At 42.3% G+C, this 139,666-nt stretch overlaps 1 protein-coding gene across 3 annotated transcripts; it reads left to right on the forward strand.

The window, feature by feature from the left end:
- The first annotated feature begins 69,125 nt into the window (after positions 1 to 69,125).
- On the forward strand, positions 69,126 to 112,304 carry pitx1 (paired-like homeodomain 1). 3 transcript variants are annotated; one of them, XM_078550926.1, is made up of 5 exons: positions 69,126 to 69,654; positions 73,233 to 73,293; positions 107,648 to 107,797; positions 108,657 to 108,862; positions 110,984 to 112,304. In XM_078550926.1, exons 3-5 carry the CDS (start codon positions 107,653 to 107,655, stop codon positions 111,530 to 111,532), a joined length of 900 nt encoding a protein of 299 aa, XP_078407052.1. In that variant the 5' UTR covers positions 69,126 to 69,654; positions 73,233 to 73,293; positions 107,648 to 107,652; the 3' UTR covers positions 111,533 to 112,304. The 3 variants fall into 3 exon arrangements, with proteins under 3 accessions (XP_078407052.1, XP_078407051.1, XP_078407053.1); XM_078550925.1 differs by lacking the exon at positions 69,126 to 69,654 and adding an exon at positions 69,752 to 69,872; XM_078550927.1 differs by lacking the exon at positions 69,126 to 69,654 and adding an exon at positions 70,617 to 70,758.
- The last annotated feature ends 27,362 nt before the right edge of the window (positions 112,305 to 139,666 follow it).

The raw sequence follows: 139,666 nt of genomic DNA on the forward strand, positions 1-139,666 counted from the left end.
CACTGCACCCATGTGCGCCACACCATGTCATGGCTGCACACTGTAGCTGACACCTCCTCTCATGCTCTCTTGGGGAGGCGCGGTGGCCTCATCCTCCAATCTCTGGGGACAAGGGTGTCCCTCCTGGAAGCCACCTCCTCCAGGAGGGCGGCGAGGCACTCGTCAGAAAAGCAAAGGGGCAAGTGACCACTCGATCTGCCCTCCCACCGATTGTGTCCAGTCGTACTTGCCTCCATTGGAAATGTTGAACACACGTCCTTCAGTGCTAGCCTTCAAGGGCCCCTTCCCGGCCATGTTTCATGCTGGTAGGCATGCCAGCATGAAATCACGGTGGGGGGCCAACTGCAGGCAGCGAACGTTTCCTGACTGCTCTCGGGCCTGCCCACTGCGTCCGATCAACAACCTCAAAATCCTGCCCCATATCTAATTTTTTCCTCCCTGCTGAAAATCCTCCAAACTCCTCCAAATTCCATAACTGTATAGGCACTTTAAATAGTCCAGGTGAAATTGTATCATGCACACCCGCACACAAGCATGAGAAACCCAGAAGTAAAATGATAATGAGTTTTGCCTGTTGAAATCGGACATTGCCATGCATCCCATGATCTCCTGCATTTCACACCTACTATTGCACCCCCCACCCCCAACCCACCCCCACTTAAAACCACTCTCTACATTATTATCGGGCCATGACCTCCAATCAACTTTTTCCAAGTCCTTTGAAAGTTTATTGAAGCTAGCCAACATAAAACTGTTACTTAGTGCATACTGGGCTAATACAATTAAATCTAATTGTATTATGATCACTTCTGCCCATGAATGAAGATGCACTACAACTGCAATGCCAATATTAAAAACTTGGTCAAGAGTTTGAAAATTCCTTGTCACATCACTAACATGTTGAGTTAAAAGAAATCATTAATTTGAATTCATATATTAATTTAAATATTTTGTAAGTGTTAATTTACTTTAATGCTGGAATTTGATTCCTCTGGCAGCTTTACGTGAATTAATAGAATGCTGGCTTGAACACATAATACAAAAGTTGAAAAGTGGAAACGGCTGAAGGCACTGGATACTGCAAAGGCTATGGGCCCTGACAATATTGTGGCAATAGGACTGAGGACTTGTGCTCCAGGACTTGCGGTGCCCCTAGCCAAGCTGTTCCAGTACAGCAACAACACTGGCATCTACCAGGCAATGTGGAAAATTGCCCAGGTAGGTCCTGTACACAAAAAGCAGGACAAATCCAACCCTGCCAATTATCGACCCATCAGTCCACTCTCGATCCTCAGTAAAGTAATGGAAGGGGTCATCAACAGTGCTATCAAGCAGCACTTGCTTAGCAATAACCTGCTCAGTAGCACCCAGTTTGGGTTCCACCAGGGCCACTCAGCTTCTGACCTCATTACAGCCTTGGTTCAAACATGGACAAAAGAGCTGAACTCCAGAGGTGAGGTGAGAGTGACTGCCCTTGGCATCAAGGCAGCATTTGACCAAGTGTGGCATCAAGGAGCCCAAGCAAAACTGGAGTCAATGGGAATCAGAGAGAAAACTTTCCGCTAGTTGGAGTCATACCAGCACAAAGGAAGATTGTTGGAGGTCAATCAGCTCAGCTCCAGGACATCACTGCAGGAGTTCCTCAGGGTGGTGTCCTAGGCCCAACCATCTTCAGCTGCTTCACCAATGACCTTCCTTCCATCATAAGGTCAGAAGTGGGGATGTTCACTGATGATTGCATCATATTGGTTGAGAGAGAAATTTTGATCAAGATTCCTCCCCATCTTTCTTTGAATAGTGCCTTGGGGTTTTTTACATTCGCCTGAGATAGCAGATGGTGGCTCATTGTAACATTTCATCCAAAAGGCAACACCTTTGACAGTAAAATACTCCCTCAGTCAGCCTTGATTATGCGCTTAGTTTTCTAGAATGGGACTTGAATCTATGACCTCTGACTCTGAGACAAAATGACTACCACTGAGCTGTCAAATTTCTATTATACCAATAATTTTAACTGTTTTGCATTATATATCTTCTGACTTCTCTCAACTAAGAATTTCAATTTACCATTGTGCTGTGGGTATAAGTAAGAACTGAGACTGCCAGAACTGACCTGACAATATGTCGGTTTTTAATGCCATATATTTGATTGGATTCAAACCCAGGTCCAGTCAACCTTTATTTTAAGAAAAGTTATTAATTTGGAGCAGAAACTGCAGATAATTTGCGAAAATAGGCAAAACCTGGAGAATTGATGTTGACAGCACAGATTGCCTCTGTAAGGAATCCAATATAATTTAAATGATGTTGTGACTGAAGAGCACAAAATCCCATAAGGGCATAGGTGCCTCACAAAAAACTTTTGCAGTTTTGCCAGAATTACTCAACAAAATCTACTTTACAATGGAAGTTCCAGGTAAATTTCGCAATCTACAGTGCAATGCATTGCAGTTTACACAGGGTGGTTATCAGTTATCGTAGGTGTCTTATTCAGTGATCTAAGCTATTAATTTTAACTGAGTTATCGTAAGACTAAAATAACACAAATTGCTTTTCGAATACTATATTTGTGTAGGGGATTTTTTTCCTGTTTCTTATGAAGCCAATACAAATTGAGCAAACAAAATAACATGTAGATTTTATTGGACTGGGAGGGGCAAAAACAAACAACAATCTTATATTTGTTTGTTATGTCTCAAAACATAAACCAATGTATTTGTAGAAAGTACCTCTTAAGTAGATGGTTTTATTTTCAATAAAAGAAGTATAAAAGAAATTCTTTGACACTTTCATTGTGCACAGTTAACAAGCATGCAATTAAATAGTGTACTGATATCACATGTGGCAGTTTCTCTTACACCCAGTAAACTCAACAGTCACTCACACACCCCCATCTTGTCTGGATGAATAAATCCGGCTAAACCTTAACTGTTGATGATAATAGTGAATAAATGCTTAATACATTCATTTTGCATTCTTCTATTCGCATTATTGAGATAGGTTAATGGGTGCATTAAAATAGCTGACGCAAAATGCCACAGAAACGTGTCTAGCTATCATATGCGATTATTACCATCAGTAATTTTTCTCCTTAAGAGGTGTAATAAAGGCCATCTTTGCCCTGAATTATATTGCTTTTGTCTGTACTATGCGATTATTGTGTTGTTATTGTGTAAAATTATTGAGGTAATTTGCATTTCAGAGCATGTCAATTCCATCCTCGTTGCCCTCTCAGAGCAGAAGGTGCTTCTCTATTGCTCTTCAATCACCATCTCCTTCAGTGCCAATTTCCTCCGCCCAAAAATCCCATCGACTTAAGCTTGCTAGATTTTATTAACCAGTCGCCAAAAAGATCCATTTTTAATAAGTCTCCCAGGCTGCCACCAGTCTTTCTGGGGCTTTTGCATTGCCAGCAGTTCATTTCAATTGCAACAGCATGACATTGCCTCCATAGTCATGACATGACATTGCCATGATATTGCCCCCATTACCCAAAATGTCACAGCCTTCTGCTCATAGGTAGAATATTGGGGTGCTACAGTGCAAGAGTTAACTGAAAAATCAGCAATGTGGGGGAGCAGCACAGGTATTCCAAGATTTATTGCTGAATATAAAAATAGCTAAAATGAAATTGCCCAAGTCTACTCTTTAATTTTAACTGCCCATAAAACTATTGTATTAAAGTTGCTTCAGGTTGTTTTTAAGATCATAAAGCTTAAAAAGCTAATATTTTACTCATGAGCTGCAGCACTTCTTATTTTATTTCAATGTATTTCACCTCCTCATATTAGAAACAATAAGAACAGAAGCTGCTGGATTGACACAGAAAACCCAACATCTTCTGAAAAGAGAAAAGGTAGACTAACATTTCAAGTGGAGATCCTTTGTTCAAAATGAAAAGAGCTGACCAAAACATAGAAGGAAAGAAAAGCAGCTACAACATTGTTGGTGAAACATGTTAAACATCAGTACAAAGAATCACCCAATAGGTTTAATATGGAGTGGATTTTTATAAGTTGAAAAGATATGAAAAATGCTGGATAAAAATTAGTAATCATTTCAGTTGGGTTGTCAAAAGGTTTTAGAAAGATGAAAGGTGGATAAAATATTGTCACTCCAAAGCAGGATGAAGCAAGGTGGAATATAAATGGAGAAACTGGCGTTAAAATGGGGAAGGTAACTAAGGTCTAAAATCATTAATGTTCAGAGAGTTGCAGAGTTGTGAAGCAATAGAAAGCTGTTATTTGCAATACTCACAGTTAGTCAAATTGAGGGAAGATTACCAAATTTTCATGAACAAAATGTATGAAATGATTTGTCGTAAATAACATTGGATTAAAGTCAAGAATTAATGTTAGTGAAATACAGCAACCAAGTCTTTAATTCTTGAAAAAAACACTTTGTGGACTTTATTGTCCCTGGCGTGAGGAGCCTAGTTCAAATGACTGTGTTACAAGGTGTTGTAACACATTTTCTAATAAATGCAGCATACACTTACCATTTGGTCAGAAGCCAATGACCTATTTTTCAGCTGTTCTAATTCAATCCGGGCCACCAAAGGAATAGGAAATGTTTGGTTCTTAAACAAATATATCCATTAAATTGGCATAGAGAAACATAAAAATAAGCTTTTGCCCCAAAATATGAAAATGAAGGAGGCGATTTTCGGCAGCAAATTCATGCACTAAATCTTACAGCGCAAATCAAACATGAATCGGGATACACACTCCAGGGCTCCTTTGGAAGGATCCAGGCAGCAGAATCATTGCTTCAGCACTCCAATGTTCTGCTGTATGATGTTCCACATGCAGCATGGCTCTCATTGAATTCATGCTGGCCATGTGCAGGTGGGTTGCAAAGTGGGGTCATGGACAAGGTTTAAAGCCTTTGTTGCAGTGCAGCCACCCTTAAGTGCTGCATAATGGAAGCATACCAGCTGCACAGTCAACAAGTGGTAATCTTTACGGTTGCAATACATCTGACCATTAAGATGCGGCACCTACAAAGAAAGCCACATGTGTGCAGTCAGTGGCATCATGCATGGGGGAAGCCTGTTATCCTGCAAAGCCACATGAATGCTCCACCTGCTTTCCGTTGAGGAGACAATGAACTCCCATGTCTTGGCTTAAAAAGCATCTGTCATCTCTCTGATGCAGCAGTGGGTGGTGAACTGGAAGATGTTGCATATAGGGTTATATAGGAGATACAGCACTGAAACAGGGCATTCTGACCAACCAATCCATCCTGGTGTTCATGTTTTTCTTGAGCTTGAAGTTGCTGAATAGAATACAGCAATTTGTAGATCATGTATTTGTGTGGATGTCATCACCATTTAGGACAGCTAGAAGAATGGTCAGCAGTGGCTTTTCATAGTACAAGCTGCAACAATGTCCACCAAACCTCAGGGAAGAGATATTGGCCTTGGAAGGAGTGCAGCACAAATTAACCAGAGCAACACCAGTTTAAATTTTGATCAGAGGTTTGCATGAACTTGTCTTGTATTCCCTTGACTTTGTGTGGTGGATAGAGGGAATCTATTTCCTCTAGGTGGGGAATCTAGAGCAAGAGTCGATAATTTTAAAATTAGAGTTGGGCATTGAAAGGCATTGGCAGATGACAGCTTTGAGACTGAAACTAGAAGCTTATTGAATATGTGCTGAAGTTAATGAAGGGTTATAATTTCCAGATCTGCTCAAATGTTGCCAGTCTTACCTTCCTCAACACTCATAACTATGTGCCAGCCACAAATGCTGATTAGTACCTACTGCCTTCCCTCAGCTGAAGACTCTGTATCCTCCATGTTAAACACCACTTGGAAGAAGCACTGAACATCCTCTGAGTGGGGAACTTGAATGACCATCACAGAGAGTGGCTGGGTAGCACGTATCTACAAAACTGGGCTGGTGATGAGGAAACCAACAAGAGGGAAAAACCTACTTGACCTCGCCCCCACCATTCTACCCGTTCCAGGTGCATCTGTCCATGACAATATTTGTAAGAGTAAACACTGCACAGTGAGGCACAGGAGTGGGAGGGTGGGCGCTGGTGGGGGGGGCGTGCACATGGTACTGTGCCTTCGGGGGCCCATGCTCAGGTAGCACCATCCCCTCTCTCAAGTGGCTGCCTGCCCACCTCAATGTGTTTGCAGACATATGGGAGGTGGATGCCCTGTAAGATTTCGGGGTTTTGGGGCCACAGATGCCTAAATAGGCAGTCAACTAGTCATAAGTAATTTTAAGATGGTTTATTAAGTTGATTAAGAAGCAACAGCTTGGCGTTGACTCTGTTTCTCTCTCCACAGATAACTGGCTGGCTGCATATTTCCAGCTTTTTCTATTTATATTTCAGATTTCCAGCATCTGCAGTACTTTGTTCTCCTATTATATGTTCCATGTTGTTCATCTGTAAGTGCAATTAGTTTCAATTTACAAAGAGAAAATATTTATCACTTAATGCAAAATGAAATTTTTCTGTTAACAAAGCCCACTTGTGTGGATAGAAATAGCACATCATTGCAGGTGAATAGGTCGGTGCTAATTTACTGGAAGGATTTGCCATTTTTAAACTTGGAAGTGAAATCGGGGCAGAAATTTCCCCCTGTCGGGCAGGGGTGGGGGTGAACCCGATCAGCGCCCCCAATTGTGGCTGCGCCGCCATTCTATGTGGGCGGGCCATTAAGCCCCGCCCAGTGTGACACACGCCCAGAAGCATGCACGCAAAAGAGCGCAGAAATCTCCCTGAGACACGGAGCTGCCTCAGGGAGATTAAGTTCGGAATGAAAGTTTTTACGAAAGACAGAGAAAAATTATTTAGACATGTCCCCTCGTGTGAAAGCGTCACATGAGCTGGGATATGTTTATCAAATGTTTGAAAATTTTTTATTTAATTAATAAACCCTTCATGAAACTTCATCCCGCTTATGGATGAGGTTTCATGAAAAATGTGAAGGCTGCCTGGGCTCTTCGCCTGCCTGCCAACCTTAAGGTTGGACGGGCAGCATTCTTAACTACTTTAATTACTTTCTTAAATGCTTAATAGGCCTTGAACAGTTCGGTGGGCGCACAGCCGAGTCGGTTGCGCGCCTACCAAACTGAAAATCTAAATGACACGCGGTGATGTCAGAACATCCGTCCAACGTCAGTGAGTGGGCCCCGCCCCAGCTCGCCACCCGAAAATTCTTCCCCAGGAGTCATTCATTAATTTAATATGTCACTGTTAGTTCAGGATATTCTCATTTGTACATGGGAATGTTGTTTTTAGTGCTTGACGTTCACATTTTTTGGATGTTGCTTTCCAAATATTTCATAGGGCCGGTTCAAAGAAGCAGAGCTGTTCCCATAGTATGAGTGACCAAGTTATATGTAATTTCCTGAGAAAGCTGTGATTTCTGACAAAGCTGTGATTGCAAGTATATCATACTGAAGCATGAGCTTTCGATGGGTTTTATAAATATAGTCCTGGAGTACAAAAGCCAAGTCCAGTAACATTTTTTTTTAAATGTCCAAAATATCAGTTATTTGCTGAAAGAACGAAGGCACAAGATTCCACAGTTTAAAAACAAAGAAGTTTTACTATACAAAAGTCAAAAAAGCAAACACTCAATACCATCTTGGGTACACTCTAAAACCCAGAGCCAACATAAATTAAACAGGCAAATTATGGTTGATTATAAACTATAAATTGCATGTTAAATGGTAGGTACAACTATGGCAAATCCTATGAATTGGTTCAGTGGTCCTCTCAGGATATATGTCCTCAATGTCAGTCAAATGGTCCTTCTAAAATCTGTCTTCCTCTGAAAGAGTCTCAGTTCATCTTTTTCTAGGATTTAGTCTGGTCCCTAACTGCCAGCAGTGTACAGCCAACTTGAGTTCCACAGTCTTCGCCAAAAATGACACACGTCAGCAAAGCCTCATCAACTCTGCTTACAATGTCGGAATGATGCAGATCCACCAGTGTTATCTTTAAGTAACAGAAACAGCTGCAGCAGCTGTTTATTTGCCTATTCTCAACATCTAGATCCAGCCTCCATCTTCTTTAGCCTATCTGTACTGCAACCCTGGAATCATCATCTATTCTCTGATAAGTCTGTGTCCTTTTATATGGTTTCAACCAGTTTCAGTCTCCCCAGAAGTTTTGCTTTCCTTAGGAACTGGGAGGGTCAGTTCCCTTTCTCAGTTTCCTTTCTCAGTTTCCCTTTTGAATTAGTGTTTGTCTCAAAAAATGTTAGCTTTGAAACCACGGATTCCATCACAAGCCACACAGGGACGGCTCCCTGACACATTCCGGTCACAGGGAACTTTCCCAGCGGCGGACTGGATGAAGATTTGCTGCCCACAAATGGAAGTGAGAAGCCAATTTAAATAATTAGGGCCCCCTGTCAGGGAAGATTTAGGGAGCCTGGAGGTATTTTGCCAACAATAGAGGAGCCGGTCCTGCCACTTGAAGAGGCTGCCTGCTCCTTGGAGATGGCTTCCAGGCAGTAGTCCTGCAGACCATCAGAGCCGGAGGTTGCATGGCCCATTGAAGGGCTGCATGAAGGAAAGGCCACCCCAAAGACCAAATACTCCCCTCAGGGAGCTTTCACCTTCTTTCCAATGGCCGTTGCATGATCACCTAATATTTTTCAGTTAGACTGATCCCACTCAGCCACCTCTATGTTGAGGTGCACTCTCGATCCCTGAGCTGCCTCAATAGTGCCCACCTCTCAATGTGGGGCTGCCGAGGCTCAAGAGCTGCCAGCCCTCTGAGTGGGACAGCAGTATCTCCATCCCACCCAACTTCCTTAATAGGATCATGAGTTTGGAAGCGCCAATTAAGAAGCCATCTCTGGGCATATCACTTCGCCAGCCTAGTTCCCACCATGCGTGCATTGGAGTTCCCCATTTGGCCCAACATCAGGGTCTGGTAGCCTGCACAAAAATACTGCTCAGCATCTCTGAACTGTATTATTGGAGTAGAAAGTTCTCTCTTCAAGATTATGAAGTTCAGTAAAATGCTGTTTTACTATAGTAGAGGAATGCAAAAGCAGCCAATACACAATCACTCCCATGTGGCAGTTAAATGTCCCAGCTTCTGGCCTCAGTGGGCATTTAAGCAGTGAAGCCAGAGTTTAACATTGCCCTGGTATAAACAACTTTATTTGAATCCCTAACCAGATTTAGCCTAGAAAAGCTGTCAGCACATGTGTCAGGCATGTATTTCATTACCTTCTAGTGCTTGAGCTGAGTTGCGAGCAATGCTCAGTATAGATGCTGAGGAATCTCGACCCAAACTGAAGGCTGACAATATAAAATGTCCAAGAAAAAGTAAAGAATGTCAATGCAATCCATTAGATAAATTTCATTTCTTAAAGCAACAGGCTGGCTAATCTTGTAGGCACATCCTAACATTTTCTTTTCTTCCTTATGGAATTTATTCATTGCTTCTTTTTTTTATTCATTCACGGGATGTGGGCTACGCTGGCTGGGCCAGCATTTATTGCCCATCCCTAGTTGCCATTGAGAAGGTAGTGGTGAGCTGCCTTCTTGAACTGCTGCAGTCCATGCAGTGCAGGTACACCCACAGTGCTGCTAGGGAGGGTGTTCCAGGATTTTGACCCAACGACAGTGAAGGAACGGCGATATATTTCCAAGCCAGAATGGTGACTTCCAAGTGGTGGTGTACCCACCTATTTGCTGCCCTTGTCCTTCTAGATGGTAGTGATCGTGGGTTTGGAAGGCACTGTCGAAGGAGCCTTGGTGAATTTCTGTACTGCATCTTGTCGATGGCACACACTGTTGCTGCTGTGCATCGGAGGTGGAGGGGGTGAATATTTGTGGATGTGGTGCCAATCAAGCAGGCTGCTTTGTCCTGGACAGCATCAAGCTTCTTGAGTGCTGTGGGAGCTGCACTCATCCAGGCAAGTGGGGAGTATTCCATCACAATCCTGACTTGTGCCTTGTAGATGGTGGGCAGACTTTGGAGAGTCAAGAGGTGAGTTATTCATCATAGGATTCCTAGCCTCTGACCTGCTCTTGTAGCCATAGTATTTATATGGCAAGTCCAGTTCAATTTCTGGTCAATGGTAACCCCCAGGATGTTGATGGTTGGGGATTCAGTGATGGTAATGCCATTGAACATCAAGGGACGATGGTTAAATTATCTTTTGTTGGAGATGGTCATTGCCTGACACTTGTGTGATGCGAATGTTACTTGCCACTTGTCAGCCCAAGCCTGGATATTGTCCAGGTCTTGCTGCATTTGGACATGGACTGCTTCAGTATCTGAGGAGTTGCAAATGGTGCTGAACATTGTGCAATCATCAGCAAACATCCCCACTTCTGACCTTATGATGGAAGGAAGGTCATTGATGAAGCAGCTGAAGATGGTTGGGCCGAGGACACCACCCTGAGGAACTCCTGCGGTGATGTCCTGGAGGTGAGATGACTGACCTCCAACAACCACAATCATCTTGTTCTGCGCTACGTATGACTCCAACCAGTGGAGAGTTTTCCCCCTGATTCCCATTGACTCCAGTTTTGCTAGGGCTCCATGATGCCACACTCGGGTAAATGGGGCCTTGATGTCAAGGACAGTCACTCTCACCTCACCTCGGGAATTCAGCTCTTTTGTCCATGCTTGAACCAAGGCTGTAATGAGGTCAGGAGCTGAGTGACCCTGGCGGAACCCAAACTGGGCATCAGTGAGCAGATTATTGCTAAACAGGTGCCGCTTGATAGCACTTTTGATGACGCCTTCCATTACTTTACTGATGATCGAAAGTAGGCTGATTGGGCAGTAATTGGCCGGATTGGATTTGTCCTGCTTTTTATGTACAGGACATACCTGGGCAATTTTCCACATAGCTGGGTAGATGCCAGTGTTGTAGCTGTACTGGAACAGTTTGGCTAGGGGTGCTGCAAGTTCTGGAGCACAAGTCTTTGGTACTATTGACAGAATATTGTCAGGGCCCATAGCCTTTGCAGTATCCAGTGCCTTCAGCTGTTTCTTAATGTGACATGGAGTGAATCAAATTGACTGAAGACTGGTATCTATGATGCTGGGGACCATCAGAGGAGGCCGAGGTGGCTGCGAATGCTTCAGCCCTAACTTTTGCACTGATGTGCTAGGTTCCTCCATCATTGAGGATTGGGATATTTGTGGAGCCTCCTCCTCCAGTGAGTTGTTTTATTGTCCACCACCTTTCACGACTGGATGTGACAGAGCTTCGATCTGATCCATTGGCTGTGGGATCGCTTACCTCTGTCTATCACTTGCTGCTTTTGCTGTTTGGCATGCAAATAGTCCTGTGTTATAGCTTCACCAGGTTGACACCACATTGTTAGGTATGCCTGGCATACTCCTGGCATGCTCCTGGCATGCCCTCCTGCACTCATTGAACCAGGGTTGATTCCCTGGCTTGATGGTAATTGTAGAGCGGGGGATATGCCAGACCATGAGGTTACAGATTGTGCTCAAGTACAATTCTGCTGCTGCTGATGGCACATAGCACCTCTTGGCTGCCCAGTCTTGAGTTGCCAGATCTGCTCAAAATCTATCCCATTTAGCACAATGGTAGTGCCACACAACACAATGGAGTGTACCCTCAAATGAAGATGGGACTTTGTCTCCACAAGGACTCTGTGGTGGTCACTCCTACTGATACTGTCATGGACAGATGCATCTGTGGCAGGTTGATGAGGATGAGGTCAAATACGTTTTTCCCTCTTGTTAGTTCCTTCACCACCTGCCTAGCAGCTATCTCATTTAGGACTCAGCCAGCAGTGGTGCTATCGAGCCACTCTTGGTGATGGACATTGGAGACTACCCAGATTACATTCTGCACCCTTGCCAAGTGCTTTCTCCAAGTGGTGTTTAACATGGAGGAGCACTGATTCATCAGCTTAGGGGGGGGGCAGTATGTGGTAATCATTAGGAGGCATCAGGCCATGAGACTTCATGGGGTCTCTTCATTGAAACCTCCTACTGATTACCACGTACCATGAGGCTTCATGGGGTCTCTTCATTGAGGACTCCCAGGGCAACTCCCTCCCGACTGTATACCACTGTGCTGCCACCTCTGCTGGGTCTGTCCTGCGCATGGGACGGGACATACTGAGGGATGATAATGGTGGTGCCTGGGACATTATCTGTAAGATACGATTCCGTGCTTGACTGATCTGTGAGACAGGTGTCCCAATTTTGGCACAAGCCCCCCAGATGTTATTAAGGAGGACTTTGCAGGGTGGACAGGACTGAGTTTGTGGGTCAATGCCAGGTGGTCCATCCAGTTTCACTTTATGTTTGATACAACTGAGAGGCTTGCTAGGCCACATTTCAGAGGGTCAACCGCATTGTTGTGGGTCTGGAGCCACATGTGACCAGATAAGGACAACAGATTTCCTTTCCCTAAAGATAGTGAACCAGATGGGTTTTTACAACAACCGGCAACAGTTTCATGGTTATTATTAGATTTTTAATTCCAGAATTTTATTGAATTCAAATTTCACCATCTGCCATGGCAGGATTCGAACCTGGATCCCCAAAGCATTACCCTGGGTCTCTGGATTACTAGTCCAACAACAATACCACTACACCACTGCCTTGCCTTTTATATTTTTCCTGAATTATGGAATATATTAATTAAGGACCAAAGATGCATAGAAGTTACAACATGTCTCTGCTGACTCTTTGCTACAGCAATTCAAAGCTAATTCCACTGCCCCATATCCTCCCCATGGCCTTGTAATGTTCTCTGTTTCAAATTTTGCTTTGAAGATGCAATGGTGTCTACTTTAACTAAATAAGTTATATAAGAAAATATCTGAAGCTGCAATATCCTACAGCTGTGAATGCCAAAATAAGCCTGTACTGTTTATTTAATTTCTCAAACCCGAGTTCAACTGGGCGTCGAGTGTGAAGTGCATCGGCTCAAGAGGATATCAGAGTAGCGCCACTGCAAATCTTGATGCATTTTAACTCATGGCCTCATTTAAATTTTGGAATGCTGCCTCTCACCTGAACCTGGCAGCAGAGAGTGCTTGGTAATAGGATTTTAGGCAGCTGGAGGCCACCTCTAGGGACTGGAAGAAACAATAATGATCACTGAGGTTGGCGAGGTGGGGAGGGGATGGGCAGATGAGTGAGAATGAGAGGGGAGAGCCTCAGGTGGGGAAGCTCATTGAGGGACTGAAGGAGCTCCTCTGCACAAGAGCCTGCACCAAGATTTCATCTGTCAAAGTGAATTCATTTCAATTTCTCTACAGATTCTGACATGTGGTGCTACAGGAGGGCCGAGAGTAACTCTATGAAAGCCTGGCATCTCTCCTTCGATCCTCCTCCTCTTCCCAGCATATCAACATAGAGCAGTCTAATTAACAAACTTATTGGTATCAGAAAAGGGAACTGAGGGCAATATAAAAAAATAGTGACAGCCGAAACAATAAATGGGTCATTCAAGTTTAAATGCCAGTAGGAGGAAAAAGTAGATGATGAATTAAAATAGCCTTAAATAGATTAAAAGCACTTACCTCTTAAATTCAGTGCAGTTTAAATGACTTGCAGGTTTTCTGGGCAAGCCTTGGACTTATCAGCCAGCTTGACTTTAAAGTTAATAAATGGAATGGTCATGTTACAAATCCGCTTTTTAATGTTTAAATGGACCTCCCGCCTACTGAGAAAAGACGTTTCAGCTGCCCAAAACAAGCTTAATCAAAAAATTCATTCCACCTGATTTCCACCCATTTCAAAATTAAAAGTTAATTTTTTTTGCTCTGCTTGCTTTAAGCCTTTTAGTGCCTGGCACAAGTGGGTGGAGCATGAGTGTTGTGTTTTATGTCTCAGAGATATGCACAGATGATACGCTCTAGGGGAGTCTAGGTTATTATGACTGAACAGGAGTTTTATTTAATGTTTTAAAATATCAGTTGTCATGCTCCCAGCTGCTTGCTTACAGTTTATTTTCTCTTTCTCAGTCATCACAGCCAGGCTTAACTAATCACACACAGTGAGCAGTCAACAGTCAACAGAAGCACGTAATTAGACATTGAACAATTAAACACCACAGCCGGGATTTCCTAGCCCCATCGTGGCAGGGTCCACTGCGGGAGATTTGATGGCGCAGCCAAAAGTCCATTGAATTTCGGCAGGACTGGACAATCCGATGGTGGGCGGGGCAGGAAAATCCCGCCCTATATCTTTTCACCCTTGTAAAAGTAAACACCTTGGGCAGAATTTTACGTTCCACAGGTGGGTACACGCCCCACCTGAACGGACATAAATTTGTGCGAGATGACATCGGCTGAGCATCCCGACGTCGTTATGCACTCACGTGATATTTCACTCAGCGGGTACGCGTGTTAGGCGGAAGAGCACCTGCCAGCAATTAAGTTGGCAATTAAGCTCATTAAGGTGCAATTGAAAGTGATTTTTCATGGCCCGTCCACCTTACGGTTGGCATAAGGGCCAATCGGCCTGGCGGCCTTTACATTTTTGATGAAACCTCATCCAAGGACGGGATGAAATCTCTGTTATGATATAAAATAAAAATAAATATCTGGGGACAGCATTTTTATGAGTTATGCTTTCAGGTGCTTGAATGTGCTGCAGGGACATTTTTTGCAGCATTTTTGTGCTTTCTTTTATTATTTGGAGGTCTGCAGCTCCCTGAGGCACCTGTCTGCCTTCAGGGAGCTCAGGGGAAGTGCTCACCAATGCCTGCAGTGACGTTGGCGCTGGCCCTCTTCCCACCCCACCGGCAGTGCTGAGCCTTTCTCAGGACGCATTTCACGCTTGCTGGCCGTTAATTGGCCAGCCAGTGTGAAACCGCGGCCGTGGGCCGATCGTGGCTGGGGGCACATTTCCCATCCCTTCCCAGCCCCGCCGATCACATGCGCCCAACATGCGCAAAATTCAGGCCCTTATTTAAAATCGTAACATGTTAAACAACAAACATATAAACACCGAATCATCTTTTAGAGTTCAGTTTGTCCATTTTCTCTAAATACAGAAATATCCTTTGATATATGATGACAGCACTGAGATCGACAAATTTGAGAGAAACAGAGTTAAAATTTTGAGTCCACATGACTCTTCTTCAGATCTCTGAAGAAGAGCCATACAGACTCAAAACGATAACTCTGTTTCTCTCTCCACAGATGTTGCCAGACCTGCTGAGTTTTTACAGCATTTTCTGTTTTTATTTCAGATTTCCAGCATCCTCAGTATTTTGCTTTTACCCACAAATTTGAGGTTGTGGTTCTGCATGATCAACTCGATGAGACAGATGATCAACACAGTCGCTCATTGGAAAAGTAAATGTATCCTCATAAGGCCTCTGCCTTTAGCTACATAAAATGTGAACCTGTTTAGGGTGACATTTTTGTAGTGTACTGGAAATGTGATTATGCCCAAAACCAGGATAATCAAGTCATTAGTGTGTCTGTCACAGGAGAGAAGGTTACAAAAAATACTGATGGCAAGCTTTGTTGTTCAATATAGATACCAATATCGATGAGAAGTGACACTGAGACGTCACAATCTCCACTGAACATTCCTTAAAATTACCTGGCGCTTTTCCATTCAAGATGGTATATTCATGTTGTACCTCACTCTCAGGGAGAAACTCCTCCGCTTACTGAATCAATGAAGTCCTCCTCTTCAACCTGCACACCTTTGCGAAGTGATTCCACTTTAAGCATGAGTTAAACTTTTTCCTGAGCTGGACATAGCATTGTGAATCGATGAGCACCTCCACAATTAGGTAAAAGTTTGAAGGTATCTGACCGTGATGGAGCATGTGGTGATGAGAGTGCTGAGGTTTCTTTCTCCATAACCTTTGCACTTGAGCTGGTTGGGCAAGCTGTGTCTGCAGCCCGGAGTCTCAAGGTACATTTCTGTGTAGCCTCTTCAGATCTAAAATGGCAGATTTGATTTGGTCTGCCAAGGTTGTGGCTTTCTCCAAGGTTAACCTATCATCCTCCATGAAGAGGTGTTCCCTAATTTATGGAATTGAAGTCTTTTCAACTAATTGGTCATAATTCAGTTCAGTTAGTTTACCAAACATACATTTAGAAGCCAATTGCCGCAACGCTGCTACATATTATTTTATGGGCTGACCATTTCTCTGGCGTCTCTGGCAGAATGTATCTCGCTCGATCATTAGACTTTTCTTTGGCCTGAAGTGTCTTTTGAGAGCACTTACCATAATTCCAAATGTAGCAGTGTTTTCTGTGAGCAGCTCAAATACTCACTGGCCTTCTGCTTATCTGAGGCAATGTTGAAGAATAGCCTTCTTGAGCATCTCTGCTACATCCAAACTGTCCATCCCCTGTACTTGAAAACTGATCACCACCCTACAACTGATGTAGGACCCCAATTTTCATATGTAAGCTGCCTATCGCTGGAAACAGACAGATGTACTGCTCCTCCATTTATAGGCCAGCCTGATAATTGCATCCAGCAAGTCTTGGATGTCAGTGGGCTAAGTGAGATGAGCAGCCCCCACTGTTGAACTGCCAGCTGCGTACTTTTCAGGGGAAAAATAGACAGACCTCAGTTGAAAATTGCCTCAACTAAAACTTTGAATCGCTCTTTGAATCAATTTCATGAATGCAGAAAACTTAAATTGAGCTATTTTAGATGAATTACTTGGATTCACTCCTGTTTCATCAAATTACCAGCCAGTGGCACACCATCACCTGGTTCTTCCCAAAGTAAGCATTTCTTTATGAAAAATTAAAACCTTGCATTTTTATATTGTCCTTCATGACCTCACTATATCCTAAAGTGCTTTACAAACATTGGAGTACATTTAAAGTGTAGTCACTGTCACAATAATAGGAAACATGCAAACAGCTTGTGCTTAGCAAGCTCCCACAAACAACAATGTGATAATGACCAGATAATTTGTTTTAGTGATGTTAGTTGAGAGTTAAATATTGATTAAGACACAAGGGGAAGAATTTTACGGTCGGCGAGTGGGGGCGGGGCCTGCTCACCGAAGTGTAAAATGATGCGCGGCGATGTCGGGCGGGCGGGCGTCCCAACGTCACCGCACGTCATTTAGATTTTCAGTCCGGCGGACGCGCAACCAACTCAGCTGGGCGCCTGCCGAACTTTCAAAGGCCCATTAAGGCCTGTTAAAAAATAATTAAAACAGTTAAACGAGCTGCCCGTCCAACCTTAAGGTTGGCGGGCAGGCGAAGAGCCCAGGCGGCCTTCGCATTTTTCATGAAATCTCATCCACGGGCAGGATGGGGTTTCATGAAGCATTTTAAAATTCAATAAAAATTATTTTAAAAATTAATTGACATGTCCCAGCTCATGTGGTACTGTCACATGAGGGGACATGTTTTAAAGGTTTTTTTTCCTTTATTTAAATTTTAAAATCTTAAACTGATCTCCCTGAGGCATGCGTGAAAGAATGCAGGCCCCAACTCAGGGAATCCCCCACCACCCCCCGGCCCCACAGGGAGTGCTCAGCGCTTCCGGGCGAGCGTCACGCTGGGCGGGCTTTAATTGAATTGGCCCGCCCACGTAAAATGGTGGCGCAGACCCGATCGGGTTCACGCTTGCTCCCACCCACCTCCGCTCAACCCCCACCCCCCGCACCGCCCCCCCCCCCACCCCACCCCACGCCCCCCCGCTGGGGGGACAATTCAGCTTCAAATTAGTGCCATGGGATCTTTTACATCTACCTAAGAGAGCAGATGGGGCTTTGGTTTAATATCTTATTCAAAACACAGCACTTCCTTCAGTACTGCACTATAGTATCCACCTAGATTATGTGCTTAAGTCTCTGGAGTGGGACTTGAAGCCACAACCTTTTGACTAGGAGGCGAGAGTAGCACCATGGCTGACACCATAAAATTACGCTGTAAATGGGCACCATTTATAACAAAAAACATACTGGGGTTCCCCTCTACTACCTCAGGTTAGTAAAAATGGAAAATCCAGTGTCTAGCCATTTCACATCAAAATTACACGGTATTTTGATAATGAAGTTGTTGTATGCCATTTAAACTACACTTGATAACTTTAGCACATGTTGAAAATAGCCTTCCAGCAGATATCATAGTGATAGAAGGTTAAGCTCTGTGCTGAGGTGTGAACACGCGCACAGGGGTGAGGATCTGATTACTTGAGCACGTTAATGCAACAGTTGTATTTTGCACTCAAATAGGATGTCAACAGTGATTTTATTTTATTTAATCTAATAGAATTTTTGCTGCAAAATTTTACTTTACTCAAAAAACTTTAAAAATTGCTTAAATATAATCCGAAGCATCATAATAACAGAAATAATTTACTTTACACAAATATATGTAATGAAATTACATCTCTCGTATGCAATGAGACCCTGAGCTAAAGCTAATTTCTGAATGAATGAAGACCAAGGTCGCTTTTTTTTTAAATTTATTGGTTTATTTGTTTAAAATTCAGTCTCGGTAGTAAATGGACATATAAGCATCCATTGTGTTAAACGCAGTGACATAAAACCTAACAATGCTACATTTTGAATTCCACAATATGATTTTTTTTACTTACAGCAACAAATTTATGAATATGTAATGTGCAAGTGTTTTAAAATGTAGCATTCATTTTAAATTATGTTGATAAATGTTATTTTTGTTATCAGAATAGCTACCCACATTTCCACATTCATTGTTATTTCTCAGGACCCTCTAAGCACTGTACTATTCTCCATGTAACATGCTAAACATATTACCTATTTTGCATAAATGCATCAATGGAAGATCTTGTAAGAAAATGGGAGAAATTTAAACAGCATTTTAAATTTATCCTCAGCATATGCGCAATGCTGATGAAGTTGCATTTATTGCCATCTCTAGTTGCCCTGAGAAGGCAATGGTGGGCCTTCTCCTTAAATTTATGCAGTCCTGCTGCTGAAACTTCTGGTTCTCCGATATGGCGATGGAATTCTGGGGTTTTGACCCAGGATTGATAAAGGAACTTTGATATATGTCAAGGTTAACAATGTATATAACAACGAGGAAAACTTGGAGATGATGTTGTTCGGATAACATTACTGGTCTTGTCCTTCTTGAGAATGAAGGTCGCAGGCCTGTGAGCTGATGTCAAAGTGAAGTTGATGAGTTTCTGCAGCGCACCCTGTAGAAAGTATGTATTGCAGACATCTTGTGCTGTTGATGGATAGGGTGAATATTTTGTTCAGTGGCTGGGGCAATAAAAAGCAGACTGATTTATCCTGGATATAGGTGAGCTTCTTGACTGTTGTGGCTGAGTTTATCCATGCAAGTGATGAACATTCCAACACACTCCTGCCTTGAAGATGGCACAAAGGCTTGGAAGTGTCAGGAGGCAAGCCACTGATCACAGACTACCCAACTTTTACCCTTTCATAGCCGCATTGTAGATATGACTGGCTCAGTTATGCTTTAGTTAATGATGGGGGGCTCGATGATGGTAATGTTTTGATGATCCCTGAAAGATGCTTGGGCCTTTTCTTATTGGAGATGGTGATTGTCCATCACTTATTTTATATGAATGTTACCTCCCACTTGAAAACCAAAGTCTGGATGTTGTCCAGGTCCTGATAAAGTTTATCATGGGCTGTTACATTGCTGCAAAAGTTCTGAATGGAGCTGAACACTCGAGAAACAACAGCCTTGTGTTGCATTTTGGATTCATGATGCTTACAAACACCTTATCTTGCTCTCACTTGCTGGACTCCATGTTGGTTAAGGTTGTGGATATTTGTGGTAGATATTACCTGAACGCCCATTTTTGTAGGGCAAAAGAGCTTTGTCCTGATCTGTTAATTGGAGGAATTGCTTATCACTGATTTTAGCTGCTGCTTTTGTTGCATAATATGCAGGTAGCCCTACATTGTTACTTCACTGGGTTAATTCCTTATTCTAAGCCATACCTGGGATCCCTCCTGGTATAGCCTCTTATGTTCAAACCAATAGATTTTATATCAAAGTGATCAAATTGATTTTTTGTTTGGCTTGCTGGTGATTGATAGGGATATGTTGGGCCATGAGGTTACAAATTGCGGTGCCATACCTCATGCAGCCTCAGTTTTAAATGACTAGATATATCTTTATTCTGTCCCACTTTATAGTAGTGTCGCACTATACAGTAAAGGGTTACCTTACTGTGAAGATGGGGCTTTGTCTTTACAAAGTCACCGTTGCTAATATGTCAGCTACAGATGTGTCCCTGGCAGGTAGGTTTGTAGGATGAGGTCAAGATAGATTATTCCCTCAGGCATGTTCCCTTAACACCTGACATAAGCCTAGTTTGGCAATTAAATCCTTCACGACCTGACCAGCTTGGTCAATGGTGGCAGTAGCAAGCCACTTTTGAGCCACTATTGAAGTCACCAATCCTGAGTATAAAGCTGTTGTTGACAGCATAGAAAAAAATTATTTATTGTACGCCTTTAAACTGGCACAGTACTCATTAAAAGTTTGGGGGTTTCACCTATGAATTACAAAAACGTGTGAAAACAAAGCTGATAGCTTAGTGGACACGTACACTGCAAGGTGAGGTGCTATACATATCAGGCATGTCTTAGGTTCAGTCTCTGATCTATGCTGAGTTAGTCAATCTCAGCTATGAACTACCTTAGCCCTAACACAGCGAGAGCTGTTTTTCCTTTATTTTAACTTATCTGGTGCTCAGACTAATACCCCAATCTGATGTTTGTTGAGCTAAAGCACAGGCTATTCTGTTGAATGTATTTTAATGCACCCAGAAGGATCATACATTTTCCAGTAGGAATCACTGGAAAGTGATGAGACTGGGGTGGTGGGGGGTGGGGGGGGTGTGGCGGTAGAGGATGGATGGGGAGTATTTAAGACTACTAGGTATCAGTTACTTGCCTGGAAAATAGACATCTTGCAGAGGAAAATCTGGCTGGGATATTCAGGCAGATTTTTCAGTCGCGCACCCAGCTGCTTAAACATGCAAATTATTATTCTGTGCTGGTGAGAGAATCCTGATTTTAACTTTCACAGAGAAATGAGCAGAGCACCTAAAGGGTATGCCAGCCCCACATTTTCCAGGCATTGAGGTGTCTCTTCAAAGAACATTGGACATTGCTCCAAACAGATATATTATTATATTTTTTGAGGTTTTTGTGGGGCAGATTCATTCCCCATATCGGAGGGTGACTGATACTCTGCAGCTCTGTCCTTCTGAGGAGACAACATGTTAAGGAGAAGGAAGCTGATGGCCAAAAGAATGAATGAACATTATTTGAACCCCACAACATTTCACTCCAAATGAAGAAGCTATCGTTAATTTATTTGGGATGAAGAGCCTGGAATGTATTAAGATTACAGAGATTGAAGGCAATCCCAAAACTATTGACATGTTCAATAGTATTTATATGGTCCATGATTTGTATAATACGTTGTATCAGCATTTCGCAGAGACAGTGTGCCAAGGTGACCAACTCTGGTTGAAAAAATAAGGGATACTTCACCACGGGGAGTGCTGGAGAACCTCTGAGAGCAAGGGAGGGGTTAGGTGCAGCCGAACCTATGAGTGCAGAAGGAGAGGGCCATTGGAGTACCACCCACCCCAATTTTGAGGCTGCCACCTGCCAGATCCAGCTCCTGGACACCTGCAGGGCAGCCCTGAACACAAGATGCAAACCTACCATGTCCCACACATGTGCAAAAAGAAAACCTGCCAAAACACCAGAAATCCAGGGCAAATTGTGTCCCGTGAGGGCCTGACTCAGGACATGGTACAAAAGGCTAACTTACAGGATGGTCCTGGAAAATTTGTGACAGTTGCTGCAGAGTGCACAAATATTTAACAGTGAATGTTATGACTAAACACTACACAAATACATGTATGCTTGTATACTCATAATTTCAAACTTTGCAAGGCTTCACTGGCCTTATGTGTCCTCACCGACAGTTTCGTACAGGTTGGATAATTGGACAGCTGACCTCATGTAACTGATTTGTGAGGTACCCAGTGTTTTATATTTTATATCTTAGATCTATGCAGAGATGACACTAGTTTCAATGTGTGTAAGAACTTTATTTACAGTATTTTAAAATATTTCTGCAGTTACAAAATGTCTGCATTACAGCTCAGGCTTCCAGGTCTTTCTGCAGCTTTGTTTACTTTTCTCTGAGTCCACACCCAGGTTTAACCAATCAAGTACAGTGAGCATCAATGGTAAACAGACTCACAGAATCAAACACAGAACAATTAAACACTATTCCAGGTTTTCCAATGTTTCAGTTCAGTGAGAACCAAAATTGGGAAAAGAGTTTAACAAGTTTTACATTATCATCCAAAATAAAAATCACTCCATTAATGCCTTCAGTAAATGTTGCACATTATTTGAAGGAGAAGAAACACTGAAAGCTTAAGGATCAGGACCAATCTTGCATCCCTGACCACTGAACACATTGAGAAACCTCCTGGCAGCATAGAAAAAAACCTTGAGCTGGACTCCTCAGCACCTGTTTGTTCTTCCTCAGCTATGAGCTATACCTTTAAGAAAAGTGTGCCAAACAATTTTGGCAAAGTGATAAAGTGGGCGTAAAGGGGCAATGATTGTGCAAAATTCTTGAGCCATGGCTTAGGGGTCCTACATGAAATATGTGCTCAAATGAGGTGGACATACCATTACCTTACTGTTAATACCAGTATTGGCACAATTTAGCTGGTAGTTTTTCTCCAGGCAGCTTACATCTGTGCTTTTACTGAAAGATGTTCAATCCAAAATAGGGTCACCTTCCCCGAGTACATTTCTTGCAGCAGGACCTCAAAATCATTATTATCACTGGAATTAGTGTTTGTCTATTGTCTCAACTGTGTCATTGTGAACAACTTGTCCACTTTTCTGCCACATCACAACTTTTCCTTCCTGATTATAGCCCTTTAGGGCTTGATGTCTTGCCAGATTTTGTACTTCCCAGCAGAGCATGCTACAAGCCCAAATTGCTAGACAAGTTATACCTCTGCTTGTTTAATATAGATGTTGTTCATTCCCTGATGTTCCCCAGCTCAGATTAACCCAGCACCATGGTCCAACGCAACTCCATTTTTGCATGACAGAAACAAGATATGCCATTCAGCTTCTCAAGCCTGTTCGATCATTCATTAAGATTTTTTTCATGTTTTTAAGGGATGTAGAGACATCGCCGGCAAGCCAGCATTTATTGCCCATTGCAAACTGCCCTTGAGAATGTGGCGATGACCCACCTTATTGAACCATTGCAGTCCTTGTGATGTCAGTACTCTCGCAGTGCTATTAGAGAAGAAGTTGCAAGATTTTGGCCCAGTGGCAATGAAGGAATAACAATATATTTTCAAGTCAGGTTGGTGAGTGATGTGAAGGGGAAATTGCAGTTGTCGTGTTCCCATCCACCAGCTGCCCTTGTTCTTCTGGTTTCAGAGGTTGTGGGTTTGGAAGATGCTCTCAAAGAAATCTTGGTGAGTTGCTGCACTGCATCTTGTAAATGGCAGACACTGTAGCCATGGAAGGCCAGTGATGAAGGGAGTGGATTTTTAAGGTGGTGAATGGGTTGCAAATCAGGTGGACTGCTTTATCCTGGATGCTGTTGAGCTTCTTAATTGTTGGAGCAGCACTTAGCCAGGCAAGTGGAGAGTATTCCATTACACTCCTGACTTGTGCCTCATAGACAGTGGAAAAGCTGTGGGAAGAGCTACTTGCCACAGAATATCTACCCTCTGACCTGTTCATGTAGCCACAGTATTTATATGCCTAATCCATTAAGTTGCTGGTCAATAATGACCGCAGCATATTAATGATGAAGAATTCAGCAATGGTAAAGCTGTTGCGTGTCAAGGGGAGGTGGTCAAACTCTCTTGTTGAACATGGTCTTGCCTGGCACTTGTGTGGCACAAATGTTATGTGCCAAGCCTGAATGTCATCCAGGACTTGCTGCATGCAGGAAAGGGTGCTTTTTGATCTGAGGAGCTGCAAATAGAACTGAACACTGTGTAATCATTAGAACACATCCCCATTTCAGAGCTTATGGAAGAAAAGTAATTCATGAAACCCTGCACTAAGGAACTCTGGCAACAATGTCCTGGTGTGAGATGATGGCTTCCAACAACTTGCAATAGAAAGAGCTAAGCAATCCCACAATGAACTGATCAGGTAAAAGCTCTGAAGCCCTGCCCTTTCAGTTGTGAATGGCGGTGGACAATTAATCAACAAACAGGAGGAGGAGACTCCACCAATATCCTCATCCTCGTAGATGGGGGTACCCAGCATGTCAGTGCAAAAGACAAAGGTGAAGTATTTGCAATCATCTTCAGCCAGAAATGCTGAGAGGATAATCTAACTCTGTCTTCTCCTCCTCTTCCCCAGCAACACAGGGGTTAATCTTCAGCCAATTTGACTCACTCCACGTGATATCAAAAAACAGTTAAAGGCACTGGATACAGAAAAGGCTATGGGCCCTGAGAACATCCCAGCAATACTACTGAAGACTAGTGTTCCAGAACTAGCCACGTCCCTAGCGAAGCTGTTCCGGTCCTTTGATGTCCTTTACTGTAACTGATTGGCATTGCAAATAGTTGTCTTTCCTTGCAGGTTTTCATTAAACTCCTCCACCATTCCAACCTCAGTTGGTCCCTCTTAATTCCTGAAATAGCTGTGCCTTCCCTGCACACCATACGCAAATAGCAGAGAAGTGGGAATTTCTCCTCATACTCATACCCTGGCAGTAGTGCCAGCATAGCATCAAGAATGACTCCCTATGAATAAAATGGCAGTCGGGGCTTTAGTAAGGACCACCTCTTCTCCCAATCACCTACCTTAGGATCTCACTCTCAGCCAAGGTCTTCATTTATTGTGTGACCTTGGTACCTTGTGGCTCTTTTAATGCAACTCTCTCTCTTTATGGCAGCCTCCAACTTGCTTACCGAAATCCCGCTGGGAGCTTGCCATGAACACATAACAACTGCTGACTCAGAAACCCGGGCCAAGTACTTGGTAGGATCAAGACAGAATCAAAAAAATCCAACCGTTCTTTCCATCCCACTTCAGAGCTCATTAGATTAAACCACACCCTCAGCTCAAACTATCCTTGATGCCAGTTCAGTGATTCAGGTGCAGTATATCCCTCCTGTATGCCTATCCCCTCTTGATAAACTGACTCCAAAGCTACAAAAATATGGAACCTCCCCTCTTACAGTTTTCTTCAAGCAATATGTTCAGCTGTCTAATTGTCCTGTGTCTGTGTAGTTTAACGCATGGCACAGTTAGTATTTGCAAGAATACTAACCTTGTGATTAAAAACAGAAAATGCTGGAAAAATTCAGCAGGTCTGGCAGTGCCTGTGGAGAGAGAAACAAGAGTTAACGTTTCGAGATGGTATGACTCTTCTTCAGAGCTGACCTTGCAAACTTGCTTTTTAGCTACAAGATCTCTTTCTACAATCCTAACAATATGTTTCGTTCCCATGTGGACTAGGCCCAGTGGTTGCTCATCTTTCTCTCCCACATCTCCGCTCACAGATTCTTCAATGTCTATCATACTGGTAGTAGGGAAACACTCATAGACTCATAGACGTTTACAGCACAGGAGGAAGTCATTCAGCCCATTGTGGCTGCGCTGGCCAACAAAGATCTGACTACACTAATCCCATTTTCCAACACTTGGCCCATAGCCCTGGAGTCTATGGCAACGCAAGTGAGTATCTAAATACTTCTTAAACATTACGAGAGTTTTTGACTCAACCCCCTTTCAGGCAGTGAGTTCCAGACTCCCACCACACCCTGGGTGAAGAAATTTCTCCTCAACTCCCCCCTTAGCCTTCTACCTCTTGCCTTAAGTCTATTCCCCCTGGTTATTGACCCCTCTACTAATGGAAAAAGTGCCTTCCAATCCATCCTATCTATGTCCCTCATAATCTTATACACCTCTATCAGGTCCCCTCTCAACCTCCGCTGCTCCAAGGAAAACAAACCCAGCCTATCCAATCTTTCCTCCTAGCTCAGATCCTCCAGGCAGCATCCTGGTAAAGCTCCTCTGCACCCTCTCCAGTGCAATCATATCCTTCTTGTAACGTAGTGACAATATATAGTTTTGAATTCCAGCTGGGGCCAATAGACACACCTGTATAATCCATTGTATTTCCTACTGCTGGCATCTGTTCCCTCTTGTGTTTACTGATTCTCAGGTAATACCACATTCCATACAATGTCTACTTTCTTTTGAGAACTGGTATTGTCAAACAAGAAAATAGTATTCGGCAATATTACAAAGGAAAATAGATCTTATGCTTTCTTCCAAGCATTAACAATGTAACATTTCCTTTTCTCCACCAATATGCTCAACACGCAATCTTTTACGCCGGTATTTGCTTTATACTTTGATTATGTGTGGCTCTGGCACAAATACCCAGGAAATTCCATTCGAATTATAACCACATAATGTCAGGATAATGTTTCTTGTCATAACAATGAAAATTGTACCATTCCTTACTCTGAAATAAAAACTGTTATATGTACAATACACGGTTTTTATTAAATCAACAGTTGAAAGTATATCGGAGCTGACAATCATAAACAGAGTAGAAATCGACAGGTTCAATGTTTAGCAAGGTGCTTTCACTTCAACTCATCCCTCTGCCAATATACATGGAATCACATTCAATTCTCAACTTTCTTTCATTTTAAAGAAGCTGGTGTCAATGTTAGCATAATGTATGTATTCTTTGAGTCACGTTGTCTAAGTTATATATGTCCAGGAACCAGGAAACCTAATTGACATGTTCTCACTTACAAAGATTCCATCATCAAAATGACAAATTATTTGCAATATTTCTCTCCTATTAATTCACAGACAACATCATAAATCAGAAGCAGCTGATCTTCAATAGCTCGCATCAATCAACACAATTAATCTGCTTTGGTCACGTTCCTTCGTTTAACTGGATCAGCCAAAACCCACCAAAACAATTCTAGATATTACTTCTCATCAATAAATTATGATAGATTGCAGAATAAAAGATGTTAAAATTTCACAGAAGCATAAAGTGTCATCGCAAGGAAACCAAACTTCTTGTTTTCCGCAATGAGATTTACAAGCCCCAGCAAATGCAGCATAAAAGAACATAAAATGTCAGGATCTAGGATTCAATAGTCTTACGATAGATGATGTTATAACCAACATACTTATAAAAAGAATTGGTCTATGGGGTAAATACTTACAGGGTCAAAAATGGATTCTCCAATTTGTTTTAATGATTTTCAACTGTTGTACCAAAGCACTTATTGTGCACTTCCTTCATGATTATTGGCTTTAAATGGTTTGAACATTCATTGAAAATAAATAAGACATTTTATTAGAGGATTGTGGTGTTTAGAATTCAAACTGTGCTACTGCTTCGAGAACTCACCACACCACAGCTTGTGGGCCTAAAAATTGGATCACACCCAAATCACTGCACACACCTAATGAGGCCACTGGCAAGGTCATGGCCCTACAGCGACAGCAGTAACTCACCAGCTGCATGGAGGGAGCAAGATCTGCGAACTGAGATCCTCACCAGATTCTGAGGTGGGGAAATGGCTGGGAGAAGGGCATGCAATGGCTGAAAGCTGCCTACTCAGCTCTCACCACATTAAGTCTGCAAGTTTTGGCAGGCCATCATATCCCTAGCACCACCCTTCCACCAGCACCCACACACACCCCCCACCCCCCACCCCCCCCACCCCCCCACCACCCCCGCGCCACCCCCACTGCTGATAGCCTCTCCCATTGTTGTTCACCTTAGACCTATGTCAATGTGCCAGCCAGCTAATATTGCTATAAAAACAAAAAACTACTGCGGATGCTGGAAATCCAAAACAATATTACCTCATCCCCAGACCCAATCCACAGTGACACTTCTGGAGGAATAGAACTCGAAAGCATGTAAGTAATGTTAAATTGGTATAGCACCTTACTTAGACAGGACTTGGGGTATTGTCTGCAATGCTGGTCTCCATATGACAAAAAGGAATATTGAACCACTGGAGAAAATGCAGAAAAAGTTTACAAGGATGTTAAAAGAATTGAGATGGTACAATTAACAGAGGAGAGCCAGCTAGGACTCTTTTCTTTGGTAAAGAAATTAATCTGAATTTTCATCACGGAGAAGGGAAAGAGAGCCAGGTCTATTTTTGGGTCAGAAACCTAACGCCAGTGGGAAACTGTCTAAAGTTCAGATTTTCAGAGGGGTAAGTTCTTAATTGATATGGAGACAGGTTTCCTGTCCTCTTTGAACCAATGGGGTTGGGAATGGAGGTGGGTCAGAAGAAGTGTGGGACTCGTTTAGACATTCACGGCAGCCATCACTGAGGCTGCTGGTTGACCTGAGGTAGCACGCTGCAGTTTGTGACAAAGCCTTCCTCTTCACCAGAGGAAAGCGAGATATCACAGGAGAGCCGGACATCTGGCACGTGGGGCAGGCCAGTCCTTCACTCCATCGATGCTGACCTGGATCTAAAGCTGTAGATCATTAGGGAAGGAAAGGAGGTCCTTTTCCTGGAGGCTAGCAAGAAGAGACCACTCATTGTGCAGCAATGGGCATTTCTCTGTCCAGCATCATCTCTCTCCACCTCCTCTCTTACCTCCTGCTCTTGCTCCTTCCCCAGTGAGTTGCCTTGTTCCAGAGCCTCACCATCCTCAAGCTTTTCAGCAGGACTATCTGGAGGGCTATGTTATGGAGAGCACAGCAGGTCACCACAATGACCAAGACTCTTGCAGGAGGGTTTTTGAGGGTGCCACCTGACTAGTCCAAGTTGGAAACCTGGAATCACATCTTCAGAAGCCTGATGGCCTATTCATTGGTTGTCCTGCTGAGCAGGTGATTTTGGTTGTATCACCTCAGTGCCTCTGTCTGGGGCTCCAGCACAGGGGTCAGTAGCCATTTCTTCAAGGGATACCACTTGTCCCCTAGGATCCATGCACTTTTGGACTGACCTGAGGCAACCTGGGCTGGCAAAGAAAGTTGCTGTGGCAGCTGGCAGGGAAGTGAGTGCACACATGGAGAAAGCTCTTATTACGGTCGCAGACCTGCTGAACACTGAGGGAGCGGAAGCCTTTCCTGTTCATGTATCTCACTGGCATGACGCTCAGTGCCTTGATGGCCACATGGGTACAAGAAATGATACCCTGCACCCAGGGGAATCCAGAAATGGCACTGAAACCCAATGCCCTCCGTCCCTGTGAGGCCTCATCTGTCATTAAGTAGGTGTGGTGTCCAGCCCTGGTTAAAAGGGGCATCAGTGACCAATGAGTTTTCTCTTATTCATTTATGGGATGCGGGCATCATTTGCTAGGTCAGCATTTATTGCCTGTCCCTAATTGCCCTTGTAAAGGTGGTGATGAGCTGGCCTCTTGAACTGCTGCAGTCCCTGTGATGTAGGTACACCTACAATGCTGTTAGGGAGGGAGTTCCAGGATTTTGACCCAGCAACAGTGAAGGGACAGCGATATATTTCCAAGTCAAGGTGGTGTGTGGGTTGGAGGGGAACTTCCAGGCAATGGTGTTCCCATGTATCTGCTGCCCTTGTGCTTCTAGATGGTAGTGGTCATGGGTTTGGAAGGTGCTGCCTAGGGAGTCTTGGTAAATTCCTGCAGTGCATCTTGTAGATGGTACACACTGCTGCTATTGTGCGTCAATAGTGGAAGGAGTGAATTTTGTGGATGTGGTGCCAATCAAGGAGGTCTTTCTCCTGGATGTTGTTGAGCTTCTTGACTGTTGTGAGAGCTGCACCCATCCAGGCAATTGAAGGGTATTCCATCACACTCCTGACTTGTAGATGGTGGACAGGCTTTGGAGAGTCAGGAGGTGAGTTACCTGCCCCAGGATTCCTAGCCTCTAACCTACACTAGCAGCCACAGTATTTTTACGGCTAGCCCAGCTCAGTTTGTGGTCAATGGTAACCCCCAGGATATTGATAGTGGGGGATTCAGCAATGGTAATGCCATTGAATGTCGAGGGGTGATGGTTAGATTCTTTCTCGTTGGAGATAGTCATTGCCTGATACTTGTGTGGTACAAATGTTACTTGCCACTTGTTAGCCCAAGCCTGGATATTGTCCAGGTCTTGCTGCATTTGGACATGGACTGTTTCAGTATCTGAGGAGCTGCAAATGGTGCTGAAAATTGTGCAATCATCAGCGAACATTCCCACCTCTGACCTTACGATGGAAGGAAGGTCATTGATGAAGCACCTGAAGATGGTTGGGCCTAGGACACTACCCTGAGGAGCTCTTGCAGTGATGTCCTGGAACTGAGATGATTGGCCTCCAACAACCACGACCATCTTCCTTTGTGCTAGATACACCTCCAACCAGCATAGAGTTTCCCACCCCCCCACCCCCACCCCCCGATTCCCATTGTCTCCAGTTTTGGTAAGACTCCTTGATGCCACACTCGGTCAAATGTTGCCTTGATATCATGGGCAGTCACTCTCACCTCACCTCTGGAGTTCAGCTCTTTTGTCCATGTTTGAACCAAGGCTATAATGAGGTCAGGAGCTGAGTGACCTTGGAAGAACCCAAACTGAACGTCAGTGAGCAGGTTATTGCTAAGCGATTACCCTTGATAGCATTGTTGATGACCCCTTCCATCACTTTACTAATGATCGAGAGTTGACAGATGGAGCAGTAATTGGCTGGGTTGGATTTGTCCTGCTTTTTGTATACAGGATTATACCTGGGCAATTTTCAACATTGCTTGGTAGATGCCAATGTTGTAGCTGCACTGGAAGAGCTTGGCTAGGGGCGCAGCAAGTTCTGGAGCACAAGTCTTAGTACTTTTGCCAGAATATTGTCAGGACACATAGCCTTTGCAGCATCCAGTGCCTTCAGGCATTTCTTGATATCACATGGAGTGAATTGAATTGGCTGAATACTGGCATTCTCAGGCTGGGGACTACTGGAGGAGGCTAAGGTGGATCATCCACTCGGTACTTCGGGTTGTAGATTATTGCAAATGCTTCAGCCTTATCTTTTGCACAGATGTGTTGGGCTCCCCCGTCATTGAGGATGGGGATATTTGTGGAGCCTTCACCTCCAGTGAGTTGTTTAATTGTCCATCACCGTTCACGACTGGATGTAGCAGGACTGCAGAGCTTATGTCTGATCCGATGGTTGTGGAATCACTTAGCTCTGTCTATCACTTGATGCTTATGCTGTTTGGTACACAAGTAGTACTGTGTTGTAGCTTCACCAGGTTGACACCTCATTTTTAGGTACGCCTGGTGCTGCTCCTGGCATACCCTCCTGCACTCTTCATTGAACCAGGGTTGATTCCCTGGCTTGGTGGTAATGGTAGAATGGGGGATATGCCGGGCCATGAGGTTACAGATTGTGGTTGAGCACAATTCTGCTGCTGCTGATGGTCCACAGCATCTCATGGATGCCCAGACTTGAGTTGCTAGATCTGTTCAAGGTCTATCTCATTTAGCACAGTGGTAGTGCCTCACAACACAATGGAGAGCATCCTCAATGTGAAAATGGGACTACATGTGTCATGCCCATGTTTGACCTGATGCCATGAGACTTCATGGGGCCTGGAGTCAATTTTGAGGACTCCCAGGGCAACTCCCTCTCCACTGTATACCATTGTGCTGCCACCTCTGCTGGGTCTGTCCTCCCAGTGGGACAGGACATACCCAGGGATTGTGATGGTGGTGTCTGAGACATTGCCTGTAAGGTATGATCCCTGAGGATGACTATGTCAGGCTGTTGCTTGACTAGTCTGTGAGACAGCTCTCTCAATTTTGGCACAAGCCCCCGGATGTTAATAAGGAGGACTTTGCAGGGGTCGACAGGGCTGGGTTTGCCGTTGTTGTTCCCGGTGCCTACGTCATTCCTTTTTATTGACTTTTCAGCAGTTTGATACAACTGAGTGGCTTGCTAGGCCATTTCAGAGGGCATTTAAGAGTCAACCACATTACTGCAGATCTGGGGTCACATGTAGGCCAGACCAGGTGAGGACAGCCCTAAAGGGGCCCTAAAGGACATTAGTGAACCAGATGGGTTTTTACAACAATCAATTCATGGGCCAGGATTTTCCAGTGGTCCATCGAGCTCAGTGGGCTTGCCCGGGAGTGGTCAGGAAGTCGACTGCTGCCACGATCGGGTTCTGATCACGATTTCACGCTGGCTGGCCAATTAACAGCCAGCCAACATGCTGCTGCGCTCAGCACTGCCAGGGTGGGGGCAGGAGAATCACAAGCGCTGGAGTTCACGCAAGCGTGCGGGTGCGCGCAATAAAAGCTCCCTGAGGCACAGAGCTGCCTCGGGGACCTGAAGATTTTTGAAAATAAAAAATTTTTAAATGTTAATAACGTGTGCCCTCATGTGACTCTGTCTGAATTTTTTTTTTTAAATCACTGAACGAAACCTCATCCCGCCCATGGATGAGGGCTCGCAAAAAATCCAAAGGCTGCTTGCCTTTTCGCCTGCCCGCCAACCATCAGGTTGGATGGACAGCGAAAATTTTCATTCAATTATTACTTCAATGGCCTTAATTGGTGGCAGGCACACTGCCAACTCCTGCGCACACCCACCAGCCAAAATATCACACAAGTGCACTATGACATCAGGACACTTGCTTGATGTCATCTTACGCTCAGGTCAGGCACACACAGGCCCAGCAAGCACAATATTCTGCCCATGATCATCTTTAGTTTTTTATTGAATTCAAATTCTACCATCAGTCATGGGATTCAAACCCAGGTCCCCAGGGTATTAACCTGAGTCTCTGGCTTATCAGCCCATTAACAATACCACTATGCCACCACCTCCTTTTTGAAATGCCACTAAGGTCTACAACTGATCCTTGGAAGGAACGAGAAGTGAAGAAGTTCAAGGCCACAGTGAGTTTGATGGCATCTAATAGAGCATGGCGATCAGTGATGAGGGCACAGATGTCTGTGACCATCTGCCTGGAGAGTTCTTTGTCATCTCCAGGTAGCTCTGTCTTCAACTGTATATCCTGTGTTGAGGCTTCCATTACCTTCCTGTCCTTCATTCCTCTCCCGTGCCCTCTTGTTGATGCTCAGAGTTCTGCCCTTCCTGAAAAAGGTGTTTCCCCATCGCCACATGGGCCCAAAATCTGAGAATTGTTCCCCCATTAAAGCCTTTCTTCTGAACAGGTGGCTGACCAATTGTCCTTGGCTGCCTTGACCCCTACTCCTTGCCCCTTCCTTGCGGTGCCAGGGCAATGCCAGCTCTGTTCAAATCCCAGGCACTGTGCCCACTCTCCCCACCACCTGTGCAATGCCAAGGGAACTTATCCAAGTTACCAAGTTCTCTTTGCCCCACTGACCCTCTTTTGGGGCTGGGGTGATGTCCTGGGGCTGCCATGACTGGCGCTCTACATGTTCCCTGCCTGCTTTCATGTAATCTGTTTCTGAAGGTGTGGGTAACTTGTCTGGCCCTTTAAACATTTGAACTTGGCTCTAACAAGCTCTTAATGAGCTTTTCAAAAGTGTCAATTCACCTTAATTGAGAGGAGGCCAAGGCTCCCGTCCTGACCTCCCCCACCCGATGATTAATGCCAACACCAGGGCCAGAACCTTGCAATTGACCCACTGCCCTGCAGCAGTATTTTTGGTGGCCCCCAACCTCTATCCCCATCTTCAGCGAGGCCCAAAAATTCAGCTCACCTGATCGCGATCTTTCAAATTATTAAGCAGTTGAAGCGAGTGGATGTAAAGCAATTGTTTGCACTCCAAAACAAGAGGACACAAATATAAGATAAACACTAAATAAATGAAGAATTTAGGATGAATTTCCCTATACTGTAGTGAGAACTTGGAACTTGCTGCTGCATGGAGTAGCTGAAGCAGATAGCAATGTTGCTCAGAAGGATAGGCTTGATGCATACAAGAGAGAAGTGACTAGACAGAAAGGAAGTCCTAGTGGGAATATATAATTAAAGCGGGAGAAAACTCGAGTGTAGTATGAATACTATCATAGACCAGTTGGGTCACAAGTACTGTATCTATATAATTCTATCTAAAGCCCACAGCAATAAAGGTAGTTGCTTTAAAAATATTAAAAGTATAGTCTAAAAAAAATTTATAATTTGCGGACTTGCGTCTAAGCTCTTCAGTAAGTTTCACCTGATTCCCTGATGGTTTGTTGTCAGAGCAAAACCCAGTAAGTTCAGTCAAGTTTATGGTTAGCTGTGTCCTTGTTGATCTGTACCTGATTCTTCTCAAGTTTAATGGTGAATTCTCATTTGATTTGCTGGTAATCTTTATTGTTAAAATATTTTTGGTGTTCATCGGGGTTAAGGAAGTCATATGTGAGAGCCTGAACCCTTTCGTATTTTTGTTGCCCCGTGCCAGCACTATGCGCTTGCAAGTGAAATATTGTCCCATGTGCTACAAAATGAAGCTTCCTCAATGTAGCCCAACAACGTGGCTTAACCCTAATCTGCTGAATGCCAAATGGCACCTCCATTTCTCCAATTAATATTCTTCTGGCTACTTTGCATGACATTGCCAACTTTAAGACAATTTGTGCAAAATTGTGAAGCATTCTTTTCTGTCTAAGAACTGGGGCAAAACAACCAAAACTCACTTTACAGGGGATCTTTGTGGCCATACACAGAAGTCACTTTTATTTGTCAATCTGGATTTGATTCAAATTTAGGTCCCCAAGGTGGATGGGATGCTAATTACTGCATCCTCTGATCCTTCTTCAGCTCCATAGGGAGTCAATGAACATAAAATTAACTGATCCAGATTTCATAAAATTACTACTTTGTGTCTTCTAACTTGTAGTATCACTGGAGCCTGGCTAATTTTGCACACACATCCACCTGTCCTGTGTTAACTGTAAGTTGAACAACTTGATAAGCATTTTGTAGAGTTGGATGTCTATCTGCCTTTAGTTTTCCTTCCTCCAATACAAGCAGGTGCAGCTCTGTTTGTTTGTCTTTGTAAGTTTGTGACTTAGCATTTGAAGTCCTGGAATCATCTCTGTTGCTCTTCCCTAAATCACCTTCAATCATCTCCAATGAAATGGTATCCTTTAAAGGTAAAAGATTGCTCACAATGTTCCAAATGTTATTATTATTGATTTACAAAAGGTTAAGGTAGCTTGATATGACTTAATTAGATCAAGATGTATCTTTGTATTTGATTAGCTTTGTTGAGAATTGCTCCAGTGAGCAATTGGTTATCACATCCAAGTCTTGTTGATTTTTCACCTTTTCTAATGGACACCTGGGCTTAGATTTTCATCATGATGGAGAGCCTCTCTGTCATGTGAAAATGGCAGAAGAAGCCCAAATCCAGAAGCACCCCACCCCCCCCCCCCCCACCCCAGCCCCCGAACATGGCACCTACTATTGTAATGGGGGTTGAGGGGACGGGGTGCGGGAATGGACCCGATTGCAATTTGCACATGCACATTTCGCGGAGGCAGGTGCCCATAGTGTGATTTTGGTGTGAAAGGTGTCTGAAACCTGACATGTACAGACTAGACCTGGTAGGAGCAGGCCTGAATTTTGTCGTTTCGTTTGGATAACCAGGATACTGCTTTGGAGAGGTAAGGCACTCCTTTGGATATGGTCCCAGGACATCAATGGGGGAGAGGTAAAGTGCCCTTTGGGAGAGGTAAGGTGACCTTGCAATTTATAAAATTAGACATGGTAGACATGAATGTGTGTAAGAAGCGCATAAACTCATTGGAACTGTAAAGCTCATTGGAACCTTCAAAAACAACTGTCAAAAGTGTCAAGTGAACTGTCAAAGAGAGTTGTCAAAACAACTGTCAAAAGTATCAATATGAACTTCAAAGGGAGCTATTAAAAACAACTGTCCAAAGTGTCAAGGTGAACTGTCAAGGGGAGTTGTCAAGTTGTCAAGGCATTTAAAACTCCTGCTCTTTATCTCTTTGAAAAAACTGTCTAGAGTGTTAAAAAAAATGATTACTTGCTATTTCACTCTGTCTGTTGACATAAGTCTTAGAGTTACTATTACTGGATTAGTGCTGCATGACTGATTTCACAACAGTCCATTATCACAGTAGGCTGCCTACTATTTTACAATTTGATTGAGAGCTCCAAGTGATTGTGGACTCTTTGAAATGGGCCTATGAATTCCAAAGCTTATTTTTATGAGGCAGGCTTGTCCAACTTTTTCACTTGTGGGGCCACAGTCCAAAATTTTTATCACTCGAGAGCCCATGAACATTCTTCTGAAAGATGAAGTTTGGCACAACATCAAACATGAGGTTAAAAAAAACTGAAAGAATGAAAAGAAACAACTTGCTAAGCAAAACAACAATGAGTATGAGTATGAGAGTGTAATAGAGCAAGAGCGTGTGTGTCCAGCTCATTCCCAGCCTCAGGATGCTCACTCACTCACCCTCATTCACTGTGACAGTGAATGTGAGTACAGAATAGTGTGTGTGGGTGAGGGTGAATGAGAACCCTGATACTGGGAGTGAGCTAGACTTATGTACACACACTTCCCTCACAAAAACTTTCTCTCCCCCTCACACTCTCACCCCCCTCACAATCTCATCTCCTCACACTCTCTTCCCCACTCACACCCTTTCTCCCCTTCATACACTCTCACTCCTTTACACCCTCACCCCCTCACACTCTCTCAAGCCCCTCATACTTGCGCTCCCCCGTCACACTCTTCTCCCCCTCCCCACAACAATTCCTCTCACACCGTCGCCAGTCACTCACATACTCAGACGCCAGTGGCCCCTGCTCCCGCTGTCTCGTGCTTCACTCAGACGCACCTTAGCTCCACTCCGGCTGCCAAACACCCTGCTCCACCTGGGCCCAGCTCCGGCCTGCCTGAGCCCTGCTCTGGATACTTGAGACCTGCTCCCTTTGGCCCTGCTCCCTGGCACCTCATCTTCCTGGGACCCTCTCCTCAACATCTCTGGTCCATGGGCCTCACTCATTGGCCCTTCGCTCCCCTGCCCTCAGCTCCCCTGGACCTGCTCCTTGGCTCCCAACCCCAATCCTCAGCCCCCCAGCTCTCGGCTCACCAGTCCTCAACTCTCCAGGCCCCACTCCTCAGCTCCCTGACCCTCGGCTCTCTGGCACCCCAAACCACGGCACCCTGCACCCCACCCCCCCACCCCCCCAACCCCCCCACTGGCCCTTGGCTCCCCAGATCCCTAGGCCCCGCTCCTTGGCTCCCTGGACCTCAGCTCCCAGGCCCCAAACTCACCGTCACTGGTGTTCACTGCTCCTCCAATTACAAATTGTTTCTCTCCCATTTTGCTGCCGGTGGCTTACTAGTGAGCCTATCAGCAGCAAACGTGGGACAGAAATGGCCTGTGATTGTAGAACCAGCTCAATGCAGAAACTTCCATTCAAACTTAACTGTTTGATCGGCATTTTGAAAATGGCTCTGGGGCCCACATTGAGGGATCCCGCGGCTGCAGGCCATGCATTGGACAAGCCTGTAAACGGGCTTATGCAATTGAATGAAATGTTTGTTGTTATAAGGGTTAATATAGTTAAAGGAATGTAAATTTAGTAAATGGGGTTTTGTGTGTTTTTTTTAAATAAAGTCTACAATGGACACTTGGAACTTGACTTTATTTAGTCTCAGCAAGGGTCCTGGGGTCTTCCTATGGTGGATACTAGGTGAGTTGGCATGGTTGGCGTAAGGGCAAAGGTTGGTGGGTGGAGGGCATAGATTGCATGGAGGGGACATGGGGGTGAGCAGAGGGGCATAGGTTGTCGTGGAGGACATCAGGGACCACCGGAGTTGGGTAGAGGGTCATTGGTTAGCATGGAGGGTATGATGGGCAATGGGGTGTGGGTGGCAGTTGAGGTGGCATGGGTTGACACGGATGGAGCATGAAGAGTGTGTGGGGTCAGAAGTTGTGAGGGGAGAGGGGTTGTTTTGTGTTTTCCTGTTTTTTTTAAAACTCCGATACAGTGCTGGTGCACCAAGGCAGGCCTTCTGCCCAGCCAGCCTCTGCACTCAGCATCCTCTGCATTCGTTCCAGAGTCACCCAACCGGACTCCCAGGGAAACCCTCTACCCTGAAATGAAAATCCAATCTTCCAGGCCACTTTCTCCAGGGCTGGGTTTGCTGGGTCAGGAAATGTCTTGACTCTGCGCTCCTGACCCGGGAGCGAAATCCAGGCCCCACTCAATATTTATTGCTATGCATTTATATCCATATTAATGTCCATTCACCATTCCTTGGCACACTTACTGAATTTATCCAGTAAGAGTGCTGTCATTCTTCTTGTACAGTCAAATTTCTTAGTTTCACAGAAAATGTCATAAATAGATTTCTGCTCCTCTATACAACATATAAATAGTATTAACAGCTGGGAGCCATGAATAGATCCCTCCATGTTGCTGTTCCCCAGACATCTCCATGCACAAGCATTGGGGTTGATCTCTGACAATGTGCCACAGATGTCGAATTAATTGAAGGAGTCCACTACTAGTATCTACAGTACCATGATGGATGGGTTTGCAGCATTACAATTCACCCGAGAGTTTGTGGCAGCTCCAAGCCAATTTGCAGCAGAGGCCTCCATGACAGAAATGTTAAGGACAGTCTAGCATCTGTCATTGATGTTCAAGACTGTTTTAAAGAAGCCTTGAGGGGGCCAAAGGGGAGAGGACTGTTTCCTCCAACTTCAACAGCTTACAAAAATATCATCCCTCAAGGCTTAAATAAAAGCAAAATACTGCAGATGCTGGAAACCTAGAACAAAAAAAATACCTGGATAAACTCAGCAGGTCTGACAGCATCTGCAGAGGGGGATACAGTTGACGTTTCGAGTCCGTATGACCCTTCATCAGAACTAAGACATATAGAAATGAGATGAAATATAAGCTGGTAGAAGGGGGTGGGACAGGAGAGCTCGATAGGGGGCCAGTGATAGGTGGAGGCCAAGAAGAGACTGCCAAAGATGTCATAGACAAAAGGACAAAGGGATGTTGACGGAGGTGATACTATCTAAAGGATGTGCTAATAGGGACATTAAGGGAAGCAAGCTAGTGGCAGATGACCCTAATGCGGGTGGGGTGGGGGAAGGGATCGAAATGGGCTAAAAGGTGGAGATGAAACAATAGGTCGAAATAAATTTAAAAATAGAAGGGAAAAGAAAAAAATAGTTGGAAAAAAATTATAAATTATTGGAAAAGGGGGGATCGAAAAGGGGGTGAGGATGGAGGAAAGAGTTCATGATCTGAAATTGTTGAACTCAATATTAAGTCCGGAAGACTGTAAAGTGCTTAGTCGGAAGATGAGGTGCTGTTCCTCCAGTTTGCGTTGAACTTCACTGGAACATTGCAGCAGGCCAAGGACAGACATGTGGGCATGAGAGCAGGGTGGTGTGTTGAAATGGCAAGCGACAGGGATGTCTGGGTCATGCTTGCGGACAGACTGAAGGATCTCTGAAGGCTTCACTGACCTGACTGAGACCATAAGGTCTAATTTCCTGTCGAGCTATGGTTACATAGATACTTCGGGCATTTTTTAAACTTACCTGCAATCAACATAATCATGTAGACATTGCCACCCGCATACCTTATTTAAATTTTATTTGCTGGGTCAAAAATTCTGCCTTTGCATGTGACTACACATTGGAGTTCCAGTCAAGCAGTGTAAACAGGAGGCTGTCTGGCAGTAAAGCACAGCCTACTGATAGCTGAAGTGCAGCTACAACCTAAGAAAAGGTTAGAAAAGATCACTATTACACTGCACAAGATTTGTATTTTTAATGGGGTTGATGGTACAAACTCTGGTAACCTGCTCCAGCCCAAGAAAACTGCGAGGTTAATTAATATTTTCATAAGACTATGACTGAAATAAGGAATTGAGGATTAAAAACTGGAAACATGTAGTGATTTTCCTGCTCATCTCTTAGCTGTCCTGTGTTCTTTGATTTCTTTGCTGTATTTGCATATCCTAGCAGCTGTTTAGATAAAGAAACCCAGATGTACAGTCATTTGTACTGAGTCCACAGTGAACCACAACCTCACTTCACACCAGATTATTCCATTACTAAAAACATTTAGGCAAATGTAGTTTTGGATAAGAAAGCAAAAATTGTTGGAATGTCAAAGCAGGTCCACCAGCATCTGAAAAGACAAAAGACAAGTTAACTTGCAATTGCACTTTTTCTTTTTAAGCTCTATTTGTGATCTGTGCACTCGCAATGCTTGCAATCATGGGCATGCAGCAGTTGGCTTTCTGGTCATTAATTGTATCTTTACTTGTAGATATTACTGCTGTTAAACAGGAACAAATTGAAATTTAAAATCTAAATTACCAGCAATGATTTTCCACAGGCTCCTACGCACAAGTGTAGATACAAGTACAGCAGCAGTGAGAGAGGTTTGTCAGAATAGATTTTCAAAGTAGAAATCTAGCTTAATGCCAAGCAGAGAAAGTATTGACAGAAACACTCCCCAAAATGCAAACATGGTGCACCAAACAACAAAAGAAAACTAACGTCTGTGGAAAAATGAAGCAAAATCTGAAAAATAAACTTTTCAAAAATATTGTTCAACATCACCCACCTCCTTAAGGGCAATTAGAGATGGACAATAAATAGTGGTCTTGCCACCAATGCTCACCTCCATGAATTAATTTTTAAAAATAATCTTGTTTGAAGAAACGTATATGAGCAAGCTGCGAGACTTATGATGCAAGCCCATATGAGGCAGGCTCAGCATCAGAGCAGAAAAAAATCAAGTCCCACGAGAGATGTATTTACATATTTTAAGACTCTCTAATGAGGCCTCACCAAGCCTGGTGCATGTTTGCCCCAAAATTTGCCAAGTCTACATCACAAAGAGTGGCATAACTTCAAGCATGGTATTCATGCCTGCCAGCTCTGTAAGTAGAAAGTGGAGGCCCATGAAGCTGGAAAGAAAGGAAGGAAAAAGGAAAGAAAGATATATAATTTATTATTTATTGCTTTGTATGTGAATAATGACGTTCTTGCCCCTTACTCTCTTACCCTACTGAAATATTCAAAGAAGAGCAACGGCATTCCCCCAGTGTTCTGATCAACATTCATCCTTCAGAGGACACCATCAAAGAAAAACAGATTAACTGGTGTAGTAATTATAGTTTTGATAAACGTAGGACTATAACTTTAAGAATAGTCCTGTGTTGTAAGGTCACATGATCTGTGTAAATCAATGAGTTAGCAGCATGGCGAACCTCTTGGAGAGTTCTTCTTTAGTTATGGAGTTGGATGCACACATGTAGCTGCTGCTGCTGTCTTTTAAATAAAGTTAAATGTGTTCACCAAAAAAAGTTGCCTGGAAAATCAACTCTACAGCAACATTTCTTGCTGTTTTTTGAAACTTTGCCTTGTGAAAATTAGCTGCCATGTTTACCCACAAAACAGCAGAGCCATGCTGAGGAAGGGAAAGGTATTTTATAAATACAGGTCTTTCATGGTGTATGTCAACAATGATTTATGATGAATGTATAGTGTGGAATTGTCTGGTCCTGTTGGTGGCGGGCATCATGGCGGGCAGGGGGAAGACAATATGGCGAGAAAGCCAAAAATCTGTTTCACTCCGTCATGAAACTAGTTTACAATTGTCTGCTCCGCCCATCAATGGCAGGCCGCATTACCAGTGTGGCACGTCGGGAACCTAAATTCAATTCTTTGGTATCTCTTTATCAGCTCTGCTCGCGGGAATCATCCCTCTACATCAAATTTACCACTCACATCAATGTGACTTCAGAACAGTGTGATTTACGACTGCTTTTAAAAAGCGTGCATATGGCGAGCTGAACTTCAAAGGGAACTCGGAGTTGAGTGCACACAATCTTGCACATTGCTCGCGAGCATCACCCGTAGGACGTCAAGGAAGAGGCGCTGTGCATTTGTGGGGGGGGCGCACAGGCAAGTCGCTTTGTCCCGACTGGCTTTCAGTGTGGTGCCGGGGCAAGGGCTCCAGGGCAGATCAGGCCGGGGGCGGGGTGGGGGGGTGGGGGGAGCAAGGCAGCAAAGTCGGGAGGAAGTACACAAGCACACGCTGAGGGGTTGGGGGGCAAGACAATACAGAATGAAGGAAGTACACAAGCACATTCCAGAGGTGGGAGGGGGAGGAGGTGGTGAGGGAAGCGGCCACGCACTTGGAATAGCTTGTCAAAAATGAGCATTCTTCCATAGTTGAGACCATCCAGCTGCAGCTCCATTGACATACTTGGAGTCGAGCTTCTGAAGCTTTTCTGTCCACTCAGGCAACAAAAAAGTATCAAAGTGTCAGCTAATACTCCAAAAACATTCACCCTTTGGGGGCAGACTGCAAATTAATGTGCATTCTCCGGGACAGCAGAACAATTGGCTGACTGGGCAAGTCGTGGAATCCCCTTGCGAAAGGTGGCCATGCCACAGTCACTGGTGAAGGTGCTCACAGCCCCTTGCAATATCTTCATTAAGGTTTGAACCAGTATCCATCATGGTTCAAGTTAACAGTGCAGCCTTGCAGTGCAGGTTAGGAGAATGCTTGCGCCTGAGCTGAGAGCACAGCATGCAGTCCAGTGACTGAAACTGCCCCCAATTGGTCAAGTGAAGCGGGGTGGAGGTGGATGGGGATTCAGGACAACGATGAAGCGCACTACACACTAGCCATCTAAGTGGTGGCCAGCACCCTGCTGCATGCATGAAAGGGCCTTCAGACTTAATCAAGAGAGGTTCTTAAGACACAAATGCTAACCCACACATATCCCTCTTTGATGCTGCAGGAGGAAAACTTCAGGATCATGGAGCCTGGTGATTTAGCGTTATGCCTCATGGCTTACAGAGAGCAGGAAAGAAGAATAACAGTGCGACGGAGGCACCTGGCTCGGCAAAGGAGGGAGCACCTCCCTCCAGATGAAGGGGTGGCAGGTCCTGCTGCGCACGCAGCTGAAAATCCACAGCGAGCTGTCATTTATAACTGCTTCGCCAGACCCAGGGTCTACAGACAACACCTGTCATTCCCGCAGATGGCTGAGAACCAGTGTTGCCAAAGATAGCACAAGTCTAGAGAACTGGTCAGTCACGTATGCCACCTGCTGTAGGATTTGACGCCATGGGGACATGGAGGGCATCCACTGCCAGTAGCCATGAAAGTGATGGCAGCGCTCAACTTTTACGAGAGTGGCTCCTTCCAGGGCTCCACAGGTGATCTGTGCGGGATTGTGCAAGCCTCCACGCACAAGTGTATCCAAGAGGTCACGGACACCATCTTCACGAAGACACAGAACTTTGTACATATCAACCGGGATCAGAAAAGCCGGGAAGCAACAGCACTTAGATTTGCGCAGATCTCTGGTTTTCCACAGGTGCAGGGTGCCATCGACTACACTCACGTGATACTTAGATCTCCATGGAAACAAGCAGCCAACTATGTCAACCACAAGGGCTTCCACTCTTTAAATGTTCGGCTGGTGTGCGACCACCACAAATACATCCTACAGGTCTGCGCACAACTCCCAGGCAGCATCCACAATTCCTACATCCTTAGCAGGTCTCAGATCCCTGACAAATTCCAGGGTCCAGAGAGGCTGCAGGGTTGGCTCCTCGAGCTACCCACAGAGGGTGTGGCTGATGACACCCGTGCAGCGGTCTCAGACAGCAGCAGAGCGACGGTATAACATGGCTCATGCCACGACCCGGACTCTGGTGGGGAAACGATAGGCATTTTGAAAATGAGGTTCCAGTGCCTCGACAGGTCTAGTGGAGCAATGAAGTACAGTCCACCGAAGGCGTTGCATATCATTATAGCTTGCTACACACTATACAACCTAGTGCTGCAGCGGGGGGAGGACCTGGCTGAAGAGGAAATGGAGGAGCTGCACCTATCCAAAATAAAAGAGGATAGAGTTTACGCTTATTTAGGTCAGTAATATCAACACAGTACAGGTGAAATCAGCTAAACCAGCACAAAAGATTAGGGAACTTTAAATATGAGTGAGTTACACCCTAAATCAGTTATGCTCGGGGTTTCTCCAATCTTTTACATGGGTTCAAACGTCAAGTCACTTGGATCAGGCCCCACCCATGATGGCCACGACCCCAGATCAAATTTAGGAATTCACTCAACGGCACCATTGAGGGAAAGCATTTCAAACTGTGGTCATCTTCTTAGGCAACAAGTAGTAGTAAGCATATTCTCAAATTAAAAAATATTTAATTTACTAAGAAACTGACAGGTGTGCACCAATTAAACTATGAAATGTTTCCTTTTAATAAAAAGTCATTCTCGGTGACTTTAAATCTGGTTACTCATCGGTGGGAGACTGAACATCCTTATTTTAAATGCACATTTTTGTTGATGCGCCTATCTTTACTGTATTCATAAAACTATGCAGGTTACTGTTCTTAAATACATCAAAGAATACTTCTTAATGGAAAGAAAAGAAACAATTAGGCTCTATTACACTGACAGATTTTGCTAGTTCACTGAAGATTTCAAATTTCTGATTATGCAAAAAAGTTGTATCAGAAACTTGAACTATAACCAGTGCAGTTTCAAGCACATTTTGGGCAGAATTTCCTGATCGCACTCAAAGTGAAAACTTGACTAGCCAGGGTGTTTAATTAAGTAAATAACCAAGAAAAAGATCCATGTATAAATGTGCTGCTTTCATTCTTTGGATGGTTAAAAAATGGAGTGCTAAATCTATAAAACTTTCATTGGAATAGCAAACCTGTGTGTTTCCAAAACACTTCCAAAAATGATGACAACTCCACTGTGACTCAGCTGCCCCGCAGCATTCACAGAGATACAAAGTGATGCTGACAAGAGCTATGGGTGGCAAGATTGCCCTAACTTTTGCCTCCATAAACTTGAGGTTGTCCAAAGCTCTGCTGCCTATGTTCCATTCCCCACCACCTCTGTGCTCGCTGACCTACATTGGTTCCTGGTCAAGCAATGTCGTCATTTTAAAATTCTCATCCTTGTTTTCAAATCCCTCCATGGCCTCACCCTCCCTAACACTGCAATTGCCTCCAGCCCCACAACCCTCTAAGATATCTGTGCTAATCTAATTCTGGCCCCTTGAGTATCCTGATTTTAATTGCACCACCATTGGTGGCCGTGCCTTCAGTTGCCTAGGGCCCAAGCTCTAGAAAACCCTTCCTACACATCTCTGCCTTTCTAACTCCCTTTCCTCCTTTAAGACACTCCTTCAAACCTACCTTTTTGACCAAGCTTTTGGTATTCTGACCTAATATCTTCTTACGTGGCTCAATGTCATATTTTGTTTTATAATTCTCCTATGAAGCACTTTGGGATGTTTCATTATGTTAAACATGTAATATAAATATAACCTGTTGCTGTTTTTGATTCATCTATTTTTTGAGAAAGAAGCAATATCCGCTTCAATCCCCTTGAGATCATTTTAAAAAAGGCATATCCTGATTGAGGACAAAGATGCCCTTTCTTAATCAAGCTATCCTAAATCTGAATTTGGGTCTGTCCCTCCTTAACTTCATTCTTACAATAAAGTAATCCAATCTTTGTATATATGAAAATCTATTGTAGATACTCAACGGCTACCATCAGCTTTCTGCAAATATTTTTATTTCTGAAGACATCAATTTCAATCAATCCAGTAACTGTTGGCTACTTAGAGACATAATTGGGTTAAGATTGATTTCACCAAGGCTTCTTCAATAGCACCTTCCAAACCTCTACCACCTAGAATATCAAGGGCAGCAGACACATGGGAACACCACCACCTTAAAATTCCCCTCCAAGTTACACACCATCCTGACTTAGAAGTATATTGCCATTGCTCCATCATCACTGGGTCAGAGTTGAAGAACTCCCTGCCTAATAGAACTGAGGGAGTGCCTACATCATGTGGACTGCAACAGTTCAAGAAGGGGATTCATCACCACCTCCTCAAGGGAAATAAGTGCTGGCCTTGCCAGCAATGCCCCACATGCCCACATCTCATGAATAAATAAAGAATAAGTAAGATATGATCAATGATAACACCTTCTCCAATTTATAAAAGCTTAACTGAACATACATTTCAAATAATCTATCAAAACTCAAACATGTGTGCTAAAATGTAATGCATACTTGCGCATAACACACTTTTGCTTGATTCTGTAATGTGCAGATGTGTAACATTTTTCCCACCAAGTGCTGGTGGGTGTGATTGATTCCCCACTTCAGAAAATTGCCAACATAATGCACATTCATATCTGGACCCGTTTCTGATGTAAAATAATGGCTTTTGTAAGTAAAAGTGGTTCTGCTAAGGTCCTCTATTTATACTATGGAAGCCAGGAAGATCTGAGGTTCAATTTTCACTAAGGTAGCTGATTTCAGCCAAGGTAGTGATATTGGCACTACAATAGGCCTTGGAATCCCTGAGGTTCAGGAAGGGGGAAATTGGCCAGGGTTCTCAGCCCTAATTACTATGAAGCAACCACCCCTGGAAATGCACACACATGGACATCAAGTGAGGACAGCATCAGGTTCAGCTATAATGCTCCAATCAAGGAACCTACTGACAAATACTTTCAAAGGTCAGACATGAATAATGGCCATTTGGACAAGAAACTAACTTCTGTGAAACTGCATTCTACATTCATGAAAGGGAATAAAGGAAGGAAATTGGCAAACTGATTGTAATTCAATTGGATTGGAATTCAATTCCATTTGTAGCTTAAAATGATGAGCATTATTTTGCACGATGCTGGCAATGGGAAATGTCACCCGCTCAGAGAGCTAAGCAATCCCACAATCAATGCATCAGATCAAAGCTCTTCAAACCTGTCATATGTAGTTATGAATAGCTGTAGAAAATTAAAAAACTAATGGGACAAGGAGGCTCCTTAAGCTCCCAAATCCTCAATCCTTAGTGATGGTACAGCCCAAATGAGTACAAAAGACAAGGCTGAAACATTTGCAACCACCTTCAGCTTGATGTATCAAATGGATGATCCATCTCGGCCTCCTCCTGAGATCATCCAATCAATGGAGTCAGTCTTCAGACAATTCAATTCACTCCATTTGATTTATAGAAATGGCTGAGCTCATTGGATGCAGCATATACTATGGGTCCTGACAACAGCCAAGCAGCAGTGCTGAAGACATGTGCTCCAGGACTAGCTGCGCCTCTAACACCATTATGGTCTACCCAACAAAGGTATGTCCTGTCCACAAATAATAGGGCAAATCCATTCCAGCCAATTACAGCCCCAGCAGCCCACTGTCGATCAACAGCAATATGATGGAAGGGGTCAATGACAGTGCTATCAAACGCCACTGACTCACCAATAATCTGCTCACCATTCCACAGTTTGGGTTCCTGACTTGATTACAGCCTTGGTCCAAACACAGACTAAAGAGCTGAATTCCAGAGATGAAGTGAGAATGACTGCCCTTGACATCAAGGCAGCATTAGCAATGTGTGATATTAAGAAGCCCTAGCAAAATTGAAGTCAATGGGAATCAAGGGAAAACTCTCTACTGGCTAGAGTTATACTTACACAGAGGAAGATGGCTGTGATTGCTGGAGACCAATTATCTCAAACATAGATGTCGCTGTAGGAGTTCCTGAAGGTGGTGTCCTAGGCCCAACCATTTTCAGTTACTTCATCAATGACTTTCCCTCCATCATTACCTCAGAAGTGGGAAAGTTCGCTGATGATTGCACAGTGTTCAGTTCCATTCGCAACTCCTCAAATACTGAGGCAGTCCATGTACTCTTGCAGCAAGACCTGGACAACATTCAGGCTTAGGCTTATAAGTTATAAGTAATATTTGTCCCACCCAATGCTATGACTATTTCAATGAAAGTTTAAACTTCTCCCCTCAATACTCATTGTCATTACGCTCATTGAATCCACCACCATCCATATCCTGGAGATTACCAATGACCAAAAACTTAGTTGGACCAGCCACTGAAATTCTACAACAGCAGGTCAGAAGCTGGGTGCTAACTCACCTCCTGATTCCCTAAAGCCAATCCACCATAAATAAGGCACAAGTCAGGAATGTGATGGAATACTCTCCACGTATCTGGATGAATATAGCTCCAGTAGCTATACTTACCCAGGCCAAGGAAACTGGTGTGAGTGGCTCAAAATTTGTCATGATAAATATCCACCACCACATCATGGTTGCAGTGTGTACCATCTACAGGACCTACTACAGTAACTCACCAAGTTTTCTTCAACAGCACCTCAAAAACCCAAAACCTCTACCACCTAGAAAGACAAGGAAAGCAGGCACATGGCAACTTGAAAATTCCCCTCTGAGTCACACACCATCCTAACTTGGAAATGTTTTGTCGTTTCATCATTGTCATTGGGCCAAGACCCTGGAACTCCCTCCCTAACAGCACTGTAGGAATACCTTCACAACATGGAGTGGTTCAAGAGGTGATTCATAACGATCCATCAAAAGCAATTAGGGATGAGGAATAAATGCCGGCTTTGTCCCAGTACCGCCCAGATCCCATGAATGCTATTTACAATAATTACTCATTTTACTAATTATCGCCAAAACATTTCATCTCTTTATATGTTGGGCCATTATGTGAGAAGCAACTTCCTTAGCTGGCAAGAAAGCAAAGTAAAGACATGTTGATATAATTGAGGTGTCTCAACATGATCATATTGGTTTCCATTTACAATTCACAAAAAGAAAGGCAGCTCTTGGGATTCTTAAGGGGAAACTTCATAAAGGTGTCCTTCCATAAGTAAAGACATTTTTCTGGGCAATTTAGAGTTAGATTTATCATGTATGCAATCCTGTTATACCTGACCTATGTGTGCCTAATCCTGAGGGTAAATATTACATTTGTAAAATGGGTTAGATTTTATCAAGTACCTTTGCAAGCTAGTACATATAATACTGATTGAATTGTTCCTGTGTATTGGCTATATCAGATCCTCAGAAAAACCCAGTAAATTGGCAAGGTGTAATCTCCTGCTTGTAAATCCACTTGACCTTTCATGAATCATATTTATCTTTGTACGTATCTGGATTATGAATCGTAATAATAACCTTTAGAATTTTATTGTTTCTTATGTTTGGCTAAACACCCATAATACCCAGCCTTAAATTAATATTTTATTTAAATTAAAGTACTTAAGTTTTTTAATAAGCTATAATAGCCTCATATTGCCTTATAAAGCTCAGCTTCTGATGAGGATAGGCAATAACTCGTTGTCGTCTTGAATGTAGAACAAAAATGAATTTAACATTTTAAGTACAAAATAATTTTATTCCAACCCGATAAGCAATCCACCACTTTCATTTTAGAAGCGCTCAGTCAATAATTAATTGTGAATTATTAGTGATGAATTACCGGATCAGTTCAAGCCAAATTCCCCTTCCCCGCATCCTGCATATGCAAACAAGCTCCAGTACATCTAACTGCTAAGGACTTTAGAAAATAAAAATATTTAATGCATACGCTTTGTTAGTTCCTAAAAAGAAAGCTTTCAGTTCTGAAGAAGGGTCATATGGACGCGAAATGTTAGCTCTGTTTCTCTCGCCACAGATGCTGCCAGACCTGCTGAGCTTTTCCAGCATTTTCTGTTTTTTATTTTTGCTATTTCTTTCTCATTTCAGGGTTCCCGTAAGCCTGTTAAATGTCGGCCAATAAACGTATAAGAGTTGTTGGAGTTTCCCCGTTTAGAAACTGAAGGTAATTTATAAGGTAACTTTGATCTAGCTGAAATAGTTAACAGCTCAGAAAAAAATTGGCGTAATATCCAAAATATGAAAATATTGAATATTTAATTCAGAAATGACATAGACATGACCCTGGAAATTATGAGCTGGTTAGACAGCCATCAGTTGCAATAAAAAACTAAAGATTATTTTAAGACACATAACCCATATATTTGAGCCAAAACAAATATAATTCATGAAAGGTGGTATGGATTTATGGGCAGATGATTTTACCTTGCCAATTTACTAGATTCTTCTGAGAACATTAAAATGTCAGTAGACAGGAGCAATCCAGTAAATGGTATATAAAGGCATCTGACAAAGTAGTTCTGACTGCAGAGAGATGGGGGGTTCACAGAATTGGTGACAAGTAGAAAACTGACTTGACAATAAGAAAGTAGTATAACTGTAAATGGATATCTACAAGCTTGCAGCAAAGCAGTAGGACTCCCCGGAGATTATTGCTCTCGTTGACACTGTTCACAATCTGCACAACTGACCTTGATGAGATCAGAAGCAGAATTACAATGTTTGCCATTGACACAAGTATGCGTGGGAGGGGGAAATGTGTAGCAGAGGCACATACTCGTTCAGCAGGATCTGGAGAGCCTCAGCAGTTGTACTAATGAATGGCAACTGGCATTTAAAGAGGGAGTCTAACCATTAGGATCCCTTTTAAATAATACAATAGTTACAAAGAACTATGATTCATTTTAACATCCTTTAGTTTATTTCTGTCCGTTTCTGTTTATTTCTAGAACTTTTCTGTTTAAATAGTGAGTTCTGATAAGATTGTCGAGGGAACTAACTAGGAGCAATTACTCAGTCCAGCAGTGTAAGGAAACTGGATTAACACACAGTTTAAATGGTATGCTCACCAAAGCACCCAGGGTTAATGATTGTATCCCTACTGATGTTAACTCTACTCCCTAAAAGCTGGTAATTCCTTCAGCCAGATCCACTAGTGAAGTCTTCAGCGTTCCGTGTATAAACAGAAATATTTAAAACATTAACAGAAGCAGGCACAAAGAAACAAAAAGGACATAAAATTAATTAGAATTCTTTGTAAATATTGCTATTTAAAAGAGTGCTGAGGGTGAGTGTACCTCTTTTAAAGGGGTGTTAACTTCATAGAAGAGTGTCTGGCAAACCTTCATTTGTTTACAAATGTACAATGTAATGGCGTAAATCTTATGAAAATGTGTCACTATGTAATTTATGTATAATGTCATTGTGATGGAAATGACACACAACTTTTGTGACTCATATCCCTCCGAAGCAAAAGGTTAGCCAAATTGAAAAGTTACCAGCACAGTACTTGTTTGTGTAAATATCCATAATCGCTTTAGGATTAAAAATTATTAATTTTATTACAAAATAAATTATTGTGGAAATAAAGAAATTTGAGGTATATTTTCCACCAATAAAAGTGTTAGTAATCCTATCTCTGGCCAATTTAAACATCCATCAATTAAATTGATGGCCCCAATGCAATTTTCCTGCAGTTGATGTTGTGAAATTTTAGTTCTACATGAAGAACTGCCATTGAATTAATATTGCCATTTAACAGCTGAAAAGTTCAGTAATCCAATTATTGGCTGCACCTCAGAAAATCACTCCATGGAAAATGAGAAATCCTGATTTATCCACAAGGTTCAACCTTTGCAAAAAAATCCAATCTCAGTCCGAGAAAGTTGCTGCTTCTGCTGGAAATTAAACATTTCAAAGCTGACTTTAAAACAAATTTATATAGTTTTCCACATTTGAATGGTGTGATTCCCATACCTGAAAGTTACAGTTGTGTTATATGAATATCTCCAGATATATAAAGTGTAAGAGTTACTACATGAATAACTTCAGTAATTTAGTTTTCATATAAGGATTAAAGTTTGATACATAAATCATATTTAAATATCTAAACTCGGATAATTATGGGTCACATATTCCTTTTGTTGAGTTAAGTATTGCAATAATGTGGCATTATTATGATTATTGACAGTTGTACAAGAGCCAACACAAATTCATAATTCAGACTTGTTATGCTTAGTTATATAAATTTATTAAGATTTTGGATATCAAATTAATTATTACTCATGTATTTTCAACTGCAGGTTTTGTTGCATCCATGACATCACTGCAAGGATTCAGTCACCAATTCCCTCTTTACAGATGGAGTTTGGGTTTTTACTCAAGGATGGCCATCAGGCCAAATAGTCATCTCCTTTGTTGTACTTCCTACAGCAAGACCGGCAACTGTTTAGTATTAAAGTGAGCAGTATTACACAGATGTCTACACTTTACCATTGTGAAGAATCAGCCCACTTCTCTTCCACCATCACAATTTCCCCTCTAATAGTAAGCTGCTGCCTTGAAAGAGTTGTTTTCTCAATGGATTCTCCAATCCATAGGCCAAGATCTTAGGGCTAATATCCTGCTCAAATTTGGAGGAGCCACTCCCATCAAAAAATTCAGTGCAGCTTTGCCCATGAGCTGTTACTGCAGGTGAACCTATACTATAAGCCTTGCTTACAAGATCAAAGTTAATTAAGTACCAACTGTGTTGTTAATGCTTAACTTGCCTTTATTGGAAAGAGACAAACTATGGGCTGAATTTTGCCCATGAGGGGTGGGCAGGCCCGACCGACTCGGCGGCGGGCGGACAGCCAATCACCGCCGCCAATTAAGGCCCGCCCTGCAGGTTTGCGACTCCCGTGTACAACGGGAAAATCGAATTGGCGGCGGGCGTGTTCAGACCGCCGGTTCCAATGAGGAACCGGCAGTCTGTATAAAGAGTGGCCAAGCAGCCTCCGTGAGGCAGTTCACCATGGCCACTCATAGGGAAGGACATGGTGGTTTGAGGGCAGAGGAGGAGGAGGGGGGCAGGCTGCAGGATGGGCCAGCAGGGGGGCACTGTGCTCCTCGGTTCTCAAATGTCTGCCTTGCTGTCCTCCTCCAAGAGGTGTCCAACCGTCCAGAGGATGGGGGATGGGAGGAGGAGAGCCCCCCACGTCACCAGGCAGGCGTGGCAGGAGGTGACGGTGGCTGTAAGTACCCATGACGATGTGCGGTGCACCAGAATGCAGTGCCACAAGCGCTTCAATGATTTGCTGTGCTCTGGAAGGGTGAGTACCATGTCAGCCTTGGCCATTTTACCCAGCAGGTAGCCTTAGCCTTTGAGGCCCCCCCCCCCCACCCCCAACATCTTAGTGTCATTACTGTATTGGGAATTTGGCGCACGCTGGGTGGGCAAACAGTGAGTGACCATGCTTACATCAGCCTTAGTGGTTGAGGAGAAGATGGGTTCTCCCTGTAGCATTTGAGTAGTCTGGGGGCAACCTGCAGGGGAAGCAGCTAGACACCTACTCAGAACTCCAACACATGTCTCACTGATGGCGATGAGATGGTGGAAGGGGAGCCTCAAGGTGTCATGGCCAAGACCCATCTGCTGGCCTCGGCGCCGCATCTAGTTGCGCCTCCTTGCCATGGGCACCAAGACCCGTGTGTTATTCAAAGTGATGGATGCCGAATGTGTCCAAGGTGTCCGTTGGGGGAGGGGGTTGGGAGCAGCCATACTATCTTCTGGGGACTGATCACCAGTAGTGTGGACAGGAGCCGCTGGAGGCCTCAGATGGGCCACTGTGGTTGGGGTGCGGCGTGCGCGTGCAGAGTACATGAGCGATCAGCCCCAATAAATGCTCTTCTCTGTTCTGCAGGCAAAAACAGATATGAGGGAGTGCCAGCGGACTGGTGGTGGGCATGCAGTGCTGCAGCGCCTCAACACCTATGAGGAGCAGACCATGGAGCTTGGGAGGAGGCAGGCGGCCAGGGCAGCAGGTGTTGGCGAGGCTGGGGTGCAGTGGCCAGGAATTTGAGATCCACGGTCCCATCCACTCTGTCTCCCCACCATCCAAAGTACTGGTGGTTGCTGCAATCGTTAATGCAGCAACACTGCTCATTCATAGACTGATACAGTCAGACGTGTGGGTCATACACAAAAGTCCCTCGGCCCCTTGAGGATGCGCGTCTCTAGCACCTTCCAAAATCGCCTTATCCCATTTGTGACCACTATCCCCATGGCCTAACATGCCATGACATCGCTGCTGCACATCCAAAGACGTCTTGCATCTTAGGAGGGTTTGTACCTCCACCACCCTTTCAACCAGTGCGTCCCACATTACTCTGTCCAAAAGGTCTTCAGCACCTCAACCTCATGGCACTTAACTTAAATAAATGCCACCACATTAGTCATCCCTGCGCCAAGGGGAAATGTTGCCTTGTGTCCACCCGTTCTATGCCCCTCATAACGGTATGAAGGTCAATAATGTGAATTGTCAATCTCCACGGCAAATGTCGCAAGCGTTTGCAATGTTTCCTCATAACTCCAACTCTCCAGGCCAGCATGCATCCAGGTCAGGAACCTCTCAGTCTCCCCACTCCAATGCCATCCCTCCCATGAAGCACAGGTCACAACTGGATGCAAAAGTGCAGATGTGGGCTCGACAGCGTGTAGTGCACTTGCAACATGACCTCCCTTTTCCTACATTCTATTCCTCATCTAATGAAGGCACATCTGGCTTCGACCTTGTTAAACGCCTTATGTTCCTGTTCTGCTACCTTAACGGGTCTGCCCAGCAAGGTCGTCGTGACTTCCCACGGTCCTACCATTACTCATGCATTCCCATACCTTGCTTGTCTTGCCCAAGTGCTTAACCGAACACTTATCTACATAAAATTCCATGTGACATTCCTTAGGCCATCTGACCAGCCTGTCTGTATGCGCGTGTAATGTTTGGGCCTCCTCTTGACTATTTACCACCCCACCAATGTTCGTCTCCTTAGGTTCTTGAAGGGTGAGCGACTTATGAGACTGGGGGAGAAAGGGATGAAAGGTGTTACTGACTGAACGCTAACTGATGCACTGTCCTTGTTGTTAATTTCAGCATCACCACCGCATGGCCGTGCCCATAGACACCACAGCACCCCCTCCACACCTGAGGGCCAAGACTTCCAACTTGCAGCACATCATTTCAGCCAGCCAGGCACCAGCACAGCGACAAACACTTCGGTAGGGAATATAACGTCGGCTAGTGTACCAGGGCACAGTGGAGAGGGCACTTCACAATCAATGGAGGAGATGGCACGGACAGAGAGTGCCAATGGCGCCAGCAGCCGGAGGACTGCAGGAGACCAGGCACATGCTGAGTCCAGCAGTGATGATGTGCCTCTGCAGATGTCACCAGTGCAGCAGCTGCAGGACAAGCAGCAGGATGCATAGGAGCACCCAGGCAGAGTGTCAGTGAAGGCATGAATCTCAGGACAGAGCTTCAGGCTTCCTCCATTGAGAGATTGGCAACTCTCATGGAGAGGGGCTTCAGTCGGACTGAGACTCTTCTGATTGGGTTACGCTCTGACCTGCAAGTCCTCACAGCGCTAATGGTCACAGGTGGTCATTCCCAATGTGGGAGATGTTCTGGGCAGCAAGTGTCGCCGCTCAGTTCTCATGCATCTGCGGTGAGCAGGGAGGTCCAATGTGACCTCACATCGGCGCAGCAGCTGTCTGCTGTCACTGTGAGCTCCACTCAGGGTGCTCCAGATGAGGGCAGCAGCTCCTCCGTCCCTCTGCCAGTGACCGTTGCATCCGTTGAGGCTGCGACAACTGGGGAGGTGCCAGTTCTGGCACTCCCTCCCTTCCTCCTCTGAGGAGCTGTCTCCAGTGGAGATGTCAGAACCCATACCCAGGCTAAATGGAGTCCTCCGGAAAACTGCAGGCCCGATAAAGATTACTGTCTGCAGACTGGTGAGCTGAAGCTTCAAAGTACAGAGAAAGCTATTGGAAATCGATCTGAACTGGTAACAATCACACAGGCAAGTTTAAAACACTTTCTGCATTAAATACTTCAGAAAAAACATGAACAACCCCTCTGAGCCCACATATCCCGCCTGTGGATGAGGTTTGTTAAAAAATCACTTACCCACCTGCCCGTTGCGCCTGTGTGCCGAGCCGAAGTTCACACGGGCTCCTCAAAATCGGCGTCAATTGTCAAGTTAAGGGCCTTAACAAGGCCTTTAATTAATGGTGGGCACGCGTCGCACTGCATAGCGTGCCCGCCCACCTCAATATCACGATGCTGCACGCTGACGTCAGGACGCTCACGCGACGTCAGCGCGCGACATTTTAAGCGCTGACGTGCAGGCTCTGCCACCCGCACGTCAGCCAGAAAATTCTGCCCTACGTGTTTGTAAAAGTTTTAAGTTTTATTGATTGATGTTATTTAGTGAATGTGAAATTTGAGCCCGTCAACATATTATATGTGGCATATGAATCTCAGATACCTTATCACACATATGATTATATTGGGCATGTGCCAGTGACAAAACTTTTAATTATGTAAATAGGGTAGAGAATGTAATCTTATTTTATGCAATAAAAAGCGTTACATAATTTGTTTTACAGATAAGAAATGTTAATTTATTGTTAATTATACTGTTACATTAATATTCTATTTTGTCAAGAAAATGTCATGGGCATCATTTTAATGACATTAATTTGATATGATAATAAATAGATTCATAATTCTGATCAGTTTTATTATATCCTTAATTTGTTTTAAAAGATTTATTGTATATGTTTATATTTTTTCAAGATATTGTGTTAATAGTAAGATATGTTTGATAATATTAACTTAATAATAAAATATGTAAAATATGAATGTATCTAAAGTGGTTTTATTTATTTTAAAATTGTATTCAGCACAACAAGGATGTCAATTATGTAAAAAGTAAACTGCTTTCACCTTTTATCTAGTGACAATGACAAGTTCTCCCAGGTCAAGTATAGCATGGGTTAGATTCAGCCAGGCACACAACAGATTGGATGCAAAGTAAAGTTCGCCCATACCATTCTATTAAAGATTCCTTGTTCAAGCATAATATTGGTTAGATATGCAATAAAATTTTCTTGACACTACTCCATTATTTTAGTTACAGGGCATATGTTCAGTGCAAGGAAAAGCTCTCGCTATTCCATCCCAACATTATGCTTTAAACTAATTTTAGAAAAGCACCTTCTACTGCACCAATGCTAACTTTTAATTTCCTGTGTAATTTGCTGTTAATGAGATTTCATACAGAAAAATGAATAAGTTTATGCCATGCATCCATTGGGCAGAATTTCCCCAGGCTTTTGGAGATGGATTCGGGGGGTGTGCCGAGTGGGATAGTCTTGGAAAAGGTTGTTGGGCTCAGATCCTGTTTTATTGTGGCTTTCCTGGGAGTCCAGCAAGGAACCCACTTAGGCCTATATAAGTATGGAATTCCTCTTTGCCAACAGCACATGGGTTATATGTTGTGTCTGCAACCTGTCAGATTAGACAAGGTGAGTGCACATCTGGAACAGCACAAATGCCTGAGGCATCATGGCATTCAGGTGAGAGGTGGACTCCTCTATTTCCTGTGCAAGGGTCTGTACTGCCTTTAGAAATACTGACAGATGCACAGTCATTTTCATTACCACTCCGCAATTATCCATTTAATGCATGACCACTGAGACCATCAGCATCTGTGTCCATCTGAGCAAAGCCTGGAGTGTTCCACACCCCTGACAGGGAGTCTCCACTGCTCTCCCTGTCTCCAGCAACCACTCCTGCTCACATGTGATGTCGGCCTCAGTATGTACTACTGTGTCTAACCGAGAGGCTGGACGCACTGAAGTGTACCTGCGCTGGTGGAGTGTGTGCAAGAGTCATGTGATGGTGCATCCTCAGAGTACTGGTCCTTTTCTGAGGAATCTATGGGCTTCTCCCAAATCTCCTGCCCCAGCTCCAGCAAAACACCTGTGGAAAATGAAAGACATGAGTTAGTGCTGAACATGAGTGATAATAGGTAAAAGCAAAATACTGCGGATGCTAGAAATCTGAAACAAAAACAAAAATAGCTGGAAAAACTCAGCAGGTCTGACAGCATCTGTGGAGAGGAATACAATTAACTTTTCGAGTCCACATGACTCTTTATCAGAACTGGGTGATATAGGGTTGGAAATTGACTTTGTGCAGATCATAACAGTTAATATATTGGTGACATCAATTAAATATGAGTGACTCTGAAGTGCCAAGTAGTGTTGTGATATCTAATGCAATCACCAGTTCTCTGTGCCAGTATCATCTCTCCATCGACAACCACCTGTACAGGTGCCACCCTGCCAATCTCCAGAGCTTCCTCCTCCATCAATGTCAGGGTGGCGACGGCTGAAGCCCTAACCTGGTTCCCTGCCTTTCCCTGGAGCTGTGGGCTTTCTTCTCATGCAAGATTGTTGGGAATGTGGGGGGTTCATTGATTGTTGAGAATGGAAGGTAGACACTTGAGGACAATTCCTGTGAGGACTGGGAACAAGAAGACAAAAGGTTGAAGTGAGTGTGAGTGTTGTCTGTTGTGGTGGAGATTTGAGAAGGAAGTTGGAGAGATAGAAGCATATATGACAGCAACGTCTGCCAGTCAGAGGAGTGCTGTGGAGAAGATTGCCAGGGGGGATGCGAGTGTGATGGCTCCCAGCTGACAGCTGTAGGACATTCATCTTGCTGGACATCAGGGTGTCATTGAGACTTTTCCAGCACTGTATTTAGGTTCTCGTCACCATACTCCTGCTGCTCATACCTTAGCAATACGAAGCCATGCCTGGTTGGGGCAGCTGGCTGGTCTCCCTCTGCCATCTCCCCGTTCTCTCACTGCTTGAATCATAACCTCCAGGGATGAGTCCCTGAACCTTTCCGTGTCTGGCATCCATTCTGGAGCCCTTTCCTCACTCACAGTGGATTTATCCCTCCAAACACTGCTGTCATTGTAAGCCCTGCAGGGATGCCTTTAAATAGAGATTCCTCATTGTTGCTTTTGGCACCTTATTCCGCCCGCCTTCCAGGTTGGTCAGGGAACCCAGAGATGCACTGTTAATTGGTTTGCTCTGGGAAAGAAGAGCATTAGGATATGAAAATTGGATATTCACCTCCCTAGCCTGAAAATGGTCCCATCCTCCCGGCCGAACTAAGGAAGTAAGATTTCAACCATCAATTTGATACTATCTCACATTCATTTTATAGAGTACAGGCACCTTACAACCAGCAGAGAAAGGATACTTCTTTCCATTAACCTTAATTTAAACCCAAGTCCCAGGGATGAATGAACAACATGTTAATGTCAGGCCCCTCTCTGTGTTATATTTTTAATGGTGTATCTTAATTTGTGAATAATTGCATGCGCATGTCATAACTATTGTGAAACAATTTTGAATATTGTGGAATGTATCAATTATTCCCCCTATTGTTTTAATGTTTCACTAACATCCTTTAGGGAAGGAAATCTGTCGCCTTTATCTAGTCCGACCAACATATGACTCCAGATCTGCAGCAATGTGGTTGACTCTTAAATGCCCTCTAAAATGGCCTATCAACCCACTCAGTTGTATGAAACCACTAAGAAGTCAATAATAAGGAATGACACCAGACCGACCACCCAGCATCGACCTAGGCACCGGGAATGACAACAGCAAACTCAGTACCGTCGACCTGCAAAGTCCTCCTTACTCACATTGGGGCTAGTGCCAAAATTGGGAGAGCTGTCTCACAGACTAGTCAAGCACAGCCTGACATAGTCATACTCATGGAATCATATCTTACAGATAATGTCCCAGAAACCACCATCATCATCCCTGGGTATGTCCTGTCACAGCGGACAGACCTAGCAGAGGGAACGGAACAGTGGTATGCAGTTGGGAGGGAGTTGCCCTGGGAGTCCTCAACATCGCCTCCAGACCCCAAGAAGTCTCATGGCATCAGGTCAAAGATTGGAAGGAAACCTCCTGCTGATTACCACCTACCACACATCCTCAGCTGATGAATCAGTACTCCTCCATGTTGGACACCATTTGGAAGAACTAAGGGTGGCAAGGGTGCCGAATGAGCTCTGACTGGGGGACTTCAATGTCCGTCACCAAGAGTGATTTGGTAGCACCACCACAGACCGAGCTGGCCAAGTCCTAAAGGACATAGCTGCTAGACGGGTCTGCGGCAGGCAGTGAGGGAACCAACAAGAGGGAAAAACATACTTGATCTCATCCTCACCAACCTACCTGCCGCAGATGCATCTGTCCTTGACAGCATCAGTAGGAGTGAACACCGCATAGTTCTTGTGGAGACATAGTCTTGTCTTCACATTGAGGATGCCTCCACAGTGTTGTGTGGCACTACCATCGTGCTAAATGCGATAGATTTTGAACAGATCTAGCAACAGAAGACTGGGCAACCATGAGGTACTGTGGGCCATCAGCAACAGCAGAATTGTATTCAACCACAATCTGTAATCTCATGGCCCAGCATATCCCCCACTCGACCATTACCATCCAATCGAGGGATCAACCCTAGTTCAATGAAAAGTGCATGAGGGCATGCCAGGAGCAGCACCAGGAATACGTAAAAATGGGGTGTCAGCCTGGGGAAGCTACAACATAGGACTACTTGCATGCCAAACAGCATAAGCAGCAAGTGATAGGCAGAGCTCAGCAATTTCACAAACAACGTATCTGATCTAAGCTCTGCAGTCATGTCACATCCAGTCGTGAATGGTGGTGGACAATTAAATAACTCACTAGAGGAGGAGGCTCCACAAATATCCCCATCCTCAATGATGGGGGAGCCCAACACATCAGTGGAAAAGATAAGGCTGAAGCATTTGCAACAGTCCTCAGCCAGTAGTGCCAAGTGGATGACCCATCTCAGCCTCCTCCGGAGGTCCCCAGCATCACAGACGCCTATCTTCAGCCAATTTGATTCGTTCCACGTGATATCAAGAAACGGGTGGAGGCTCTGGATACTGCAAGGGCTATGGGCCCTGACAATATTCTGTAAATAGTACTGACGATTTGTGCTCCAGGACTTGCCGCGCCCCTAGCAAAGCTATTTCAGTACAGCTGCAGCAAAGGCATCTACCAGGCAATGTGGAAAATTGCTCAGGTATGCCCTGTACACAAAAAGCACGACAAATCCAACCTGGCCAATTACTGCCCCATCAGTCTACTCTCCATCATCAGTAAAGAGATGGAAGGGAGCATCAACAGTGCAATCAAGCGGGACTTGCGTAGCAATAACCTGCTCACTGACACCCAGTTTGGGTTCTGCCAGGATCACTCAGCTTCTGACCTCATTACAGCCTTGATTCAAACATGGACAAAACAGCTGAACTCCCGAGGTGAGGTGAGAGTGACTGCCCTTGACATCAAGGCAGCATTTGACCGAGTGTGGCATCAAGGAGCCCTAGCAAAACTGGAGCCAATGGGAATCGGGGAAAACTCTCACTAGTTCAAGTCACACCTAGTGCAAAGAAAGATGGGCCAGAATTTTGAGGGCTGCGGGTGGGTGCAGTCGGTGGGCCCAGGAGCAGCTGGGAAATGTCCACCACCTGCGATCAGCCCCCGATCGTGATTTCATGTGGTGGGTCAGTTAAGGCCCACCGAGCGTGAACGGCAGCTCCCCGATAGTCGGGAAGGGCTGGTCAGGGGTCTGTTGGCCGGCGGGTCCAATGGCAACCCAGCGGCCGTTTAAAACCGGCACAGTCAAGCCCTGGAAGGCTGCCGGCGACAAAGACATCTTTGGTGTTGTCAGCAAGCGGTTAAAAATTAGGGATACAAATGTGGCTGCAGAAGCCAGGCGGGAGGGCAGATCAGGTGGGCACTCAGCCCCCCGTTTTTTTGATGAGTGCCTTGCGGTCCTCCTGGAAGAGGTGGCTGCCAGGAGGGACACCCTTGTCCCCAGGGATGGAAGGAGGTGGCCACTGCAAAAAGAGCTTGAGAGAAGGTGGCAGTGCTGTTCAGCAGCCTTGATGTGGTGCGACACACTTGGGTCCATTGCTGCAAGAGGCTTAATGACCTGTTGTGCTCAGGAAGGACGAGTATCATGTTGGCATGGGTCAGTGTTGTGAAGTGTTAAGGTGTGGCTGTCCCCCATGGAGCTCAGGGCTGTTAGAGTCTGAGTGCCAATTGTCAATGATGCTGGAGCTGGCCAAGGGTGTGAGCCCTGGCTGCTTGGACTGAATGCCGCGACTCGGATGTGCCCTTCAAGGTGCCCCTCAGGTGGGGTTGGCCAGGCTGCAATGGCACAGCAGGTAGAGAGTGGACTAATCAATGCTCCTCTGTCTTTCAGGAGAAGATGGCCCAAGCAGCATTGAAAGTTCACGGACAGGCCCCCAAACCTCCTAATCCTAACAAGATACGAGCAGGACGCCCTTGAGCTGGAGCTCAACCAGCCGTGGGGAGGCTGGGGTGTCAGGCAAAAGTAAGAGCGCAGTGCACAGAGGTGGGAGTTTCGGATGGTGCAAACATTCTTGTGTAGTCTCGTTATTGATGGGAGCCTCAAAACTGGATTCCCCATTGATCATTGAACCACGATGATGCAGATCAGTGAAGGTGATCCAGATCCATTGTCTCACCAAGGTGCCTAGCATGCACAGTGACAGTGTGATGACCTAGACTAATGACATGTCGTTGTACTCCCTTAGGTTTGCCACTACGCGCCAAATCGCAGGATCCCAAAGAGCCGCCCTGCTGCCAGAGGACCGCCAGGCTCCAGGTGCACCTCACACCCCCTCTCTAAACCAGACACCAGCGCAGACACCACCATCTCGGAGGGTGTTAGATCTTCAGCTGGAATGTCGGTGCACAGCGGTGAGAGCACTTCACGCTTACTTGAGGTGCAGGTGGAAACAGAGAGTGCCCAGGGTGCCGGCAGTGGGAGGACTGTTGGAGACCAGGACGGTGCTTAGTCGAAGACAGATGCTGAGCCTCTGGAGTCGTCCATTAGACGGCAGATGTTGAATGCCCAGCGGGGTGTGTGGAGGATCTGGTGGAGATCCTTGAGGGTATGCATGCCATGGTCTCTGTTGTGGAGGAGCCCGTGCAGAGCATGAGCACAGTGGTGACATGCATGGCCGAGCGCACTGCCTCCTCCATGGAGAGAGTGGCAACTCTCTTGGAGAGGCAGCTCCAGGGACAGAATCAGGGATTCCTGGGGCTGTGCTCGGACCTGCAAGCCCTCACGCAGGTACTGACCTCAGGTGGCCAGTGCCAGTGTGGGGTATGGATGAGACACCAAGTATCCCAGCTAGGTGCCCGTCCATCAATGGTGAGCAGGGAGGTCCAGAGCGACCTCATGTTGGTGCACAAGCTGCCTGTTGTCTCTGTGGGCTCCTCTCAGGGGTCTCTGGATGATGGCAACAGCTCCTCTGCCCCTCTACCAGTGACCATGGCATCTGATGAAGCTGCAGCGATTGGGGAGATGCCAGCCATGGCACTGGCCGCTCCCTCCCAGGTGGGGCCAGCACAGGCTCCACTGGCCAGAGGACGACCACCAAGGCCATCAAGGCCAACAAGCAGAGTCTGCAGGCTGTCTCCAATGCCGGTGCCAGCGAGGGGGGAGCACCAAGGCGTAGCACTCGCAAACATAAGTTTAAGACACCATGAGCATGAGGGGAACTGATCATGGGTGATCTTCTGTTGTGCAATGTTTTGTTTAATTTAACTGGTCTGGGGTTGAAGACCAGAGAAGGTTCTGTTAATTTGTTTTGAATGTCAACATGAGATAAATTTTCTTTTGCCATAATGGCCTAAGTATGCTTCACCTTTTTTATTTAATGTGGTGCAGGGTATGCCAGTATGTAATGCTGGACGTGGGTGGCTCAAAACTTTATTGCACAGGAACTGAGTAGGCTTTGGGGTAAAGGGAAAGGTCACCTCAGACATCCAGGATGGAGGCAGCAGCCCGGGCATGAGGTGGTAGCGTTTATTTGGTAGCCTAGCTGAAGGAGAGTTGGATCAAGTCGCCCTGGTGTCCCTACCTCCCTGGTGGTTATAGAAGTCTTCCTCCACGCCCTCAGCATCCTCCTCACCATACACCTCTTCTGACTCACTACTGGATCCATCATCTGTGGCCTGTGCAGCTGCATCAAGATCCTCTCCCTCCAGTGGGTTCCCCCATACAAGTGCCAGATTGTGCAGCATGCAACCACCATCAGTGATGCCCGCTCTGGGAGGTATCATAGTGCCCCCTCTGAACAGTCCAGGCATCCGAAGCAAGTCTTCAGAAGACCTATGCTTCTCTCTATTACTGCCCTCGTGGAGGCGTGGCTCCTGTAATAACGCATGCACAGCCTCTATTCTTGGGTGGCAGAGAGGCGTCATGAGCCACCTTTTGAGGGGATAGCCCTTGTCACCCAGCAGCCATCCATCCAGTTGGGCTGGAGCACAGAAGAGCCTCGGCACCTGGGAGTGTCTCAGGATGTACGCGTCATGGGAGCTGCCTGGTTACCTTGCATACACTTGCAGAATCTGCATTCTATGGTCACACACTATCTGCACGTTCATAGAGTGGAATCCCTTCCTGTTGACAAAGGCACCCGGCTGACCCGCTGGCACCTTGATAACCACATGTGTGCAGTCTATTGCACCCTGGATGCAGGGGAACCCAGCAATCACTGAAAAGCCTCTGGTTCACTCAGCCTGGCTGGCCTCGTCCATACGGAAATGAATGAAAGTCAATAGCCACCTAAACAGATCTTCTGTCACCAGCTTGACGCAACTGTGGACAGCTGATTGGGAGACTCCACACAGACCCACCACTGACCTCTGGAAAGAACCGGAGGCATAGAAGTTGAGGGCCACTATGATCTTACAGAGAAACATCGAAAATAGGACCAGGAGTAGGCCATTCGGCCCTTCAAGCCTGTCCGCCATTCATTATGATCATGGCTGAACATCCAACTCAATAGCCTGCTCCCGCTTTCTCCCCATACCCTTTAACTCCTTTTGCCCCAAGAGCTATATCTAACTCCTTTTTGAAAACATACAATGTTTTGGCCTCAACTAATTTCTGTGGTAGCGAATTCTGCAGGCTCACCACTCTCTGGGTGAAGAAATTTCTCCTCATCTCAGTCCTTCAGAGCCACTGGTATGGGGTGTCCACCCACACAGTTGGAGCTGATCTCAGGGCTGATCATCTGACAGATAGAGGTCACTATCTCCCTTGAGAGATGGAGCTTCCTTCAGCATTGCACCTCGGACATATTGAGGTAGCTGCTTCGCCGCCTGTAAACCCTGGCAACAGGATAGTGACGTCTTCGGCAGCCCCTTCCACCTTGGACTTCCTGTTGACCTCGCAGGGCTTGGGCTTGCGCCTCTCCTCCCACAGGTCACTCACCTGGAAGCTGCATAGGTATACCTGGCCTCCTCTCCCTTCTGCCCCTCTCTTCCTCGGAGGAGGAGAGCACAAGACCACAGAGGATCACAATCCCCATTATCAGGGTAACAGAAGGCTGTCTGGTGCCTGGAAGGGTCCATACAGTCTGAATTCTCCGTGGTCCTTGGAGACACCAAGGAGTCCTGAAATGAAGCCTGGAAATGCTAACAACTAAGCCCCGAACAGGGATGAAACTGCCATATACCAATAAGCCACCAGCCGCAAACTATCTACCAAACTCCTCACTACTCATATTGGCAATGCTGCTGACCCTTTTTATCCCCGCCCGTAAATGAGGCTTTTGAAATTGTCGGCTGGCCGCCTGCTCGTTTTGCCTGACCAACGAGCGCAAAATCACATGGGCAAAGAAAAATCGGTGCCAATTGACTTTTTAAAGGCCTTAACTGGCCTCTTAATTAATGGCGGGCATGGCTCCAGCACCCGCGTGTGCCCGTCGAGCGAAATATCTCGCGAGTACACGATGGCATCAGGACACTCGGCCAACATCATCACACACTATTTTATGCTCGAGCCTGTCGGGCGTGAACCTGCATGCCAAGCGAAAAATTCTGCCCATGGTTGTGGCTGTTGGAGGTAAATCATCTCCGCTCCAAGACATCACTGCAGGAGTTCCTCAGGTTAGTGTCCCAGGCCCAAGTATCTTCATGGTTCGTCAATGACCTTCCTTCCACGATAAGGTCAGAAATAGGGGTGTTCGTTGATGATTGCACGATATTCAGCACCATTTGCGACTATCAGACATTGAAGCAGTTTGAAGCAGTCCATGTCCAAATGCAGCAAGACCTGGACAATATCCAGGCTTGGACTGACAAGTAGCAAGTTACTTTCGCACCACACAGGTACCAGGCAATGACCATCTCCAACAAGAGAGAATCCAATCATCACCTCTTGAATCTCCTACTATCAATGTCATGGGGATTAACATTGACCAGAAACTAAACTGGGCTAGCCTATAAATATTATGGTTACATGAGCAGGTCAGAGGCTAGGAATCCTGCAATGAGTATCTCACCTCCTGACTCCCCAAAGCCTGTCCACAATCTACAAGGCGCAAGTCAGGAGTGTGATGGAATACTCTACACTTGCCTGGATGGTGCAACTCCAACAACGCTTGAGAAACTTGACACCAGCCAGGACAAAGCTGCCCGCTTAATTGGCATCCCATCCCCAAACATTCATTCCTCCACCACCGACTCACAGTGGCAGCAGTGTGTACAAGATGCACTACAGGAGCTCACCAAGGCTCCTTAGACAGCACCTTCCAAACCCACGGCCAAGACAAGGGTAGCAGGCACATGGGAACACCACCACATGCAAGTTCCCCTCCAAACCACTCACCATCTTGATTTGGAAATATATCACCGTTCCTTCAGAGTTGCTGGGTCAAAATCTTGGAACTCCCTCCCTAACAGCACTATGGGTGTACCTACACCACATGGACAGCAGCAGTTCAAGAATGCAGCTCACCACCACCTTCTCAAGGGCAATTAGGGATAGGCAATAAATGTTGCCCTAGCCAGCAATGCCCAAATCCTGTGAATTAATTTTTAAAAATTCAGTTCCTTATAAATTAATGTGAACAAGTCACTGCCACCCTGTCTGTGATCCTGCTGTACAGGACATATTATGTGACTATACCATGGTGCACCATCCTTCCTCATTTTTCTCGACTGTTCTGTATGACCCCACCTTCCTCCTCCAACACCTCTCCTCCTTCATCCATCTGGGTATGACTGCCCTCACCTGGTTCCATTCTCATCTACCTGGTTGTAGCCAGAGAATCATTGCAATGGCTTCTCTTCTCTCTCTTACACCATTACTTCTGGAACCCCCCAAAGATCTATCCTTGGCTCACTCCTCTTTCTAATCTACATGCTGCCTCTCAGCAATATCATCAGGAAACAGGTCAAGATTCATGTGTAGTCTGACAACATCTGGGTCTACCTCTCCACCACCACCTTTGCTTTGTCACACTGCTAGTCTGACATTCAGTGTTGGATGAGTAGAAATTTCCTCCAATTAATATTGAGAAGACCAAAGTCATTGCCTTGGGTTCCACGAACAATCCTCACTCCATTGTATTCATTCCTCTACCTGAGTCTGAACTCAAGCATTCACAAACTTTGTGTTGTTTTTGACCCAAGATGAGCTTCCAACCACAGATTTGCTCCATCACCAACCTGCCTACTTTCACCTCCATAATATCACCCAACTCCTCCCTGTCTAAGCTCCTGAAACCCTCAACCATGCCTTTGTTACTCTAGTGTTGGCTATTTCAATGGTCTGCTAGCTGGCCATGCATCTTCTACGTTATATTAGCTTAAGCTCATCCAAAACTCTCCTGCCAATATCCTAACATGCACCAAGTCCTATTTAGCCATCACTCCTTTGCTCACTGACCTACATTGACTTCCAGTCTGCCATTGCGTTGATTTTAAGATTTTCGTCCTTGTTTTCATTGGCTTCACTCCTCCCTATTTCTGTAACCTCCTCCACCCCTACAACCCTCCAAGATCTCTGTACTCCTCCAATTCTGGTCTCTTGTGCATCCCTGATTTTAACTGCTCCATCAATGACAACCATATCTTCAGCTTCCTGGGCCCTTTGTAGCTCCCTTCCTAAACCTCCTTTGAAGTACTCCCTTTGGTCATCTGTCCTAATATCTAACTATGTAGTGATTGTTCTCATGTAGGGTAATGCAGGCAGCCAATTTACATTGCAAGTTCAGCTTGAGCAGAAAATCTTTTTGGGAGGTGATGTTGCTTCAAAGATATATGTGGATCAGGACACCATGAAATGTCTCCTACTCTTCTTCATACAGTGGCATGAGCAAGACCTCAGTTTAAACGTCTAATTGAAAGGTGGCACTCAAACCAGTGCAGCACTCCCTCAATACTCTACTGAAGTATCGGCCTGGATTATGTGTTCAAGCCTCTGGAGTGGAGCTTGAACCCAGGACCTTCTCGCTCAGAGGCAAACTGCTATCACTGAGCCAAGGCTGACACCTAACTAGTGCTCTGCACCACACAGTGTATTTAGATATACATTTCATATAATTACATTTATACTCAAACAAAGTAAAATGCTATAATTAATTTTAATGTTTGTATAGCATGAATATAGCCATATGGTTATACAGTAACAGAGAAAACTGTTTAGTGTGCAGCTCAGTCAACAACATAACTTCTGCAACAGACTGAAAAATTGCACTCTGATCACTTTGGAGAGTGAGGTTCTGTGTATGTTTTCACACGTGCACAGAGCTCCATTCTCTCCACTAGTACAATCTTAAATTTTTACGAACTCAAACAGAAATGTTCACTTCATAAAAACGAAATGCAGTGAACTTAGAAAATGTACTGGAGACCCAGTGGAATACTTGGGGCATATTGAAACCCACTTGCGTGACGTTGAAATTATATTTCGCTCAGTGTCAAACCCAAGCCCTGCTGTTGAGCGTCTTACACTACTTGGTCTCCACATTTTTGCAGTCCAGTTAGGATCTAATTCTAGAAGTAAATTGTCACTTTTACCGAGTTAAAACTGTTACATCAGTTGCAGCAAAACTACACGTTGAACTTGTTCAGTAGCTAATGGGATTTATTGTAAAATATTAAATTCACTAAGTACATATATTTATATAGCTGGCCAAAACAATAACAATGACGTAGTTAATGTTTATAACTAAAACTCAATTCACTGCTTTAAATATTATAACAGTGTACCTCACACAAGCCCACGGGGCAAACAGCAATAAACAATGCCAGGACTTGTGGGATGAATTTTACATCCAATGATGCGTCTCTTTCGCTGAGTTCCTTATTCCAGCGCGGCTGTTGGCTCAGTTGGAAGAGAAAGCGCCACCCCATTCGCCACCCCGTACCTCCAGATAGCGTCTCAATAACAGAGCCCGAGCAACAAGCTTACCGCAGCCTTCCCAAGGCGCTGTGTGGGGCAAGGTGAGGCTATTAGGAAAGGGATGAAAGTATAATTACTTGAAAGGTGCAAAGGATGCACTTTACTCTTGGGAATTTTTACATAAATAAATTAAGTTTCGCCAAACAGCTGCCAGGACTGAAATTGCACCCAAGCGCATCTTCTGCACCCCCCACCCCCCCTCCCAATAAATGAAAGCAGAGAAGTGATGTATCTAATCCACTTGTTTACAATATCATCTCCTGGAAGATTATAAAAGCAACACTTCAGTTTATATTTCAACACAAACAGACGAAAGGTACTTATTCACATAGGATCAAAGTGGCGAAGGTCCTAACTGCCGTAATTCCTATTTTAGGGGCTGGGAGGGAGTGCAGCCAAAACTCAGACTTTACCCAGCGATAGAGGGTGGCCGGCCCTTAAGGAAGCAGCTCCTTCGGTGTTTGCCAAACGTGTGAACTCTCTCTCGGTTCTAACCATTGCCGAGCACAGAAATCCGACAGACTCGCTCCCCCAATTACAAAAAAAAGACATCCAGCCCTCTTGCCTGAACTGTGCTGACTGCACACAGCCTGGTCCCAAGGGTGGGGAGGCCTGACGTCATATGTCAAGCACGGAGACAGCTGCCGACCCAGAGCTGCCGAACCAAACTCCGATTCCCGATTCAACACGAACCTCATGCTGCTGCGATACCGAGGGGCATGCGTTCGGCTGCTACTTTAATTAATGTGGAATAGCACGTATCCAGGATAGCAGAACTTCAACCAATGCAGATAAATGGTGAGTCCACGGCTTAGTCCTAAGCATGTGAGAGACAGAATGGGGAAATGAAACACGTGCTTTTGTTAAAAAAAAATGTTGCAATGTCTACCAAATGCAGATGAATCACTGCGTGAACCTGGAAAGGTTGCCAACATTTCAAACCCGATTCTTGCAAAGACTAGCTGGCACTCGGTGGGAATGTGAATAAAGGTCACGGTGAAAGCAGCGAGTCCGAGGTTTGATCCTTCACTGTTCGATTTTAATTCTCTTCCGCCCCTTTATAACTTCATGTGCTACTCTTTTCGAAAGTATTGTGTTCGCTGCCTGGAAGAATAGGCGTTAGGAAAGATTAATTTCTTGGTTGTAACTCTGAAGTTAGGTTAGGTAGGGCTGCTCGCCTGTGGGCTTTGGTCGGATATCACACCGTGTATAAATTACGTCGAAAGTCTGTAGTTTGTCAGGTCTGCGACGGGCACTCCAGAAAGTTCGAAAATGTACTTTCAGGGGGTTTACCTCATGGAGAAGAAGCAAACGCGGAATGTAAATCACTCTTTGCCTTGTTTTATTAATTCTTTTAAAAGGTTTATATTTATGTTCGGTTGTTCCCTACTTTACGGTATTTGTTTCAGACCAAAAGCATAACGTCCTGAAGCAATCCGGGGGGTCGGGGTGGGGGTGGAATCGAAGTGTTGGTGTCAGTCTGTAGGAGAGAGAAAGGTTTCTCCCTAACAGCAATATCTCTCTCACACACACGAACACACCAATTACAGGAGCTCAGAATGTACCTCGACTCAACCTGCGAAGCAATTGTCTTAGCGTGGTTCAACATGTTGCATGCCTGTAAATGTTTTTTTTGAAACATGCAAAATGTAAGATGTCAGTATAGGGTTAGAGCAGATTACAGACAGTTATAGATACGCACTTGGAAACAAAACAAAACGCGCGATCCTAATTATAACTGGGGAAAGGCCCAGCTCGAGAATAGGTTCTGTTTAAGTGACTGGAATGAGAGGCAGCCCAGTCCCAAGAATATACTCCGAGAGAGAAATGATATCTCTGTCAAAAACAAGAGGCGGTTCCCGCTTGTTCTTTAACCTAACCAAACGTTTCCTTGGTATTGAGGTAGCTAACCTTTGCTTATAGATTTTACCAATAATGTAGGCCGGGCGTGTGTGCGTAGAGCAGCCGTTATCACGGAGTATTTGTGACTGACTTCACTTTAAGTGGAAAGACATTTGGTTTGCAAGATTTGCGTCAAAATAGATGTTGAGTGATTTTCTTGTCGGCAAACCGAGTGCTCCAGGATTCACATTGAGATCTGAAAACGTTTTAAGGAATGTTTTTGACAATACTCTGTCATTCATTTTAGTTAAAGAATTCAGCGTTTTGCTGTGTTATAGAGCAACGCTCTCGAGATAGAGAGAACACCAAATAAAATCCAAAGCCCCGGTTAAAAGGTTGGCGATGAGGAGAGAATATTCCCTTTAATGTATTTAAAATTTGACCCTATGAAATATATATTTATGAATAATCGATTGCTGTATTATTTTAAATGCGTTACCTGCTGGATTCGCTGTGAGCGTAATTGCTTTTCATTTTAATGTGTTATTATTGAATTCACTTAAATATTTCGGCTTAAAGAAGCAAACATCCGACCTCCATCACATAGCGAAAATGGTAAAATCTCCCTCACAGACTTTTAAAAATACCCCTTTATTCAGATTTTTTTTTTAGTGAGCCGTCCAAAGGATTTCCATGAATGATAAATGTAAACGCACAGCACCTTACGAGCGACAACTTTCATGAAACATTGGCCCTACCTCGAAAAGTGTCTTAAAATAACCGTCAATAAATATATTAAACAACATGCAACGCGGGTAAACTAGCAATGGACAGCAATGCGATCTGATCAAACATTCCTGTAAAATGCTCCACGGCCAGTTCCCAAACACCAACTCTGTGACACCAGTGGAAAACGCCTGAGAGAAGGCCTCACCAATACAAGTACGGCTGTAAATAGAGTTCAGTTTTTCACCGTGAAAACCTAAGATCATTTCCAACGCGAGATACTGTTCTTTTTAAATAATTTATAACACAAACGGTTATTATATAAAGATGTATATATTGAAGTCTGATCAATAATGGTTATAGACTGAAATATTTGGATGGAAATAGGCGTGGGTTCATTTCCAAAACTTTAGCATTACCTAGAAACTGATATTTACAAATTAGCAGATGTCATCTCCCGACCTCTAATATTTTATAAATGTTGAGTTGCATGATTTTTGTAATGTTGGTCAATTATTTAACACATTTTTAAACGACGTTACACATTCAATATCCGAAGTATCGGGCACAAACAATCACGTGCGAGCCTTGACGGAATATCTTCTAAAAAAAAAGGTTTATCCACTCCGCCCAAATAAACAGTCAAGTTCTGGCTGAGAATAAGCTGGCCGCTGCCAGCAGTCTCGGTGCCTACTCAGGGATGAAAAGATTGGGGGGTGGTTGGGTGGAGGAATCGGTTATGAGGAAAATGCTGAAAGCTTTGCAGAGAGTTCTGTTTTGATCGTTGCATTCAGTTGAAACGATTTGTATCTGGAGTCACAAGAGGGCCAGTGGATTTGTGATGTTTCTGCTGTGGGGATAGATAAATACATTGGTGCTATCGCTGCTGTTTCTTGTTGGCATTGCGGGCGGGGGTGAATGGGGAAACAAGCGGATCTGTACAAATGAGTCAGCACAATCAAACAAGTAATGATATCGGTTGAAGGAAAGGATTTGCAACGCAAATTACCGATAACATTCGTTTAGTTCCTTGCGCGCCGGTCCGGTGTCTCGCCTGTCAATGGGAACTCGGGGGCAAATGTATAACGGTCAAATGGCTTGACTGCTCGATTTGCTAATTAACCATCGCATTTCATCTTAGGGAGCAAACTGTTTCGAATTTTTTTTTAAGTTTATGCCACAAAAGTTCAGGTAGGGAAAATACTTTGTCACTTTTGGAACAGAGTATAGGAGGGGAAGGACATCTTTGCAAACTCGTGCCGAGAACCAGCAAGTGATGGAGTGTGCAGTCGGTTTTAGATTTGTACGCGGAATGTTCCTAACAAATATTGTCACAGCTTCTTTTACCCGCCTGGAAAATAATAGACAGCATCATGCAATAATTACCCATTTTGCTTCTCGAAACGAAAAGCTGATCATATCCACCTAAAAAAAAGTTTACTTGGAGATTGTTTTTATTACGGCCGCCGAGTGCTCGCTTCCAAATCAAAAGTCATGTGTGCTAATTAAAATAAATACCAGCAATGACATACACGAGGCTACTGCAATAATTGGAGGAATTTACTGAAACAACGCCAAAAGCGCACTCTTATAATTACAGCAAATAATCATTGTGTTTGTCCCCTTAATTTACCATTTCTAAATAGTGAGTTGAACTGACTGAGGAAAGTGCTGATCCTACACAAGAGGCAATAATTACCCAGCATGTTAATAATTCTATACCTTTCTTTAAGGCGCCAAATGCTGATACTATTTCCAACAAATTTCTCCCGCCTATGTCTAATTATTTTGTTTGATTGCTTTAACAGAGGTCTAAATTCGGCACGAAACGGAATCACTAGAAGAGATTGCCTTTCTGCGCAGATTCAGGTAAGGGACGCTTCTTTTATTCGCCTGTCTGTATTTCTGCAGCGCGTGTGTCTCCGGAGTGGACATTCTTGATCGAGCTGCTTCGGAGCAAATGGAAAATCGGATCTGGATTGAGCGCTGTTTTAAAAAAAGAATGGGATTCTATGGAATTTAGTCAAGTCAATTGATCCCTTATAACCAGAGGCCAGAAAAAGGGGTTTCTGTTCAAACCATCCTCCTGAGTCGCTGTTATAGTTAATTAACTGCAGGTTAAATGAATTCTGCTTATTGGGATTTTTTTTGGTCTCATTTTGTTCAAGATCCCGATGACATGGTTAGTCTGTGAGTTACCTTCATCGTTTGCATAGCGTGTATTTTAAAGCGAGTTTTAGACATGTACGAGCAGCTTCATTTGAGACTGGACAGTTCATACTTGAAATTCAGAAGAATCGACCATTGGTTTCTCATCGGTTGTGTGTGTTTTGAAACCTGATGTTGAAGAGTAAACATAATTCTTTTTGAGTTTTTTTTAAATGCTTTTGCAATGAAAAGATCATGGACAGTAATCGCAGATAAAACAGTCGGCGGGTAACTCATGGTGTGTCATCCTCGTATAATAAAAGTTAACATTAACTTTGTCCAATTATCATTTTACAAAATAAAAATAAAAATAGTGACCAAATTAAACTATCAGAAATCACTGCCATTTCTATAATTCGAGTTGGTATTTATCAATAATCTTACTGGTATTCGGAATAAACACTAAGGTTAAAGATTGAAAACACTGTTAAAGTGCTGAACGGGCTCTGTCCGTAAGATTCATTATTTTTCTTTTTAAGAAGCAAATTACTTCATTTTGCTTTTGAACAATACAAAAAAGTGCTTTCTCAGACATCAAAACCTACAGAATAGAGGAATACATTTATAGTTGCACCCACTTGCCGATCCATACAGCGGTTGGAATCTAGATAACTAAGCTAAGCAGGTTGGAAATTGAAGTAGAAGAAAGATTAACACAGGAATTAACATTAAAAGGGGAGTTTTTCATTCATTGCAGTTACAAACAAGTAATACAGTCCACACAAAATAGCTATAGCCTCTGGTCTGTTATACACGCTAAAGCTTTCAAATAATGAAATGCATTCTTATGTTCAATGATAACCATCTTTACCATGCACATGTCACTATAGCTGCAGCTATAAAAATGCTTGAGGATCAAAGAAAACAAACCGAATATCTGGAGGAATATACTCTTCCAACTCACAAACAGAGAAATCCAATGAAGCTTCAATAAGCAAAAGTAAATTGCCTATTAGTAATTTCTAAAGACCACATTTTGACTAAAAAGCCTATCATTTACAATTGGCTAGAATTGTGTGACCAAGTTTATTAAATCAGTGTGATTTAGAATTATTTTTTAAAAATATATAAAATTGAAAAACTCTCCCCAACAATTGTGAAACATTCAAAATGCCTATATCTTATTGGTGTACATATCTTTTTTTTTGGATTATCTTTAACTCATGGACGTGTTTCCTAGTTTGTGTTAAATTCCAGTTTCATCTTTCATTTTACATTTTCGAATTACATTTTATTTCAATGTCTCACACTGTAAATCTGGAATCATTGCCACAGAAGGCTGTGGCAGCCAGGTCATTGAGTGTATTTAAGACCAAGATAGATAGGTTCTTGATTGGTAAGGGGATCAAAGGTTACGGGGAGAAGGCGGGAGAATGGGGTTGAGAAACTTAGCAGCCATGATTGAATGGCGGAGCAGACTTGATGGGCCGATTGGCCTCATTTCTGCTCCTATGTCTTATGGTCTTAAGTTAAAAAGGTGTCAAAGATCAGAATGCTATTTTCATGGATATTCCTTTCTTTTAGTCTTTTTTCTTGACATTCTGCCTTCTCAATTTAACAAAGGACTTCAAATGAACAAATATAGTACCAAAGATGTGGTTGCTCTGTAACAAGATTGCTTCCCACCAGCTCTTGCTAGTACTAAATATAATAATCCCCTGGTCTTGTTCATTGACAACAAAATGTACTAGATACAATTCAGTGGTTTCAGCTACCTAGCTATATGCCCTGTGCTCCCTTTCATTCCTTTCCCCCATTGTTTATGTTTTTTGAAGTGCAGCTTTTTTTTCAGATTTAACATGCAATAACTCACTTCAAATCACATGCTGCAGAGTTTATGTGAAGCTGGTATGTCATTAATGCATTTTGATGAAATGAGAAAGGAAATTCAGTTTCCTGAGCATGCTCGTCACCCTGGGGAGGGAATCTTGCCATCAGTGCATCTTCTAAAAAAATCAAGAATTATGGTTAGCTTCAACATCCATTTTGTTTTTTTCAGTTTGCCTACTTCTGTTTTATTAGCTTTGCTTAAGATGGAAGGGGGAACTAAGTAGGAGGGGTTATTGAGCTTAACAGTGTGAGATAACAGATTATCATCAGAAGACACTGTTGTCAAAGCAGGAATCTTCAGTTATGATATAATTTCAAATCTATATTGCCTTGTCACCTTCGCACTGTTGGATGCAATATTTCCTCCAAGCCAATTGAGACATGTAATCTCTTTCACTTTATTCAGTCAAAAAGAGATATATCAATGTGCTTATTGATATCTTTCAATCGCCCTTGTTACTATGGCTTAATGCTTTGAAACTATTGGTTTTAGGCAGTCAAGAAGCTGACATTTGGCGTAGAACTCCCCTGATGTGACACCAGGATGTTTTTCCCTGATAACATGATGGGTGAGAACTCTGGACAGTACTTCACTATTTGAAAAGTTACAGATTGAAAACCTATAGTGACACATTTAAGGGATCTCTATACAAAATGTTTGCCCCCAGGCCATAAACTTAAAGCATGAAACACAGTAATAAGGGGCAACTGAGGTTGCATTTATACTGACTTTTTGATGCTAAGTGGTTTTGGGTGGGTATCATTGTAAAAGTGTGGTTTAAAAGCAACCTCAGTTTCTACTAATTCAGTAAAGCCCTGAAGTACGAAGTCCCTATTAGGCTGCCTCACACCATTTTGAGTTCACAAACAGTACAGTATAAATTCAGTCTGCAAGGTATCAATAAGTGTACCTTCCTTTTGGGCATTTTGTATTATTTGACATGGGAGTGGAATGCACATCCTCTCTAAATGCATTAAGTACATTTGCCACCCAACAACAAATATAGTTGTTGTTTAGTTAACATATTGATTGGCACAGTCTCTAAGTGCACAAGATTGGAAAATGCCCAGGTTTAACAATCTGTAATACTTGTCATCCCACTTGGTAACCTAATGGTCACATTATTACTAACCCAATGCAAGATGCAAACAAGATAAAAGAGAGAAGCTGGGCCTTAGAAGTGTAGAGTTAGCATGCAATCCTTTCACCTATTGGCCTGGGTTCTAACCAGCTTAATCAATGGTATCCTTTTCTTTCTATAGCTCTCTTTCTGCTGTAAACATTTTGTTTGTGAACAAAATGAGTTTGGAAATGATTCAATCCAGTTCCTAGTGAATATGAGTTCACTACACAAACTACCCACAGTTCTGCCTAAATTGTGATTAAGTTGGCAAGTTCAATCACAGAGCTGCTTAATGTAAGAAATAGAAATGCTACACTGGATCAGTAGAAGGGAAGCCTTCTGAGGTTGAGTTTAAAGCATAATAAAGGGACAGTAGCTCTGGTTTCTATGTATACCAACCTTGTAAAGACATTCATGTTCAATGCATTTCTAATGTCACCATACATAGCAACTATCTCTGTAGACATTATTGGGACTTTATATATAACTGTGCTATAGGTGTCCGGAGTGTGCTTGATGTTGACATTTGCTTGAGGAGTTTTTCATTCCCTTAAACTAACATCCCATGCTTCAGTGAGTATAGAAAACCAATAAAACTACAAAGTTACAATAAAAAATAAGATGTGTGGTTCAAGGAGTAAGGCACAATCTTATCATGGAACAGAAATAGCATGAAAGATTAGGTTATAAAGCTAAAAAATCACTTGACTAGAAAGTAGATTTGTATTTTTATGTTGGTATCCCATTGTATATTTAATAACCATCCTTGCTGTTCTAATTCATGCCCTTTAGATTTATTTTTATCTGTCGCTATTTTTATAGAATATTTTATTTCTCTCACTCTTTCTGCCATCTCCTGGTCAAAAGTATAGACATGCCTCTGATGATGCTACTGTCAAGCCACTTTCTGGGTGATATGTAATAGTTTATTACCCCTTGCAGTGAATGTATATCTGAGAAAGGGCTTTGTCTTTTCTCAATTTACCTGTTACAACAACAACTTGCATTAGTACCTTTAACATAGTAAAAATATCCCAAGATGCTTCACAAGAGCATTATCAAACAAAATTTGACTCAATACATAAGGAGCTATTTGGACAGATGGCCAAAAGCTTGGTTTTCAGGAGCTGCTTAAAGGAAAGCTATAGAGGTGGGGAAGTTTAGGGAGGAAATTACAGAGATTAGGGTCTAGGTAACTGATGGCATAGCTGTTAATATTCTACTGATGAAAATTGGGGATGTGTAAGAAGGCAGAATTGGAGGAACACAGATCTTGGATGATTGTAGGGGTAAAAGAGGTTTCAGAGACAAGGATAAGAATTTTACAATCAAGTCATTGACAAAACAAGAGCCAATGTAAGTAATCAAGTATAGGGGTGATGGTAAACAGTATTTGGTGCATATTAGGATATGGACAGCAGGGATTTGGGTGGCCTTAAGTTGACAGAGGGTGCAGGCAGGGAGGTCAGTCAGGAGTGCATTGGAATAGTCAAGTCTAAAGGTAACGAAGGAAGGGATGAGATCCATAAGTTGCCATCGTAGAGGATCATGTGCATGAATTCAGATTCTGGCATCTGTAGCACAGTATATTAACATTCCAAATTGCTGCACTACTTCATCATACAGTTGTTGTTTCATCCTATTAATTTTAATAGCTTCCATGTGACTTATTCTAAAACTTCAAGAAATATGCTGTAATCAATAAAAGTTAATTGCATTAAGATAATTGATGCTTTACACAGAAACCTGTATGATTCTGCTTGTTAACAAGTAATACCTGAAATTGTGTAGCTATTCATTTTGAAAAAGTTAGCCTTTTTAACAAGTTTATAACTGAAATGTTATTACTATTTATATAGCATGTCCGAGAACAGCATAAGTATTTTAACGCTATCTCCAAGTTTACTTCATTAAAAAGTAATTTCTAAAATATATGTCATTGCTAGATTGTGGCAAATATTTCACTCAGAGATAGATCCTAATATATTCCCACTTCCATTACTCACGAATCATCCAATCAGCCTCACTTGTGCAGATTATTCACTGAATCCTCTGTACATATTTCAGGAATAAAAATTTAGCTAGAGAAGGTAATTGATAATAATTCAGCTGGGTTTGATCCAACATCTCTGTTTTATATTTAATACAGCCAAAAATAAATGTAGCATTGTCACATAGGCTATTCCAACCACCTATGACATAATGCAGAAGATAGCATGGTTACATTTGCATATGGTGAGTGCCCATTTGCAACCCTCCTGTCAAAAAGATGTAACGGGAAAGGCAATAAAAAAAGAATATAAATAACCCCCAAATTGCTCTCGCTCACCTTCTTGTACATAATGTAAGGACCACTAGCAGAAACTTGGAAGCACATAGCTTGCCAGTCTATCCTCTGGGAGAATCCAAAATTTAGGACCATAAATGCAGGATAATTTCTAATTATTCCAACAGGCATTTTTTTTTTTAATTCAGAGACTAATAGAATGCCACAGGAATTAAATAAGGTAAGAAGTTAAGATGCTTTCAAAAGGAAACTAGGTGAATTAATAAGAAGAAAGAAAATAGAAATATAAGTTGAAACTGAGATGAGGCAGATGAAATGGGAGGATACTCATGGGGTATAAGCACCAGCACAAACTTGTAGGGCCCAATAGCCTGTTTCTTTACTGACTGCATATTTTATGTAATTCTGTGTCTAGCTTGCTAATATTTAAAGTGGAATGGGAAAATATATTTTAAAATTAAACATATATTAAACATTTCCAGCATTATTTGTAATCTATAATTTTCCATTATGGAGTGGTTGCGGTCTCATGCGCAATTAGATATTTTACTTTTCTAACCAATGGCACAGTAGAGTCAATGTAATAATAAAAAGTTAAACAGTGAGATCTAAGATCTTTTCAATCATTCTGTTTACATTCATTCTGTTCCACATTGATTGCTATTGCACTTTTAAGACATCTGGGATATATTCATTTGACCAAACAGCTTATCATGCAAATTAAATGATTACTGACATTGACCGTAATAACAGCTGACATGCTGAGAGCCCAAGGACCACTAACATGAAAGTGAACTTTCTATCTCCTTACAGTATAATATTGCACAAGGACTCTGCAACCCACAACTGCTGCTGCTGGTTGTTATTTTAACCTCCAGTTCATTATCTGAATATACAGAAAACTTTTAAAGGTCAACCATCTTTCCAGTCTATTACCTTTACTACAGTTTTCTAAAAATTGATTAACAATCTAAGTTTCCCTAATATATTACTTTGTAAAACACAAGCTATGGTGTATAATTCATTTTCTATTTTCTGATTGCTGTCTCAATACTCAAGTATGTTGTTGTTGACTATTTGTAGAATCTAAAACCATGAACAAAAGTGAAACTTATGTGCCAGATTTTATATAGCAGCCATTGAGCACCTATTATTGTTTTGCTCTTTTAAAAAAACTAGTAATTAAAAAACACACATTTAAAAAAAAATCTAAGTATTTTTCATCATGTTGGAAATATTGATTTATTAGAGCAAGGGAGGCTAATGGATAACGGTGTCCCTTTCACTGAAACGCATAAATCTGATCTTGATTTATTAAGGCTCAAATTATCACTTTTCCATTTTTAAATGTATTTACCATTAAAATACATTTAAAAAGTATATGCATGCACTACACACATACATAAGGTATTCCACCACTCTAGCTGGTGGAGTTTGTTTTTGGGTCAGATTTGTTTTCAGGGTCCAGCTAGCTTAAATTAGTCAGCATTCAGTGTAACAACTTGTACTAACTTCAGGCAGGTTGTTCAGGCAGGTGCCTACTGAGTAAAATTAAGCCCCATGATCAGGCCAACTGGCTAGCAAAAGTTTATTGGCTGAACACCCATTTGGCTGAAGCCATGGATTTAGTGGTTTCTCATCTCTTAGCATTCAGAAGGAGGTTCATCCAGTTCTTGTAGTTAACAGAGTGGGCTAAACTTTCTGCTTTGGCCATAATCATTGATCTGGACATAAATTACACCCAAAATTGCACAAGGTTTGTAAAGTGTTTTCTTTCTTCTAGTTCTGCTCAAATTTGTTTCCATATCACCAAATACAAATTCTTCCGTAAACCAGTGCAATTGGGCAGTAGTTTGGAGCATTTTATTTTGCGTTTAAAAAATTATCCCTTATTATATTCATGATTAGTAACTTGGTGTAATTTGATTAATACAGCTGAAAATGGGCCTATCACAAAAAATAAGCATTTTAATCAACGTTCAGTCCACCACCTGTGAGTAACCTAATTTTAAATAACTAAAAATGACTTTAAGAAACTACAAAACCATTTGCTAGGTATTTTGAGATACAGTAGTCGGTCTCTTAAATTTAAAATATAGATATTCAAAAGCTTTTAAAACGCGCCTATTAGGTCCATGCACCTAAAAGAACCAGCTGAATTTTTAAAGCCTTCCCAAAGACCACCAAATTAACAAAATTAGTGGAAACTCATCGTGGTGATTAATTCACTCTGGCAACATGATCAATTTTGTGCTAGAGGCCTGCTTCTAGCCTTATGTTTTTTAAACTAGTTCTATTTATCTCAGGAACTCAATTTGGGCTTATTATGTTCAACTAATTCTCCAGTCCTTTATGCTGGCTTTGTCAAACTTTGGGTGAATTGCCTCCAAAATATTGCAACTCAGCAGAAACTCCAGAGCAGCGTTTCCTCTCAAAAGGAATTCCACCTTTCCACAAACCAAAGCAACTCCACAAATTGCTGTTTTCAAATGTTTTCACCCCTATCAATATTTTAAGGGAGGGAGAGCAAGTGTGGGTGATTCAAGGGGGCAGGGTATGACAGGGGACCTCCCCATCAGGATTGCATTTAACAAGGCAATCCTACCATCAAGACTTCTTTGACATTGGAAATGTATTGATTATAAGTCTTTCTGTGAGGCCGGTTAATTTAGGCAGCTCACACGTGGATCAGATTAATTCCAACAGCACAGGGTTCAACCCCCATTCCAGCTGGGGTGAACGCCTCCTCACCCTACCCTCTGCCTTCAGACAGAGAACTCAAGAAAAAGATGTCTCTTTTAAAGAAAGAATATCTGCCATTACTGCCATTTACAAGAAGATGCAGACAAGTGGATAAGGCTTGTCTTGTTGGGGGGATGGTGAGTAATGGAATTCCACAAGGGTTTGTTCTGGCCGTTTGCTTTTTACACTACTCGTAAACATATGGAGGCTGGTAGAGGAAACATAATATGTTATTGCACAGTTGATGGGTGTTCATTTCTAAAGTCAAAAGGGGGAGAAGTAAGAATATCACCATCCATTGAAAATATCTAGCCAATGTTAAGACTGTTATTAACCAAGTTAATGCTCAGATACATTTGCTTGTTGTATTCTTGTGTAACTTATTGTTGAGGTTACAATTGAAATACCGAGTGCAATTCAAATTCCCTACATTTAAAAAGAATAAATTGGTGCAATGGAATAGGTTTAGAGAATTGGATTTTGAATTCAACAAGAATTATTTGGGGGACTAAAACCTCTAAATTTTGAAAGGGAGCTGATCAAATAAACGTCCTTTTAACAAAGAAAAGAAGATTAAAAGAGGACATTGTCTAGATTTTATCATGCTGAAATACATAAATAAGATAATTGCATTTAGATTATCCAACTTAAAATAAGATCACAAATTTGGAAATCATGGATACATAATTAAGACTAAAGTGAAATGGAAAACAGGATTTTTTCCACAGTAGTAGTAGATTTATGGACTCCTGTTGGGATCAGTTATATAGTGCTTGTTACTTTCTTTGAATAACAGCTGGTTAAATGTTTGGTTAAATTGAGATTAGAATGATAAATGTAAGGAGTAGTTATCAATTACTCTTTGGGACACTATGGTTCCAGTCCTACCAGGACTGTGGGAATATTACTTGTGGAATGTAACTGGTCACAGTTGAATAATGTGGATTATAATGTATGAGTAATATCCCAGATATTTTCTTTATAATCTTCATAAACCTGGGAGAGTTTTATTTTCTTGATGATTTGGGAGATTATAATTGGAACAATCAGTAATATTACAAATTATAGATTTTGATTAATAATGTAGCATTTTGCTTGATTTTCTTTGAGCACCTTCCACAGACCCCCTATCATTCTAAAGGTTGCTCATGATTAGTTGGTTGCCTCAGGTGATTGGATAGTGACCACAACAGTGTAGTTCTACATCCATGGAGAGAACAAATGTCTCTACTTGTTCTATACTTCATTAAAAGTTGTTGGAAGAATAGATCAAATGACATTTCTCATGTCACACTTTTTCATGTTATGAATGACATATTAGTAGCAAGAAACTATCTTTTGACATCATACCAATGGAACTTCTTTAAATGTGATAATGCAAGAACAAGCTTATATTCTTGGGTTCTGTTATCTCTTTTACATAAAACCACATTGTACCAATGAGCTAGTTGATCAGAAAAGACAAGATGCAGCATAATTTGTAAATAAATGTTTTAATCAAAATTAACCCCATTAAAACACAGATGTACAGTCAAAAGGCTTTTTTGGCTCATTTAATATATTTAGCTTTGTTCAGCATTCCTACTCCTGAGTAGTGTTATGTCATTTTAACACTTGTGTGGTCTGACAGTCCTGCTGACTAGGAAAGATTTATTTAACACAATGGGATTATTATGTCTACACTTTCATTTAATGTGATTTTATGGATCTTATTAAAGAACAAAGTTATTAAATTTCTTCCTAAAAGCAGTCTTGTACATTTCTAATTACTGCAGACACATTTAAATTTCTGGGGATTTACATGTTCATGTTTTAAAAAATTGCTGCTGTAGTCATTAGATTTCAAAAATACAGTCACGCCATTAGGGGACCAGTTTTGACAGTATTAACCTTCCATTCCCTCTCCTCTATGTGCTCCCTATACAGGTTTCATCAGTTCATACTTACAGGGTCAAAATGACAAACAGGTTTTCCTACTGTTGTCTTCTGAAAAGCTTTATCCTTACTTTTGTACAAGAAATGTGCACTTAAAGCCTGTTTTCAAAGAGAGTGCATGCTAGAGTACACAAGTGGGAGTATGGTAGCATAGTGCTGACTTTACCAATGGCAGCCACATCCCATGAATAAAAAGCACACAACTCACACTTGCAGGCAAATGCAATGAAAATTATACGGTCATAAAGTGCTATATGTTAGGGTGAACAGCGCTAAGTGATAGATCTGGGGTCCTTCAGGGAAAAGTTGAAAGAATAGGTTCATTCAGTGTTGTGCAGGATCTTGTGAAGTGCCTCTTCAACTTATTCCTGTGCTTGGTTGGTTGTGGCTGGGAATAAGCTTCCAATCCCTCAGTGTTTCTGCAGCTTTATGCTGTGGCTGGCAGGATTTCCACATATAACTTACAGCGTATTTGTTATATGGTGTGTTTGAGGGTGTCACAATGGACCAATGTATCTTCGTATTGTCAGAAATGATATCTATGTGAGCTTAAGAATGGAAAACGGTGTTCCATGATTTCATAATGAATGTAAAAGTCTGACCCTTAAAAATAAGGCCAATTTGACAACACTGTGTTAGCAATGCAAACAAGATAATTCTTCAAAGAAACCTCCAGTTTAAGAAAGAAATGTATGAATGGCACTAAAAAAAGTGAAAACAAAATCAAAGAATGGGGGAAACTTGAATTCCATATTCCATCTGAATATTCCATGTCACCGTATATTAGTGCTTTACCATCTTGCATGAACACCCATAGCTTTTAAAAAGTTTGGTAACTACAAAGAACTAAGTAACAGTCTTTGGTTTGTTTTGTCCTTTGCTGTTTTTTTTAAATATATTTGTTTCAATATAAGTGCTGATGATATCATTAAGATAATAACTTACTGAACCCAACGGTGTGAGGGAATTAAATAAACAAGTAGTCATGCATTCATAGACCCAGTGATGATTTAACAAGTGTTGATGATTCAGCTCAGTATGTGTAAACTGAGCTCCATTATTTTGAGCTCGGAACCCTTGAGCTCAGTAATTATTCCCTCAAAAATGTCATCAGCACCAATTTTTAAACAAATAGATCCAAAGACATTTGTTTCTGCATTAAAAAAAATTATTCATGTTAGTTATATATTTTTTAATTATTCCACTGTGGTGAGATTCTTTAATCTTGTCTAATACTACAAAGTGCATTTAAATTTGCTGGAATTTAATATTTGCTCATTTTATTTCATAATCTAATCAAATCAGAAAATTCATAAATCTCATGGTTGGTTTGTAATGTTATATGTATCTGCATGCCACCAAGTTTATAATATAAAAAATATAACGACTTATAAAATGCATGATACTACTAGAATGCATAATAGACAACAAGTGAGGGAAGGTAACAACTAATTAAGCATGGAATAAGAAAAGTCATCAGACCCCATCATTTTGCAGACTGCAGCAAATTAACTGCTGTAAATTAATTACCACTTAATGAATCTGATGAAATGTTATCCAATGTTCCTCTCTGATACCCCAAAATAGTGGGGCAAAATTCTACAATATTGGTTGCTATTTAGTCTCTATTTGTACAGGTGACTATCCCACAGAGCTAGCATTTATAGCTTTTCTGTAGACACTTTGACTTAACTCTATGTGCTTATCCATATCCACGTCAATCACATCCATAACAATACACTTACCAAGTGGGAATACATTGTGGAAGCTGCCTTAATCTCAGCAGAAGTGTACACATAAGTATTTACAGAGTTTTACCTAGCTTCCTTTCAGGAAAAGAGAACGTTACGGAGATTTCTCTCAGGTGAATAAGGTAGGCAGAATTCTTGACAGGGAAAATTCTACACTGTCTATGGAAAGGGCAAGTTTGAAGGCCGAAATAGTTTGTGGTTTCATCATTTATCATATTCTTATTTTTTACTTCCCTTTTGCTATTTCTTGCCTTGCCTACTTTCTTCATTCCATCCCCTCTCTAAATTTCAAGCAGAAACAAACTATAGAACTGGAAGAATAAAAGCAAAATACTGCGGATGCTGGAAACTTGAAATAAAAACAAAAATTCTGTAAGAACTCGGCAGGTCTGGCGGCATCCGTGGAGAGAGAAACAGAGTTGAAGTTTCGAGTCCGTATGACTCTTCTTTAGAGCTGCTGTGGAACTGGAAGGCTGCCCTTTCCCACCAACTGAAAGCTTTCAGATAAAGCTGTTTTTTTCTGGTTGCTGTAACATATGCAGAATCTTTAGTACCTCTGCCACAACCTCATGCTACTTGTTCAAGCATGGGGCTAGATTTTCTCTGCCGTCGGGTTTGAATTCAGGGGTACGTAAAATCCAGGGGGTGGCCGTCCTGCTGCCCGCCCATCCACCCCAAACTTGTCTGAATTTTTACAGAAGCGAGGAAGGTATTAGGCCGACTGCCTTCCCTTGGGCCTATTGAGGCCTAACTGATGGCTAATTAAGGGCCTCACTGCACCCCCAGCGCTATTTTACCCACTGTTGGGGGAGGCCCACACCATGCAGGAAACCCAGCAGCTTTACTGCATGGGCCAGTGTCAGGCAAGGTGTGCTGAGCCCATCGGAGGCATCCCCCCCCAAGATTATCCCCCTTTAACACTCTCCTGCCTCTTGAACCTGGATCCCACCCCCCTCACCAACCCTCATGGAGACCACCATGCTCAGGCTTGCCTGGGCTCCTCTGCATGGCGGGACCAGTTGCAGTCCCACAGCAGTGGCCACCACCCTCACCTGACATCTGCTGGGACAACAGCCTAAGGTGGGACTTCCTCCCGAGACGGGCAGGGAGGTCTTGCCTTAAAGCAGTTGGCAGGGCTCCCAGCGTTAAATTGCTGCGGGGCCGTTGTCAGGATCTCGTGGCTGGCACCCCCAACTTTTTAGCTGGGCTGAGGGACCACAGTATCCTGTAAAATTACTGCAGACACAACAATTAAATTCAGTAAATCAGTTCATGTCAAAAGGTGGGAAGCTAGGAGATTGTATGCCACATTACCTTCACCTATGGAATTAGATTCAAATCCAACTCACTTTATTAAATGAGGTCTTTCCATTCCCTTTAATACCTCTATATGAATTACATTTGGACAGTTACAGCCTAGTTCTCATGGGATAGATGGGGGCCAAATTTGACACATTGGTACAGAAGGAGGAGATCTCCTACAACTGGGCAAATTGTAGCTTGGCTACACTATGTTATAGGTGACCTGGGAATACCTAATGCTGTATCTGAAATAAGGAGTGCTCCATTACCCTCTCCTGATACCCTTTGCTTTCATGAGCTTAAAAATTCACCACAAAAAATTAAAGTGAGAAAAAAAGGATAGCAGGCTAGTTTTGAGGTAAAATATAAGGTGAAAATGGAGATTTTGAACTCTTGGTATGTAAGACATTCTCATTCTATCCATACCAAAGGAGGTAATGTTTTGTATTAGTCACATGGGCGCTGGCACTAAGTACCTTACCGAAGTGGCCATTCTTTATGTATAAATCTGAGTTCTAGACTGTAAGCTAACAATTCAATGATAGAGGTAATCAGAACTGGACCTAATGCTGTCCCCTCACCTGATAGTTACATCTATGCATTATCTAGATAATGATCAGGAACCGTTGCTTATGCTTGTTGTCCCTAATTCAGGAATGTCAAGAGTAATTACAGATTGAGAACTGCTAAAACAAAGATTATAAAAAACAGACTTGCATTTACATAATGCCCTATTATCTTTTTTCAAAATCATCCCAAAGCATTTGCATGCAATTAATAACTTTGAAGAACAGTGACTTCTGCTATGTAGGCAATGCAGCAACCATTCTGCAGGTAGCAAGATGCCAAGCACCTGGAGCATTGTGTACAGTTTTGGTCTCCTTACCTAAGGAAGGATATACTTGTCATAGAGGGAGTGCCAGAGGTTCACCAGATTGATCCCTGAGATGGTGGAATTGTCCTGAGAGGAGAGATTGAGGAGGCTGGGTCTGTATTCTCTAGAGTTTAGAAGAATGAGAGGTGATCTCCTTGAAGCATACAAAATTCTTACAGGGCTCAACAAGGTAGATGCAGGAAGGATGTTTCCCCTGGATTGGAGGGGGGGTCTGGAACCAGGGAACACAGTCTCAGACTAAGAGGTTGGTTATTTAGGGCTGAGATGAGGAGGAATTTCTTCACTCAGAGGTTGGTGAAACTTGCAATTCTCTACCCCTGAGCGCTGTGGAAGCCCAATCATTGAGTATTTTCAAGACAGAGATTGATAGATTTCTAGATAATAAAGATTTCAAGGGATATGGCGATAGTGCAGGAAAATGGTGTTGAGCTAGAAGATCAGCCAAGATCAAGTTGAATAATGGTGGAGCAGGCTTGACGGGCCAAATGACCTACTCCTCCTATTTCCTATGTTCCAAGCAACAATGAGGTGAATGGGCAGTTAATTTGCTTTTGCTAGGGAATATTGGTTGTGACATCAGACTAACTTCCTGTTTTTCTTTCGATAGTGAATAGCTTTTTAGTGTTACCTGAATAGAAAGAAAGGACTTTGTATTAACAAGCATTTAGAATGAACTTAAAACAGATCAAGAATCAAACTTGAGATCTTAATGGTCTGTATACCACAATATTGCAGAACATAACCCTCTCATTGAGCCACCAGGAAGAAAGAATATGGAGTTTTCAGAGGATTGTCTGTCATTTGAAGAGTTGAAAGTGTATAGTGTTAAGCTACAGCTTGATTTTTAAACACACAGTCGTTTTTTTTAGATGTGGTTGTTAATGTAGTGGGCTGTTTTAATAACTACTGTAATACAATAATCAAACGAGCAAAGCAACAATCTGTGTACAATCTGGATTGAACATTTCTTAGGCCTATTGTTTTGAAAAGTCAACAAGATAAGCTAAAGTAAAAATGCAGATACACACTGATCCATGCTGTGCAATCTGAAAATGTCTGCCTTTGCAACTGAACCTATGGAGACATAGGTCTATGCACTAAAGATATTCATGGGCACTATCGTTTATTACAAGCAGATTAAAAGAACATAAATTATGTCAGAATTAATCATACCATCACTTACAAGTGACATGACAAAAATGCATGGCTATTTCCTACTAAACTATAAACAGGCTAGCCAGATTTGACCAATTCCAGTTAATGGATACATTAACACATAAGACCTTAGCCTAACTTCCTCTGATCTACCTGCTGTCCATTTCCAGCATTTTATGTTTTTACTTAAGATTCACTAAATACTTTTTCATGAGGATAATGCCATTGCAATTTATCCAACATAGCTGGATTATTCAAGAGCAGAAAGAAGCTCCATCGTAAAAGATCCTTTCTAACCCAGAGACAAACATTGGAATAATCTGTGTGCAACATTATCAAAACATTAAAAACAGAATAAACAAGATATTACAAATTTACTAAATTGCTTATTGAAAAAAAACCCTAGCCTTTATGGATGCCAATATTGCAACAGTACAGGGAAACAGGTGGGGTGATGCAATGTAAATACTTCTCAAGCCAGAGTCATTTATTACATTTGTTTTTTAATAACAATTCTTCGGTTCTTCACTCAATCAAGAGTGTAATTACTGTTATGGCACCTGCTGGAATCAAACAGCAACTTCATGTGTTCTCAGGTACCCTGTGATGAAACATTGTAATGGAAGCAATGTTTTTTTTTTCTTAATTTATGGGACCACATTTTCAGGGAAATTGCTAAGATCTACACTGATGTTAATAGTGCACATTTAGAGTCTCATTTCCTCAGGTTGTTAATGCTCTATGTTGAGAAAGAACGTATCATGCCCAATTAAGAAATCACTTTTTATTTATATTGACTGCTACTTAATTGTTAAAAATTAAAAAGCTGGATTAGTGCCAGGCTGCAATTAGGCTTGATTCTCCAGGTCCCATCTCTCTGTCTCTCTCTCTCTCTCTCTGTTATTGTACCAATTTATTATTAAACTTACATCAGTATTCACATAAATTTGGCACTCAATTGATGGCGTATTAGCCCAGCAAACCATTTTCTTTTCAAGCGAATGTCCCTACAGCATCTCCAGTTAGAATGTCAAAAAGCAGAGTTCTCCTGTGCAATGATGTATTTGTTCTAGTGGAACAGTTAAAGCCAGCACAAAACAAAAACAGAAATACCTGGAAAAACTCAGCAGGCCACCTTGCTCAGAAATCTGATCACAACGATAGTGGATTTGACTGAACATTGATGTTTTGCTTCCAGTGGAACCATTCTAGCCAATAGCATGCCATAAAATTTGGGGGATTTAATTCAATAACCCTGAAAATGGGTGCAGGGTTGTGATGCATGATTAATCCCACCATTGACTGCAATGCAGACAACATTCAACTTCGCACTACCTGCTGCTTAAATGATTTCAGTGCCAAGCTGTTAATTATGCTCTTGATTGGCTGGACAATGGAGCAGGAGGCCAAAATCATAAGTGACTAGCACCAGTTAAAACTAAAATAAAACTAAAAATTAAAAGAAAAACTGAAAATGCTGGAAAAACACAGCCTCTGTGGAAAGAGAAACAGAGTTAACATTTCAAGTCAAATATGACCGTTCTTTGGAACCAGTTAAAACTACTCTGCAACTCCGAGAAGCAGAGTGCATGGTGTCTAGAGTAGATGCTGGAAGTGAATCTGGTCTGAGAAACATTGAATAGGCACAAAATGGGGGCAAACAGGCTCCAAGGTTTTCAAATCCTTCACTGAAGGCTTTACTGTAGGAGATGCAAAGGAAGTGAGGCGCCCTGTAACTGCAGATGGCCAGGAGGCCCTCCTAGCAATCTCAGAAGGTAATGGGAGCAGTTAGCTGTGGAGGTCAATGCTGGGATGAAGCTGTTAGAACCTGGAGACAGTGCCGCAAGAAGTTTAATGACCTTACATGAGTGCCCAAGGTCAATGAATGCATCTTCAAATGCCATATCCTGCTACCTGTAGTATAAAGGTCTGGTATACACAGGGTTAATTTGGGACTGAGTACAGTACTACCCACACAGTGATGTAAGAAGGCACATGACCCAGACCCAGGATCAATGTGGTGTTGAGCAGTGACATGTTGAGATCTAGACATGGAGATAGCTCCTTGCCTGTATCGTTTACTGTATATATGTATATAGTTACAAGTAGTTAATAAAGACTTGCTGTTAACATATAGAAGACTATGAAGACTTCCTTAACATACGCGTTCTGTAACCAATGCCATTACAACAAACTATCTCGGACACTGCTCAATTCACCACACCCACATCACCCACCTACTGACAATCTCTATCAATCACAACTCATACTTTACATTCATTTGCTCCCCTGCACCCTCAGACACTGCTGAAAGCCTCATACCCAGATCTCAGAACATGCAAACACTGTCAGCTATTTAACCATGACAGCAACATCATCCAAATAGATTGCAGAACACCCATTGGCACACTCCCTTTCTTGCAGTTCAAGATAGCGCACAACCGAAAGCTGCAGAAATGAACCAGCGAGGGGCAGGCATGCCTGAATATCCTCTTCCCCATGGAGGAGATGGTGCTGGCCATTACTGGAATGCCCATTGCTGTGGCCAGTGGCAGGACTGAAATCATGGAAGATGATGGTATTCTCATGCCTAATCCTTCTTTACACATCCCACTGCATCCACATCCCACACTCTCTTCTGATTTACAAGCTGCAGACTGTGTAAGCATGCACTTCTTACTTGCCCCCATCCAAGCACAACAATTTTCTCCTTATGCCTTTCTCTTTTTAGATATGCTGGGCAGGCAGTGGAGGTAAAGCAAGATGACAATGATGATGAAGACACACTACCCCCATTACTCAATTTCACACTTGCTGCCACCAACTCAGATACTAACACTGCATGTAATTTAGAGGAGAGTAAAGAAGTGGGATATGCATGTCATGAGACACCTGCAGCCAGGGCATGGGGCAAGGATAGTAAAGTGCCAGCTCATTGGGGCAAGGCGGCACACTATTTTGCTGCTAAAGGACTCGATAACTTCAATGTGGCGGCCTGCAGAAGAATCCTGATGGGTTTGCACAATGGTACATTGAGAAGCCTGCCAGGAAACCAGTAAATGTAAAGAAGTATGAAGGAGTCCAGCCTCAGTTTGGCACAGGAATTTACACAGAGCTTGGAGCCCACCTTTCCAGCATTGAAGTGGTGGCCCACTCCTCCAGCACACTTGTAGACCCAACCATGATGGCATCTGATGGCCAATGTCTCAGCTTCTGTTGCAGAATAAGCAACTTCCACTAGAAGTCAGTGCTGCAGTGGAAGCTCAGGCTAAAGTCATGCAAGCTCAAACTGCAGTCATCAAGATTGTAGACTGCAATGTAGTGCAGAGGGAATTATAAGACATCACACCAGTCCAGCAAACTGTCTTCCAACTGATTCCTAAGTGTGCTGAGTTGTCACCCCCAGCAGAGCAGCAATGGCTTCATGGAGTGCAACCCTACTGTGCTCCCTTAAAAAGATAGCATTCTTCCTCCAAACCCTGCCACTCTGCCAGTGCCCTTGCCTGTCAGACAGTCAGCTCAGGTTGCTGCCACCTATGCCAAGTTGGTGCAGCCCACAGTCGGCCTTACTAACTCCAGAGTTGCTCAAGGTTATCCTCCAAGGACTTCAGTAGTCTTCCCCACAGAAAAGCATCAGCCTTTCATCAGCCATGCTGTAGCAACTGGGGTAGCACTGTGTAAGAGCACTAGGACAGACAAAGGCACACAGAAAACCAGCACTAAGGGAATATACATGGGAAAATAATTAACTTTTGCATGCAATATAGAAAGATACCCGTAAAAATAAGTGAAGCTAATTCTGTGGTATTTCTTTTTGCATTGGGCCCTCATGGATGCTGTGATGGTCAATGACAGAGGGAAGATAAGGTTTGGGACTGATGGTGAATGGGGAATTGGCATTGTAGTAATTGACATTGCTTTGGCTTAGTTTTTCACAAACAACCTAGCCAGAAAGGGATTGCCTCAATTGCTTCTTCACTTTCACTTCCTCCTCCTCTTCCTTATATTCCTTTCCTGTATAGTTTGTGGCACGGGCTGTCCTCTCATGTTGGCAAAGTTGGGCAGAATGCAGCAGACCATGCCTAATCTTGACACCCACTCTACCTGCAGGGCTCTCCCAGAATGGTTCACACGGCAGCATTATTTCAGCATGTCAATGTTCTGGTCTGTAACATTTTATGTGCCAGCACGGATTTCATTGAAAGCATGCTGTGCATCAAAGTCATCAGCCATGTCATCAGTGGATATTGTCACACAGTAACCACCCTTAGGTTTGGCATGAAAACTCAAATAAAGCTGGCACAGTAGATTGCTGAAGAATTGAGTCATCACAGCTGCTAACAAGATACCAGGCATTGACCTATATGATTTTCTGCCATGGTCACACACCAACTGGATGTAGAGGGCATGCAGTGTCCATAAAGTAATAAGCATGCAGTCAATGCACACTGCATCATGGGCAAGCCTGCAATCCAAGCAAAGTTGTGTGCTCATTCCAATGGCTTCTTTCTGGAGAGAGAGAATGAAATGTAGTTGGGATCTTAATGTATTGAGAGTGTCAATGACTTCCTTACACAACTATGGATGGCAAACTCTTTGCAAATATCTTCAGTTCCAGCTGCAAGGAGTCAGAAGCATAAATGTTCATTGCCACAAATCACTTTCATAGCAACTTGAAATGAGATCTTTGCCCTGCTCTGTAGTTGCAGTTCTGACTTCAGTATCTGCTAAATTTCAGTGAGAACCAATGGTCCCTGTCAGCTGCATGCATGCATGAGCATGCAGCAACCACAAATTAGTACACACATCGCTCAATGGTTGTTCTATTTAAGATACCATGTATGTTATCACAAATTTAAAGGGTACCACGCATTCAAATAAACAAGTGGTGCACAATGGAAGGAAAGTAGAGGGACATTTGTGAGGATGCCTTACAGATTATTTCTTATGACGGTTCAAGTAGGAGAATTTCTCCCTGAACACTAAGGCTGAATATGGGCTCCTCTTCCCTCTCCCACCGGCTTGTTCCGCTCTGCATGGCCTCATTCTCCAAATGATGCTGTATTGTAAAGGGAATGTCTGCTGGTACATCTGTGTCCAGGAGCAGTTAATACAAAAACCTTGGAGTTAGCAATATCTCCTTAAGCATCTTCCATACCACTCCTTGCAGGCCTTTGCAAGACTTGTGAACAACTATGGAGAGCACTAAATGCTTGTAGAATCAACAGGCAACCAAAATAAATCAGCCATAAACTAACATATTGACGATCCCTTCAAATAATGCTGGGAGTGGTGGGTTACTGGGATGGGGAGGGGGGGTGGTTGAGGTCCTTCCTGCTGCTAACACATGTTCAGCCATGCAATCAGAGGGCATGAGCACCACTGGCATAAAAGCAGTGGAGCACGCTGATTGGCTTTGTTATCTGCCTGTTCCGCATACCACGAGCAGCCATTCACTGCATGCAAGCTATTGACCTCAACAATATGGCACCCAGTATAATGCATCTCAAAAGTGTGCACACCATCTGTGGATGCCATTTTGCTCCCCAAAAGGCACCTGTAACACCCAAACAACAGGTGCTGCCGTACCCAATTTTGCACTGTTGGTCTTCTGAAATCTACAACCAGGCAACTGGACAGAGCACACTGCACACCTTAGTTCCTGTCATTTATGTCAAATTCTGGGGAACAACTTGCCAACTCACCACACTAGAATATTAATGATCTTCAATTAAAATTTGCCAATAAAAAGCATGCAGGGATATGGGGAGGTAGCGGCTTTATGGTATAGTCACTAGACTAATATTCCAGAGACACAGGGTAATGCTCTGGGGATCCTGGTTCAAATCACACCACAGCAGATGGAGAAATTTGAATTCAATCAAAATCTGGAATTAAAAGTCTGATGATGACCACAAAACCATTGCAGATTGTCATAAAACCCCATCTGGTTCATTAATGTCTTTTACGGAAGGAAATCTGTTCTCCTCATGACTCCAGATCCACAGCAATGTGGTTGACTCTTAAATGTCCTCTGAACAAGGGCAATTAGGGATAGGCAATAAATGCTGGCCTAGCCAGCAATGCCCACGTCCCATGAACGAATAAAAAATATAAAAATTCATCTGTGGGCCATCAGCAGCAGCAGAATTGTACTCAACCACAATCTGTAACCTCATGACCCAGAATATCCCTCACTCTACCATTACCACCAAGCCATGGGATCATATCTGGTTCAATGATGAGTGCAGGAGGGCATACCAGGAGCAGCACCAGGCATACCTAAAAATGAGGTGTTGAGGTGTACAACACAGGACTACTTGCAAGCAAAACAGCATAAGCACAAAAGATACACAAAGCTAGGCAATTCTACAACCAATGGATCAGATCTAAGTTCTGCAGTCTTGCCAAATCCAGTTGAGAATGGTAATGGACAATTAAACAACTCACTAGAGGAGGAGGCTCCACAAATATCCCCTTCCTCAATGCTGGGGGAGTGCAGCACATCAGTGCAAAAGATAATCTTCAGCCAGAAGTGCTGAGTAAATGATCCTTCTCGGTCTCATCCAGAGGACCCCAGCTTCACAGATGCCAGTCTTCAGCCAATTTGATTAAATTCACATGATATCAAGAAACAGCTGAAGGCACTGGATACTGCAAAGTCTATGGGCCCTGACAAGTACTGAAGGCTTGTGCTCCAAAACTTGCTGCGCCCCTAGCCAAGCTGTTCCAGAACAACTACAACACTGGCATCTACCCAGAAATCTGGAAAATTGCCCAGGTATGTCCTGTACACAAAAAGCCAGACAAATGCAACCCAGCCAATCACCACCTCATCAGGCTACTCTTGATCATCAGTAAAGTGATGGACGGGGTCATTAACAGTGCTATCAAGCGGCACTTGCTTAGCAATAAGCTGCTCACTGACACTCAGTTTGGGTTCCACCAGAGTCACTCAGCTCCTGACCTCATTACAGCCTTGGTTCAAACATGGACAAAAGAGCTGAACCCCAGACGTGAGGTGAGAGTGACTGCCCTTGACATCAAGGCAGCATTTGACTGAGTATGGCACCAAAGAGCCATAGCAAAACTGGAGCCAATGGGAATCAGGTGGAAAACTCTCCTCTGGTTGGAGTCATGCCTAGCAAAAAAAATGGTTGTGGTCATTGGAGGTCAATCATCTGAGTTCCAAGACATCACTGCATGAGTTCCTCAGGTTAGTGTCTTAAGCCCAACCATTTTCAGCTGCTTCCTCAATGAACTTCCTTCCATCATAAAGTCTGAAGTGAGGATGTTCACTGATGATTGCACAATGTTCAGCACCATTCATAACTCCTCAGATACTGAAGCAGTCCATGTCCAAATGCAGCAAGACCTGAACAATATCCAGGCTTGGGCTGCCAAGTGGCAAGTAACAATTATGCCACACAAATGCCAAGCAATAACCATCTCCAACAAAAGAGAACCTAACCATTGTCTCTTGACATTCAATAGCATTACCATCACTGAATCCCCCACTATCAACACCTTGGGGATTACCATTGTCCAGTAACTGAATTGGACTAGCCATATAAATGTTGTGGTTACAAGAGAAGGTCAGAGGCTAGGAATCCTGCATTTAGTAACTCACCTCCTGACTTCCCAAAGTCTGTCCACAATCTACAGGTCACAAGTTAGGAGTGTGATGGAATACTCTCCACTTGCCTGGATGAGTGCAGCTCCAACAACACTCAAGAAGCTTGACACTGTCCAGGATAAAGCAGCCCGCTTGATTGGCATGTCATTCACAAACATTCACTCCCTCCACCACCAATGCACAGTGGCAACAGTGTCTAGCATCTACAAGATGCATTGCAGGAACTCACCAAGGCTTCTTATACAGCACCTTCCAAACCCATGACCACTACCATCTAGAAGGACAAGGGCAACGGATACATGGGAACACCACCACCTGGAAGTTCCCCTTCAAGCCACTTAGCATGCTGATTTGGAAATATATCGCCATTCCTTCACTGTCGCTGGGGCAAAATCCTGGAACTCCCTTCCTAACAGCACTATGGGTGTACCTACACCACATGGACTGCAGCAGTTCAAGAAGGCAGCTCACCACCACCTTCTCAAGGGCAATTAGGGATGGGCAATAATTGCTGGCCTAGCCAGCGACGCCCACATCTCATGAATGAATACAAAATAAATAAGTAAACGTATGATCCTAAAATGCATTTGATCGCTTGATCCGTACCCAAAAGTAGAATGCAAACTATACTTTGTTAGATTCCCACACCTTCGCGACGATATCTTTCTGAAGTTGTCAAATATTGCAGGCACTGGTCAGAAAACTAAATAATTAGTTCAAGTTACACTTGTGAAATCCAAGATGGAAAAAAGGGAGAGGTTCATAATTGCCATAAGCGGTTTTGGGACTGTGCGTGCAGCTCCCGCAATGATACAGCAAGTGGCTACCTAATCTGCTTCATTCAGAAGGAACCTGCGCATGAGCAGTGATGACCCAAGTTTCAAAAGGAACCAAAACATTAATAATTCTGGGCAAGCGCGGCTTGGCACAGCTTTATACTGCTGTTACATATACAACATTCCCCAGGAGAGTATTGCTCCATCTCCGGAGGTTTTTAGCCGCAATATTGGGTTTACCCGCTTCAGTTAAAAGGCTAACATACTGGTCGCGATTGTTTGAAGCTGGCCCAGTTCATGAGGCAGGAAACGTTATCCTCTCTAAAGACATTTTTTAGGGAAAGCCAAGGGACCTCGTTGTAAACGCATTATTTCCCCCTCAATTCAAAATTCCTAGAAGAACGCGAGGTGGATTGTATAGTGGCAACTTTAAAGATCATCCAAACGTATACAGGAGCCGGTCAAAATAATGCCTAAAACAATAATCAGACATAACTTCTCTCCACTTCTTTATACGGAGCTCAAAATTCCAGAAACGCAAGAGAAACTACTCAGCGGGGACTTTACTGACATTGACAGCAGAAAAGCCAGAGCTAAGAGCCAAATTTTGCCAACTGGCCATATTTATTTGAAAAGAAACACACGTACAAATCAATCGTGCATTACTTGGCTGATTGAACATTGTGTTCCCTATAATGAGACAGCCAGTATCGAAGACATGTGTGTAAAAATGAAGAACGCTAATCGACCCACCCTTTTCGTCAAAAATTTTCCATTACATTTTTTTACCGAGATAATTGCGACATGAAATTACAATATATTCCTGTGAGCACCTCCAGTGTGCTTATGGTACACTGCTTCCCATTTTGACAGATTTAATGCAAGACAGCGTATTTGTTGAAAGCTATGCAGACAATACAATAATATTCAAACCCCGCGATATTATTGTCCAGTTAATCACTAAAGCCTACTTGCTTACCTCTGTTGCCATAAGGAAAGCGAGTGGGATTTTTAATATTTGTTTAAGCTTTGAGTGGAGCCCGACATCGCTATTCGTTCGGTAACAGAGAACATTCATTTCGAATGGTTAGGAATGATCTGAAATTGGAATCAATATTTTAAAGTAAAGCAGAATTTCACAGACAAAAACAAAATGTTTCAAATAGCAGCCATTGCATCAATTCCTTTGTGAGGGGATGAATATTAATTTATCTCTATAAACCGGGAGCTGATCACATATCCAGGGCAACTGTAAATTTCAGAGTATTTAATATGAAAACAAATTAATACCAGGCAAAACAGAAAGTACTGGAAAAGCTCAGCAGGTCTGGTAGCATCTGTGGAGAGAGAAACAGTTAACATTTCGAGTTCAAAATGACTCTTCTGCGAAACTGTTCCCAAACGTTATCTCAGTTTCTCTCTCCACAGATACTGCCAGACCTGCTGAATTTTTCTAGCACTTTCTGTTTTTATTTCAGAGTTCCAGCTCGCAGTATTTTGCTTTTATTAACAAGAGAAAAAAAGGTTTGAACTTTAGGCAGCTGTCAAATAAGACAGTTTCTTCCATCTTACCGTCGTCTCTATTGTAAGTGCTAAAATATCTGTTAAAACTGAAATGTGTGCACTTGCCTTAAAGGTCAGATGGAGTGGCCCTGGAGAGGAGATAATTAATTATAGCTGAGGAGATGATTAATTATAGCTGCTGCTCCATCTCCTCCCGCACCCACCAGAAAGGAGCGTCTACGTTTTTTATGGTTTTACAACCCTGAGCCCAAGAAAACAAACGGGTAACCATCGGAGTGGGATTCCCCCAGATGAAGGGTAAAACAGTGTTGTTAATGCGCCAACACTATAGTATTTAAAATGAATGCTATACAACGACAGCTTGCATTTATAACAATAACAAAACGTGCCAAGATATTTCACAGGAGCGTCGTCAGGCAACATTTGACACCAAACCACATTATATATTATCTATAGCGGTGGTACGACTGATGGCCAATAGCTTGGTCAGAAAGCTAGCTTTAATGGAAAGTCTTAAAGGAAGAGAGAGAGAGGAAGCCAAGCAGAGAAGTTCAGGGAGGTAATTCCAGAGTTGAGGGCCTCTTCAGCTGCAGGTATCAGAGAGATCTCGAAGTGTTATTCACAGATAGATCTCCAGTTTAAACGCACCAATCAACGGGTCTCAATTGTGTTTATGGTTCATGTTAACCAGCAGACCCATTAATTTTGATGGAAGCGAAATTATTCTTTGAAATCTGGGCTCACTATTGGATGCCAGTCAATTAAATCTCGTCTAAATGTATTATTCCATTTGTCGAACAAGTATGTGGGACAAACAAACACGAGGTATTAACATTAAACATTAATATAGTCCTCGGCATTTGGCACTGATTGAGGCGACATCAAAATTTGACTTAGATGTTCTACTTCCACCATTTGCGAAAGTTGGTTATTTATATAACATTAAAATATAGCGCTAAGGCATTTTATTGTCGTTGCTATCTCTACAATATTATTCGTCGAACGATTCACTGAGACTAAAGAAATGCATAAATCAAAGGTTTATATGTCTGACCAACTGAGGCATTTGCTGCAGGAAAAAAAATCTCAATTTATATCTAGGTTTGATTATTTTAACTTCTTAAAGGTCGCAGCATACAGATAAGTAAATTGTCTGTTTTTTCACCACAAACCACTGTTGCAACAATGCAATTCGTCACAACGGTTCAAAAATCCGAGCTTTATCAGAATTGTTTAAGAAATTCTATTCTGGCCATTTTTATAACGCGTCAATGTGTCATATTTTCTGATAGTCGGGAGCGTATGTCCTCTCTACCGCAGCCTGATACCCCTGTAACGACAACTAAACAGATGAGTTGTAATTAAAGTACATTAAATGAGAGCCAGAAGCGCGCTCTCCTATTTACTGAAGAAAATAGCAGGAAAACAATCCCTCCACGAACCTAACAAGAAAATTACCACATAATTTACTCATTTACTTAGTTCGCTGTTTGAGCCCTAATTTAAGGATTTAGGCCAATTTGCCTCCCTGCTTTTCCAGGCCGAAGGGTCAAATATCGTCGTAAACCTGCAGGTTTGCAAACCGCGTTCTTTCTTGTGCATGGAATGCTACAACACACCTCTCACCATTATTGAAACAACCATTTGGGGGGTGGGGGTGGGGGTGGGGGGTGGAGAGGTGGCGGTGGAGGGAATAAACAGACCGTCGCTTCCCTGTGAACGATCCATATAATCTATCTAGTTCACTGCTTTTGTTTAAAAGAGCTACCATTCTTCACCCTGGCCTTTCCCAGTTATCTGTCCACCCTTGCCCAGCCCCACAAACACACTCGCAACCACTTCACTTTTCATGTAGATGTACGTTGGCTCCTTTAGAAGCTGATCGTCTGCAATTAAAGAAAGCTTTCCTTGAAGTGAAATGTGTAGAGATTTCAGCAGGCAATTTAAAGGTTTCTTGGCAATATCATGTGTAAATCTTCGATGGCACTTCGGAAGGAAGAAAGCGCGGGGAATAAGGTAAGGCAAAGAAAAAGGTAGGAAGATGTCCTGTACCAGCAGGGAGTCAGAGTTTCTGAATGTGTTTGATCGGATATACCATCTCAGCGACCACTTTAGATCAGTTGTAGTGCATTGAATTCCCAATAATATAAGATTTAAACCATGCTCATTTTAAACCAGACAGTATTCTCCTTTACTGTTTAACGTCCATCTCCAGTAATCAACGCGTTGTCGACTCCTTCCTTGGGTAAAATTTACGATGACTTTTCTATCTGATCCGAATAGCTGATTAAACCGATTATGGTATGAAGATAGTTCTAGCTCGAGTTTGTAACTGTGTTGATCCCAGCATAATCCACATTCATGCAGAACGTTCTCAGCTAAGTAAATGTCTGGGGCATTCTGAAATATAATTCTTTGCAAGAAATATTGCCTGATTCATTACAATTTACTGCTAGGCTTGCACCGCATTGAAATCTGAAGCACTGATGTATTATTCCCTGAAAATATTTAATTCCTTTGACATCAAGGAATGTTCTATATCGGAAAATAACTAACGCAAGGCTTTGTCGATTTTTTGCTGTCTAAAATTGGTTCTATAATATTGTCCTTTATATTTCTAAATAATTATTCCACATCTTTAAGTATAGTACTCCTCAGTTAGTGAAGGAAGGCATGTTCTGTCATGCCTTTTACGATTTGGTCTATAAACGAAATACTGTGTGCAACTGTCAAAGTTACAACCCAGCTATTTTCAATAATGCCAGGTATCAAATGCTGATTTACATCGCTTTTGTTTAACGTGTTTAATTGTTTTTTTTAAAAAAAAGCACTGCTGTTTCCTTGGAGCATTGTGAGGCTTTGAGAACGGTCACGTGACCACAGGCATGCACCTGGGATCAACAGCCACAGATTAAAACCCATCTGTGTCTGAAGCTCTTTTATGGGAAATACCAAAATATACCTAAAAGTAAGAACTACGAACTAAATTAAACCCAGTTTAATGGCGAGGCTGCAACCGTTATTTTTCAGCTCGTTTTTCATTCGTTGTAATTACGCTTCTGAACGTGTTCCTTAATTTAGTGGAAGCACTTGCGCATAAAATGGATTCTACTTTGAAATAGCGGCATCAGTGTTTTATATACCAACACAGTAGGGGACAAAATCACTTAAATCGCGTCTATTAATAATTAATACATGGCACCAGAAACCTGATGATTCAGTCAGCATATGTATTAGATGGAGTGGGGCTGAGCCAAGAACACCAAGAGGATCCCAAGCCTAGCTCTGTGCAAAGTTAACTGATCTCAGCTGGAATGAGGATGAGTCAACCTCAGTGTTCTTAGATGAAGAAGGCGGAGAATTGCCCACCGTACTGGATCCTGATGGAAGTTTTAAAAGTTATTAATGTTTTTGATAGTGTGAATAAAAAAACTAACTCCTCTTGTTAAGGAGTCAGTGATAATGGGTGGTCTTTATTTTTGTTCTATTTGTTCTCAGGATGTAGGCAATAACTGGCAAGGCTGCATTTATTACTCATATGTAATATCCCGAGAAGATAATGGGGGACCTTCTACTATTCTTACTGAGAGTGAGCAGAGATGTTAAGACACGTTTCTACATACAGAGGATAGTTAAAACGTGGGTCCATGGCACAAAGCTGTCTATAATTCGGAACTAATCAGACGATTTCTCAGGAAATACATAAGGGTAACTCATTTTGGAAAAATAAAAAAAAATTGCAGTGAATGAATTGAGTGGAGAAAATGATGCAAGGGTCCAAAGGGTGATATACATTTTCAAAACTGTTTAGAGGATAAATAAACTATGCTACTTAACCCATCCTTTCTTTATCGTCTCCCACAGTCACCAGGATCAAAGTTCAGGAGCATTTGTCCTCATTATAGTTGTAGCTAACTATGTGTTTAATTTAAAACTGTCATACTTAGATATGGATGGCATATGAATTATGAATATGAAAAAAGTCGGTATTCAGTTCCAATGCACTATTAGCCTTACCATGATGAATAAAGCCCTTTTAAAGGGTTTTTGGGAATCTGCTTATACTTAATCTTATTTCTGCTACATCTGCTGCAACCCCTGTGTTGAGATCCAAGACTTGTACTTCATTGATGTTTATATTAATTCCATGGAATGCTGACAGTGTAAAATAATACTTTATCCTAGCACTATCCATCACATCAATAATACTTGAATCAGTCCTTTAGATATTTTAGGGATCACATATTGCAAAGTAAAATTTTATAAAACAATGACATTTTGTCATTGATATATGACTCCAATCAAGTATTTTATTATTTTGTCTTTATTGAGATAAATGGATTCACAGTCATTATGTGTATCTCTGTTTAAATTGACATATTGGAAAATGGATAGAAGGGAAAAATTGTGATATTATAATTTAAGCAAGGTGTACAAGTGAGTTCATAAAGTGTTTCAGTGGTTTATGAATGTCAAAAGTAATCTGTTATTTATTTTTATAATGTATTCCAGTCAACCTTAAATGCTATTAAGCTTTTTTCAAAAAAGTCAGTTCAATTTCGATATAAGTTATCTAGTCTATGTGAGTCATGTAGTATGACAGTCACAATAAATATATCAACAAATGTTTGTCATGTCCTTGGTGCCTATTTACAGAGGAAAGAATTAGTGTAGATTTGTTCTAGACTTTATTCCAGTATGCTTTACTTGAGATATCACAATGACACCAATGCAAAGCTATTTGAATATTTCATTATGATTGTGTAAATAATTAACATTTTATGTAGTTCAGTTAAGCAGTATGAATCTTATCCAGAATATCCATTATAATGAAATAATGGCTAGCCTGTTTTATTAATCCTGATGATTAGTTGTCTTACCTGCATAATAGTTTATTTTCCGCTCTGTCTGATACCAATGAACACTGAAAGCACGTGTAGATATCACACTGTTATTGATAAAGTTGCAATGATTCAAATTAAATACATATTAGTCTTTTAGTTCATTTCAATATAAAGTAGAAATCTCCATGCAACAATTAAGCATTCTTACAATAAATAGTGTGTGCAATGATTACAGTTTCTTCAACATAATGCAGTCGGCATTATAGGTAATAGTGCAACCTATTTTTAATTATTAAACATAATTTTTGAGAGTTATTATTTATTCTGAAATCAGTGGTAATTCTGGTTTCATATTACGATTCTATCTTCACACTCAGCCAGTCAATCATTCTCTTCCTGTGCAGTAACAAATGAGAATTTGATGTGATTCTCCCAGTTAGTTTCATTTGATTTGTACTTCCATCAGATTTGCTAGTCCAACTGACTTCACTCTGGTACAAGAATTCTCCCCAAGCCATGCTGGTCCTCTAACCCACCACCGACCCCCCAACCCACCCTCACCATTGCCCCCTCCCCACCACCCCACACACACGCGCGTGCACTCGCAATGCTTCTGCTACCAATTAAAATCTATTTGATGATTGTATGTGTAATTTGCTGATCAGGAGAAGGTGTCTGACCCAACTGCACTTGTTTTTGCCGAACTCATCCTCTATTGGGAGTTGGGTCCATTTCCTCATATACTTTTCCATTTGATATTCAGTTTCGCCAAAAAGACCTTGTGCCGTGAAAAAGTCTCAGGCCCTAAATTTGCTGACAAACTTCCGTCACTCTCGCCGCATTAAAATATAAAATAATCCGATAATAATTTTATATAACACCTGTCACAACTTCAGGGCACCTTAGTGTTTCACAGTTGATGAAGTCACTATTGTAATAAAAACAGAAAATGCTGGAAAAACTCAGCAGGCCTGACAGCATCTGCGGAGACAGAAACAGAGTTAACGTCAACGTTTCTCTCTGCACAGATGCTGTCGGACCTGCTGAGCTTATCCAGCATTTTTTGTTTTTATTTCAGATTTCCAGCACCCGCAGTGTTTTGCTTTTATCACTGTTGTAATAGATGGAGATACGGCAGCTAATTTACTCACAAAAAGGCCCCGCAAACAGCAATAAGATAAATGCCAGCTTAACATCTTTAGTGATGTTGTAAACCATCATGGAAAATCCCCTACTTTTCTTCAAAAGGGAATTTGGATCTTCTACATCCACCTGAGAGGGCATACAGAGCGAGATTTAACATCTCAGGCGAAAGACGGCATCTCCAATCTCCAAAACCCCTCAGTATTCCAATGTATCGTCAGCCTAGATTATGTTTTCAAATCCTGGCGTGTGATTTAAATCATCAACTCCTGACTCGGAGGGAAGAATGTTACCATTGAGGCAAGGCCGCTGCCCTAAGATATAGGTTCATTTCCAAAATTGATATTTGTTCTCATTTTAATTCTGCAGCCAATATTAAAACATTTTAGCCTTGAAATCATTTAAAACGTTTTGATCATTGCGCTTTATTTGGACAGCAGTGTTTCTAACTAATAATAGAATCTGAAAGTATTAGGCTATAATCATATATTCTATTTTAGATGCACATTATTTTGATGAAAATGCATTTTACATACCTTTCCATTATTCCATAAATTGTGTTAAAACACATATCAAGTCACTCATATGTGATATGACCATGAAGAAAATAAGGCATTTTTTCACCTACCGCAACAGAACTCGACAGATATTTCTCACTAAGCGAAGGCCTGTAGTATTAGTTTAATATTAAGGTCACTGATTGGTAATTTTCATAAAATGGGATTTTTGCGACCCCCAAAAAATCAGTTATGTTCCAGAACATCGTGTAATCCCGTCTAATAAAAAGGAATTATGTCTTATTCAATAATGCATTTTAAAAGGTCAAATTATGGAACTGATCCCCAACTTTCATGTATTGAAAATAGGATTTTAAATACTCAGTCAGGGTTAGCAGTGCACCACAACTATTTAAAATCTTACCAAATTAAATATTTTGCAGTGACATGATTAGTCTCACAAGGATTAATGTCCGGGATCATGGTTATAATACAGCTCGACTGACCCGCGTTTCAAAGAAATTATGTGCAGCCAAAGAAACACCCAGAAAATCCAGGCTATGATTCTAAATATCCAATGCCATGCCAGCTCCTGTTCAGCTTTTCTCAGTTCCACACTGTAATACTCTAAGTAATGGCGACAATATTGGGCATGTCCGACGTGATTTTTTAACCATTTGCAAATCTGTACCATTTACAAGACAAATATAGTAAAGTTGAACATTTTGACTACAACACAATGATAAGTTCAAATGACCCTGCAATCCGCTATCAAGGCTCTGGTTTCGCCGTTTACGATGACAAATGAACCCTTTGTGAGATGTTCCCGTATCATTCATTCATTATATGATTCTCTCGAATTTGTGACACCGTCATTCCTTTTCCTCTCTCTTGTGCATACATATATACGAATGAAAATTTAAGGAAAGAAAACAGAATAGTCCTATAGAATTTCAGCTGCACAAGATAAATTCATTGCGTTTAAAGCTGTGACAAACTACTCCCCCCTCATTGAAAAACCAATACCAATGTGACTGTTTTAATTATAGCTACCTATGTCTATCATACAGGCCTGCTGGTACACATCGTTGCTACCCTACTCCTTCGTCCTTAAGCAGGCAGCAATTTGGCCACTTCTAAGAAAAAATGAAAATGGGCAGTGGCATCATTTTGAATATGTTCATTTATGTGCGCAGAGGAAAATGATAAATATTTTCTGCTGTGTCTGCTTTCACTATATGCCGATATCACATGTGGGCCCAAACTGTAGCAATATAACTCGTCTTTTTATACGTGTGAAGTCAGTAGCATATTCAACGGCAGAGCTAGGACTGCTTTCCGGCTAATTCAGCTGTCCCTCCTGGTAACCAGAATGTGATCCAACCCCGAACTACACCAACCCCCATCGTCACCACCTTCCTCACCCCTGCTGCCCTCCCAACCCACGTCTGCGACAGATGTTAAGGTGTCACCTCAGCCTCAAACTCTGCCCAGCAGAGATTTGATGTATTCCCTCGTCATCCTGCTCGTTATTTTTTTTTTTAAAACTATTGTTTTAATGTATCATTGTTCTTGTAGGGGAAACCAAATAAACATCAAAAAAGTAACGTTCATTTTATTTCCATGTAATAATATTGAGCCTCAAATATAAGAACTTATCACACTGACACTATAACTAGGTATTGATATGAAACGCTACCAATTCAAAATGCCATCCACACAAAGGGGTTTTGAAGAGTATAGCTATTGGGTTCTGAAGGTAAGCGAGAAGATCACATAATGGAAAGTGATAAAATACACTAAACGCTAACATTAATCTTCATTCAATCCAAATATGAATCTATTTTTGATTTTCTTTTTAATGCAAAATAATTTTACAACCAGAATAAGGTTGGCTGTCAGAATGCGGAATTATTGTATGATTCTAATTCACTACGTTATCATTCATAACACAATTATTAGTGGGTACATGTTTTAGGATTTCTGAAATCTCGATTCTCGGCCCTTTACTGTACAGGCTCTAACATCAAGTTGTAATTATTGTCGACCTGCTGCTCGAAGAGCCGAGTGGCCTACTCCTGCCCCTAAGTCCTATATCCTATGGTTATTGAATTTGGAAAGAAAATTCTTAACCGACACTTTACAATTGGACTTGTTTAACGGATCCTGTTGAAGTATTTGCCTTGTGATTTGGCGGACGCTGGGAGCCTGTTTCCCCAGATTAGCTCAGTCGATTCTGATGTTTTGTGGGTGGTGACTTATCAGCGAAAACTAGGAGGAATCTTCTGCCAGTGGGAGGAGTTCTATATCAGATCCGCCACTTTATCCAGGCGGGTCATTCCTGCCCTCGGCACAGTATACAAATCCAGCTCCTGCCTCCTTAACACAATCCACACAGGCTTCAAATGTTCGGCTGAAGCACTCAGTCTGCCTGTTAGTAAAGGCATCATGTTTCATTGAACGAAGCATATATATATATATATATATATATATATATTTACCTGAACATTCGGATCTAATCCTATGGATTTAAAGATCGATGCAACAGTAACAGGACAGTAAACTGTTTTAAAGGTGCGATGAATGTGGAGCGGTTAGCTGAAAGCGGAAGACCCCAGGCTCCGTGTGACATGGCTGCTTCGAGTTTCCCTTTGCTGAGGTCGGGCGAAAGCAGAGAGCGGTTAGAAAACACGGCGAGCGACTCCTCGGACACGGAGGCAGCAGGTAATGGATGCACTGAGTTCCTAATGTTGGCACAAGGGGCTGCTCCAGAGAGAGCAAATGACCTTCCGACCTTCTCTGATATCGGGTCTCCGGAATAAAGGCAGCCACCGAGATTTATTCGAGTTTAGCCCTTGCGTAGAAATGAAAGGAATGATACCCAGTCCGAGTTTAAATCTAAAAGTGAAAGGCAGGACTTCCGCGTTTACCTACCTCACCTCCCCCCCCCCCCCCCCCCTCCACCCCCCAACCCCCTCTGATCGTTGCCTGATAAAGCGAGAGAAATACACGATCAAGGGATAAAAGCTGTCACCAGTAAAAGCGCATCTTGTTCTGTTAAGTATTAGACGTTAATGTTTAACCCAGTTTGTTGACAAAGTGACAGAACGAAACAGGTTTACGCGTTGCCTTGTTGATCTGCCTGTTTGTCAGGGGACACTCTGTGATAAAGTGAAATGGAGCCGCGTTTTATGCTCTGAACTGTCAATTGACAAGTTAACATGAACCGTTTATAAACTCGTACTAACCGGGTAGCTTTTATGACGTGTTTTCTCCCTGACACCAATCCGCGTGCAATGAAACAATCGCAAATGCAAGAGGGTCACTAAACCGGGCAATCTTGGTGATGATAATATGGACACCTAGTCGCTGCATAGAATTATCTTTTACTGACCCCTGATTGTTGTTGCCGGTTTGTGCACAGGAGTCAGCCTTGCATTTTGGTGCAATCTGATCGCGGATAAACGCACTTTATCCAGAAAACAATTCTTCAGCAGTTGTGCCAGCGGTAAATTTATTTTTAAGGTCCTGGTCGAATTGTTGTAATGTGCACGTGCTGCATATCTGTGTTTGTATTTTGTAGATAAAGAAAAATCGATACAGAACAAATCAGAAGATTGCAGTATGGATGATCCATCCAAGAAGAAAAGGCAGAGACGTCAAAGAACGCATTTCACAAGCCAGCAACTTCAGGAGCTGGAAGCGACCTTCCAGAGGAACCGGTATCCAGACATGTCAATGAGGGAAGAGATCGCCGTTTGGACGAACCTTACAGAGGCCAGGGTTAGAGTGAGTATCCTTAACCTCTTGGTCAGCTCTTACTTATTTAAAGAAAATACTGACAAAAAAAAACTGGATAATATTACGATTAAATCGCACAACTAGGGATTTGAACCTCACTATCATCATGCCAAATATTAATTCGTTGTCCATCCTGTTATTAAAATGTCGTTAAAATGTTCGACATACGGTTAGCTGTCTATACCAAATATCAATATTTCTTGAGATTGGCATAATATAAACCATGTGGAATGCAAGTACCTTATATAGTCAAATAATATTTGGTGCAATATTACTAATAAGATTAACAAAAAAGGCAAGTCAGTGGTTGGAGTAATAGCGGAATGGGAATCAATCAAACGCCATGTTATAGCCCCAGATAAAATATAAGAGAAACCTGAGCAAATCGCTTCAGCTAGGCGTCATTTATAATAAAAGGTGAAAGGGTTTTCTCAACATGTCTTCTCTTTGGACCTCTATTTGAACTCCAATAATGCCCCGGAGTTATTAAGAATATTTAATCAGAGTAAGCTGTCTGATCTCTCAAAGCGCAAGTTCGTGAAAGTTCAGGCGATGATGTTCAATGAGCAGCAATATTACATAATAAACCGCATAAAATCATTACATCATGCATTTTTGCCTTCACACAAACTCGGGTGTTTGCCCCTGAGAACACCGTTGACTGGTAACCAGACAAGTTTTAAGGTGTTCCAAACATTTGCAGTGTCAGCTCTATAGATGGAAGAAAGCATGCTAGGGAATATATTTGTATTCCTACAAGCCAAACTGAGCTCACGCCTGTTACAATCATTAGCAGGGAAACAAAACATGTGTGTTAGTAAGCGGGTAATGAGCACCTATATATTGCTCAGTGTGTTTTCACATGGAAGACTGACAATAACCCCATTGTCTAGTATTTTTCAGACCGTAAAATTAGACACAAATGTTTCAAAATTTCACAACCCTACTATTACGAAATCTTATAACATGTTCTTAAACTAATAATTATCCAGTTAAGTTGAATGTCATATTCTGTTAATTTTTCGGCAATAAGATAAGCAGAACCCCCCAATAGATTAAAACGAGCTGTAACCATTCATGTAATTTCTACATTAACGCAGCTTACAAGCACATCCATGGGAAAACGCTATCGTTCAATTATTCCAGAACCTCTCTGGTCATGTACCTTCCCCCTGTATTTAGATAAATAAAAGATCATTTTAACTGAAGTAAATCGGGTGGCTTTCGCCAGTTGGTGCTCTTTTATATTGTATTGTCCCACCAGGCGATCATCAATACGAGTTTATTATGCGTTTACAGAGTTCATTTTGGGGAAAATGAATTTTGTTCAACGCTGCTGTTTTTTTCCGGGAGCATTGTGAGTTTTATGAGTGGAACAACGACTTTCGAAGTAGTCGCAGGTGGAAAGTTAACAACGATAAACTTTATTGTGCTTCACTTTCAGAGGAATCGAAATATTTAGTAGCATTAGAACAGGCAGATGATTTCAGGTCAGAATAATGGGCCCTATTTTCATAACGCCTGTAATTCTGTTAAATGAAATTAAGAACGAATCATTTTGTTACTTATCAGATTTAACCCTCTCTATAAACAGATCAGATCACGGGCAGTAACCCATGTGCCTTTCTAAAGAAAACCAAAATAAGAAATGGGAAGAGAACCAAGCGCATGGCAGTTCTTTTTCAGATTTTATCAGTAGTTTGAATGAAATATCGAATTGCACATAAATAAACTACAATCGGTTAGTTTCTGTTTACATCGCTTAATGTATTTCAAATTGACAGGTTTCTTCTGAACGTTTCCATCATTTGATAGTCACACATCCTATGCAATTTCTTAATCCGGAGTCTCCATGCTCACGTTACGCTTTTAACACGTGTCCATAACAGGATCATATAAAGGGATACAGTGAAGGCGTTTAAGCCTTCAGTTCAAATTATTAAGCTATGCACTGCTAAACTCCTTGTGGTTTCTTTCTGCGATTTCGGTAATTCTAGGCAGTAGGACCGATTGCCTATTTCTTTGCTCTGCATCAGTGACAACCTCGTACAACACAAATTAATACCTCATATTTATCATTTTTAACCTGGTCGTTGTCTTCCCTCATAGGTTTGGTTTAAGAACCGCAGAGCAAAATGGAGGAAGAGGGAACGCAATCAACAGGTGGATCTGTGTAAAAATGGATTTATGCCGCAGTTTAACGGCCTGATGCAGCCTTACGATGACATGTACGCCGGTTACAGCTACAACAACTGGGCGGCCAAGAGCCTGGCCCCAGGCCCGCTGTCCTCCAAAAGCTTCCCATTTCTCAGCTCCATGAACCCACTGTCTTCTCAATCCATGTTCTCTGCTCCAAGCACCATCTCCTCCATGACAATGCAGTCCACTATGGTGCATTCGGCTGTACCAGGAATGCCAGGTTCGAGCCTCAGTAACATTAATAATCTCAACAGCTCCTCTCTCAATTCAGCCATGTCCTCGGCTGCCTGTCCATATGCGCCACCGACTCCTCCTTATGTTTACCGGGACACTTGTAACCCTGGTCTTGCTAGTCTCAGACTGAAACCCAAACAGCACAGCAGTTTTGGATACAGCAGTTTGCAAAATCCAGGGTCTAGTCTTAATGCATGTCAATATGCAGTCGACAGACCTGTGTAATATGCAAAAAAATAACTGGACGTTTGATACAGACTCACAGAGAGGGAACTAAAACTCAGTAAAACAGGATTTCATTGCAAAATTTTAATGGCGTGTGCGGGTTGCCACTCTCCTGGATTTCAACTACCATTCTGTCCAATTCTCAAACAAAAAAATATTTAATTGCAAGAACTTGAGTGCGATTTTTTTTTTAAAAAACGAAAGAATATTCGGTTGGGTACAGTAATTCGGTATCCTTTAAAGTTTTTTTAAGCTTAAGTTTACTATTAATGCTGAACAATTGAAAGTGGATTTGTGTATATATAGAAATCAATTCTATTATTGTTACACGTTGCAATACATTGATAAATATAAAGTTTTAAAAATGCTTAAACAAACAAAAAAAGATGCATGTCTATTGCTGTACTCCAGATGAAGGAATGTTATAAAATACCGCCATTCCTAACTCTGCAGCAAAGAAACCTACCTCTACTCTGGGATTAATTTGCCCCAAAATGAAAAAAAAGCTCGAATTTTTAAAAATTAGCATGCTATTAAAAAAAAATTGACTTTTTACATTGGATTGCTTTTGAATGGATAGATTTAAAAAAAAACCAACGGAGAGTATAAATATTATCTATATATGTTTTAAAAGCTGAATTATCTTTACTGTGTCTCCACTTTGGGCCAATGTCAAAAAAACAGCGGCCGATTTCTCTTCCCGGTGGCATTTCGGAAGCAGGGTTGTACAGTGTAGATTGCTGTAATAAAGTCTGAAAACATTGAAAAGAAATTTACCTGAATGAATTGATTTCTCTCCATTTCCCCCATCGCTCAGAACAAAATTTCTCAGAGCAAAACTCATTACAATGGCAGGTCCAGCCCGAAAGTTAGCTGCAGTCCATGGTCATGGTGACCACCTCCGCTTTGGCCTTCCTTAAATAGGACTCGCGCTTTTTATCCCCCCTAACAGTAAGCTATCAAGCTGTTTCGATTCTAACCGTGGTGAACAACGTGCACAGATTGCATTCTTATACATGTGTTCTGTTTATACATTTCACGCCCAGTTGTAACATTGTACCACATTTTAGCAGGGGGGAAAAAAAAAGCTTTAAAATATTTCTTCGCTTTGGAAAACGATATGAATTTGCAAATGTGTAAAAACAGAGCCGTGACCGACTAACAGCGAATCCAATCACAAACAAATGCAACGCTTTCAAAACTCTACTCGTTATTCCTTCCACTAACATCAAACGCCCTCAGAAAACTTCACAGAGAGAAAAAAAGAAAAAGAGAATGACAACGGGCATTTTCTTCTCATCCTGGGAGCTGAGATTTTACTTACGAGACCAACAGAAATTGGAGTCCTGGCGAGACGATGGTAGGAAAATAATGCACTCGGCTGCAGTGAGGCTTTCTTCATTTTGACGATGACATTGAAATACTAATTAAAGCCCAGATTACAGTATAGGAAACGCAGGTTGTCCCTAACTTGGACATGGTAAATAATAACGAAACGCGGCGTGCAATTTAGCTTTGACTGATTTTTTTTTTCAAATGATACGGTTTAGGAGTCGTGTCGGTGTCAAGAAATGATTTGTTCCGCCTCATTCATCGATGTCAAATTTTACCTCGAGTAAAGTCTAACATTGAAACGGTCCAATCGAAGCAATTTATTAGAAAATGCTCCCCCTCCCCCTTAAAACCTGTATCCTTCCTGTTGGGGGTTTGTTAATTAGTCTTCAAGCCGAGAAAACGATGTATTAGACCTCCTTTTTTATCAATGTATCTATTTAATTCGCAGAGCTTGGGGTTTGGTTGACCTGAGGTTTTCTATAGCATATGTAAAATATATTACTATAAATTCAATGAAGAAATATGACCACGAGCATTCGTCTTGTGCCTAATCACAAACTCGAATTTGCAAAACTAACCTGAGAATTGTTAGGTGCGAAATTGCAGATCACACCTAAAGTTAGCATTTCTAAAAAGAATATAGGCACAAAACCTCAAGCGTTGATGTATAGGCGGTGTTATTTTTTAATATTATTTAGACGCTGAGTAGAATATGTATTAGATTGTTTGTGGTGCATTGTATAAGGCGATGGCAGGTCTAGAAATAGACGCCGTGTAATGTTCCTAATCCACAACCCAACTGTAAGGAGAAGGTTCGCCCCGTCATTTGCTTCCACTCTTTACAAAACAGAATCCATTAACAATTAACATGGAGAGCAGGTAAAGTAACATGGGGATTATTACCAATAGGTTCAAAACCTAAAGTGACCAAAGCTTTGAAAAAAAGGTTGGGGGTTGGTGGGGGGATGGGAGCGGAGTGACATAAATCCCGAGCGCCCCGCGGCCAGACACCTGATTTTTTTTTTAAAGAGATTGAATTTCAGTTTGCAGGATTAAAAGGAAAACGTTTAAGAAATGAAGTCTGTGGGCGGGGTGGGGGTGGGGGAGTGGTGTGGAAGCTTGGTGGTGGCGGTGGGAGACTCCAAACCAGCTGTGTAGGATTACTAACAGTCGGCGCCAGATCGAATCGTTCTGTTAAAATTGCGTTCGAGCGGTGCTGCTCTTCAGAAGAGGCAACTGAAGGACTTTTATCTCAGCTTGCACATTGGGGTGAGTGAACCTCCTTACGTTGCACCCCTCTCCCCACCCACCCCCGAACAAATATGCAATTTATGACGGTAAACTGGCCCTTGCTTTTTAACTCGGTGACTTTTCCGTTTTACTTTGTACTCTATGCATTTGCACGCACTCTTTCTCAAAGTTGTCCATTTCTTCTCCAATTGTGAGAAAACAGTCCTTCCATTCATTTTCACGTCGTCACATTGCAAAGCGACAGGTCTTGCGTTTACAGTTTCCTGTCGCTCTCGTGGACTTTTTACCCGAATTTGATTTCCTTGTAAAGTCGGGTTGGCGCAGAGACGCATTAAATCTCGACTGCAGAAGGAGAATAATGGGCAATGTTTTAAAGGGTTAAATGGGTTGCAAGTGAAGACTGCCACCGAGCCGTATAGAGCGATCTCCGTTCAGTCGGGGTTGAAGATTGCTTAGAACGGAAGGAAGGTTTTCAAAAACACGTGTTTTGGCGGGTTGGAGTAATTCTTCGAACTGTTCACAACGACAGGTTGACCCAAGGACAGAGCAGGCAGTCTTTCAATGTGCGCTCGGGTCACTTATCTACTGACAAGATCGAGTGGTTTCTCCCCGTGCCCTGTAAATTGTGAATTTACAATAGCATCGAAGTTTGATTCTTTCTGATTGAGGGTGTCACTGTAAAGGTCAGCCGTGATATTCTCAGGAAGTTACCGCAGCGTAATTCCAAACAAAATCCCCTGCCTTTTATTGATTTTTAAAATATTGCCCCTTTTCGGCAGTCATTTGAAAACATAGATTCACTTCACTGCTCTTTTTAAGTATACAAAACATCCAGGTAAGAGATTTCTTTTTTTTAACAGACTAGCTCCAATCCCAAACAACTTTTTTTTTATCGAGTGCCTGATTGTGAATAAACCCTGCCCATTAAATAATATTTACTATTACGTCGATAATACGTCGCCCTGCCCCGTTATATTTACAGGCCTCTTGTGAGATTGTATTGACTTTTTGGTCTAGGAGATGGTAAAATGGGTAATAAATTGTATCCTTTCGTTTGGAAAATTAGCTGTTTTTCACCTTTTTCTACAGTTCACAATACATACTATCCTAAAATAATTATGGCTAAAAATTAAACGCTGCATTCTATTGTGTGCCTTTTTGACGTCAATTACAGAGAGCAAGGGAAATTTATATGTGTGTTATATAAAATATATTATATGAATGTTAGAAGATATGAATAGGAGTTTGGACAACGTATACAAATCTTTGTGTCTCTCTTGTATTTATAACAACAATAAGATCTAGCTTGTGTATTTAGACTGGGTTCGATGCGAGGTCTTCAGAGAAGCATTTACTGGGAGACCGTGATTTAGAAAGTTACTGAAAATAATTGCAGACCGTTGTAGCGGAGAGATGTGTCTTCCGCCGGGTTCCAGGTTTAAATGTGGGCCTGGGGCAGGATGCACCCGTCAGATTTTAAGTATTTTATTAGTAAGAGGGCGCACTTTCTGCGTTGCACTGGGAGCATCCAGAACTGTGACCAGAAGCACAAAAGACAAAACAAAACCTGCAGAAGTTCGAGGGGGGAGGGTAAGTTAAAGAGCACAAGTGAATTTAAAACGATCTAAATCAAAAGTGGCCTCTGGGGAATATCTGCTTGTTTTCAAATTAAGGATATTTATTTCCTTCTCTTTTGCAAACCTTTAAATATGTTCAATTTCTGACTCACCCGTGCTTAACATCCCAAATAAAATTTTGGAAATAGTCTGCATAATCAGCTGGAGTTTGTCAAAATAAAGTTTATTTACAGAAACTGAGTCCGCATCTGGGACATTTACTGGATATTGTCAGACTTTAATTATTCCTAGTTGGTTACATTTCTCTTCAAATCCATTAATTCGCAGAAGTGATTTTTTGCTTTGTTTTGGCTTAATGGGACAATAATAGCATTGCACAAGAGTTCGTGATTGAATATTTAATCGGATTAATTTCGAAACTGAGGTATTAAGGGGTGGGGAGGGCGGATTAATTAATAATCACCGGGGAGCTCCCACCGGCTATACCACATTGTCTGGGTTGGCATGTATTCTATAGAATCTCACATGTCCATCCCAGAGAGGTCCGAGCATTGGGGATTTTTACAGCCACCAATAAATTTATAAAAACTTTGACATCATGAACTTGTCTGAAAACAGGACTCCGGGTTTTTATTCCGTGTTTTGCATTAATTTTTATCTTGTTCGCATCGTTATGCACATGCATATGCATTACACTACATAGAAAAGGTTTGATGCATTACATGTGGCTTTGCACATCTTATATTTATTTATATTTTCTCGCGTATGCTGTGTGCTGAAATATTTGTTTAAAAGTTTATCTTTTTCTCTCCCAATGCCATCAGTTTAGTTATCGTTACCAATTTATCTGCCGAAGGACTTCCACTGCATCCGCTTGTTAACCAGAGGTTTTTATTCAGATTATTACAGCGCAAAATGTTCTAAAATACGCGATTAATAGAGAAAAAATTACACCTTGATCGTTTTTTTAATGTTGACTATGTATATATCACCCATTGTGCCGTCGAGATTAGTTGCAGCCTCTTGCACTTAATGCACCTACAAAAATTGTTCGTATTTACTTTTATTTATTAAATATACTACAAAACCTTCAAGAACACTTGATATTGTGTTTAATCCAAACTGATCCGCTGCAACAATTAAACCTGGAACTGCCTTATATTTAATATGCAGATAATTGAGTGAATACATATTTCCGGTTTCTTTTCGAAAGTCAGGGGAACTTCTATATTATAAAAGCAAATTGGTTCTGAGCTAACACATGTATCAACTCCGCGTGGTTCCTATGCCCCAATACGCGGTCCAACTCTTGTTTTGTATTATTGCAACACCTTGCATTTACTGACAAAGCCAACCATGTTTACAAACACATTGAATCTCACCGTCTCTGTTCGTTATGCCAATTTTAACTGCTCAATATTTCAAATACATGCAATACTGCTTCGTTCCAGCCGCAAGATTTATGAATCTCAATTGAAAACACTTCTATTATCGATATAAACACTAGCTAAAGGAGTGACATGTAAAGTTTTTTTTTGAGCGCAGGTACGATCACAGTATCATGTATTCCGTCTCCTTCGAAAAGCATTTAACACAGCAAGATGTCCCGAGGCGCTTCATTAGAACGTTATCAGGCGACATAAGGAGGAATAACTGCAACCGAAAGGTAGAGCTGGAGAAATGGAGACCAAGACTGCTTTTGCCAACAGAATGCCCCTGCTGAGGGCAGATCGTGAAGTCTTTTTCCTTCGCGAGGACGATTGCAGTTACTCATTGTTCACACTTATTTGTGCGACGGCATTTATAATTGTTATTTAATTTGTAAATAAGGAGTTTATCACAGCAACCGCCCTCCCACCTCCCAAAAAATGTAAAAGGAACCGTGGTTTGCTCGCAGGTTGATATTAACGATGTTATTTCTTGCTTTGAAATATCCACGATCATCCGCAAGAATTAGCAAGCGAGCACCATACAAGCAATGACAAAGTTGCACTTGTGTCTCCATAATTTAGACACGAATGTTATTGGGTTTTAGTTACTAGGACTTCGTATTAATTAATGCATTAATTTCTTAGCATCGCTGCAATAACATTTAAAAAGAATGGAATAATAACTACTGGGTCCTAAAAGAGAAAAAATAATTATGGCTGATAAAGCTACACAATTAACTGGGACGCAGGAAGAAGGATAATGCAGCAATAAAGATGAAAGCCCACGATGCTGCAGTTGATTGAAGTAAATCAATTACCGGTGTATCTGGAGCACAAGCTGTAAACACATCAGAACGCAACAGTGCTCCATTCTACTTACACATATATTGTTCGATACATGCATTGACAGAAATTGACGTAAGTTTTTTTTAATGTTATCGGAAAATCAAACGTATGCGCACGTAACTAAATGCAAAAATACTCTGGCACTTCCAGAATTTTCAAACATAATTTTCTATGTACCCTTCCTGTCCCAAAACAGCCAAGCCCCATTCTCGCTAAAACGTCTGTCTAAAATCATTCAGATCCAACCACGTCTCCTTTTTACTTATAGACTTTCTGTACTATAATAAAAACAATAGTAAATCGCGGAAATGGCTTTTTTTATGTTGCATTCTAAGTCTACCGTTATTATGTCGCACACCCCGGACACATGGGCAGGAGAATGGCTGGATAACTTGGGAGTCTGCTCCCAGTCGGATTCCCAAGTGTCCTAAAGCCAGCTGGTGTGAGATCATGTTTTGTGGATAGTCTCACGCGCTTGGGCTTTGTTCAGAGTGTGTAATAACTTTAACCAATGCCCTTACATTCTGTTGGATCTTCTGGGAGCTTCTTATATTTAGTATGGAATCTGTTCTTTCTTTGTAGACTGCAACAGGTTTAAGTTCATTATGTGATCGGTGTAAAATTCCTTCCTCCAGGGAGACCAAGCTGTTTCGCACCCACATTCCGGTCAGTGTACATGCATCCATATCATCATATATCAAAAAATAGTGTGCGCCTCGCATTCTCATGGTGTTAACACCACAACGGTCCGTGGATTCAAATATGAGATTTCTGCAACCCGCTGTATAACGGTTTGGGGATTGCACATCGCAAGAGACATGAGTTTGTCAGGACTATATGTAATATAATAACAGTATAAGTTATATAAGCTAAATCCTGGGAAGAAAATTCACAGTTACAAATCTGTATCCAATACTACCCTGCATACATGGCAAACAAGAAGAATATATTAAATGTTTACAGACTACAATTGTTGGATACAGCTGATTAAAAAAAAAAAATTTATGAGTCTTCAAAGGTTTTGCGCCGACCCCACAAAGGAGCTGTGAGGATGAAAGACGGACAACTGCTGAAAATGCTCCAAAAATGCACCGCATTAACCGTGGCTTCTAAACTCCAAGGTGACAGCACACATTTCAGGGTGCCACGGTTTTCATGCTGAAAATGTTTATGGATAGTTTTCTTTTGGATGCCTAACATCCGCGTTCTTAACTTTTCAGCGATAAAAGAAATAGATGGGTAGATGCCACGTGCAAAGGCTGAATGATGTCAGGGCTGCCGGATTTTGTAACGAATGGACTCATTTTCTTGGCTTCTAGGAATGTCAGTTATGGTGAGCTGACAGCTGCTGGGATGGGAAAGGAGAAGGTGAAAGTAGATCCGATCACAAGGTTATTCAGTTGCTTGTTGTAGAATATTAAAAATATCTACGGAAGAGGATTAAAGAGTGAACAAGTGCTGTACTGTAACGCGTAAAATAATATGCTCCAGTGAGAATGAAATCGTGCAATTCAATGAATGGCTCCTGCTGATGTGTGTACACAATGCTCCTGTTATTTATTTTATTAGGATCGTGATGTGAACTTCTCCTTTCTAATTCTCCACCATCATCCCCCTTGCTTCAAACATGTTGCACATGTTTCTATTTTAACCTGTGAAGCATTGAACATTTTTGGCTTTTAATTTTCTAAAATCTACATGAATATGGTCACTGCACTGCAAAGTAATGTATTGAATGGAACACATTGAATGATTTGAGAGATGTCGGCACTAGTTAAATGTGTCTTTTTTCGAATTAAAAGAAACGCATTGATTTTCCGTTCGTGTTTTTATGTCCTTCGTCTTTATAATTATGACCATCGTCTCCATGGTTACATTGATTTGATGTGTTACAATTCTGATCCATTCTTTTTCATCCATCTCTGTTATGAATTGGTTCCTTGCCATTGGATGTCTGATGGCCTCATTAATAAATTTGTGCAAGACAAGAAATAACTTGCTTACAGTCAAGAAATTCAATAAACCATGGCCGGTTCCACCAAGCAAGGAATACAAGCAGATACGGTGCTCAGGATATGAAGCTTTACCTGGTACCTATGCTGATTGACAGACCCTGCTGCTCACTGTGAGTTCTGTGTGGTCTGCCTGATGTCAATGCCTTGGAGTAAGGCTTACTCAGGGATGTTAGCAAAGTAAATAGAAGGTACAAAAGCTACACGGAACGCAAATTTTCTGACTGAGTAAACCCCCTGGGGGGCAGCTTCGAAATATCGATTATTGATCTAACTAACCTACAAGGACCGTATGAAATTCAGAGACCCCATTACCCAATGCTAGTCCATAAAAGTCTCAATTACGCTAGGTTTTATTTTATCTTAATGAGGTCAGGTAATCCACCTTTTACTTACAACTTCACAGCACTGTATTTTAATGCAACTATGGGAACCGCCTTAACCACAATCTGCATCGAGCATATTAGATGAATGCAGACATTGCACAACATTGTCTTTTCCAAGAACTTCCTCCTGTCAGTTTCTTTTCCCCGCCTTTCTCTCTCTGATGATTCATGCAGATTACTATTCCATACATGCCAGAACTCTTTCAGTTCAATTAACCATTCCTTATGGGTGAATCGGAACAGGAAGGTCACTGAATTCTTCAGCCATTCGGTTGGGATGTGGTTACATCCAATTGCAAAGATTTTCTCACTCAACGTGCAAATACTGTAAGTCCATTTCCAGCAGCCCTTGCTTGATGTAGTGCAGGATTGGGAGCCCTAAGTAATTTTGATTCGAAATTCTTTTAATAACTTATTGTCCTGTTGTGTGAAGAGGTCAGCAAGCAGGGCTGTTTGATTTATTTATGGGATGTGGGCATTGCTGGGAAGGTCAACATTTATTGTCTATTCCTGGCTTCTGGAATAGAACTGAATGGTTTGTTAGGCCATTTCAGAAGGCAGTTAAGGGCCAACCACATTGCTGTGGGTCTGGAGTTACATATAGGCCAAGCAGGGTAAGGATGGCAAATTTTCTTCCATGAAAGACATTAGTGAACCAGATGGGTTTTTACAAGAATCCAGTAGTTTCATGGCCACCATTACCGAGGCTAACTTTTTATTCCAGATTTATTTAATTATAAAATTTAAGTTCCCCAGCTGCTAAGGTGTGATTTGAATTCATTTTCTCTTGATCATTCATCAAGATCTCTGGATCGCTAGTCTAGTAGCATAGTAACATAACCACTATGAAAATATGTCCCTAGGGCATACAGATTTAGCTACTTGTTATAAGCTTGTTTCCAATCAGCCACAATAACAACATGCTGAAATAAATAATAAAGTAAAATTGTTTGAGTAGAATCTGTTTTAGTTCAGCTATCTCACTGAACCCTTTTTTCTTTAAGATCAGTAACTCAAAAATCTTACCTTATTTCATTTCCAAATTATTTAATACAGATCCCCTTCACATCTGATTTTCTCTCATCCTCATCACTCCATTGAAATGTTAGCTGCTTCAGTGTAAAATGCAAAAAAAAAAGCCAGCTGCGTTTTTACAGGTTTTATGAGGGATCAGGATACAGACCTTAGCTGTCTAACTGATCCAGTTTGATATCAAATGAGAGCATACCTTTCCAAAACTGCTATCAAAAGATTTATCTGGTGATTTTATGAAGCAGTGTGTTACCTATTGTCTATTAAGACTTTAGTTCAAATCCAGACCAGGCTGTTCAATGAAATTTTCCCTCACTCAGGGAGCTATAGCAGTCCTGAATGCTATAAATTTGGGGTAGTCTGAACCCAGCATCTAGTGGCAGTTGCATTGCTTTGGTGTCAGCTGCAGCTCAGTAGTTGCACTCTTGGTCTGAGTCAGAAGGTTCAAGCCCCACTCCAGAGGCTTGAGCACATAACCCAGGCTGACATTTCACTGCTGCACTGTGGGAGTGCTTCACTTTCAGGGGTACTGCCTTTCAGGTGAGATATTATAGCCAATGCCCTGTCTGCTCTCTCAGATGGACACAGAAGATCCCATAACACTTTTTGAAATTAGCAGGGAACCCATCATTTACAGACATTTACAAGTGCAGCCTACCTGCCACCTATTCATTTTACTGATCAACAATGTAGAATTGGCATTTACCCATTGGTTGCAAGGTCACAGCAATGTCACAGATTTGTTTATGTCAGTACTGCATGTGGATGAATTTAAACACAGTGATAATACAATAAGGCATAATCGTCGAAGCTGAAATTAATTTGGTCAAGTTAGCTCCTAGTTTGTGTAGCTTCATATCAACATCCTGGGAGTTACCATTGACTAGAAATTGAACTACACCAGCCATATAAACACTGTGGCTATAAGAGCAGGGCAGAGGCTGGGAATTCTGCGGCGAGTAACACACCTCCTGACTTCCCAAAGCCTGTCCACCATCTACAAGGCACAAGTCAGGGGTCTGATGGAATACTCTCCACGTGCCTGGGTGAGTGTAGCTCCAATAATACTCAAGAAGATGAACACCATCCAGGACAAAGCAGCCCGCTTGATTGGCACCCCATCCATCATCTTAAACATTCTCTCCCTCCATCACTGACACACAGTGGCAGCAGTGTGTGCTATCTACAAGATGCACTGCAGCAACTCACCACGGTCCTTAGACAGCACTTTCCAAATCCACGACTTCTACCACCTAGAAGAACAAGGGCAGCAGATGCATGGAAATGCCACCACCCGCAAATTCCCCTCCAAGCTATACACCATCCTGACTTGGAACTATATCGTCATTCCTTCACTGTCACAGGGTCAAAACCCTGGAACTTCCCCCTAACAGCACTGTGGGTGTACCTACACCATATGTCCTGCGGCAGTTCAAGAAGGCAGCTCACCACCACCATCTCAAGGAAGACACTTTGACATAGGCATTAAGGCACATTTTATGGGCAAAGTAGAAGGATCATTGTGTCTGATCTCGATACTGACCAGGAGCACCCAAAATGCCAAGCTGTTCCAGAACAGCTATAACAGCAGGAGTGCTCTCGCCCTCTCCACAATCAATGCATTGCCCCATCCCCCATTTTTCCCATTCTAACCTCTCTCCTGGTACATACCATCAACACCAGCATTGCAAATTGCCTGACTTTGGATTCTGCTATGCATAAGCAGCTTGCAGAGATGTGACAAGCAGCATCAGCTGATGCACAAAAGATTAATGAGGCCCAAGGCCCAATTTTGAGCTGGCTTCTGGCTTCCCAGTTGGGGCACTCGGTGCTTGTGCAGCGCCCAGTCTGAACACAGAAGAACCAGGCTAATTTCTATATTAAATCAGCTTTATTCCTGGTAATGTAACACTGAATCCTTTCAGGTGAGCCATTCTAAAGCACAGAAGTACTTGGTCTGTACATTTGGCTAGTGCTTAGGAGTTCACTATTGAACTTAAATATATATATACTTTTTAAAAGGTTATCTCAACCTAAGGCAAAAAAATAAATTCTCACGCATCATAATTGAAATTATCCAAGGTATTAATTTCACAAAAGGAACATTAGATAGTGCTAGTAAAACGATTATAGTAAATAGTTTTGTAAAGTTGTTTACTGTGCTTTGTTACAGAAGGTTTCAACTTCACAAAAATGCAAACTTTGCATACTAGCAGCAACCAAACCATCATTGACTTGGCTTTTGGCTACAAGCGTGTGCAATAACATCATTATAAGTGAAACCAAAGAAGAATCAAAATTAAAACTTCAATATGCCTTAAGTAGTCTACTGAAGTAGCTTCACAATTTTATGCATGCAATCAATAGAGTATTCAACTGTTTATTGATGATGGTGTATAATTGTTTTACAATTTCTGATTTTATCCAGAATAAATTTTTAATGTGCACAAATTAGTCACTTACTTACATCTGTTTTCAATACTTCAAATATATCTTTGTAACTATTATGTGTGTGTGTTTTTCTTTCTTTCAATTTCTGTTCTTCCCATCAAGATTTTCTCTGTCCCTTTCTCTTTGCTTTGCTCTTCATTTCCCTCTTTTGTTTTACCCTTCCTCTTTCTCTTTCTGACTTGACTCTCTAACTACTGAATGCTTGTTGACTATGGACTTAAGAGTGTTCCATTGGAAGAGCACAGAATGCAACAACACAGAGATCTAGGATTCTGATGAGCACCTTCATTTTGCACTCTCTTATTTGTTTCTTTCACAGTATTACATTTCTTTCTCTTTCAGTCTTTGATTTTTTAACATCCTTAACATGTTGAAATATAGGAGATGCGTCTTGAAGTGAAGAGTGCAGAATGGATGAGGTTTGGTTTGCAGTGCCTGAAAGTCTCTTGTGATTTGTTTTGTAGACCAATGGGAAAATGAGATTTTGTTTCAAACAAAAATGCAGCAGCAAACAAACCACCCATAGCAGACACCAAAGGACCAGAATGAATGACTTAATCAGCTGCACTTTCACAGTCTGCCAATCTCCTTAAACAGGTGTTTCTCTATGTTTCAGTGAGTTCTGTGTTTCTAATGTGATTGCAGTAGCAATGAAACCTTCAGTACAATGTGTTCGTTGCTCTGTAATTGATTGGTGCAAAATGATGGGAAGTCGCAGGCATGATGAATTTGCTTCTTATTTGGCAGAAATTCAATATAAATGTATAGTTTCTCTTGCCAATTTTCTCCCCTCCCCTCCTGAAGGCTATTACCTATATTCAGGTACAAGCCCTGACAGTGATTGGTGGCAAGCTATTTAATCACTGCCGAGCCCAACCTTGTTTTTGCTCAAAGCCAGACAAGTGCACTTGAAATGGGTGTTATTGGATAAGCAATCAGACGAGGAAACCAGGGTCAATTTTCTCTTTACCCCTGCAATGCTGGGGCCAATTGTGCTGCAATTATTTCCCCAGCTGAGAGCAAACAACTCAGTACAGACTGTGGATTCAACTGTGTAACTTCCTACTCCTTGTGGCACAGCATCCACTGGATTCAATTATTGAACCATCGGAGACATTTTAAAATCTAGCATTTTAAATGACCTATGATTTCAGACTTGAAAAGTGTGATGGCTCATTATAATAATGCTTGGGTATCTGTGGTTGAATGGCCCTCATATTTTTTATTTTAAAGAGGATGCAAGAACAGAGGGTCCTGTGGGTGCTTGTGCACAAATCTTTCAAGGTGGAATGACAGGTCAACTAAGCAATTAAAGCATATGGTGTCTTGGGTTTTGAGTACAACAGTTAGGCTAAACCTATATAAAGCAATACTTCAGCCAAGCTGGAGTATTGTGCCCAATTAAGAACACTGCACCTTAGGAAAGATGTGATCATTTTGGAGAGGGTACAGAAGAAGTTTATTAAAGTGGCTCCGGGCATGAGGAATTCCAGTTACAGGGATAGGCTGGAAAAGTTAAAGCTGTTCTCCATAGAACAAAGAAGGCTGTGGAGATTTGTTCGAGGTGTTTAAAATCATGAAGGAATTCTGTAGAGTAAATAAGGAGAAATGATTTCCAATGGCTGAAAGGTTAATAGAGGAAATAAATTTAAGGTGATTGGCATAAGAGCCAGAGGTGAAATGAGGATAAACTTTTTTTATGCAACGAGTGGTTCAGATTTTGAAATGCACTGCCCGGGAGGGTGGTGGAAACAGATTTAATAGGAGCTTTCAAAATGGAATCAGATAAGTACTTGAAGGGAAAAAAATTGCAGGGACATGGGGCAAGAGCTGGCTTTGGGATTAACTGGACTGTTCTTTGAAAGAGCCAGCAGGCTTGATGGACTGAATTACCTTATTCTTATGGTCTAGGAATTAAAACAAAATAGGTTCTATTTTCTGTTGCAGAAAGCATATGGGAAGATTACTGTTACAGGGAATTCTTCACCGTTGTTGGTGTGTAATAGCCAGTCTTTGTTTACAAGCTACAGTTGGCTGAAACAGTGACAGAACACAGCATGCAGGAGGTAGAGGTGCCTTACTCAAAGTCTTTGGGGTTCTTTTTTGAAGGGATTTGATTACTATTTTTCCAAGTTTGGTCAATTGTTCTTGTACACAATTTTACTAACCTCATTCTATAGATCACCTTACATGCAGAAAGATGTCCAATAATGCTTTTCAATGTGCTATGCTCCTATAAAAGCCCCATTATCTATTATTATGATCCCCATCTGGGGTTACCACTGGACAAGCCTGATCCCAGGGTGGAACCCAGCTTGATAGATCCTAACTTTTATTTGTTTGTTTAGATACGTGGATAGGGGCTACTGAACAGAGTCACAGGAGTCAGCTAATGGACTTTTAACAAAACCATAAAACATTTATTAAACAAGAAAAGGTGAACTATATTACAATACTCCTTCACCCACAACTATACCTTTACAGATATATACAGATTTGTAAGTTACAAAAGCTATCTTATACGCTAATGTTCACTGTAAGTACAGTCCATGTAAACCAATTGGCAACCACAATCTGAAACCAAGTCACAGATGCCACCCCAGACTGATGTTATGGATCTCTCCTCAATTCCCTGAGACACTTGTTACACCATGAGCCAACCAGTCTTACTGAACTCCCTCTTTCACACAAGGGTTTCCAATCTCCACTTTCCAAAAACTACCCTTGGAATCTTCTCCCAGACCAGTGCATCCTCTCAGATGCCTTCCACAAGGGTTCACCTCTAGGGTTTCAAACTCTCCTTCTGATGTTCCTCTCCCCCGAGTCACCACATGCATTCAAGCTTTCTTCCACACACTCTGTCTCTCACTGTCTCAGCTGTCAACAATACACTACTGCTTCACATGCCCTACATGGTTCACATAGCAAAGAGTTACATACCTTCAGTTGCCTCTTTGGATGTTCTGATTTCTCACAAGCCTTTATATCACTTTGACTCTGCTTCCTTCAGCTTAGAGCTTTAAGCTTGGAGTCTTTCTCTGCCCCTCACTCTTAACTTCACTTAACAGGACCTTTTCCAGGTTCCTGTCCTTCCTTTGACTAGAAGGTCTGCTTGGGACTTTCTCCTGTTCCAGTCCCCTGAATTTTTGGGGACTTTCTTCTTTAGCTTGGAATTGGCTATCTGAGCTTCCTAGGGTGCTTCTACCTGGCAGCTGTCTTCAAAACCAACTGAACTCAAACAGCTTCCAAATCAAACTGCTGTTTCTAGTTTTTTCTGTGTGTGTGTCTGTGGAAGGGACCTGCCTCTCTGGACCCCTGTTGCTAGGCAACAGCCCAGTTTTCTACTCTTGTGTTTGCTTAACTTCTCTTATAGTTGTAAACTCTCATTAGAAATGCAGGCACCTTTTAAAGTGAAACTAAAACTCAATTTGATCTTTGCTTAACACACAGATACAGCAATACAAATCAAACTTAAACATTACAGTTAAAATTCATTCCTAACACCCACAAATTCCAATATAAATTACTTAAACTGTCTCTATTTCCTAACACTATGGCTAATTTGTCACAAAACCCTCCTTAATATATACAGTCTTGCCACAACACCTAGCCATGTCTGTGCCAGCTTGTCAGTACATGTGTCAATCTGGCTACAACTCTTGGGCATATGGGAAAAGACAGAAACAAAGAGCATTCATGTGACAGTTTCCATACCAAAGTATTGTGCAAAGTAATGTTCACATGTACCAAATTTCAAATGCACCAAGAACGACATACATATTCACAGAGGTAAAATCCACCTTGCATTTACAACAGTGCTGGCTGTAGGATTCTTTAGAATTCAACTGCCAAGTTTTGCCTAATGTTAAAATCTACACAGCCTACATAAGGGACATACTATTTATAAAAAATGCTGGAAAAACTCAGCAGATCTGGCTGCATCTGTGGAGAGAAGAATAGGGTTAACATTTCAAGTCTGTATGACTCTTCTTCAGATTTTTTTGCTCTATTTTTATTTCAGATTTCTAGCATCCACAGCATTTTGCTTTTAACATATTATTTATACTTGTGAACTTCTCATTTTAATTTAACATGAAAAGCATAATAGGTGCAGCAACTAACCATTGTTGCCTGTCCCTCTGGAATAACCAAAACATTTTTGAGATTTACTGAACTTTTGTCTTTTCTGCCAATCTATGTGAATCCTTTTTTTTAAATCTTACTTTTAAATGGCAAAATAAAATTACATAGAATTTGCAGCACAGAGACAGAGCATTCAGCAATTATGATATAAAGTTTTGTAAAAGATCTTGAAGTACAGGTGCAAGTTTTCTGTTAAACATGTATTAGTTTACTGTTGTATCTTCAGAGATTGTTGGTTTTAAATTAATCACTATTTAAACATAATTATGATATACATAACCTAGGGTCCAGGTGGGCCCAGGCACACAGTTCATCCCATGCAGATTTTAAATGGAAGCCCTCATGGGTCCTGCAATTGACAGTTAAAAAATATTCCATTCATATGTTCAGTTGGTCATGGATCATAAAACAGCAGGATTAGTAATTAACTGCCAAAGTTAGTTACAATGTGCTGATTTAGGCATTGGGCATATAAACATTTACTGGTGGGCAAATTGAGGGGGAGATTTATGAGGAGAGAAGGTGGGCAAAGAAGAAATATATTTCAATTTTAGAGGAACTTACAGTGAATTGGAAAAAAAATTCATTTTCATCACCATGACGACATAAACAATTGCACAGGTCAGATTCTGTTCTGACACCCATGTCAACATGACAGATAAGTTTAAAAAGTATTTTTTAAATTCATTATTGGGATATGAGCCTTGATGGCATGGCCAGCATTTCCTGCCCATTCCTAAATGTCCTTGAGAAGGTGGTGGTGAGCCGCCTTCCTGAACCGCTGCAGTCCATGAGGTCTGAGTACATCCACAGTGCTGTTACATCGGGAGTTCCACGATTTTGACCCAGTGACAGTGAAGCAACAAAGATAGTTCCAAGTAAGGATATTGTGTGACTTGGAGGAGAATTTGCAGACGGTGGTGTTCCCATGTGAATGCTGCCTTTATCATTTTAGGTGGTAGAGGTCGCAGGCTTGGAAGATGCTGTCAAAGAGCCTTGGCAAGTGCTGCAGTTGCATCTTGTAGATGATACACACTGCTGTCACTGTGAGCCAGTGAGAGGAAGAGTGAATGTTTAAGATGGCGGATGGAGTGCTAATAATGCCAGCTGCTTTGCCTTGGATTGTGTCAAGCTACTTGAGTGTTATTGGAGCTGCACTCATCCATCTAAGTGGAGAGTATTCCAGCACAATCTTGACTTGTGCCTTCCAGATGGTGGACAGGCTTTGATGAGTCAGGAGGTGAATTACTTGCCACAGAATTCCCAGCCTCTGACCTACTCTTGTAGCCACAGTATGTGGTTGCCCAGTTAAGTTTCTGGTCAAAGGTAACCCTCAGGTGTTGATGCTAATACCATTAAATGTTGTTATGTCTTCTGGTTCCCATAAGTTAGAAATAATCACACTTTAGATACAAAATGCTGGAACTTAATTGAGTGTTTTTCTTGCTGCTCTCTATGAGGCTGGTAGACTGATATATTGGGGAGAATTTCCTCCCTGTTGGGCGGGCTGGTCGGGAGCGGGCAGGCGCAGAGCCAATCGCCACCCACGATCGGCTGCGCACCGCCACTTTACATGGGCAGGCCAATTAACGCCTGCCCAGTGTGACGCACGCCTGGTAGCGCTCAGCGCTACCTGTGCGGGCAAGGGGAGGAGGGAGAGTCGGGGCCTGCGCTCTTTCGTGCATGCACGCAAAAGAGTGCAGAAATCTCCCTGAGGCACGGAGCTGACTCAGGGAGATTTTCAGTTATAAAGTGTGAAAAAAAAAGGATTAAAATTATTCAGACATGTCCCCTCATGTGACAGTGTCACATGAGCTGGGACATGTTTATGAATTGTCAAAATTTTAAAAATTTATTTAATAAAACCTTCATGAAACCTCATCCCGCCCGTGGATGAGGTTTCATGAAAAACGCGAAGGCCACTTGGGCTCTTCGCTTGCCCACCAACCTTAAGGTTGGATGGGCAGCCCTGTCAATAAGTTTAATTGGTGTATTAATGGTCTTAACAGGCCTTTGACAGTTCGGCGGGTGCGCAGCTGCCTCCAGCACGCGCCCACCGAATGGAAGATCGGAAAGACACGCGGTGACGTCAGGACGCATGCCCGATGCCCCTGTGGGGGCGGGTCAAAGAGAAAATTCTGCCCATTGTTTCTTGGCACATGACTGCAGTCTTGTGAATGTAGCACCCAGAATATATATTGACATAAAAATTAGTTTCTAACTCTTTACAAATAATATAACAATATAACATAACATCCTTCTTTCTTTAAAAAAAATATGGAATGCCTCTATATCAATACAAACCATTGACTTTTTTTAAAGAAAATTGACAACTAACTTTTATAAATAAACTGAACATATTTAAAGTCTTTCATGGCTTGTTCTTTTCTCTAAAAATATTATTCAAGGTAGGATGTTGTGCTCCCATCTTGTAGATTTGGCATTCATCGCTCGCAGTGATGAGTTAGCACACTGCACAGATGATGTTTGTACTGCTCCTGGTCTTGTAGGAGTCGTACTTGATGTTGCTAATGTTGTGTCACTTGCCGGTGACATTGTTGATGTTGCATCGCTTGTTAGTCATGCTGTTGATGTTGTCTCGCTGGTTAGTGGTGTTGCTGGTGTTGTTGATGATCTTTTCTGCTTTTCCAGCTCAGGTGCATGTTGAATATGGGCTCTATTCCATCATTTGTGTACTGGTTTCAGTCACAATAGGTATGACCTTGGAGCCTCTGCTTCACCAACAACTTTTGTTGGGGCCCAGGTGTTCATGATGGGATCTGCACAGTTTGTCTTTTCAGCAGCTCAGACAGGGACTGAGTGTGCTTTTTGAAGTGTTGACCTCTTTCTACCTGTGCATCAGTGAGTTGTTGTCTTACTTGCTCCTGGTCACTTGGAGGGAATATCTTGCTTGCCAGGGCCGTCTTACAATCACTTCTTTCAATAGCTCTGGAGGCAATTTCATGTCAGCCTTGAGAGGTGTAGTTTGGAGTGACAGTAAGGCCAGGTCTGGATCTTCATTTGTCTCTCGGCATTTCATCAGGGTTTTCTTGACTACCTGGAAGTGTCTTTCCATAAACCCGTGTGCCCTTGGTTAATGTGGTGATGATGTGATGATGTTAAACCCATACTGCTTAGTGAATTCCCCAAGTTCTCTGGAGGTGAATTGGCTTCCATTGTCATATATTATTCTTTCAGGAATCCTTTGCTCAGAGAACTCGGACTGCTGAGATTTATTTTTATTTTTTTTCTTATACGTTCATGGGATGTGGGCTTCGCTGGCTGAGCCAGCATTTATTTCCCATCCCTAATTGCCCTTGAGAAGGTGGTAGTGTGCTACCTTCTTGAACTGCTGTAGTCCATGTGGTGTAGGTGCACTCACAGTGCTGTTAGAGAGGGGGTTCTGGGGTTTTGACCCAGCGACAGTGAAAGAACGGCAATATATTTCCAAGTCAGGATGGTGAGCAGCTTGGAGTGGAACCTCCAGGTGGTGTTGTTCCCATGTGTCTGCTGCCCTTGTCCTTCTAGATGTTAGTGGTTGTGGGTTCGGAAGGTACTGTCTAAGAAGTTTTGGTGAGTTGCTACAATGCACCTTGAAGGTGGTACACACTGCTGCCACTTGATGGTGGAGGGAGTGAATGGTTGTGGCTGGGGTGCCAATCAAGTGGGCTGCTTTGTCCTGGATGGTGTCAAGCTTCTTGAGCGTTGTTGGAGCTGCACTCATTCAGGCAAGTGGAGCCTATTCCATCACATTCCTGACCTAAGCCTTGTAGATGGTGGACATGCTTTGTGGAGTCAGGAAGTTACTCGCCGCAGGATTCCTAGCCTCTAACCTGCTCTTGTAGCCACAGTATTTATATGGCTAGTCCAATTCAGTTTCTGGTCAATGGTAACCCCCAAGTTGTTAATAGTGGGGAATTCAGCAATGGGAATACCATTGAATGTCAAAGGCCATTGATTAGATTCTCTCTTGTTGGAGGTGGTCATTGCCCTGGCACTTGTGTGGCGCGAATGTTACTTGACACTTGTCAGCTCAAGCCTGGATATTGTCCAGGTCTTGCTGCTTTTGGACATGGACTGCTTCAGTATCTGAGGAGTCGCAAATGATGCTGAACATTGTGATCCTTGCAGAACCCAAACTCAGCATCCGTAAGCAGGTTATTGCTAAGCAAGTGCCGCTTGATAGCACTGTTGATGACCCCCTTCCATCACTTCACTGATGATGGAGAGTAAACTGATGGGGCGGTAATTGGCCGGGTTGGATTTGGCCTGCTTTTTGTGTAGAGGACATACCTGGGCAATTTTCCACATTGCCAGGTAGATGCTAGTGTTGTAGATGTACTGGAACAGTTTGGCTAGGCATGCGGCAAGTTCTGGAGCACAAGTCTTCAGTACTATTGCCGGAATATTGTCAGGGCCCATAGCCTTTGCAGTATCCAGTGCCTTCAGCTGTTTCTTGATACCACATGGAGTGAATCGAATTGTCTGAAGACTGGCATTTGTCTGGAGGAGGCAGAGATGGATCATCCACTCGGCACTTCTGACTGAAGTTTGTTGCAAATATTTCAGCCTTATCTATTGCACTGATGCACTGGGCCCCATCATTGAGGATGGGGATATTTGTGGACCCTCCTCCCCCAGTGAGTTGTTTAATTGTCTACCACCATTCATGACTGGGTGTGGCAGGATTGCAGGGCTTAGATTTGTTCCATTGGTTGTGGGATGGCTTAGCTCTGTTTGGCATGCAAGTAATCCTGTGTTGTAGCTTCACCAGGTTGACACCTCATTTTAGATATGCCTGATGCTGCTCCTGGCATGCCCTCCTGCACTCTTCATTGAACCAGGGTTGATCCTTGGCTTGGTAGTAATGGTAGAGTGGAGGATATGTCAGGCCATGAGGTTCCAGATTGTGTTTGAGTACAATTATGCTGCTGCTGATGGCCTACTGTGCCTCATGGATACCCAGTCTTGAGTTGCTAGGCCTGTTTGAAGTCTATACCATTTAACATGGTGGTAGTGCCATACAACATGATGGAGGGTATCCTCAATGTGAAGATAGGACTTCACCTCTACAAGGACTGTGCGGTAGTCACTCCTACTGATACTGTCATGGACAGATGCATCTGTGGCAAGCAGATTGGTGAGGATGAGATCAAGTATGCTTTTCCCTCTTGTTGGTTCCCTCACCACCTGCCACAGACCCAGTCCAGCAGCTATGTCCTTTTGGACTCGGCCAGCTTGGTCAGTAGTTGTGCTACCGAGCCACTCTTGGTGATGGACATTGAAGATTCCCCCCACTCCCGCCCCCCGCCCAGAGTACATTCTGTGCCCTTGACACCCTCAGTGCTTCCTCCAAGTCGTGTTCAACATGTTGGATTATGGTTTCATCAGCTGAGCAGGGCAGTACATGATAATCTGCAAGAGGTTTCCTTGCCCATGTTTGACCCAATGCCAGAAGACTTCATGGGGGCCGGAGTCATTTTAAGAGATTGTTGTATCTCTCAAATCTTTCACCTCTCTGATAAAAGGGAACTTTGATTAATCATTTGCAACGATTGATTGTGTGTGAATAAATCAGCTCCCACTCTGCCATGGATGGTATTTCAGTAAATATCATCTCTTCTTTCTGCTGTGTATTTCTGTACTTCTGGCACACATTGCATGTAGGAGACATTCTTTCTGCTTATCCAGTACACAGCTGATCTGGCTCTAAGCTTACGCTTCTCCATCCCCATGTGGTCTTCATGTAACTTCAAAAAGTGCTTCCTTCACTGTTTTGGCTATGATTATTCCGGATTCGGCTAGCAGAACACATCTTCTAGTGCGATGTCATCTCTGATGGACCAATACTGCCATATTACTGACTGTGTTTGTTATATTTTACCAGGCCTTCTTGGATCACTTGCTGAGAGAGTATTTGTAACTCTCCACTTTTGTTGGTCACATCTCTAATTTGACTCAGTTTTAGTGGTGTTACATTCACTAAGTGATGGATCTTTATACCTAGATTTTTTATCTCATGTTTCTGCTATGGCAACAACCAAGATAGGACATCTGCTAGCATCATTTCTCTTCCTTGCTTATATTTCAGAGTGAAGTCGTAACCCTGAAGTCTCAACAGTAATCTCTGCAGTCTTGCTAGTGTTTGACACAGAATTTTCTTGTCGACCTGCTCTAGTGGACAATGATCATTCTCCACTGTGAACTTTCTCCCATAGAGATATATATGGAATTTCTCACATCCATACATGACTGCCAAAAGCTCTCTTTCTTTGTTGGCATATCTGGTCTCAGCTGATGTTAGAGTTTTGGATGCGAATGCTATCATTTTCCTTCTTGTACCAGGGCTGCTCCCAGTCCTTTTGTGGAAGCATCTACTTGCTGAGTGCCAGGTTACTTTCTGGTGTAGTATGACAGACTTGTCTCCTTACATTCTACTTCTTTGAGTTTGCTGAAACCCCTCTCATGTGATTTTGACCACTGGCACTTAACTTCTTTCATCAGCCCTTGGAGGTTTGCTGTGTGTTCTGACATGTGAGGTATGAAAGAACTCATGTATTGGATCAATGTCAGTAGGTCCAATCGATGATTTGACTTCAGCTGGAGATGTGTGATGAATTTTTCAAAAATTTTGTAATCTTCACTCAGGTCCCATTATTAAATTAAACTCTTTCTTCTACCCACAAAAGACTGCAGCAGACCCTTTCCTCTTCACTAGTGCCTATTACAAAGCTAGTGAAAGCCAGGAAGAAAATTGATGCTAGCAGGCGTCCCATCTCAGTTGTTGCCACAGGAGAATCATGAGATAAAACATCTAGGTATAAAGATCCATCATTAGTGAATGTAACACACACAAACCTTTTGTTTAAACTTCTCAAATGCCTCTAGGACATCATCAGCCTCCCAATTCATCATGGGCTGGAGCTTTGTATTTATTATTGTAGTGGTCATTTCATTTTTGCATGATTCACTCAGTTTTGCTTTCTCTCTCTGGCACTAATTTGGGTTGATTTTTCAATCTAATTCAGCGTTAAATTAGTTTAAGATGCTTGGGTTTTTACTCACTGGCAACCACTGCCTTCATGTTATGGTCTTCTAGTTCCCATATGTTAGAACTAATCAGACTTTGGACTCAAAATGTTGGAGCTTCATCAAGTGCTTTTCTTGCTGCTCCATATGTGGCTGGTGGACTGATAGATTGATACATTCTTACTCAGCACATGACTGCAGTGCGACAGTGAATGTGGCATCCCAAGATATTCGTGTAACAATGAGTTCCTAGCTCTTTACAAATAATCTAACAATATAACAAATATCAAGGGAAAATGGTTAGATTCTTGCTTATTGTAGATGGTCATTGCCTGGCACTTGCGTGGCACAAATGTTAGTTGCCACTTATCAGACCAAGGCTTAATGTTGTCCAGGACTTGCCACATGTGGGCGTGGACCACTTTGGTATCTGAGGAAATATGAATGGTACTGAACACTGTACAATCATTAACAAACATCACCACTTCTGACCTTATGTTGGAGAGAAGGTCATTGATGAAGTAGTTGAAAACGGTTGGGCCTAGCTGAGGGGTCAATTACCAGGCATGAGGAAATGAGAACATGAGGAAAAACTTTTTCACCCAGAGGGTGGTAGGTGCCTGGAATTCACTGCCTAAGTTGGTGGTTGAGTCTGAAACACTCAACTTATTTAAAAGGTACCTAGATCTGCATCTGAAGTGCTGCAAGGCTACGGACCAGGTGCTGGAAAGTGGGATTAAAATGAGCAGCTAGTTTCTTTCTTTTCTTTTTGGCCGGCGCAGACACGATGGGCTGAATGGCCTCTTTCTGCACCATAACTTTTTTATGGTTTCTATGGTTCTAGGAACTCCTGCAACAATGTCCTGAGCCATGATTGGCCTCCAGCAACTACACCATCATCCTTTGTTAAAAGCAAAATACTGCGGATGCTGGAAATCTGAAACAAAAACAGAAAATGCTGGAAAAACCCAGCAGGTCTAACAGCATCTGTGGAGAGAAAAAAAAGAGCTAACCCTTAGTCATACGGACTCGAAACGTTAACTCTGTTTTTTTTCTCTCCACAGATGTTGTTAGACCTGCTGACTTTTTCCATCTTCCACTGTGCTAGGTATGACCCCTGCCAGTTGAGGCTTCCATCCATTCCCATTGAATTCAATTTTGTCAGAGTTCCTTGATGCCACATTTGGTCACCTGCCACTTTGATGTCAAGGGCTGTCACTCCCACCTCATGTCTGGAATGTTTAGGCCAAGGTGGCATTGAGGTTTGGAGCTGAGTGGTCCTGGCGGAATCCAAACTGAGCATTGATGAGAAGATAATTGATGAGTAAGAGTCATTTAATAGCACTGTAAACAACATCTTCCATAACTTTGCTGATGATGCCAAATAGATTGATGGCTGCTTTTTATGGAAAATACATATTTGGGCAATTTTTCACATTGTAGGTGGATGCCAGTGTTGTTGAATGTATACGTAAGGGTTTCCTAGAACAGTATATTGAGGAACAAGTTAGAGAACAGGCTATTTTAGATCTAGTATTATGCAATAAGAAAGGGATAATCAATAATCTCATTGTAAAGGAGCCTTTAGGGAAGAGTAATCATAATATAGAAACTTACATGGGGCAGAATGTTAGAGAAGTGGAAAAAACAGGAAACCTCATCCACAGGTGGGATGAGGTTTCGTGTAGGATTTTAAAAATTTTAATAAAGTTTTTTTGGAAATTATGAACATGCCCCAACTCATGTGACATTGTCACATGAGGGGACATGTAAGGGAATTTTTTTTTCTATTTTTAATATTTTTGAACGTAGAGGCGATCTCCCTGAGGCAGCACTTAGCCTCAGGGAGATGAGGGTGCTTTTTCGTGTGCATGCGCGTAAGAGCACATTCTTGATCTTAGGCATTTCCCCCCACCTGCACAGGGAGCGCATAGCGCTTCCCTGCGGATGTCACACTGGGCGGGCCTTAATTGGCCCGCCCTGTAAAATAGGGCCGTGCCTCCGAACGGGGGCGCCGATCGGAAACACACCCGGCCATCAACATCCCCCCCAACGGGGGGAAAATTCTCCCCATGAAGTTTGAAAGTGATGTAGTTTAATATGAAACTACGGTATTTAATCTAAACAAAGGAAACTATGAAAGTATGAGGGGCAAGTTGGTTGAGGTAGATTGGGGAACTATATTAAAAGGCATGATGATAGACAGGCAATGGCTAGCATTTAAACAATTAATGCATGGATTGCAACAATGTTACGTTCCTTTAAGGTACAAAACGCCAGCAGGAAAAGCGATCCAACTATGGCTAACAAGAGAAGTTAAGGATTCTATCAAATCAAAGGAAGTGGCATATAAAGTTGCCAAAAAAAAAGTAGTAAGCCTGAGGTTTGGGACCATTTTAAAATTCAGCAAAGGAGAACCAAAAAATTGATAAAGAAAGAGAAAATAGAATATGAAATCAAACTACCGACGAATATGAAAACAGACTGTAAAACTTTCTTTAGGTATGTAGAAAGGAAAAGGTTAGCAAAAATAAATGTGGGCCCACTTCAGGCAGAGAATGGAGAATTTATAATGGGTAATGAGGAAATGGCATGAAACTAAACAAATAATTTATTTCTGTCTTCACAGAAGAAGATACAAAAAACCTCCCTGAAATACTGGGGAGCCAAGGGACTAGTGAGATTGAGAATGTGATTTTAAAAAGTATTCGTAAAAAAGTAGTGCTGAAGAAATTTATGGGACTGAAAGTTGATAAATCCCCTGCACTGATAATCTACATCCCAGAGAGTTGAAAAGAGGTGGCTGTAGAGATAGTGGATGCATTGGTGATCATCTTCCAAAATTCTCTGGCTTCTGGAATGGTGCCTGCGGATTGGAAAGTAGCATATGTAACCCCACTATTTAAGAAAGGAGGGAGAGAGAAAACAGGGAACTACAGACCTGTTCGCCTGACATCAGTAGTAGGGAAAATGATGGAATCTATTATAAAGAATGTGATAACTGGGCACTTAGAAAATAATGGTGAAATTGGATTTATGAAAGGGAAATCATGTTTGACAAACATGTTGGAGTTTTTTGAGGATGTTACTAGCAGAATTGAAAAGGGAGAACCAGTAGATGTGGTGTATTTGGATTTTCAGAAGGCTTTCAATAAGCTCACACACAGGAAGTTAGTAAGCAAAATTAGAGCTCATAGGATTGGGGGACATATACTGGCATGAATTGAGGATTGGTTAACAGACAGAAAACATAAAGGGATAAACAGATCATTCTCACATTGGCATGCTGTGAATAGTGGGGTAACGCAAGGATCAGTGCTTGGGCCCAGCTGTTCACAATCTATATTAATAATTTGGATGTGGGAACCAATTGTAGTATTTACGTAATAAGTTTGTTGATGACACAAAACTTGGTGGGAATGTGAGCTGTGGGAAGGATGCAAAGAGGCTTCAAGGAGAGTTAGACAGACTAAATGAGTGGGCAAGAACATCGCAGATGGAATATAATGTGAAAAAATGTGAAGTTATCCACTTTGGTTGGAAAAACAGAATTTTTAAAAATTGATTTATGGGGTGTGGGTGTCACTGGCTAGGCCAGCATTTATTGTCCATTCCTGATTGCCTTTGAGAAGGTGGTGGTAAGCTGCCTTCTCGAAGTGCTGCAGTCCATGTGGTGTAGGTACACCTACAGTGCTATTAGGGAGGGAGTTCCAGGATTTTGACCTAGTGACAGTGAAGGAATGACGACTTATTTTCGGTGAGTGGCTTGAAGGGGAACTTCCAGGTGGTAGTGTTCTTATGTATCTGCTGCCCTTGTCCTTCTAGATGGTGGTGGTCGTGGGTTTGGAAGGTGCTCCCTAAGGAGCCATGGTGAGTTTCTGCAGTGCATCTTGCAGATAGTACACACTGCTGCTACTGTGCGTCAGTGGTGGAGGGAGTAGTGGACAGGCTTTGGGGAGTCAGAAGGTGAGTTACTCATCGCAGGATTCCTAGCATCTGACCTGCTCTTGTAGCCACAGTATTTATATGGCTAGTCCAGTTCGGTTTCTGGTCAATGGTAACTCCCAGATTGTTGTTAGTGGGGGATTCAGCAATGGGAATGCCATTTTATGTCAAGGGGCAATGGTTAGATTCTCTCTTGTTGGAGATGGTCATTGCCTGGCACTTGAGTGCTGCAAATGTTACTTGCCACTTGTCAGCCCAAGCCTAGATATTGTCCAGGGCTTGCTGCATTTGGACATGGACTGCTTCAGTATCTGAGGAGACACTAGTGGTGCTGAGTATTGTGCAATCATCAGTGAACATCCCCACTTCTGACCTTATGATGGAAGGAAGGTCATTGAATGCAGAGTCTTTCTTAAATGGGGAGAGACTGAGAAGTGTTGATGTCCAAAGAGATCTGGGTCTTCTTATTGATAAATCACTAAAAGCTAACATGCTGGTGCAGCAAGCAAATAAGAAGGCAAATGGTATTTTGGCCTTTATTGCAAGAGGATTTGAGTACAGGAGTAAGGAAGTTTTACTGCAACTGTATCAAGCCTTGGTGAGACTGCACCTGGAGTATTGTGTGCAGTTTTGGACTCCAGGCCCAAGGAAGGGTTACTGGCCATAGGGGGAATGCAATGAAGGTTCACCAGACTAA

The sequence above is a fragment of the Cetorhinus maximus genome, chromosome 10, assembly GCF_964194155.1.
Source record: "Cetorhinus maximus chromosome 10, sCetMax3.hap1.1, whole genome shotgun sequence".
Taxonomy (NCBI): Eukaryota; Metazoa; Chordata; class Chondrichthyes; order Lamniformes; family Cetorhinidae; genus Cetorhinus; species Cetorhinus maximus.

Bases quoted from the DNA above. Each gene is read 5' to 3' on its own strand.
- pitx1 (XM_078550926.1), top strand. From the start codon at position 107,653: ATGAATGTGGAGCGGTTAGCTGAAAGCGGAAGACCCCAGGCTCCGTGT. The intron at 107,798-108,656 runs GTAATGGATGCA...TGTATTTTGTAG, and splicing joins CTCGGACACGGAGGCAGCAG to ATAAAGAAAAATCGATACAG. The intron at 108,863-110,983 runs GTGAGTATCCTT...CTTCCCTCATAG, and splicing joins TTACAGAGGCCAGGGTTAGA to GTTTGGTTTAAGAACCGCAG.